Genomic DNA, 144,179 nt, shown 5'->3' with positions numbered 1-144,179 from the left:
AGCACTGTCCAGACCCAGACTCGTTTGGGACAAAGGGACGAAGGTCTCCTCTTCTGGAACTGCTTCAGGCTGACAAGGGGCATAAGAGCTGGCCCTGCCCAGTGGGGTACGGACTGAAGAGGGAAGATAAGTGACTTGTAGGGAGCAGTGGCACCCGGTGCTGAGTGTCAGAATCGGATCTCAGGTGATTTCAAGTTGATCAAGTGGTTGGAATTTCATGGCTTGAGTCTGGAAGAAGCAACTCCAACAAGTATATTAAAAATACAAGGACTAAATGTGAGCAAAAGAGAAAGAATTACCAAAAGTAGAGATAATATGGAGGTTACTAAGGACAGTAACCAGGAGCCCCATCCAGAGGAAGGCTGGGGGGAGATGAGGCTGTCATAAATGTCTCTCGTCCAAACAGCTTTCCTAGGATAGATACCAAAGAATGTTTTCCCATAATTCTTGCTTTTGTTTCCTCAAAGGAGTAGGTACAATGGGTAGAACATGTGCCCTTCACTGAGTATGAGCTCTCCCAGCAAAAACCCTGGAACCTTATAAGACAAGGCTTTTACCCAATTAATACAGGTGTTAACAAAACCAAAAGCAGTTTGAAGCCCCTGTAAGGGGCACATGTGCAGGCCCTTTTAATGGTCCTTTCAGAATTTACTTTCCTGGGAACTATATGAGGGAATGCAGGAGTCAGGGATTGGGGAATTAAAGTTGCCATAGTCAGGGGCAAACAATCAGCAACATGGGCAGCTGATCTGTAAGCCTAAATTCTTCTTCATTTAGGAAACAGAAACTTCTCTAGGTCCATAGACAGCTGGCAGTAATCGTTTTCTCTGCATACTTAATGGGGAATTATCGGGCTGTCAAAAATCCCTTTTCTTTCCATATATAGTCCCCATGATCATGCAAAACTTGAGAAATGCATTGGAAGTCAGTATAGATCTTTGATAAGTAAGTCAGAGGTGTAGGATAGGGTTCTCAGAGACCCCCTAGGACCTTGCCCTCCCTAATCAGGGTGTGATGAGGTTATCTGTTTTCTCTCAATGAACAAAAGGGAAAGTGGAAGTGGCCTCAAATACTTGATTGAAGTAGGCCTTTAAATAAAATCCTTAAATAAAGGAAGCAAAAGAGTTAAAAGATGTTATAGTAACAACCAGAAAATCCTCCAGGGCTGGGCTGCAAATCAAAATATCTATATATTTGTAGTGTGCTTTTTATTTTGCTCTGATTACAGATATTTGCTATAAGAGAAAAAAATTAGGGACATGATTTCCTTAAAGCAGTTTTACTTCAGGTAACTGTCCTCATTTTTAACAATTCCACCTTAAGCCAGACTTAGGAATAGTCAGGTGGGTTCTCATTCAAAGGAACCAACAGGGAAATCGAGTCAGAAGGTCTGCAGAGACCAAGATTGTCCTTCTAATTTTTTCCCAGATACTAACTTTCACCTGTAATAACTTCTGAGTAGCTTATGGTATATTCCTTTCAGATGGTGGATCACTGGCTTGATGATCTATAAGACAATCATGCCTGAATTTAAAACTCCAAATAATATCGACTGCAGTCCCAAGACATTTTATCTCCAATAGCAATTCTCATTAATTAAAGCTTCAGATGAATCTAGCTCTCGAGGATCACAGTAAGAGATTCATCCTAGAAAGTTCCCAGCTTATCTTTCATATCTAAATAGATGGTTGTAAATTCACCATTACACAGGTCATTTTGCTTTTAAAATACCCAATACATAGAAAAATTGTATATTGTCCATAACAGAAACATGTCATGTTCAAAGGGACAAAGGCAAAAACTATTATTCTCAGATTCCCTTTAATGGTACAACTTTTAAGATGACTCAATATAATCAATTAAAACTCATAGAGAATACCCTATTTCCACATAAAAGAACTCTTCAGATTTAACATTAATAATCTCATCATTCTTAAAAACAAATTAAACTTGGAAATAACCTTATCAAATTATCACATCGATTAAAATTCTGCTTTGGGTATTTTTTGTTATTATATTCCTTAAACAAGGAGACCATTATGCACTTAGATAAACATTAAATTATTTGCTGAAGACAGATGGGAAACCTTAGAAATAAATCACTTTCAGAAAACTTATGGTTCTAACAAATCTCTTAGAACAGCTATACACTTGAAAAATAAAAATAAAACATTGTTATTAACACCATGTAAATGTAGGCTGTTCCTTTAAACAGTATAAGCAATTAAAGTTTCAACCAGCAAGGAGCTACAGTTTGCTTAAAAAAAAAAAAAAAAGCAGCTGTACCAGCTTAATGGGGGGAGTGGGATTAGATTGTCACCTGACAAGGCACTTTCCATATGGCTGCCCTTCCCCCACTCCACATGGCATTTTTCCCAACTCCATCATGCTTCCTGACACCTAACTTCTCACAGCTAAACTTTTTAGGGTGCCAGGTCCCCCAGGATCCAACCTGCCAGCTAAAGACAGGCCCCAACCTCATGGGGTATCTCCTTTCCCCTGGCAAATGGCAAATTGACTAGCGGCTTGTGCCTTTTTGGCCCCTATTTCCAGCAAGCCATTCTCCTCTCTCTCTTCTCACGCCATCTCTTCCCCTGTCCCATCTCTATCTCCTCCTATGACTATGTGCGCGATCATTCTCCAACGTACTTTAAATATACTCCCAAACCAGTAACCCTTCTAACTAGATGCTTTTAACTATTTAATTTAGTATTTTAACTATTTATTTAAACTATTAATTGCTTTTGCAAATCTTTCTTGTCTCTTGTCTTTAAATCACTTTTTTTTTAAACTTTAGGATTTGCAATTAAATAACTTTGAACTAAATTTCATAAAGCTTATACCCAACAGAATTGACAAAATTTTAAGGCATAATTTATAATTTACAAATTACCTACAACTTCTAGAAAGCAACATACAATCTAAGTAGGGAAATACAAACACGACCTCCCCTAAGGTAAGCTATTGGCACTTTATTTTAATAACCTATATTTTAACTTAAAATCCAATCAAATACAGCTTTAAATTCCCAATAATATAAAACTGCTTGTCTCAAATAACAAATTTCACTAAAGTGATTAAATGTAGTTTTTTTTCTCTCCCTCTAACTCCATGTGGCCTGCTGCAGTCAGGGAATGAGGAAGGAAAAGGAAGAAACTATCTTCACTCTCTGCATGACCCTCCCCCAATTTAAATGAATTGCTTTGGAATTTTGAATTGTCAAATTCCCCAATCATCATTGCCAATGGATTTTTCCTAAAGCTCCAACTTTGGCCAGACCTGGAGCCCATAGAAAGTCAGACCTTTCTCTTTCTCTATTTTTTCCCCCAACAAATTCTAGCTCACAGAATAAACATGACAAAGCAAAAGACCTGAGCCTTCTCATTGGATAGACTAAAAGGACGGAACCATCTTTGACCAATGGTCACCAAATGTTGTCTGCCTCCCACAGGTCATGTCATTTCCTGCAACTTCACTAACTACATCCCAGGGTTCAAAGTCCATCCCTCCAAAGATCATATGATCCCCCCTCCCAGGATCCCAGCTCTGGGAATAGGGATTATATGACTCAATACTGAGAAATACGTCATCCAATCATTCCCATTCAGTTGAAATATAATTTTTAAAATTTAATTTGCTTTTAATGTTTTTGTTATATTTTAAGTTTCTAACTGTCTCTCCCTCCCTCCCACCCCATACTAGATATGGCCACTACTTCATATACACACACACACACACACACACATAATATATATATACATATATAATACAAGACACCAGTAGGTTAGTTTGACTGGAGTAGAGTTCATGAGCTGGAGTAATGTAACCTCACAGACTTGGAGCTAGAAGGGACGTAAGGAGCTGTGCAGTCAAACTCTTTCATTTTACAGATGAGGAAATAATTCCAGGGAGAGTAAGTCACAGAAACAGGTTTTGTACCCACCTTTGACACAGGTCTAAGTGTTCTTTCCACACTCCCACGATGCATAATTATCCAGGAAAGATAGTCTGGAGCCAGATTGTGAAAGGCTTTTCATTCCAAACTGAGACTGCATTCTATCCTGGAGGCAATATGGACTCACTGAAGTTGCACCAGTAGGACAATGAATTAGTAAAAGTGGTATTACTAATTTGGCATTTATATAGAGGGTATATTTGGAGAAAGGATGCAGAATCAATTAGGAGACTATTATAATGTTCCAGGGGGAGGTAACGAGGACTTGGATTAGGATGATTGTGATATAAGTAGAGGGAAAGGATCAATATTGAAGATACTGATGAGATGGAACCAACAAAATTTGGCAACATTAAAACTCAAAAAAGTTAATGAGAGTGAAGAATGAATATTGAGAATCTGGTTGACTTCAAGGATGGTGTTACTTTTTATAGAAATTGGGAAATTAAGAAAAAAGTTTCATTTAGGAGCAAAGAAAAATGAGATCCATTTTTAGGAATGTAGTTTGAGATGTCTATGGAAATAAGGCAGTTGAGAATCGAGGATGGCAGATCTGGTCTGAGAATCATTTAATAGTTGAATCCATAAGAGCATAAAAAAAGAGAGAAAGAGTGTTGATAAAAGAAGAGAGGGCCCTGAACAGAATAGGGGCTAAAATTCACTCACTTCAGTAAGAAGTGGCTAAACAGGTAAGAAGAGAACCTCAACAAAGTGTCAGGAAAATTTGGGAGGAGATAGTTTAAGGAAGTAGGAATTAGATACTACAGAGTGATCAAGAAGGGTGTGGACTAAGACTATTTATTTATTTTTATTTTTCATTTTAAATTTATTTAATATTGTCCTCAGTTACATTTAAAACATTTTTTAAACATTTGTTTTTAAAATTTTTGAGTTTCAGATTCTCTCCTTGATCTCCCTCTCTAACCCCCATTTAAGAAACCACATGTGGAATTATCCAAAACATTTCCATAAAAATCAACCCTCAAGAAAGAGAGAGGGGGGAGGGGGAATGCTTCAATCTGTATTCAAACACAATCACTTTCTTCTTTGGGTATGGATAGGATTTTTCATCATAATTCCTTCAGAATAGTTATAGATCATTGTAGTGCTGGGAATAGCAAAGTCATTTACGACTGGTCATCCCAGAACATTGCTATTACTTTGTATACAGTATATTTCACTTTGCTTGATTTCATGGAGGACTTTCTGAGAGCATCCTGCTTATCATTTCCCATAGAACAGTAATATTTCTTGACAAGCACATAACATAATTTATTTAACCATTTTTCAATTGTTGGTATTTCCTCAGTTTCCTTTTTTTTTTTTTTTTTTTTTGCCATGAGGAGAGAGCTGCTACAAATATTTTTGTACATATAGATCCTTTTCCTTTTTTTTTTTTTTTTTTTTTAATTCTTTTGGTATTCATGCCTAGTAGTGGTTTTGTTAGATCAGAGGATATGTGTAAATTTATAGTCCTTTGGGCTTAAATCATACCTTTTAATCATTTATTAATTGTGGCATGACTTTTATTTTTTATAAATTTGATTCAGTTCCCGCTATGTACCACAGAAATTTGCTTCAAGATTCTTTTTATAATTATTATTACTAATTCTATTTCCCCTATTTATTCTATTCTCTCTCTTCTTTTACCCTGTTCCTTCTCAAAAGTATTTTGTACTGACTACTCTCTTCCCCGATATACCCTCTCTTTTATCATCCTCCCTCCTTTCCATATCCCATTTCCCTCCTAGTTAGCTGCACTGTAAGATAGATTCCTATACCCATATTGAGTGTGTTTCTCTCTCATCCCTTAATTTCATCCTTTTTTTGGGAGATATCAACCCTTCATATTAAACATATTCATATTCACACCTATGCCCTCTGTCTATATATACCGCTTCAAACTGCCATAATAATGAGAAAGTTCTAATGAAGTACAAGTATTATCCTCCCACGTAGGAATATAAACAGATATACCTTATTACTTTCCTTACGATATCACTTTCCTGATTACTTCCTTATGCTGCCCTGATATGGCCTGCCCCAGCACTGTACATTGGACTCCCATCTGGTTTCACAAACCTTTTCTGCTGACCTTCTGAGCTGCCTTCATCCAGAAAATGTTCTACTCAAAACAAATTTTTGAGTCATTATTTAAAGGAATTTTGAATGGTTTGAGGAAGGGGTTGGGAGAGTACTTGCTTTTACTGCTCCATCTTGGTTCTACTTCTCAAGGACTGGTAGTTTAATAGTAAGGAAAAAATGCAAGAATCATATGAATTGATGTAAAGTAAAATGAGAATTCAAAGAGCACTGTACATCATCAAAGCAATGTTATAATGATGATCAACTGTCAGACTCATTTACTCTTTTTTTTCTTTTTTTCCCACTTTATTTTTTATTATATTAAGTTTATTTTTAATACAATTCACTTTATGAATAGTGTTGGGAGAGAAAAATCAGAGCAAAAGGGAAAAACCATGGGAAAGATTAAAAAAAAAAAAGCAGGTATTGATTTACCTTCAGTCTCCTTAGTTCTTTTTCTGGGTGTAGATAACTTTTGTATCCAAAGTCTATCAGGTTCCACAAGCACATGGTGGTTGCTGGGATAGCTCCCAGGTGTGAGTCTGGGCCTCTCTCTGCAGGTATTAAATAAATGCTTTCTCTTTGTCCCTGGAAAACAAACAAACAACAAAAAACCCAAAGTCTATTGGGATTGCCTTGGATCGCTGAACTACTGAGAAGAACCAAGCCTTTCACTGTTGATCATAGCACATTCTTGCTGTTATTGTGTGCAATATATTCCTGGATCTGCTTGTTTTCCTCAGCATCAGTTCATGTAAATCTTTCAAGGCCTTTCTAACATCAGCTTATTTATCATTTTTTATGGACCAATAATATTCCATTACCTTCATGTACCACAAATTGTTCAGCCATTCCCCAACTGATGGGCATCCATTCTTTTTCTAATTCTTTGCTACCACAAAAAGAGCTGCTACCAACATTTTTGCACATGTGGGTTCTTTTCCCTCCTTTATCATTTCTCCTTACAGATCCATTAATGACACTGCTGGGTTAAAGGGTATGCACAGTTTTATAGCCTTTGGGCATAGAAGACTTGATTACTGTGATTAATAAATGATCCAAGACAATTTCAAAGAACTCCTGATGAAAAAAGAGATATCTAAGTTTAGAGAGATAACTGAAGAACTCAAATACAAATTGAATTATATTTTTTCCTCTTTCTTTATTTTTCTTCTTTAAAAAGTAGAACTAATATGTTCAGTTGTTTTGCATGATTTCATATGTACAATTAAAATGGTAGTGCTTGTCTTAGTGGTTGTGGGAAAGAGTTTGGAATTCAAAAATTAAAAGAAAAGAACGTTAAAAATAAATAATAAATTTAAATGTTCTAAAATCATAGGTAAGGTCGTAAGATAATTAGAAAGATAAAAATATTCAATACAAAATTATTATATGCTAGGTTTTGAACAAAAAAATAGATTTTAATTCAATTTACTGCTGAATGAGATATTCATTAAAAAAAGACTATTCTCTGGCTGAAGTGAAAACTAGCCTGCACCCTTTAATGGTGACCTAATTTAACAGTGTATTTTGGTGCATAATTGAAAAATAAATTAAGTTTTATTATCACTTATAGCCTTCAACAGTGTACTTCATGATAATTTAGTTTAGTTTTTATTTTAATTTTTTTTATTATACCTTTTTATTGACAAAACATATGCATGGGTAATTTTTCAACATTGACCCTTGCAAAAACTTCTGTTCCAACTTTTCCCCTCCTTCCCTCCACCCCCTCCCCTAGATGGCAGGTAATCCTATACATGTTAAATATGTTAAAATATATGTTAAATACAATATATGTATACATATTTATCCAGTTGTCTTGCTACACAAGAAAAATCAGATTTAGAAAGAAGGTAAAAATAACCTGGGGAAAAAAACCCAAAAATGTGAGCAAACAATAACAGAAAGTGTGTAAATGCTATGTTGTGATCCACATTCATTTCCCAGTGTTCTTTCACTGGGTGTAGCTGGTTCTGTTCATCACTGATCGATTGGAACTGATTTAGATCCTCTCATTGTAGATGAGAGCCACTTCCATCAGAATAGTTTTTATTTTTAAAGAATCAAGATGAGAAACTCTTCATAAATATTAGTTTGCCAGAGCTAGGTTTTATTGCATAGGATTATAGGATTTAGAACATGGTCCATCTAGGCCAGTTCTCTCATTTTATAGATGAAAATAATCATTTAAACAGAGATTTTGAAACTAATAACCAAGTCTCCCTTTTCTCATCAGGTGAATCTTAAATCTGACAGGCAAACAATTACTTTAACATTGTACAATTTCTTCAGCTATAAGCATAAGTATTGTTACTGGCAATTGTTTTATTCTTGTCTTTCTATCCTCCATTCTAGTCACAGTACTTGGCATGTAAGAGGCAATTAACAAAGACCCTTTTGAATGTTAAAAGAATTGAAATTGGAAATACACATTTTCCATTTGTTTACCTTTATGAAGTTCTTTCTGAATTCTCTTTCAATGCTATTCTGGGATGTGTTTATGCATGTCTGAGACTGTTAGACATCCTGTTTTTTTTTCTCTCAAGGACCAGCAAAATTTCCCATCTCTTATATATTACATCATTATTTAGGCTGCCCTCTCCTGACCAACACTGGAATTGGAATAGTTAAAAATTTTCTGGGTCAGTGTAGAATCATAAAATCATACAATTAAGAACTGAAAAAAGCCTTAGTGGTCATTATGTAAAATGCTTTCATTGAACAGATAAAGAAACTGAGGCTGATCTGGGGTTACCATGTCACCAAGGGAGATTTTCTTACAAAGTTAAGTAGGATCCTAAATGAAAATAAAAGGATATTTAACAAAGTGTTAAATATAAGTTTGTTTTTTTTTTTTTTTGTGACAAAATTCCAGAACTTTGGGGAAAGTGTGACATGTAACATCTAGTAGGAATATAAGGCAAACATTAAAGACAAATTATAAGGAGCTCAATAAAGTTAGTTCATATATGTGAAAATATTTAATGATTATCATCATTATTGAGGTAGTTTAAAAATGATACTTGGGCTGAGCCAAATATGAGAGGGTGATTATAAAAAAAATAAAATTATATGGGGAGAAATAAAAAGAAGTAATTATCTCATACAAATGAAGCATTAAAGGAAAAAATGATGTAGAAGAAGCTAGTGATAGGAGTAGAAAGGTTAATGCTGGAATCTTATTCTCTTTGGGAATGGGCTAAGAAGGGAACTCTGTGTATATGTGTGTGTGTGTGTGTGTATACACATATATAAAATTTCTAAATTCAAAAAGAAATAAGAGGGCAAGAGGATAGGGTGAGGGGAGAAGATGGGGAACTCTTAGAAGGATGGGTAAGTTAAAGAGTAGGGGCAAGATAGTAGGTAGAAATAAAACAGTGAGGAGAGATAAGGAAAATAGAGTGAGAAGGATAGTGAAGAAAAAAAGGGAGAAAAAATACACAAGTAACTGTTGCTTAAAGTGTGAATGGGGTTAATTTATACATAGAACGAAAATGGATAGCAGATTAAAATGTTGTTTTCAGTAATATTTTGCTTTTAGGAAACATAAAAAAGAGATACAAAGATAAAATAAAGGTCAGGAGTAGAATTTATTATGAAAAAATAGGGATAGTAATTATGACCTCAGGCAAAGTTAAAGTAGAAAAAAAAAACCCTATACAATATATCAGCAATATTATTTGATATAGCTTTAGACCAATTAAAACACCTAGACATAGAGGCAGCAGATAGATGCTTTAAGTTGCAGAGTACACTCTAGTGGGCTGTTCATCACTGGAAGGGCTACCATGTCATTCTAGTGGAGAAGATAAGACCTCAGTTATTTCCAATACCGATTAGGAGAAATGAATGGGGGAGAGTTGAACTTGGAAGCATGAAGACTTATGAATAGTTTCAATTTAAAACCATTTTAAACCCCTTTCCCTTCCTGTTGTGGACTAGAGATCATTGTATTCAAGGTTTATTGACTATTCCATTTGAGTCACCTGAAAAATAGTGAACTACACTCATCCTGGTTTCTCCTATTTGTTCTGCCTCTCTGTCCCATTCTTCCATCTGGCACATCACCCTTAAGTTTTATGTTTACCCTTATATGAATTGAAATGTATGGGTATTACTTTTAGCATCATTGGCTGATCTGACCCTTTTGCAAAAGTCAGATTCCCACTTGCTATTACAATGAACTAGCAAGCTATCAACTTTTCTACAGAAACTGTTTATCAAATAAGTATATACATGCTAAGTGAAATGAGCAGAACCAGGAGAACCAACAACGATACTGTTTGAGGATGTATTCTGAGGGAAGTGGATCTCTTCGATAAAGAGATCTAATTCAGTTTCAATTGATCAAGGATGGACAGAAGCAGCTACACCCAGAGAAGGAACACTGGGAAATGAATATAAACTGCTTGCATTTTTGTTTTTCTTTCCGGGGTTATTTTTACCTTCTGAATCCAATTCTTCCTGTGCCACAAGAGAACTGCTCGGTTCTACACACATATATTTTATCTAGGATATACTGTGACATAGTTAACATGTATAAGACTGCTTGCCATCTGGGGGAGGGGGTGGAGGGAGGGAGGGGAAAAGTCGGAATAGAAGTGAGTACAAGGGATAATGTTATAAAAAATTACACAGGCATGGGTTCTGTCAATAAAAAGTTATAATTATGAAAAACAAATAAAAAAATAAAAATGTAAAAAATAATAAAAAAAAGTATACACATATAAACATATATAGTGATACTTGTTCCAGAAAATATATTATCACATTTCCAAAATACTCCATTCCTCTGAAACTTACATTTCACAACTAGATAACAATTGTATAGGGCAATGGACCTGCTGCACCAGGAAGTCCTGAATTCAAATTCAGCTTCAAGATACTTCTTAGCTCTTCCTAGAGCCTTTGTTTTTCTTTCCTCATCTGTAAAATGGGGATAACATTTTTATCCTCCCAAAGTGAAGATAATAAATATAAAAAAAGATATTTGAAAGGTGCTTTGCAAATCTTAAAGTACTACATAAATACTAGGTGCTATTATTTATTATTGTTACTACTATTACTATGACTATGACTACTACTGCTACTACAACTATTGCTGCAGCTGCTGCTATTACTATTATTATTCTTACTACTACTGCTGTTGCTACTACTACTACTAGTACTACTACTATAAATATGACTACTACTACTACTACTATTATTACTATTACTACTATTATGATCACCACTACTACTACTATTACTACTATTACTACGACCACCACTACTACTATTGCTATGACTACAACTACAACTACTACTGCTGTTGCTACAGCTGCTGCTGCTGCTGCTCTGTTGCTACTATTACTACTACTACTACTACTACTATTACTACAACAAACAGTTTCCACTGTATTTAAAACTAAAGACCAGATTCAGCCTATTATCTAAAAATCTCCTTTAGGTATCATTGATAAATAATTGACTTTCTATTCCCAAAGGCATATATATTTGAGTATAGGCTTATATCTGGATTAGAAATTTAAAAGTAGGAAATTGTGTTTTCTATGCCATTCTTGCTGAAATTTATCAAAAAATCTAAACATACTTTCAGGAGCTATGAAGTAAATCAACACTGGAATCTTTAGTTAACTTTAGAAATAGAAGTTTAAATAGAAGCACATTATAAGGCTTTGATGATTGTTCCTCCTTCACCTCTGAAGTTATTTATTTGATAATATGTACATTTAAAATCTTAATGTTCACTGAAACAGTTTTCAAACTTTCTTATTTATCATCTATCCATTGGTTTGTTTATCTGTTTCTAACACACATAAATATAAATACACACACACACACACACACACATACACTCTCACACACACACACACAATTAATGCCTTCTTCACAGAGATCACCTCCAATTTATATTGTGTATATCTTGTTTGAAATCATTTGGTTTGTCTCCCACCTTTGAACATCAGGACTTAAAGGGTATTTCTCTTCTTTGTAAACCCAGCACTTAGCATAGTTGACTGAAAGACAGACTCTTTTTTTCAGGGACAGATAGTATAAACAGGTCAAAATCTGAGGTACTTTTATCTATTATCTTATGTTTGCCTCCCCTTCCTCTGCCCCCTCCAAGTAATAGTAAAACTTTAATAAAGTATATTTTGACCTAAAAGGAAATTATGATGTGATTTATTATGTCTCACTGACTACCAAAATGCAACATTTTTCACACATGAAAGAACATTTTACAAACTTAATTATGCTTTAAGAGCTATTTTTCAAACTAGTTTTTAATGGGTGGAGTCACATAATGAACATGTTTGGATTCATTTTCCTGGGGCAAAGCCTCTAGTCTAATGTATGATAAAGGAATATCTTTTCTGTTTAGTGAGTATGTCCAGGTTAGTTTCCACATGTCATTAAGCATTTGTCATGCATAATAAGAACTTATATGTATATATATACACACAAGGGATTATGTCAGGACTATTTGGCAATTGCTCTATTAAATGTGGTTCTATAATGCTTTTGGGAAATTAGCATGGCAGTTATGTGGTTGGAGACATACTGTTCCAGAAACAATAACATGAGTACTAAGTGGCTCTATTTGGAAACAGCAATTCAGAGAAAGGGAGGCTAGAAAAGAAAGACAGAACTGGAAATTCTATCCCCATTTAGCCTGAAAACAGGAAGAAAAGTTTAGGAGAACAATTCAAATAATATTTATTGCATGCTCACCAGGTGGTTGACAATATTTCATTGGAGAGGGAAGACAAATCTGTTTTCAAAAACAATAGTTAATTGCAAATCACCTTACCTCATTTAGCATCCTGCCTTCTTTGGCCAAAGTAGGAGAGCCAAACTCTGCAAGAGGGTGTGGCTGTTCTAAACTCCCAGGCCTAAGCATGCATGGAAAATGGGGAAATGCAATAGTTGAGAAATTGGTGGGCTTTGCTTAGCCTGGTTTCCCTTGTTAGCTTGAATTAGATAACCAGAAAATCTGCTAAGTAAAGTTTAAGAAGTAAAACATGACCAGGCATTATGCTAAGTAATTTACAAATATCTCATTTCATCTTCCCAACAACCCTGGGAAATAGATGCTATTATTATCCCATTTTGCAGTTGAGGAAACTGAGGCAAACAGTTACTGACTTACTTAAGGTCACATAGCTTGTAAATATTTTATGGGAAATTTGAACTCAGGTATTCCTGACTCCAGACCTAGGGCTCTACCCATTGTCCCAACTAGCTTGTGTTTATACCCATATTGGTGGAAATTCATTGAACTCTGACATGAGATTAAAACTTCATTCTACCTCCAAGGATAAGCTTTGTGGAATAATGAAATGATGATGAAAAATTGGTAGAGAAATGAGAAGTTTACTAGACAGATGAAATTAGAGATGTAATGCCCTATCCCCAATAAAACAAAACAAACAACAAACAAATATAAAAACAAAAGAACATTTTACAGAATAAAAATGGTAAAAGAAACTGTAATAACAGAAAATCCAACTGGCCTGTACCCATAAATTTCACTCTTTTTCTATCACACTTCTGATCAATGGTGGCCTTTTTTTAGTTTCCAGGGGATACTGTATTTCTTCCATTTCTTGGGTTAATTCATTCTCACTAGAAAGAATATAATTTCTTTATCTGGCTTCTTTCCATATCCATACATAATTCATTATCTCCCTTCTCTTTTCAGTTCTAAAATTGTAATCAAATAAACTGTCAGGGTCAAATGAGAAAAATAATTTTTACATACATACATATTTATATACACATATGTATGTGCTAAATATACATATCTATTCTTTTCAGTAATTTTTTAGTCATGTCTAACTCTTTTGGACTCCATTTGGAGTTTTTTTGGCAAAGATACTGCAGTGGTTTGCCATTTACTTCTCCAACTCATTTTAGATAAAGGCAAATATAAGTGACTTGCTCAGGTTCACATAGTTATAGTGTTTGAAGCTTACTTTTTTGACAGTTTTACAAATTTTAGAAACCAAAATATCCTTAAATTCACAAAGTAAATTATCTGTTGCAGATTACCATTTTCCTAAAAGTATTGTCTCCTCCCTTCTATTAGCCTCTCCCTTTCCTTTCTCCTTTCCCTTCCTACTTCCTTGTAGGGCAAGATACCAATCAAGTGTCTATGTTGTTCCCTCTTTGAGTCAAATCTAATGAGATTTAAAGTTCAAACTTTCCTTCCTTTCCTCTATTGCAATAGATCTTTGAAAATGATGTAAATATGATGTAATTTACCCTATTTTACCTTCCCTTCCCTCTTCTCCCAGTATAATTCTTTTTCTACCTTATACTTTCTATCATCACAACAAAATCAATTTATACCTATATCCTCTGTCTTTGTATATCCCTTCTAAGTATCTTAATAAAAATATAGTTATTAAGTGTTACAAGTATCATCTATACCCATAGGGTTCTAAACAATTTAACTTTTAAATAACATATTTTCTCTTTTTTCCTATTTGACTTTTTATGCTGCTCTTGAGTATTGTATTTGAAGATCAAATTTTCTGTTTAGTTCTGGTCTTTCCATCAGATTGAAAATACCTCATTTTGTTAAGTGTCCATCTTTTCCCCCCAAAAGATTATGCTCAGTTTTGCTGTATGGTTTATTCTTGGTAGTAGTTCAAATTTCTTTGCCATCCAGAATATTATATTCCAGACCCTCTAGTCCTTTAATGTGGAAGCTGCTAAGTCCTGACTGTGGCTCTATATTTGAATTCTTTTTTCTGGTTGCTTGCAGAATTTTCTTCTTGACCTGGTCATTCTAGAATTTAGCTGCAATATTTTTTGTTGTTTTCATTTTGGAATCTCTTTCAGGAGATGATCAGTGGATTCTTTCAATGACTATGTTGCCCTCCTTGGTTCTAGGATATCAGGGCAGTTTTCCTTGATTTCTTGAAAGATGATTTTTTTGATCATGGCTTTCAGATAATCCAATCATTCTTAAATGATCTCCTCTGAATCTATTTTCCAGATTGGTTGTTTTTCCAATGTTGTACATTTAAAAAATTTTTTATTTTGTTTGATTCTTGAGTTTCATTGTGTCATTAGCTTCCACTTTTGCAATTTTAATTTTTAATAAATTATTTTCTTCAGTTATTTTTTTAAATTTCCTTTTCCATTTCACCAGTTTTATTTTTCAGGAGTTATTTTCTTCAGTGTATTTTTTTCCCTTTTTTACCAAATCTATTTTTAAGGAGTTTTTTTCTTTAGTCAATTTTTTTTTTCCATTTTCTGTCTTCTGAGTTCATGTCCTGATTTTCCCTGTCACCATAGTAGCTTTCTATAGACAGGACTCTTTTTAGGGTTTTTTTTTTTTTTTTTTTTTTTTTGCTACTTTTAAAAATTTGAGCTCTGTTCTTAAGGTATAGGAGCACTGTCCTAAGTTTCTTTTCCAGGGGGAAAGGACTTTATCACTGGCTTTCTGTGCTGAGGGTGCTGGCTAAGGTGCTGGCTGAGGTATTGGAAATTTCCTACTCTGCTGGATTGGATTGGCCTGTTGTGCCAGGGGCTTGCAATTTGCATTCTGCTCCAGTGCTGGAGGCCTCCCAGTTGGTTTGCTAAGCCACTGGCACTCTAAGTAGGGACTAAGGAGCCTTTGTTGCTGATCTGTGGCTAAAACCCTCACGCTAAATCCCTGAACCATACCTGTGCTGGGCCACACTCCCATTTTACCCAAGTAAGACAGAATTTTCCTATTATCTTTCTAAGTTATCCTAAGCTGGAAAATTACTTCACTCCACCTTTTTTTTTGGTTCTGTCACCCCAGAATCTGTTTAGAAGCTTGATTTATCTTTGTTTTCAAGGAAAACTGGAGAGAATTCAAGAAACTCCCTAGATTCTCTCTGACATCTTGACTCTGTATTTGTACTTGTAACTTTTGTGATTTGTAACCCCAGAATTTAGCACAGTGCTTAGGACATAGTAAATCTTAATAGATGTTTTCCCTTTTATAAAATAACTTTTTATTGATGTCTACCATTTCTTACATCACCTCCTCCCTTCTTGAAAGTCACCCTGTATTAAAAATAGCATTTTTTAAAGAGAAAAAAATCAGCATAATGAATAAAGTCTTAGAAAAAGTTAGAAAAACATGGAGTGTGTAATAATTATGGACTTCCTACTTCCACAAAGGAGTGGGTTAGAGGTATATGATCATGTTTCTTCATTTATATCTTTCTTGATGTTTATAAATTTGCTAATTTTGGGGGGGTGTAGTTGTTTTTTCTTATTTACATTTGTTGCAATTACTGCGAATATTGCTTTCTTGGCTTTGCTTACTTCACTCTGCATCAGTTCATGTAGCTTTTCCTTTACTTCCCTGTTTTCATCCCACATCATTTCTTGGAAGGCAAATTACAAGCCCCTAGCACAACAGGCCAGTCCAACCCAGTAGAGTGGGAAATTTCCTGCCTCTGGACAGCATCTCACCCCCAGCACAGAAAGCCAGTGATAAGATCCTGTCCCCCTACAAAAGAAACTTAGGATGGTGCCCTCATGCCTTAAGAATAGAGCTCAAATTTTAAAAATTAGCAAAACAAAATTAAAAACAGTCCTGCCTGACCATAGAAATGTAATAGTCCATTGTTGGAATCCTTGCAAACTGCTAACTCATTAGAGTTGATAGATTGTTGATCTGATCTTACAAGAAGATGTTTTGGGCCAGAACCTGAAACAAGGTACTAAGTAGAACTAATTAGTACAATGCTTGTGTTTATACCTTTACTCATTGGAGTTCACAAGTATGGGAGATTCACAAAGTAAACTTTGTAACTTGGTGAATTCACACCTCCCTTAAAGCTCTTTGGGCCAGAGAGCACTATGAGAGAAAACCCATAATCCCTCTCTCTCATATCCCACAATTCCTCCCTCTTGTATAAAAGAAACAGACAGAGGCTCTCGATCAGATTTCACCGGAATGACATGAAGAGCGGTGCTGGCTCTGGAGGCTGAAGAAAGCAGAGGCAGAAGCAAAGGACAAAGCGGCAAGAGCTCTTGGAACCAAGCAGAGAGATAGGTCTCTAAGCTAACCAGGCTATATTGGAGATGATAAAAGATCTGAACTTTTATCACCTGGCTGTGTTTTGACAAGAAAAAGATCACCACATTTTGGCGCCCGAACAGGGACCGACAAAATCCTAATTCCAGGGAAGGCACCCAGAGAGAACTTTTATAATATTTTGAGAAGAACAAGAACCCAACATTTGAACTCCAACAGTCCATTATATCCACATACCACAATTTGATTCACAATATTCCTTCCCCAAATGGTGGGCAAACAGATGTTTTTTTCAGTCAGACCCTTCCTATAGAAAAAAAAAAAGCCAAATAATCAAACAGTATTTCTCAGACTTTTAAAAAAGACGTTTCAGTAAGAAACCTACATACAGTAAGGGAGCAAAATAATCAAAGAAATAAACTATTCCCAGATTAGTGTTATCTATAATCTAAAAATTGCCCTAAACAAAAATAGGGCCTTTCTTTACTCTTTTGTCTGATTTGTCCTTCTTTGCTAACAGAATTCCCAACACATTAGAAGCCATGAATTTCCAGTTTTATCTGTACAGTAATCCTGTTGACCTATATGACATGTGCTGGAACACTCCTAATGATGTTGAATCCACCACTTCCTAAGGTTGGACAATCCTTTTTCTTTCCATTTTGGATAGTTCGATTTGTTAGGAAGTTTTCTCTTAAATTTTAGTATATTTACCTTGTTCCTAGTTCTTCTTTTGAACCAAGCAAAACAAGCCTCTCTTCTCTAATGTGAACCCTATATATACTCGAAGATAACTTTCATATCTTTCTTTTTGTTCCCTTCTGATCTTCTTTTCTCTAGTTTAAACATTTTTAGTTCCTGCAACTGATTCTTTTATGGCATAATAATAGTTATTTCACAATAATTAGCTTCCACTGGATTTATATGTATATATCAGTGTTTCAATGTCCTATCTAAAAATGTGACATTTACAATGGATAATACTCCAGAAATGGTCGCACCTGGGTTGAGATTTTATATTGAGCATTATGCAGACCTATTCACTGGAGGATTTAGGTAACACTCCTCATGGGTACTCCTCTTGCATAACTGTAGCACACCTTGCAGTAGCATGTGGGGCTACATAAACACCTTGCTATTGTGTGCAGATGTCTCCTTGCCACTTAGCATAACTGCTTTAATTACAACAAAGGTTGTCTTGCCCCCTGACTTCTCAGAAAGGTTGAGATGCCCCAGGGGGGATGGGAAGCCAAACAAGGTTCCCTTGCTGGGCTGGAGGGTCTTATACCTTACCCAGAGTTCTTCCACTATCTGTGACCCTTCTTAGATCATTCCTTTGTGTAAGGAGAAATTGCCCCTAGGGATGTGATGCAAAAACAAAACATAGAAAATTATTGTTGAAGAAAATCCTTTAGCTATAAGGAATTATGATCATCTGGTCTAACAGAGGAAGTATGATGTAATAGAGTCAGCTTTGGAGTCATGAAGACTGGGGTTCAAGTCCCCTCTCAGACACACTGACTGGCAATATGATCATAAGGCAACTCCCTTAATTTTCAGTGCCCTAGGCAATTCTGCAAGACTTTAGTTACACAATAGTTGCCTTTCTACATTGGCAGATGGAGTTCCTTCATTGGAAGCGTGATGTTCTTGACATCAATGAAATCAAAAGTGCAGATAAAAACAAAACAATCTCACATATGATCTTCTAGTATATTAATCTAGTATAAACCAAGAATATTCTTTGCTATAAGAGAAGCTTGAGGGAGGAAAACCACCTACCATTCAGAGTATTGTGCTAAATACCTAAATTTTTATGCAATCAGTTAATGCACAGCTGAATCACTGGGTGGCATTAGTATTAAAGGCTTTCACAATATGAGTTCCATAGCCATTTAGGTGCCTTGTAAATCTTAAATCATGTCTGCATTGCCAAGAAAGGGAGAAAAAGAGGAGAGAGAGAGAGACAGAGAGAGACAGAGAGAGAGAAAGAGAGAGATATACCGAGAGAGAGAGAGACAGAGAGAGAGAGACAGAAAGAGAGAGAGAGAGAGAGAAAGAGATACAGAGAGAGAGATACCGAGAGAGACAGAGAAAGAGAGACACAGAGAGATAGAGACAGAGAAAGAGAGAGATACAGAGAGAGAGAGACAGAGAGAGAAAGAGAGAGACAGAGACAGAGAGACAGAGACAGAGAAGGAGAGAGATACAGAGAGAGACAGAGAAAGAGACAGAGACAGAAAGAGAGAGAAAGAGAGGAGAGAGAGAGAGAGATACAGAGAGAGAAAGAAAAGGAAAAAAAAATTAAAAAGAAAAAAAGAAAGAAAATATGGAACAACACATTCACAAAGTTTGACCAGTGTAATGAAACCAGAATATTCAGGGGAAAAAACAATCCATCTATGGGGCCCAACCTATTCAAGCTGCTAACTAGATGCTGGATAATTGGTTAACAATCTGATGGTCTTTAGAATGGCTTAGACTGAAATAGGTCAGGTCCAGTGCAATCAAAAACTAAACTTTCAGTGCCAGAATTTCTTGGAATGTTCTGCCAATGATATTTGCTTTGTTTTCCCTTGAGTTGACATGTAGCTCATTGTGGTTTGGTAATTTTCCTGGAACAAGGGGTGGCACCATAATCTGACAGGAGGAACATAGATAGAAGTTGAATAATGAAAAATTCATGCAACTAGTTCTTGGTTCTTGGTTTTAATGCTTTATGAAATGAAGACAGCAATATTTTCTCTCTATTATGGAAATTTAATAAAAATACAAGAAACAGTGCATCATCAAGGAAAGATGCTATGAAAACTCACAGATTTCTTTCTCTCTCTTTTGTTTTAAACTCCCAGATTTCATGATATAGGGAATTTCTAATATGGAAATTCTCCCTACAAATTCGTGCTGATCCTAAATGACCTATAATAACTCCATCTTAGAGAGCTGTTTGGGGCATTGTGAGGTCAAGCGATTTGCACGTGTGCACAAAGCTATTCCATCCAGAAGCATTTGAACTTAGCTCCTTTTGACTCTGAGGATAGCCACTACCCAAGAACTTCCTCTTCATGGAATTATTAATTTTGATAAATTCAGTTGTAGAGATCACCTGGAGTAAGGCTAAACAACTTTGGGTCAAAAGATGAGATCGATGGGGACTTTTAATCACATGCCTTGATAAGGAACAGCTATATATAGAAGTGACTAGAGCTTCTTCTGATTTGGAGTCAGAAAGACCTGAATTCTAATCCTCTTTCAGATATTTAAACCTGAAATACCTTGGGCAAATTACTTAATCAGGTTCTTTATCTTTTTTTTTTTTTTTTTTTTTTTGCTGAAGTAATTGGGGTTAAGTGACTTCCCTAGGGTCAAACAGTTAGGAAGCATTATCTGAGATCAAATTTGAACTCAGGTCCTCCTGACTTCAGGGCTAGCACTCTATCCACTGAACCACCTAACTGCCCATTCTTTATCCTATAAAATAGGGATAATAGCACTTATTTTACAAGATTTTCTTGGGGATCAAATGAGATAACATATGTGAAGCAATTTGAAAACTTTAAAGCTCTATAAATGTTATTTGTTATTATTGGTTATTGTTATCGATGGATGTGGGGATTTGGTTCTCAATTGAATACTTGTCCCATTTTAATCTCATTGAGGATGATTGATCAAACTCCTGAATGAGAGAGCTAATGGAGATATCTGACTCCTATACTGAAATATTTAAATGGATCTGTGGCCTAATCGATTTGGGATTTTCTGGTTTGCCATCCTCTATGGGCCCTCTCAAGCATTCTTCACAAGAAGTTGACTCCATAGGTTGTAGATTTTTCTCAAATTCTCCTGAAGTTTTGAGGGTACCAGTGATGCATTCTAACTATTTGTCCTCATTTTTACAATTGTGATAAACACAGCTTCTCTTTAGGTCATATGGTTCCTTTGTGAAATCTTTATTCCTAGTCTTTCTCAGAGTTTCTCATAGATTCTATGTGGCTGCCTTCACATATGTACCAAATGCCTTTCCATTGCCCGCCATGGGATGCTCATCTTTAGTTCTTTAGAGTCCATTGTATTCTGGTTCCATGCAGCATACCTATAAAGGTTAAAATGTTTTTATTTAGGGGCAGCTAGGAGGTGCAATGGATAGAGTGCTAGCTCTGAAGTCAGTAGGACCTGAGTTCAAATCTGGCCTCAGACACTTAACACTTTGTCCTGTCCGGCAGGACATCAACAGTGGGTCATCGAGTGGAACCGGGGCCGAGGGGGAGCAAAGGCTCTGTAAGACACCAGTCTGTAAAGCACCACGTGCTTGGGAACGGAATCGGAGAGACAGAGAGGCAACTCAAGATTTAAGATGGTGAATGTCTCTGTTTAATGAATGAAGAGAGTTTAATTAAATAGGATTTCAGAGTGGCGGGTTACAATGAGAAGAATGTCGGACCATAGGTGTGGCGGAAATCCTAGAGTATACTGTTATCTAGATTTTGGGCGGAGATGACCGATTTCTTGGGACACACATTATCTAATCTTCAGGAATTTAGGGTGTTTGCTAATCTTCTTAGCTCTTTGTTTCCTGCGTCCAAGGACATGATCTCTGGCATTGTTCAAGGACATGGTCTCTGGCAACACTTCCTAGCTGTGTGACTCTGGGCAAGTCACTTAATCCCAATTGTCTCAGCAAAAAAAAAAAAAAAAAAAAAAAGTTTTTATTTATTGAAAAGATGGACCTTTGCTGTTGTAATACACACACAGACAGACAGACAAACATATGTACTGTTATATGTGAGGGTCATTAAAGTGGTTTGTAGAATTTGGATGATCTGAGTTCAGTTCCTGACTCTGTGTGACATTGGACAAATTATTTCACTTCTCTCGGCCTCTGTTCCTTATCTGTAAAATGAGAAAATTGGACCAGATGGTTTCTGAGGTCCCCTGTAGCTCTAAATCAATGATTTTATCATCCTTGTCCCACTCTAGGCCCACTTTCCATATTTGTTGGTGTTAACAAAAATGAAATCACAAAGCCATGAATTGCAACTATATTTATTAAAAGAGAGAGGAACATACATGTGGAACTCTTATTCCAAGTGCAAAGGAAATCACAATCTAAGCAGAAACTTTATAAATTTTAAGAGCAGGGGGAAGTGAAAATCAATCCCCTCTCAAGTGGGAGTGACATAGGAGGAGGAAGGGGTGGGGAAAGATTAATTCCCTCCTAAAGGGGAGGAGGAAGAGGAAAGAAAGGGAAAGGGAACGTGAGAAAGTAGGATGGCAAAAGCTGCATTCTTTTCTCTGGATTATGAAGAGACCATGGTCTTCTTATCTACAATGTTCTCAGTTGCACAGTTTATCTGGATTAGACTGGCCAGAGCTGGGATTGTGGCTGATTTGGCTTAGGATACAGAGTTTAATAGACTTCAGTCACAAAAGATCATTGTTAAATCCCTAAAGCTTCATCCCTGGGAAACAGTCACTTCAGAAAAGAAGTTCAGGGGGCTCCTTAACATCAGATAAGTTCTATAAGGTGGCCATTCAGATAGTTGTTGAATAGACTGTCCTACATGGATGGACAAGCCAAATTCCTTTGAGTGATTACACCAGAGCCATAAATCAGTGTGATGGGGAAGTTAAGTGGCACAAAGGATAAAATATTGGGCTAGGAGTCAGGAAGACCTGAGTTGTACTCCAGCCTCAGACACTGATTAGATTGCTGTTTCTCTTTTTTCTTTTCTTTCTTTTCCTTTCTTTCCTTTCATTCTCTCTCTCTCTCTCTCTCTCTCTCTCTCTCTCTTTTCTTCTTGTTCTTGTTCTTCTTCTTCTTCTTGTTCTTCTTCTTCTTCTCTTCTTCCCTCCCTCCCTCTCTCTCTCTCTCTCTCTTTCTCTCTCTCTTTCTCCCTCCCTTTCTCCCTCCCCTCTTTCTTTCTCTCTCTTTCTCTTTTTCCTTCCTTCCTTCCTTCCTTCCTTCCTTCCTTCCTTCCTTCCTTCCTTCCTTCCTTCCTTTCTTTCTTTCTTTCTTTCTTTCTTTCTTTCTTTCTTTCTTTCTTTCTTTCTTTCTTTCTTTCTTTTTTCTTTTCTTTCTTTCTTTCTTTCTTTCTTTCTTTTTCTTCCTTTCTTTCTTTCTTTCTTTCTTCCTTCCTTCCTTCCTTCCTTCCTTCCTTCCTTCCTTCCTTCCTTCCTTCCTTCCAGTGTTCAGTGTCTGAGACTAGATCTGAACTCGGCTCTTCGTGACTTCAGGGCTGGTGCTCTCCCCCTTGCCCTTCGTTCTCAGAGTGGACCATGACATCAGGGAGGTGTGCCATGACAGGTAAGTGAATTGGATTTAAAGTGAGAGGGCTGGACAGGGTCACCTGCTTCCCTTTCTCCTCTGGAACCAACTGAGTTCAGTGACTAGGATAACTCAGGATTAGTGGAGATGGCCCAGAATGCAATGGGAGATCTTGGCCTTTTTAAGCTAAGGTCTTCAATGGATTTCAGTTTGATTGAAGTCCCATCCATTCAGCAATTAAGGCTAAGTAACAATTGAGGCAAAGAATCTTCTCTTTCTCTTAGCCCCAAAATAAACCTAAATAAATGAATAAATACATCAGGGAGAGGAAGATCCTCAGAATGACGGTTATTTATATTAAATCTGAGTCAATCAGGACCCAAACAGTGACCAAATGGGGCTGGGGCTGGGACCTATTGGTGGTCTATCAATGAGAAGAATCAGAATGATTTTGATTTAAGGCATGGTTCTTAAGAAAGAAATCTAGCCAGTAATATCTTGGGAGGGTTCAGAGATTCAAAAAACAAAAGCTTTTAAGAGTATTGATAAGTACTCTATCTAAGAAAACCCCAAATGGGGTCATGAAGAGTCAGACATAAGTGAAATGACGAACAACAAATCATTGTGATATCACCCACAAACAGGAGTATCTGGAGCCTCTCAATACCCCTAGGATCCTTTCTTGACATGCATTCTGTGCCGGATTTCCTTTATCATAATAGTGAATTTTTCTTCAGCAAGCACAAATCTCGGTTTTGTTCCTCAGCTGAGATTTGTTATCAGAGAGTCTTTGGACAGGTTTATCTCACTTGCTAAATCTTCTAAGGAATTATGATCTCAGTATGTGGATAGAAGGCATCTTGCGACAAAAACAACAGCTCGTAGAGGCCATTTTTTTTCTTTTGTAATAAGATCTTATATTCTTTTCATTTTTTAGTCAATTGTGAGATGGTAAAGAAGTGGCCCATTGCTGAACATTGTCACAAAGAGGCTTTAATAAATGTTTAATTGATGTTCCCACTCTTCTAATAGTATTTAGGGTTTAAATAGCTCTCTAGGTTTTATAAAGAACTTGACAAATGTTACCTCATTTGATCCTTACTATTCTAGGAGGAAGGTGGTATTATTATTATCCTCATCATTTTCAAGTTGAAGAAACTAAAGTTGAGCGGGATTAGTGACATGCTCAGGGTTACACAGCTAGTAAATATTTGAGGAAGTCTTCTTGACTATAGGCCCAGGGCTCTATTTGTCTGACTCCTTGTGTTTTATCAAGAAGACACCAATAACATCCCAAAGACAGGGGTCTGTTAGATTATTTAGCTGCTTGGAATTATTCCTAGTCACAAGGTCCCTAATCAGTATAGTAAAAATATAATTGAAATTTAAATTGATCAAAAACATTTCCCAGATAAGAGGAATATTTCCTTTTCCCCATCGATGTGACTTATGTCACTTGTATAAGGAAGCATTTATTTCCTTCATAATCACATTCAAAAAGACTCAATTTCATAATAATTAAGAAGGACATTTTTGTTTGTTTGTTTTGCCTATTATCATCAGTAGGCAGGGGAGGGAGTCTAGAAGAAAGAAGAGGGAGTAGGAAAAATGATCACTTCCTACTTTGTATATATATTTCATTCTCCTTTTGGAATGGGGAATGAAAGACATTTTAAACGTGCTTTGTTGATGAGTTGTATCCAACTGTATTTGGATTTTTTTTTTTGCTGAGTTAATTGGGATTAAGTGACTTGCCCAGAGTCACACAGCCAGGAAGTGTTAAGTGTCTGAGACAGATTTGAACTCAGGGCTGGTGCTCTATCCATTGCTCCATCTAGATGCCCCTGTTTGGGGTTTTCTTAGCAAAGATACTGGAGGGATTTGTCGTTTCCTTCTCCAGCACATTTTATAGATCAGTAAACTGATAGACAGGATTAAGTGACTTGAACAAGCTCAAATAACTCTTAAGTGTTTAAGGCCAGATTTGAACTCAGGTTCCTTTGATTCAGGGCTGGAACTCTATTGTGCCACTAGTTTACTATCTGTCAAGCATTGTACTAAGCACTGAGAATACAAATAGGAGGCTGGATATTTCTTGCTTTCGAAAATGCTCCCATTTTAACCTGGGGATGCGACACATATGGAAGCATTGGGGCTGCGGAGATGCAGATCTGGGAAACTGAACCTGGAAGAACGGGGTGGGATGAAGCACCGGCTACTGTCTGTCTTCCAGCAGGAGCCGTCCTTGAGGTTTTTAACTCACTCCCCCCACCTTGTTCTGGATTGTTGGCTAAACTTCTTAAGGGCAGGACCTATGTGTCATGCAGAATAATAACTGGCATTTATGGAAGCTTTGCATACATTATCTCAAGGTCTTTTTGGAAAATGAAGGCTCAACAACAACATACTTATCTCCTTAGCGCCTCACTGCAAGCCCGAGAGCTGGGTGCTATTGTTATTACTGCCTTCATTTTACCTAGAAACACGACAGTGTAAGGGACTTGCTTATGGTGACACAGCAAGGGAGCAGTAACAGCAGCATTTGAATCCAGCCGTTCCTGCCTTCAGGTCCAGAACTTTATCCATTGTACACACACCTGAACTACAGTAACAGCTCTAATTCACCTCCACAATTCTCCCTCCCACTTCACCTTGCTAGCCCCTTTATATCCTCCCCTTCCAAAAAAAATCCCAAAACCCAAATCAAAAACCCCCAACCCCCTCCCCCCCCCCCACAAGACTTTACATGTAGGAAGGGCCCAGAATTTCGAAGGAGGGGCAGAGGCTGAGAAGAGTAGAGATTCCTTTCCAGATAAGTCAGAGCCTGCTTTACTTTGTTGCTGCAGTTTGCCCTGAGAAGATAGAACATTGTATTTTCAGATGAGAGAGTCAGATTTGGAGTCAGGAGTTCAAATCTAGCCTCTGACATTTAGTAGCTATATGGCCTTGGACAAGTCACGTAGCCCTGTGTGCCTCAGTTTCCTCATCTGTAAAATGAGCTGGAGAAGAAAATGGCAAACCCCTCCAGAATCTTTGCCAAGAAAAGCCCAAATGGGATCACAGAAAGTTGGACACAACATAACAACAATAGCATCCTTATCTCTATACAGATGGAGACAAGTCAGTAAATAAAATCGATTTTGTGCCAGTTGTTTAAGAATGATAGTGAAAGGGGCAGCTAGATAGTGAAGTGGAGAGAGTACCCACCCTGGAGTCAGGAGGACCCGAGTTTAAGTCCAGCTTCAAAGGTTTAATACTTCTTAGCTGTGTGACCTTGGGCAAGTCACTTAATCCCAATTGCCCTCCCCCCCCTTTCTTCTCTGTCTCTGTCTCTCTCTGTCTCTCTGTCTCTCTGCCTCTCTCCTTTCTTTCTCTCTCTCTCTTCTGTTTCTCTTCTTTCTCTCTCTCATCTCTTTTTTCTCTCTTCTTTCTTTCTCTCGTCTCTCTCTATCTCATATCTCTTTCTCTTCTCTTCTCTCTCTTCTTTCTCTCTCTCTCTTCTTTCTGTCTCTCTTTTTCTTTTTCTCTCTCTTCTGTCTCTCTTCTTTCTCTCTCTCATCTCTCTCTCTCATCTCTCTCTCTTCTTTCTCTCTCTCTCTTCTCTCTCTTCTTTCTTTCTCTCTCTCTTCTCTTTTCTCTCTCTCTCTTCTTTCTTTCTCTCGTCTCTCTCTCGTCTCTCGTCTCTCTCTCTCTCCTCTCCTCTTCTCTTCTCTCTCATTTCTTTCTCTCATCTCTCTCTCTCTCTCTCTTTTCTCTCCTTTCTTTCTCTCTTTTTCTTTCTCTCTCTCTTCTCTTTTCTCTCTCTCTTCTTTCTTTCTCTCTCTCTCTCTCGTCTCTCGTCTCTCTCTCTCTCCTCTCTCTCTCTCTCTCTTCTCTCTCATTTCTTTCTCTCATCTCTCTCTCTTCTCTTTTCTCTCTCTCTCTCCTCTTCTCTCTCTCTTTTTTCTTTCTCTCTCTCTTCTCTTTTCTCTCTCTCTTCTTTCTTTCTCTCTCTCTCTCTCTCTCTCTCTCTCTCCTCTCTCTCTCTCTCTCTTCTCTCTCTTCTTCTCTCTCTCTTCTTTCTCTCTTCTGTCTCTCTCTCTCTCTTCTTTTCTCTTTTCTTTCTCTTCCTCTTCCTCTTTTTCTCCCTCTCCCTCTCCTTTTCCCTCTCTCCCTCTTACACATACACACACACACACACACACACACACACACACACACGAACGATAGAGTAAAAATGTGTTTCTCAAAGAGCCATTTTGACTTAGAAATGTGATCATTGCAAAAACTTTGGCTGTTATTCCCTCTCTCTGTCCCACTCAATTTTCTTTCTAACTCTGGGTACTCCAATAATCCCTAGTGGTTTATAAAAGAGAATATCCCTTTTTTGGGCTTATTGTATATGAACCTGTCATGGTCTCCAAATGAAAGGCTTCAAAGTATCAACTGGTGACTTTTATTATTGGTGCTTATTTATTCATTTAGAAACATGTCTGAGCTGGAGCAGGGGCTCCCAAGATGAGTAATACCATATTAAAGTTCTGTGGAAAGCATTACATATATATGGCCATATAAAATGGATTATTGTTGAAATTTTAAAAAATGATAATTTCCCTTGTCAAGTCATGTAATAGAGAGAAAATGTCTCGAGGCTGTTAAAATTTATTTTTGGAGTAGTATTTAAAAATTTATGACATTAGGGGCAGGTAGGTGGAGCAATGAATAGAGCACCAGCCCTGAAGTCAGGAGGACTTGAGTTTAAATCTGGCCTCAGACACTTAACATTTCCTAACTATGTGACCCTGGGCAAGTCCCTTACTCCCAATTGCCTCAGCAAAAAAGAAAAAATAATAATAAAATAAAAATCTATGACTGAATGGTTAAATCAATTAGCTTCATGATGGTGTTGATGAAAGTAAAGACTCTGGACTATGAATGCATTTGTATGAAGCATCATCTCATCAGTATCAGGATAAAAATAACAAATGTTTATATATATATATATATATATTAGCCTTGAATAATCCTTTGGATTTAGCTTTTGTGGTAAGACACATCTAGTAAAGTTAACCATGATTTCCATTCCTCTACCCCCAAATCATAGCTTATTCATCATTAACTCTCTCAATAATCTCAGCTGTAATATGGGTGGAAGTGTCCAACTGACTGATAGCCACATTGCTCCTTGCCTTCATATCTCAGTTTTTTTTTTAATGACTTTATTTAACAAACTTCCCATCCTGCTCTTCCCTACCTCCTGCACTGTACCTCTATATTAAGGGAAGATATGTTTCATCCTCTTTGTTCCATGGAATAAAGATTGTTTGTTGCAATTAATCCTAGATCAACTACTTAGAATTGTTTCATTCACATCATCATCATCATCATTGTTCTCTTGGATCTTCTTTTTTGTTTTCAGATTTTTGATATTATTAAATGTGCCATGATGATTTGTGATATGTAGAAACTTTCTGTCATCAACCAAGATACAATCCAATGGTACAAAGCTTCTTAAACTATGGGTCACAACTCCATGTCAAGTAGTGTAACTGAATGTGGGGGTGGTGAAAAATTTGGCAACAGCAAAAGGTATGGAATATTCTGACAAGATTTAATTCTTTATGCAAAAATAAACAAGAACATCCATCTGATTTTAATGTATACATTTGCTTTTGTCCTTAATAAACAGTAAAAATGATATGCATACCAAAGAATCCTTTTAAAAATATTTTTCTTTATGATTTATTATTAGTAAATGTGTGATTTTTTTAAAATTAAAGCTTTTTATTTACAAAACATATGCACAGGTAATTTTTCCACATTGACCCTTACAAAACCTTTTGTTCCAAATTTCCCCCTCCTCCCCATCCCCTCCCCTAGCTGGCAGCTAGTTCAATATATATTAAATATGTTAAAATTAAATGTGTCATTTGTATACCTATTTTTATGTGCCTACATACCTGGGATGGTGTGAAAATTTCTGGGGTGAAAAAAGGGTTACAAGTAGAAACAAAGCTCTGTAATAGTAGGAACACTAGTTATAAAAGTTAGAATAGTTTAGTGATTTTTCTTATGCAAGCCTTTTAGGAGGGCTTCATATAAAGGCTTTTGACAGATATCTTAAAGTCAGGTATCAGGATGGTATAAATGACTTACCACAAGCTAGGCTGTATTTTCCTCAAAGGATCTAGGTTTACTTAGCTCATGAGGACATAACTGTTAAAAACAGGGTAAGGGTAATTTTAATTCTTATTTTGGATCATATCTAGTTTAGTTAAGTGACAATATCTTTTTCCTTATCTCCCTTTTTATCCACAAAGATTGTGGGGACAAATATAGCCAACATGGAGAGAAATTTCAGTGCTCTGGATCATGGATATTGAACCCTAAGATTTTTCTACTTGTAGGAAAAACTTTAGAAGGGAAGATGTTTAGACTAGAATCGTGTAGATTTGTGTTTCAAAGCTTTTAGCCAATTTTCCTATTTCTTCTAGAAATGTTTGAAAATTTTGGAGATGAGAAATTGTAAATAAATTTTTTAAAATCTTCAATTATTGTTCTTAATTTAGCAAGGTAGAAAATTCTAGTAGTAATATTTTATTTCCTTAGACTTCCTGTAAATCATGCTTGGGCTTTGGCATTTTCGTGACTTTAAAATGGAGACTTCTTGACAAAATGTTTTTCTTTTTAGTTATTTGTAAAATCCCTTAATAAAGCTGTAGAATTTGACAATAAAGCATTTAGGGATGTTGAATCTGATATTTTTCTCTAAAAATATTTAGTGAATTATCTATTGTAATCGGTCTCTTAATTTTATAACACTTTCAATTTTTGTTTCTATTTCTTCGATTTTTTTCAATGTGTGACTTGTAATATTTAGCTCTTTTGTCTATTTGGAATTTATTGTCCTAAACCTATTTTCTATCAGATGACTATCCAATTTTCCTAGCAATTATTTTGAATAAAAGTGTCTTTCTCTAAAATTTTGTTTCATTGGGTTTATAAAAAATCAAGTTATTTCCATATTTTACCAAATCTATTCTAATGATCATTTTTTTTCTTTTAGATGTTTTATGGATGTTCTCTCTTTAATAGCCCTATCACTTCCCAATTTATATCACATCTCTTCCCACCAATAAAAAACTCTCCCTTATAATAAATAAGTACAGTCATGCAAAATGAACTAACACATATATGAAAATGTATGACTCACTCTGTACCTATTATCTACCAACTCTTTATGAAGAGATAGAATGTAATGTTTCACCATCAGTGTTCTGAAGTTACAACTGGACATTGCATACTGATCAAATTTAATATTTTAAAATTTATTTCCAGATAATTTTCATAATTATTATATTAAAATATAATCTGAAATAAAATGTAATATTCTTTTCACTGCTACTTTTAAAATTATTTCTGTGGGCAGAAATAATTCTATTCTCTCTATGTAAATTCCATAAATATTTGTCTAATTCTATAAAATATTCAAAGAATGCTATCAACTAAATTAAGTGATATGGTATAATGTTCTTTAATATGGACAGTAGTATCATCATTAAAAAAAAGAATATAGATTTGCCATGAAGATTGACTATTTCTTCATGTATTTAAGTCTTCCTTTATTTTTATGAATATAGTTTTATAGTTGTATTTATATAAGCTCTCTTTATATGTATTGGTAGCTTTACTTCCAAATATTTAATGTATTCTGTTATCGTAATGATCTTTTTCTTCCTGATTCATTTCAATAAAGTGCAGTGACTTCCTATTGCCTCTAGGATAAAATATAAATTCATCTGTTTAGTTTAACCTGGCCATCACCTCTCTTTTTTAGCCTTATCAGACATTATTTCCCCTCCTATATTCTGCAATCCAGCCAAACTGGTTTTTTTTCCCTCTGTTTCTCACATACTGCATTCCACTCTCAATTCTGCTTCTTTGTACTGCTCATTCCAAATACCTGGAGATAATGCAAACATCTTTTCCATGAAGACCTCACTGATTTCCTCAACTATTAGTGCTTTCTTTCCTAAACTTCCTTGTGTTTAGCTATTTTATATTTATTTATTATATATTTAGGTTTATATATAGATTTAAATATTTGTCTCACATTCTCTATTAGAATAGAAGCTCCTTGGGAATTTATGTTATTTTACTGTTTTGTAAAACCATTGCCTACCACAATGCTTGGCACATTAGCACTAAATAAATGCTTGTTGATTGCTTCATTGATCTATCATAGATAATATCTGTCTGTATCTGGGCAAGTTATTTAACTCCATTTCTCTCAATTTCCTCATTTGTAAAATGAGCTAGAGAAGGAAATCACTTTGGAACTTCCTCCAAAAAAATCCCACAAGGTGTCAGAAAGAATTAGACAAAATTGAAAATGACTGAAGAATAGCAAGCACTGCTTTTAAGAATTCACTGCTATATAATTTAGCATAGCTATATTTAATATTGATATTCTTTCATTATTTATGGTGCTTTTAATCATAATGTAGTTTCCCTTCTTTTCTCTCTTAAAGGGAGCCATGTTTGTTTATTCTTATTTGCAACTCCTTTTTTGATTCACTTGCTCCATCATGAATTGAATTCTAACCCTTTATTTTAAATTTTACAGGAATTAGTATGTATTTTATGAATTTATTATATGCAGCAATTTATTGGTTATTGTTTCCTAATTCATTCTGGAAATTACATTCTGGTGCCATTACATTTGAGATAGTAATTATTAACTTGGCAGCTAGATGACAGAGGGGATAGAGCACTGCCTTAGTCAGAAATAATGAAGTTCAAATCTAGCCTCTGAAATTTCTAGCAGTATGATCCTGGGCAAGTCATTTGATTTTTGTTTGCTTCATTTTCCTCACCTGTAAAATGGAGAGAATGATAATAGCTATTGCTAAAGTTTATGGTAAAGATCAAATGAGATAATAATTGTAAAGCAGTTAGCACAGTACAAGTGTAAGTTATTACACCATAATTTTTCTCCCATATATTGTTATATTACTTAAAAAATTATCAGTATATTAAGTTGTAATGATGTTGGTTTTGTTTTTAAATAGTCTAGTGTCACTCTCAGCACTAATATATAGCCAAACTCAATTTACAAGCTAAAACTCAGGTAAAACAACTTATTTTATAACATTATAATTTTAATTACTTCTCTTCCCTTCTCTCCAATGCTTCTCTCTTCACCCTGCTTCTCTCACTTCTTCTCCTATCAAGAACGGGCTTTCAATTCTATTTTTATTGATATAATATAATAATTAACTTATTCTCTATTGTGTTTGATTTAGGACTCATTTCATCTTTCATTCCTACCTCTTTGTTATTTGATTAACCTATACTGTGTTGCCTAATTTTAAGCAACATTATTTTGCTTATGCATTAAGAGCCTATTGAATATATCTCCAACTAGATGTCCTGTAAGCATTTTAAAAGCAACTTATTGGAAATTCAATTCATTTTAAATGCTAAACTCATTCCTTTTTCATGTGTCTCTATTTCTGTTAAGAGTACTATTATTCTAGAGCAGCTAGGTGTCAGGATAGAGCACCAGCCCTGAAGTCAGAAGGTCCTGAGATCAAATTTGATCTCAGACATTTAACACTTCCTAGCAGTATGAGTCACTTACCCCTAATTACCTCAGGGTAAAAAAAAAAGAGTACCACTGTTTTTCCTTTGGCCTTCTTTCATAACCTCAAGAATAATCCTTTGGACTTGGCTCTTTTCAACAATGAGATGATTTCAAGGCAATTCTAAGACTTGTAGGGATTTGGAGAGAGAATTATGGAAATTCAATATGGATCAAAATATAATATTCTCACCTTATTTGAGAGACTTACATGAGCAATGTTAAGTGAAATAAGCAGAACCAGGAGATCATTGTACATGGCAACAACAAGATTATAGGATGATCATTTCTGATGGATGTGGCTCTTTTCAACAATGAGATGATTCAGGCCATTTCCAATGATCTTGTGATGGAGAGAGCCATCTACATCCAGAGAGAGGACTGGGGGAACTGAGTGTGGATCACAACAGCGTATTTCACTTTTTTGTTGTTGTTGTTTGACTGTATTTTATTTTCTTTCTCATTTTTTTCTTTTTGATTTGATTTTTCTTTTGCAGCAAGATAATTGTATAAATATGTATGCTTATATTGGATTTAACATATATTTTTATCATGTTTAACATATATTGGATTAGTTGCCATTTAGAGGAGGGAGTAGAGGGGAAAAGGGGAAAAATTGGAACACAAGATTTTGCTAGGATAATTGTTGAAAAATTATTCATGCACATGTTTTGAAAATTAAAAGGTTTTAATAAAAAATTTAAAAAGATTAAAAAACACATAAAAAGATAATTAATTGGTATTTTTAGTATAATTAGTAACATTGATGATGCCATGCAGTATACCTTTGGCTCATTTGTACTAGAATGGGCAATCTTGCAATCCTGATTATTTTTATTAAATTTGAGATTTCTTGTTAAAAAAAAAGTGAAAATAAAGATGTGATTTTTTTTTCCCATTAAAGTTCATATATTTCCCTGAAATTTATCCATGGACTCCTATGCATATATGTGTATGTTTAAGAACCAGGATAACAACTTTTACTATAAATGATTCATCCAGGGCTTTCAGACTATTAGAAATTTAGCCATTTGGAGCTTGAAGGAAACTGATCATTGGTTCCTGGGATCTCTGGTTGAGAAAAACCCTCCATTAATTTCTAAAGACTTCTCCCCGTGGACTTCATTTTCCCCTACACTAGCTTTAGCAGTCTATTTTCATTTTCCCAAAGATTTCAATGAATACAGCTCTGTAAATTATTTTTCTTTTTCTCATGCTTTACTCATTCTCCCTAATATGGTTGTTTGCTTGAAGCAAATTTAGTAACTAAACTGAAATGATTTGTTTTGACTTTGTAGATGGAATTGACTTCCTTACTCTACTGTTCTAGCTTGTCATCCTATTCCTAGCATTGGATCTCCCAGCTTCTGTCTTCAAACTTAAAACCTTAGTGATTTTTCCACTAAATTCTTAACTCTCAGTTCTTTGATGGAGTTGAGATAACACACTGTGAAGCTACTTAACTGTGAGCATCTTTTCTTGATTCATCTACTCTCTCTATTCATTCTATTACATATCACACTATTTATATTGCTGTAGCATGGCTTAAGAACCTAAGTGTTTTTTTGTGCTCACAGGTTTCACAAAAATAATGACAATGATAAGGATAAAAAAAATAACAAACATATGATCCCTGCTTGGCTCTTTTTTCTTTTCCTTTGCATTTCTTTGAACTATTCCCACCTAGAATGTGTCAAAGGCAAAAATGGTGTGAAGTTGATTTACTTGTGACATTTTAAACTCCAAACTTCCCATTTCTTTGACATCTTTTAGCATAAGAATATGTACTGTTTAGATAGAAAAACTTATCTAAAATGAGATTGCAACATAGTAAAGGCTGTCAAACAATTTAGCTCTTTCTCCCCTTCTCAGTAAGGTCCTTATATGGGCTTGTACCAAGGTGGTGATAGAAGGCATGGAGAGGAGAGGACATCTGATAAATAGTTTGGAGAAAGAATCGACAGGACTTGGTGATGATTAAATATAGGGAGAAAAGGAGAGTAATTGGTAAGGCTTTAAGGTTTCTAACCTAGAATACAGGAATAATCCAGTCCAATTAGCATTTTATTAGGTACCTACTATGTGCAAGATATTATGTTACAATAAATGCTGGACATACAAAGACATACAAATATATGAAACTTCATCTTCCATCTCTTCACTTTTCCTCTGACTCTTTATGTTGGAATGTATTCCCTCTGTCTCCTACACTCCTTCTCTTCCTTCAAGAAATGATTTGAACATTATCTTTTACATGAAACCTTTCCTGATCCCCATAACTGCTAATACCTTTCTGTTAGAACTACCTTATACTTAGCTACTTGCTATTTATAATCACTGTTAGCATTTATGTAGGGCTTTAAGGTTTGCAAACTGCTTTGCATGTATTATCTCATTTGAGCCTCACAAAACCCTATTAGGTGGGTGGTATCCACAGATAAGGAAATTGAGATTGAACAAAGTTAAATGACTTGTCTAGGATTATAGTAAGTATCTAGGACAGGATTTAGAGTTTTCATTGTACCTCTTAGCTGCCATTATTTGTATTCACTTTATATTTATTCTGATATATGGACATATATACCTGTGTCTTCCACAGGAACATGAATTCTTGGTCTCCTGTATCTGTCTGTGTATATGGTGGTGTCTGGGTAAATTGGGGTGAGTCTGGGGAGAGAGGGAAGGGGATATATGGGGGGCATCTTAAATTCAGAATTCAGCGGTATGGTTGGAGCTAGGGCAGAAAGTGGGACCCAGCTTGTACCTTGGAGCAGCTGATGAATGTAGAGCTCTCTAAGGCCAATTTACAGATTCCTCTATAAGGGATAACAAACAATTGTTTCCAGAAAGTATTACATTTATTAAACTATCAATGTGACACCCATATACTACACAAGTTTGCAAGGTCCTTTAGGGCAGGATCCATATCTTCTTCAACATATTTTTTTATTCTCTATAAGGCCCAACAGCATGCCTTGAACTAGGAGGCACACATTTACGATTTATTGAAGAAATTAATGTACACACAAAATCTCATCCTTCAGTTCCTTAATCCAAGAATCATTTGGACTGGGAAGCTTCAATGTGCTATCAAGACAGTGGAACAGAATCAAATAGAAATACAGCTGTCCATCCATCTAACCTCAAAGGGTCTTGTCATTTCTGATGAATCCATTTTAAGAGCTCTATGTGATTAAAACATGCAGAAGAGAATGTGGATACAGCCCAAGATATGAGAATGCAGCCATATGCTATATTTTTAGCACAAGGTATGTGAAAAGTGAGAACTTTACCCCAAAATGGCCAAATATCTTTCTTTAGTTCTCTATAACCCTTTCCACATATTTTTTCCTCCAAGTTAGGTGTGTCATGGTCTCTCTTACTCCTTTCAGGGGGAAGCTATGACTAAGATAGAAAAATGATGTATTTTTTCTTCTTTAAGAAATTCTGCTGACTCAAGAAAGCAGAAAATTATTTGAGAAGATTACTTAGATAAGAGTGTGAGGTTGTTTAATGTGAAAGATGCTACTAAATCAAGCTACTGAATGACTATCAGAGTAGATCCTGCTGAAGCCTGCCTGTTTTCACAAGTGACACAGAAAAGAATGAATCAGCAGGACAAAACAATGTGAGACTCAGTGCCTTTGCCTAGAGGTTGGCGAAGAGGTACTTCACTTAATGTCTTTAATGAGGTGGCAAAGTTCATGAGAGATGGTTAAGATTTCACCCTCATCCCTAATTAGAAGTAGGAAATGTGAGCAGGAGATGAATCAGTGAGACAGAAAGACCATCTGGAGCGGGCCCACAGGAATACGCCAGGGATGAGTGTGGAATTTGGAGTTCAATAACCTAGGTTTGAATTTTCCTGGTATTTCCTAACTGACATAGCTTTCCTGAGTCTCAGTTTCCTTACTTGCAAAAGGAGATGCCATAACATCTGTGGTAATTACCTAAGAGCTTTGCTATGACACTTCAATGAGTTAATGTTTTTAAAACTCTTTCATAATACCATAAATGTCAGTTATTAATACTTGTGTGACCCCAAGCCAGTGATCTTCTGGGTCTTTTTCTTCATCTGAAAAATGAAAGGGTTAAGGAGATGGTCTTTGAGTTCCCATCTGACTGTAAACTTATGTTCCTTCAGACACTGTTTTTTTCATGGAGAAAGTATAGCCTGATTGATATAAAGCAATCATCTTGCCTGATGTGGTCATAAATTGGAATAGAGTGTAAACCTCTCAAAGTCAGGGACTTTGGACTTTTTGTCTTTGTATCCTTATCACCCAAAACAACTAACATCACCTAATAATACAGAACTTAACAACTAGAAGGTGCTTACCTGACTGCCTTCTTACATGAAACTCATTGGTAAGAACAACATCTTTCACCTGTGAGGTACAATACTAAACCTGCTCAGGGGTATCAAGCTGGTTAGAGACCAGGGAGCATTTACCTTAACATTTCCTCTTATCTGCAATGCATAATTCCAGAGGAATGACAAGAAAGAGTGGGCAGGTGCACCAGGTTATGTGGGTGATCCAATTATGTTGATATAAGGATAGGAGAAGATAAGGAAGGTTTCCTGGCCGTGAGGGCCCTTGGGAGAATACTGATTCTTGTTTGTTTGCCCATTATGGGGGTATAAGAAGTAGGATGAAGTTTGCACTTCTTAGTTCTACTAGCTGCAATGGCATAGTTAGGGATAGTAAGTGTGAAAAATTGATAGTCTGGGTGAGAAATTTAAGAAAAACTACCATTTTCAGCCTGAATTTGCTTTGTAAGCACACAGAAAACCTTTCTACAGTCACATTAAATTTCCAACCCTATTATTTTTTCTATTTTTTGATCCTTACTCTTACTCTTATGTTCTAATTGAGAAGACAGGACTAATGTTCATAAAGCAAGGTAATATATTTGTATGACTTTAAGCAAGTTATTTAATTTCTCTAGGGTCACAGTTTCTTCATCTGTAAAATGAAGTAAAGGGATACTTCCAGTTAAGATGGCTATTTGAATGAAGACAGTGAACCTAGTTCCCATATACCTATTCCAGAAAAATGAATAAACAAACAAAGTCCATTAAAAATAGTACCAGATTGAATAGTGATTAAGAAATCCAAAGAAAATCTATAGTAAGTGACTTTATTCTCTTTTGAACTACAGAAAATCAGCCCAAAGCTCATGGGCTATAGGAAAAGGCATCTGTCAGAAAAGTGAGTTTGACACTGGGCAAAAAAGGTGAAAATTAACCAGAGATGGAATAGGTAGATGATGCAGTAGATAGAGTACCAGCCCTGAAGTTAGGAGGATCTGAGTTAAAATCGGATCTCAGACACTTAACGCTATCTCTGTGACCCTGGGCAAGTCACTTAACTCCAATTGCTTCTCAAAAAAAAAAAAAATTTTTTTTTTGACCAGAGACACTTCTGGCCATTAGGGCTTTGTATCTGGAGGCAGCAAAAGTGTTGGTGGATTTCATATGAGAAAGCTACATTATGTTTGGGAACTCACACTATGGCCCTGGGAAGTAAACAGGGCCAACAACTGGCTCAGAGCAAGAACTTTCAGACATAGGGTGCTAGTAAATAGTACTCTTCTCTAAGATGCAATAGAAGATCCTGAGGATTGAACATTCTGAACCTCAAAGATACATAGGAATCTAAATGTACTATTATACTTCATATCAACAACCTCAGTATGTAGAAGTCAGCAGAGGGACCTAGGTGATTGAGGGTGAGAATATCCCACAGCAAAACACTGCAGAGATAGAGCTGAATCCTGGACAAAGCTCTTATTAAGGAACTCAGGCTGGATATATGAATAAACATAAGAAGATACCAATTACTAGGAAGAGTTACTATTTATACAGCTATAACCCAGAATCCAACCTAGAATAAAAGATTAACTCCAGAGCAACTATAGAAGTTCAAAGCAAAACAAATGGATCTTCTACAAATGCAAGCAAGACATGAAAAGTAAAATAAAAGCTTTGAAAAAAGAATCGGAAAGAATAAATAACTTAGAGTAGAAACTGATAAACTTTATTGAAACAATGTATTCCTTGAAAACTAAAAAAGACCAAACAGAAATCAATACTCTCTGAGGCAGCACAAAATATTAGATAAAAAACAAAAGATTAAAAGAATAGAATAAAATAGCAGATATTTGACATAAGAAAAACAATTGGTCTAGAAAAATAGGTCATGGAGATAAAATTTAAGAATCATTAGAATCCCTAAAACCATCATTAAAAAAAAGTCCTGGATACCATATTTCAAGATATCACAAATGATAGCTGCCCAGATCTAAAGGAACTAGAAGACAAAGTAAAAGTAAAAAAAATCCACTTAACACTTCCTGAAAGAAACACCCAAAGGAAAAGATGCCGGAATGTTACATCTAATATCCAAAGTTTCTAAATCAAAGAAAAAAATTCCATAAGTAGCTAGAAAGAGTTTAAATACTAACCCACAAAAAAGGATTACAGAAGATCTTGCCTCTTCTTTGGTGGCATAGAGTACTGCACTTAGAGTCAAGAACTTAAGAGTTCAAATCTAACTTCAGATATTTACTAGCCATATGGCCCTAGAGAAATACTTTAACCTCTATCTCTTAATTTTCTCCTATGAAATAGGAGAAAAATAAGTTGTAAAGATCAAATTTGTAAATATTAAAGCAGTAGTTATTATTGCTGCTGTCATAAGAATAAATGAGACATGATGAATTGATAAGGCAAAACCAAGAGTAGGTTTTAAACCAAGAATAACAACCTGAAAAGTTGAGTGAAATCCTAAAGAGAAAAATGGATCTTTAATTTAATAGAAGATTTTCCAATGTTTCTAATGAAAAGACTAGAGTGTAGTAAAAACTTTAAAATGAAAATTCAAGATTTATTTTTTAAATAGCATTTTATTTTTCCAAATATGCAAAGATCATTTTCAACATTCATCTTTGCAAAACCTTGTGTTCCAAATTTTTCTCCCCTTCCTCCCCCCATCTCCCTCCCCTAAACAGCAAGCAGTTCAATATAGGTTAAATGTGCAATTCTTCTAAATATATTTCCACAATTATCATGCTGCACAAGAAAAATCAGATCAAAAAGAAAAACCCACAAAAAAACAAGCAAACAAACAACAACAACAAATAAGGTGAGAATATTATACTTTGATCCATATTTAGTCTCTATAGTTCTCTCTCCAGATGCTAATATCTCTTTCCATTACAGTGTATTAGAATTACCTTGAATCAATTCATTGTCGAAAAGAACCAAGTCAGCTCTCTTCTTGACTTTTTGACTCAACCTATTGAGAGGTACTCTTTTCATGCTCCCTGAAATTACTTGTCTTTATTCTCTTCTCTCTCTCTCTCTCTCTCTCTCTCTCTCTCTCTTTTTTTGTCTTTATTCTCTTATAGGTCATGATACAGGTTGCATGGATGGCAAAAGTGTGTATTGGGTTCCAGATAGTTGTTTGTACCATCCTATTAGTATAGTAATTAGACTGGAATTGCTGATATATCATTGATAAATGGTGAATCTGAACATAACCCTAAACATAGAATCCACTATTTTGTTCCTTAGGAAGTTTTAAGCTTATGTTTATATTCCATAGCTGGATAGCTTTTATTACTCAGTCCTCTAAGTCCAAGCTCTTTCTTCTTTTTTAATAATCCTTTTTTTATTATAAACTTTTTATTTTCAAAACACATGCATGGGTAATTTTCAGCATTCACCCCTGCAAAACCTTGTTTTCCAAATTTTTCCCTCCCTTCCCCCCACCCCTTCTACTACAAGCAAGTAATCCCATATATGTTAAACACATGCAATTCTTTTATACATATTTCCAGTTATCTCGCTGCACAAGAAAAATCAGTTCAAAAAGGAAACAAATGAGAAAGAAAACAAAAAACAAGCAAACAACAACAAAAGGAGTGAAAACACTATGTTGTGATCCACACTCAGTTCCCACAGTCTCTCTCTCTGGGTGCAGATGGCTCCCTTCATCACAAGATTATTGGAACTGGCCTGAATCATCTCATGGTTCAAGAGAGTCATGTCCATCAGAATTGGTCATGGTATAATCTTGCTGTTGTTGCTGTGTACAATGATCTCCTGGTTCTGCTCATTTCATTCAGCCTCAGTTCCTGGAAGTCTCTCCAAGCCTCTCTCTGTATTCATCCTCCTGATCATTTCTTATAGAATAATAATATTCTAAAGCATTCATAGACCATAACGTATTCAGCCATTCTCCAACTGATGGGCAGTCACTCAGGTTCCAGTTTCTTGCCACTACAAAAAGGGCTGCTATAAACATTTTTGCACATGTGGGTCCCTTTCCCTCCTTTATGATCCCTTTGGGATATAATCCCAGTATAGACACTGCTGGATCACATAGTATGCACAGTTTGATGGCCTTTTGGGCATAATTCCAAATTGCTCTACAGAATGGTTGAATTAGTTCACAATTCCACCAACAATGTATCAGTATCCCAGTTTTCCCACATCCCAGAAAACACTAGGTATTTTTCCCCCCTGAGGCTTCCCAGGGTCACACAGTTAGGAAGTATTATGTATTTGAGGCTGGATTTCAGGGCAGGTGCCTTATCCACTAAGCCATCTAGTTGTCCCTGAAAATGAAAGATTTAAAAAAATCTTTGAAGAATAAATTTATTACAAAAATTGAAAAAATCTATAAGATGATGAAATGTTTACAATATAATAAGGGGAGAAGAAACAAGTTCTTCTTTAGAATTTTGATCTCTTCAAAATCACTGAGGAGAAAGAAGAGTGAATATACAAGATTTCTCATAATTGGATAATGACAGAAGAAAAATATGCAAAGATGGAGGAAGGGGTGAAAAAGTAAGGATAGATAAACCCCATGTACCCAAATCTGACAAAGGAGGGTGAAACACACTCAGATAAACATGCACATGTGTGTACACATAGATATGCATAGTGTGGACACACATGGAGTTTGCTGTAGAAATACATTAAATTTAACAGAAAGTCAGAGATAGGGAAAAAAAGAGTTAAGATAAAGGAAAAGAGAGGAAAAGAATAGTTGCAAGCAAAATAAATTTTAGCTTTAGAGAAAAGATGCTAAGTAGAGTTTAAAAGAAAAAAAGCAAAGAACTAAAAATGAAGATGGTGCTTCTTAATTGGAGAATAGATGAATATATTATGATGAAAATGGAATATTATTGGGTCTTGAGAAATTATGAAAGATGTTTTCAAAGAATCCTGGAAAGACTGTATGAACTAATGTAGTGTACAGTAAGTGCAACCAGGAGAATAATTTATATAATAACAGAAATATAAAGAAAGACAGCTTTAAAAGATTAAGAACTTTGATCATAGCAATGACTAACCATGACTTCAAAAGACCAATGATGAAGCATGTTACTTACTCCTGAGAGGAGATTGTCTCAAGATGTACTAAGAGATATATGTTTTCAGATATGATTATCATGTGGATTTTGGGGGGAGGGGTTAGCCTTTGCTTATTTATTACAAGTTTGTTTTTTCCTTCATTTTTAATAAGGGCTGGGTTAGGATTTAGAGAAGAAATTAGCCAAAAAAAGCAAAAACAAATAAAACTCAAACCCAAAAAGCAAAAAAAAAAAAAAATTTAAAATAAGGTTCTCTAAGACTTTTAAAAAACACTGTACAGAAGAAGGCAGAAGAAGTTCAGAAAGGATGTGACAGATTTAAGGTAAAGTGGGAGATGTTATGTATTTTTGTATATAGTTATTGGGGGAATTTGTTTTGCTTAATTTCATATATGTTAAAAGAAACTTTCCCTCCCCCCCCCCCCCAATTGGATGGGAATCGAGAGCAAGAAAAAATAGACTTCTGTTAATTTTTAATTTTATTTTTTTGGTGAGGCAATTAGGATTAAGTGACTTGTTCAGGGTCTCATAGATAGCACACGCCAAGTTTCTGAGGCTAAATCTGAAGGGTAAATCTTCTATCCACTATACCACCTAGCTGTCTCTTTTGTTAGTTTTTTAAAAGAGAAAGGAGAAAGGGATACTATAGATATGAAATGCTACATGCATTTTCAGATGAAATCTCTATTATTTTTAGTTAGATTGTTTTATTTTGTTAGAAGATATCTCTCCTGAGATGGAGTGATCTGTAAATCTATATAAAACCAAAACACATAAATAAAATGTTAAAAAAAAAAGACAAGGGAAGCTTTGAAAATAATTTATGAAATTTGGTATGCATGTTTTAGAAAATTCAAATTGCTTTATATAAGTAGAGAATAATTGTTTCAGGTACAATCTTCTTTTTATGTTCTAAGGGAAAGCCCCTTTTCTGATGGTTGTTAAAGCTAGAAAAAAAAAAAACAAATTGAAATATAAAAATAAACTGAGGAGAATAGACTTGATGATCCTTAAAGTTCCTTTAAACACTAAATTTATGATCTCTAGAATCTTCAAATTCAATTTTTACTCTATTCCCAGAGGCTGCCTAAGATGTCTTTAACCAGGAACTAATGATTCATTCTCTGGTTTTTACTGGAAGATCAGGCGATTGTGATGTTAGTATAGGGCAGTCCTACATAGGTATGATTACTTAAAAACAAAACATCTCCCATAATTTAATTTTGGGAATGGACACACCTAATAGTTAGAGAGCTCTTCTTGTGGTAGGGATATTAAGGATTGTTCTTGTATACATAGTTAATCAGTTCTGAGTAAGTGGAGTTGAACAAGAAGAACAGTTAAGGAGAGGGCTCTATTGGGGTTGTGTCATGTCCACCTGTGGCAGTGCAGTAATTCCAGATCTACCTCTCAATAAAAACAGGACTACATCATTTCTTGGTTCTTTCTTTCTTACTCCACCCTCAGTCAGCTGTCTTTTCTAGCTCTGGACCACCAGGATGTTTACATGTGTAGCTTTCTCTATGAAAAAAAAAATGGACATTGACTTCTTGACATTGCTTCAATTGACTTAGGTTTCTGTTTCTGTATTTTGACACATGATCCAAATTTATTTCCCATATGACCCAGAAGTCATCTTCACACAAGGATTTTGGACCTGCCATTAAGGCACAAAGCAAGAACGAAGGACATAAAGTTGTAATGAAATAGCAACTAGACATTAGCTTGGCAGAAATTAGAGTAACTTCCAAGCATATCCCATTATTAAAAAGAGGGATATTCACTTAATTTCTCTTATGGCCAATTAAAGGAAATCTAGAACCACATAATTTTTTCAGGAACATTTCTATAAAACTATTTACTTATTCACTCACAGAGAAAAACATCAGTGATTATCTACAGTAAATGATGATTGAATCGAAACCCCCTGTATAATGCTTTACTGCTTTTCTTAACTGAGTTCACATTACTCTGTCTCATAACAATGACCCTCTGGTCAAAGCTGCTCATTTGGTATTATATATATACACAACATTCTCATAATTACCTCTGTGCCTTTGTAAAGGCTGTCACAGTCCCCTAAGTAAGTAATGCACTTCTTGCTCATCTCTGCCTTCCAGGATTCCTGGCTCCTTCAAGGGTTGGAGCCCTTTTCTTATCCCTGCCCCACCCCAGTCATTTTTAGTGAACTCTTTAGTCTCAAATTTCTTGGTTAACATTTTGTATAAATATATACACACATATATAGAGATTGTTTTGTCTGATCTGTGAATACATTGTTTTCCCTCAGTAACACAAACTTCTTGAAGGCAGGAGCTTTTTGTTTTAGCCGTTGCATCCCCATATTTACAGAGTACCTAACCCATAGTAAACATTTTTTTTTTTTTTTTTTGCTAAGGCAATTAGAATTAAGTGATTTGCCCAGGGTCACACAGCCAGGAAACATTGTGTCTGAGGCCAGATTTTATCTGCTTTAATTTTTAGAAAGTTTTTCCTTATAATGAGTCTAAATAATTCTATTTCCATTTCATTTTTAAAAAATTAATAAGCATTAATTTTTTTCTCCCTTCTGCTCTTTTGATATTAAAGGAAAAAAAAACACCCTTGTAACTAATAAGCAAACAAAACAAATTCCTATACCCCCAAATATTTATTTCCTTCCTCATATCGAATGTATAACTTGTCTGTCAGGAAGTGGGCTGTATATCACAGACCATAAATAGTCCTCTGGAATCATGATTGGTCATTGCCCATGACCAGAAATCCTAAATCTTTCTTAATTGTTTTCTCTTGCAATGTTGTTGTTTTATGAATTGTTCTCGGGTTTTCTGTCTCTGTGTCTGTCTGTCTGTCTCTGTCTCTGGTTCTATCTCTTTCTTTTTCCCCACATGCTTTCTCACTCACTTTCTGCCCACTGTTCCTAAAGTCAAGCAACCCTCTAAGATCAAGAAGAAAATGTGTCCTCCATATGACAATTCTTTACATATTTGAAAACAAGTCATCTAAGACTTCTCTTTTCCAGACTTAACATTCTCTCTGGGCTAATTATTCATTCATTACACACATATTGATTGAGGCCCTACAGCACACAAATCACAGTTCTAGGCATTGTGAAATATTCAGAGATGAGTAAAACACAGTCTTACTTATTCCAATTGACCTCCCTGACTCAAATCTCTCCCCATTCTGATCCATTATTCACTTGGTTTTCAAGGAGATCTTGCTACAGCACAGGTCTGACCATGTTGCTTCCATATTCAATAAAATCCATTGATTCCTATTTCCTCCAGAATCAAATACAAAATTCTCTGTTAACCTGGCTCCTTATTACTTTTTACAAGAAGCCTTTCCCAGGCCCCTTAAAGCTTATGTGGTTCCCTGTGATTATCTTCATTTTATCTTCCTTATCAAGTTTCTGTACATAGTTTTTGGCATATTATATCCCTCATTATATAGTGAGCTTTGGAGGGCAAGGACTGCTTTTGCCTTTCTTTGTATCCCCAATGTTGAGCACATATATATAGGTGCTTAATAAATGTTTATCTAATTGACTTGACTTGCCATCTGATTTTCCTCTTAAAATTAAAATACTTTATTATTTCATAACAAAAGGCTTATAGTCTATGAAGCTATTGTAAAGAAGACAAATCTGCTGGGAAAATCTTACTCCAAATTGGACTGGAATTTTAGAGATCTGAGTTCTTGTTTGATCTGACACTCACTAGCAGCATAAACCTGGATAAACCATTTAATCTCTGCCTTCTTCAATTTGTTCAGCTGTAAAATAAGAATCATAATACTGTATATCTCATGGGATTATTGTGAGAATCAAATGAGATAATATCTGTCAAGTGCTTAACACAGTGTCTGGAATATTATAGGCACTTAATAAATACTTGTTCTCTCCCCCCACCTCATCCTCACTTACATGAGCAGAGATTTATAAATTTTTTGTTCCAATATTATTGAATGTAGACACCTTTGACATTTATGGGAAAAACACTTCCAACTAGTTAAATAAAAATTCAGTTGAAATAAATATTGTGAAGGATTGATTATATTCATATTTTGTCTCATATATGAATTAATTTTTTCACATTCAGACAGGTCTCTCTGTTTTCCTCTTCCTTCTGCCCTGAACATGTTAAAAATGATGGGGATGAACCTTTAGTTCTTAGTGTGTTTGGTCCTACAGTTTGAAAGCAATGAACTAATTTATAAATACTTTGAAGGTGGAAATGGTATTTAGTATTTCTTGTGAATCCCCCAGAGTGACTCTCCATAGGCAGGGCATAGTAGCTGTAAAAGAAAGACTTCTGGATTAGTTTAATGATTTATTTAATGAGTCATAAGAATTGATGGAGACTAACAGTTCCCCTTCTGGATCACTATGGTGGAGGTATTTGCGTAACTCAATGAAACTATGACCTATGCTGTGCAGGGTTACCTGGGACAGACAGGTCATAGGGGAGAGTTCTGACAACAGGTGATCTACCGGAGAAGGAAATGGTAAACGATTCCAGGATCTTTGCTAAGAAGTCCCCTTGGAATGGGGTCACAAAGAGTTGAACGTGACTGAATCACTAAACAACAAGTGGTACAAAACTCAGACGATGGCCTCTAGAAACCAATACTCTAGTAGAAAATGAAGAACACACAAGTATCTTTCTCTCTGTCTCTCTTCTCTGCTCTGAAAATAGAGAGGCTTCTTTTTAGGCTTTATTCCACTGATCATCAACACTGAAATTTCTGACTGGGGAAGGTTTGCCCCTTCCTTGATAACTTGATACCCCTGCCTCTCAACTCCTGGGGAGTTACTATATTGGTACTGGAGTTAATGCAGACATAAGATAGACTTGAATTCTACTGGAACCCAGAATTCCCACCTTTGAATTTTTCACTAGCTTTGGTGTCCCTGATAACAGGAAATACTAGTGTAAATCCCCCCCTATCCTCTCACCCAACTGATCATAATTGTATCTTAACACAAATGCAAAAGATTAAAAACTTGTTGATCTAAAACTTTACCAAAGTATTTAAAGGATCAATATGCTAGTAATAGTCTCAAAAAATATAATATATTTTGGGAAAGTTTTGCTTAAAAGCGTGACACATATCTCTAAAGAAGGTAAAACTGCTCATAGTTGGAAAAAACACTGGTGACTTTCTCAGAATGATTTCCAGTGTTGTTAGAATATTATCTTGCTTCACAATTATGCAAAATAAAATTTACAATTTTCTTTTGATCATGTAATACATTAAATATTATAAAGTTAGGCCAAAATTTAGGGCAGTGACATAAAGATATAATTCCCAGAATTATGACTGTAAGTATTCCAAGATTTCAAGTAGAGGCATGTGATGAAGAAGCCTAATAATAAAAAAGCCTAATAATAAAAGTAGAAGAGAATGGGAGACCAAAACAATGGTAATATGTTCTTCAATAACTCTTTTGTATAGCAGAGGAATGGCAACTGACAGTTAAATGACCAGTGCTTTCTGTTTTTTAATCCTAAAAAAAAATTAAGTTCATTAGGTAATTGCATAGCAATAAAAGGCAGGAAAGAAAAGCCAACACCTGGCTCTGCTTATTTGTCTATGACTGTAGATGTAAGTGGTTACCAACGATTGTTTTATTTGTTAAATCTGACGACCTCATCATTTTACTTCTTCTTTTTTTTTTTCTTCATTTTTAGCCCTTTATTGTGAAGGGAAGTTTTAATCATTTTCTTTTTCTTTATCTTTTTTTTTTTTTTAGTATTTTTTTTTATTAGCTTTTTATTTACAAGATATATGCATGGATAATTTTACAGCATTGACAATTGCCAAACCTTTTGTTCCAACTTTTTCCTTCCTTCCCCCATCTCCTCCCCCCCCCCCCAATGGCAGGTTGACCAATACATGTTAAATATGTTAAAGTATAAATTAAATACAATATAAGCATACATGTCCTAACAGTTATTTTGCTGCACTAAAAGAATTGGACTCTGAAATATTGTACAATTAGCCTGTGAAGGAAATCAAAAATGCAGGTGGATAAAAATAGAGGGATTAGGAATTCTATGTGGTGGTTCATAAGTCATATTCCAAAGTTCTTTCACTGGGTATAGCTGGTTTAATTCATTACTGCTCCTTTGGAACTGATTTGGTTCATCTCATTGCTGGAGATGGCCACTTCCATCAGAATTGACATCATTTTACTTCTTGATGTAACTGAAACATTTACGGTTGACCATTCTCTTCCTCTGGATATTTGTATTCTCTGTTTTTTTTTTTTTTTCTTCTTCTTCTCTACTCTCTCTTATTTCCCTCCTCTCTATTTGAATACTCCTTCTTAGTCTCTTGAATATTCATTTTCCATAGCCAACTTCCTAACTGTGTATATACTTGAAGCTTTGTCTCAGGCCATCTTCTCTGAATTTATTTGGTGATCTAATTAACTCCAATGGATTTACTTATCATTTCTATTTTTAAAAAGTATGTGGATATATACATGTAAATATATGTATATATGTATATACATCCTTCCATATATGTATATATGCACACATATACAAGGACACTATCAAGATCTCTTTTAAGAACTTTAGAATTGATTGTATGGCATGGGAAACATCATCAGAGAAGGTGCTGTGCTTTATGAACAAATCAGAATTGAATTAGCTCAAAATAAACATGAGAGGCACAAAGTTAGAGAATCCAACACAAATATTCATGGGGACTATTTTTGCCCTACTCGTGGCAGAGCATTCAGGGCTCATATTGATATGGTCAGCTACTATCAGATACACTTTAACTCAACTCTAACACAATAATGTCATTCGGTCCTCTTCAAGGGCTTCCCTACTCAAATTCACTGTTCCCTTTTGTTTTTAGGATAAAACATAAATTCTTTTTTGGGGCTTTTAAATTTCTTCAGAAAATAGTTTCAACCCACCTTTTCAGTCTTATTGATTATTTTCTGTTCTATGAAATCCAGCAAAACTGCCCTTCTTGCAATTCTTCAGACATAATAGTTTATCTACCATTTCTGTACCTTTCCATGAGCTGGTCTCTAAACTATTATTGCCTCCCCTCATCCCCCATTGCTTTTGCTTCTTAGAATCCCTTGTTTACAGCGAAGTTCAATTCAAGCATCAAATATCTTTCCTTTTTCCAATTCCCCCAGCCTCTAGTATCTTCCCTGCTAAAATTGCCTTGCATTTTTGTATGTTTTATATCTGTACTTATGTGTATATACACACATGCACACGTATATACTCCCCCAATGGCACATAGCTCCTTGAGTATAGGAACTATCTCATTTTGTCTTATTCTAATTATATGCTTTTACCTAGCATACTGTTGAGCATAATTTCTGGCACAAAGAAAATGTTCAAAAATGTTGATGAATTTATTGGTCATTTATTTGACCCTATCAACCCTTAGCAAGTTAATAATCAGTTATTTTTCTTGCTTGACCAAAGGAGTTAATGGGAGATTAAGGGATTAATCTGTGTATATTTTAGTCCTTAAGATTTAACAGACTTCCAGAAACTTTTACTTCTCAAAATCCTTAACTTTCTTCAAGGTTCAGTTCATCTGCCACATCTTCCAGGAAGTTTTCCTGACTCCCTTTCCTCCAATTGTTAATCCTCTTTTCTTCCTTAAGTTATTTTGTGTTTACTTACCTGTGTCCATGTTGGATTCCTTTAATAGAATATAAAAATCTTTGAGAGTAGAAATTTTTTTTCATTTTCACATTTTAATTCAAAGAGCCTAATCACTTTCTAATAAAGTTAGTTCTTTAAAAATATTTGTTGGTTTGACTGAATTAAGTTAAATACTAGGTTTTCCTTTCCTTTCTTTCAAACTAAGATCTCAGGTTAGGTGAAGGAAAAATTTGACTACCCAACAAACAAATAGACAGACAAGCAAACAACTTCTCTTCTCATGATCAGGTGCACTAGTAATGAATGTATTTCTTAAGGTCATTCATGGTCATAGCAATTGCATGTATCATTGCTGTGACTTTATGTGGGAAGGACTTTGGGAACATGTTCAGGCTAACAAAAATATTTGTGGTCTGGTTTAATTTTTTTCTCCCAGTTATTTGAATGATTGACATAACCACAAGGTATCCCTCACAGCTCTAAGTCTATGGTGGATATTCATTGAGCCATCTTGAGCCAATGGAATTTATTACCTGAGGATTAGAGGATCAGACTTGTTATTTCCTAAACAAGTGGGAAAACAGCTTGAAGTTAAAAAGAAACAAACATTTTCACTCTAAGGTATTTCTTTCTTTTTTTCTTTCTTTTTTTTTTTTTTTTAGATTCAGAAAGCCTTTATTAATCAATTACTGTTTTTGTAGATGTCAGGCATCTTACAAAAAGAATAGTTTAAAAAATATCTTTTTGTAAGAATGGTTTAAGATATTTCTTTCAGATAGCAACACATTTCAAAATTAAAAAAAAAAAATTTCAAAGCTTTTTCAGAGCATGCCCTAAAGAACAAAGGGATATACATGTGCACATGCACAATGCGCATTCACACACACAAATGACAGTTAAGCTACTTTGATAACCACCAGTTCTTTTGTTTCTTTTTCCTATTCCAACTTTTCTTCTCCCTTTACCTGAATCTCTCCTTTTTTCAATAGAGATTTCATGAAAGAGTATAAAATATAGGGTGCAAAAGACTTGGCGTCTGTTTAAAAAAAAAAAAGGAACACAGTCTCATCGTCACTATTGGCCGTGTCAATATCTAGTTAATACAATATTTTCTCCAAGTCCACACTTCCTGAGCCCCTATTCACCTGTCCTTGCCTTATAGTTTTCCCTACATCCCATTTGGTCTTTCTAGGCTTTCTTTCCTTGCATCTACATGTTTAGAGTTCTTTGTGTTTACAGAAACATATATGCTTTGTCACATAGCACTTAAGAACATGTCCAAATTTGTAGATTGAATGATGGTGAAGAAAAGTCACAGGCAATAAATTTGAAACCCATCTAACAAGTCTCAACAAAGGTAGACCATCTGTCATCAGAATGGTAGAATCATAAACTATACAATTAAAAAAAAAGTTTGGGTTTTGTTTTGTTTTGGCTTTTAGAAAAAACCTTTTTTGGTACAACCAGCTTTTGACAAATTAGAAAGCCACAGTCGATACATATTTGGGGCTTTTGGAAACCAAGAAGAAATCAGTATTGATGATTCAACATCATTTTTCTCTTTTATTAAGTATATCAGGGGTGCTGGGCTTTTAAGAAGCATAAGTATAAAAGGAGTAAATATCTCTAAACCTGATATGGTTTGTATATTTGGAGTTTGTATATGTTTGTATATATGGAGTGCACAAATGCTTGCATAAATAGAAGGCATAACATTTTAAAGTAAGTACTGCTAGGTAGGTAGTGCTATTCTTTCTGGGCATCTGCTGGAGTTTGGTTCCAGTTACAGGTAGCCTGCAATCCAAACTTGTTACGAGCCCTGTGTCTGTATACACATTTAATTTCCTTCAGTCAGGCTTGCCATTAGTCTGTTAATTAAGTAGAAGCATTATTATTATTTTTTATTAAAGCTATTTATTTTCAAAACATATGCATGGATAATTTTTCAACATTGACTCTTGTAAAATCTTTGTGTTCTAGTTTTTCTCCTCCTTTCTCCCACCTCTTCCCTAGGTGGCAGGTAACCCAATATATGTTAAATATGTTCAAATATATGTTAAATCCAATATAAGTATACATATTTATACAATTATCTTTTTGCACAAGAAAAATCAGATCAAAAAGAGAAAAAATGAGAAAGAAAACAAAAGAAGCATTAATTTTTTTTTCCTGAGATAATTGGGGTTAGGTGTTTCCCAAGGGCACATAGCTGGGAAGTGTTAAGTATCTGAGGCCAGATTTGAACTCAGGTCCTCCTGACTTCAGGGCTGGTGCTCTAACCACTCTACTACCTAGCTTCCCTGAAGCATTAATTTTTAAAGCAAAATTTTAAAAGTGATTTTAAGAAGTGTATTATACACACATATACATACATGCATGAACATATCATATCCTCCTTATACATTTCCCCTTCCTACTCCAAATAGGTCACAAAGGTATATGAAAGGGATGTATGGGGGGCTTAGAATCTTTGAAACATTTTGACCTCTTAGGAGGAAATGGGTATTCGTGTTTTAATTACCCCCAACACATTTTTTAAAAGGTAACATGGAATAGAAAATATTTGTGCAAAGGGGTCACTACTGAATCCACAGGACCAGCTTTAGCTACAACCTTAAGCAGTTTACCTCTCTGGGCCTCAGTTTCTATATTACCAACATGATGATTGGGTGATGTGAATTTTCCATAATTCCCCCCAAATTTATGGGTTTTCCTATTAGTTTTTTTTTTTTTTTTTTTAAATTCAGGGAGGGTGTTTTTTTTTTTACTCTAATTGCCCACTTCCAGAGAGTTCTTTCAAAATGATATATATGCTCTCATTCCTCACTCGGTCTTATTAGTCAGTCACATAGCCAATCACAACTATCTTAGTCAAGACCAGTCAGACTAGTTCCATTTAAATTGCTAGTGACTTCTTCCCTCAAATTCATTTAGCTCACAGAGCCTGGGATGCAAAGGCTCGGCTGTAGTTCTCAGGCACTCCTCAGGGCCTCTGCATTGCTGATTAAAGATGTACCGGTAAGTAAGATGATCCCAATTCTTAGCTTCTTAAACTTTAAATGATTTTCAATTTAAAACAGGACAAATGATGCTAGAGGGATACCTGGCACACTAATGTATATATGTATTATAGAAAATATTTCCTGAAATTGCCCTTTAAATCATCTCAAGAAAGAAATATCTGAATTGAAGTTTTTCTTTTCAAGTGGTCAACTTATTTCTGCCCAGAAATCATGAATAATTATGCTTTGGAAAGGCAATCGAATGGTTACAAGTGATAGTTATGTGGTGGGAAGGATGGTTATTGTTTATTTCATTTCACAGTAGAAAAGGATTTTATCTCTTTGCCCTAAAAAAAAAAAAAAAAAGCTGAAGTGCTTTTTTGTTTTCAAATGTATATGTGAGAAATTAAAATAAGCCTTATCAGTGAGGCATTTTTATTTCATCATGTTTATACTATTGTAACATAAATAATTTTAGAAATTTTCAAAGAAACTCTATCAGAATGGGACAGTATCACTTTTGTATTTGTATTCCTGGGGCCTAATACAGAGCCTGGCACTTAGTAGGTATTTACTAAATGCATGTTAATTGACTGGAGATTAGGTTAATTCATCTTGGTGAGTGGAATTATCAGGGATCCACTACTAAATTCAAATAAATTCACTAGAAATGATTCATAGACTCAGTCTGATGAACTGTTATGGCTTAGGTCCTTTCTGACTTTAAAATCCTAGAAGATTGATGAGACAGTGATTTGTTTTCCTCCTCCAGTCCTCTTCCCCAAGTTAAAAATCACAATAAGGCTTGAGTGTGGTATTTCACATCCTGAAAGTAACTTGGATTTTCTGGTTAAACATTTATATTTAACCTGAGTTTTATGTTGAGAGTTTGGTCAATTGTTTTTGACTAGCAAGATAAATTCACGGATGCATAGGAATCATACAATAGATTTAGCATTGTAAGAGACTTCAGAGATCACCTAGTCCAACCTCTTTATTTTACAGGTGAGAAAACTAAGACCTGGGGAAGTGAAGTGATGTCCTTAAGGTTACACAGAGAGTGTCAGATCTACATGGAATTTGGACCCTGGTACTCAGGCTCCAAACCAATGCTTTTCCCATTGAATTAAGCTCATTTAGAAAGAAAAAAAAAGCAGAAAATTAAAATAAGAAAAATAAGTTTATATCTTCATTCTCCCCAGCACTCCTTCACCTTCCATTTTTTAATATAAATAATAAAAATGTATATATACATTTTTCTACTTGTTAGGAATATTCTCATAGTATTTAGTATTTTCTTCTCCCAACATATAGCAAAAAAGATTAAAGATTTGGATGTAAAAAATGGACTTTAAAAGGCATATGCCCTTTGATGTCTCCAAGTTGATTTCAAATTTATTAAGATTTTTTTCAAGACTCCTTATCCATTGTTGTCCTAGAAATCTAGGTTGTTCCTTTTCAACCTATGACTCTCTTGTGCTCCTCCCTCTTTATCCTCCTTATCTTCAAAGATCTTATTGTTGGATTGAAGAGGTTGAGGAAGCTTCTCAGTTTCATATCTTGCCCACACCAAATCCAAAGAATGAAGTGTTTGACTTTTAAACAAAGCTGACAAGATTCAGATGGGGTGAGTGGAAAGTGAGGATTAGAATGAATAGAGACCCTGATTGGTCTGTTCTCAGAGGAGCATCCACATGCAGAGTACAGTATTTTAGAATAAAATCTATATACCTTTAAAGAAATGAAACAATAAATACAGATTTGGAATGCCTTGAAGCAAAGAAGTATGCATGAATTCACAAATCAGTGTGATAAATAGTAGGGAGGGAATAAGTGAGAAGGAATTGAAAGTAGTTTTCAAGATACATGAAGTAATACTGCCAACAGGAAATTATGCAAGAAAAAATCTTCAAGGTTTCTGTGGCAAGATAGAAGACAATAAGTAAATAAAATGATGGGAGGTGAGGGTGGAGTTAAAAGAGGTATTGATGATGGGGTTCTAGTGGCAGGCAGAGAGTTGTGGGAATCCCCTTTTGGTCAGAGGCGCAGGTTCTTAGTGAAAGAATTCATGAACCCAAAGAATTTTAGGTAGCAAAAATGGAAATTTATTGTTGGATGAGAAGTCAGCTTTGCTAAGAGACTGACTTCATAGTGGCAAAGTTCTGTTAGGGAAATGGAGAATGGCACTGAGAAGAGAATGTCTTCTCAGCGGGCAGGGTCCTGACAGGCAGCTATACCAAGGGGCAAGGACATTCTGCAAAGAAGTGAGTAAACAGAAAGCTATTATATGAGCAGATCTTGGAAGGGGTGGTGGTGGTGGTGTGGTTTGAGCAGATCAAAATGAAATTGTTTTGAAGGGCTTTTTCAGTCTGAATTTGAATAGAGATCAGCTATCAAAGGAGGTGATTTGCCTTAGAAATGGCTCATTAGATGACACTACTTAACTTGTCTGGGGAGATATGCTTCCCCCGAGGGCCTGAGACTCAAATCTTCCTTGTTTACAGATCAAAGGATGCACAATTTTAGAGTGTCAATTTTACAGATTAAAGGAAACACAATTTCACACCCCTGTCATCTAGACAAAGTGAATATTATAAATTCTATCATTTCCCTTAAACTTTTATTTTAGTTCTTTCTTTCCTTCCTTCTTTCCACCTCTCAACCATGGGGAGGTTAATAAATGCATTATTAAATCATAAAAGCAAAGAAAATCTGCACATAGATAGCAGAGCAAGAGGTAAATGAATTGTTTATAGGGAAACAAATAAAGGGAGGAAAGTGCAGGATTTAGTCAGAGACTAGGTTCATATCCTGGCTCCGTCTTTTGCTACGTGGGTAATCTTGAGCATATATCCCTTTGCCTCCCTGAGTACCTCATCAATAAAGTAAGGGAACAGCTTCTAAGGTCTTTTTGAATACTAAATTTATGATCTTTTGAACAGTAGCCAGGATGGGTTTGGGAAGGACAGAAGTTTATTTTGAGAAGATCTAGTTAATCAATAATTCACCAGCTAGAAATGAATGAAAGAAAAGATACTAACAGATTTGAATATAAAGTTAAATGCAGATAGATTTGCATGCATCCCAAAATGGATAGTGCTTAGTGAAAAGGAAATGGAGGGTGAGAATTTTACAACCTATTAAATCAAAGTAGGTCAGTTTTTAAAGAGGCCACCTTTTGTCTTATTTAAGTCGACATAATCAAATCTTAATGGGAGACTGCCTCTGCTCTCATCCTCCTCTTCTTAATGACCTTCCCCTCTGAGTGAGAGCACTATACTCAGAGGCAGCAGCATTTATAGTAATGCTAATTATAAAGGAAAGGATAATTTTAAAAGGGATGAGAAGCTAAAGGGAGGCTACAGGAACAATTTAGGAAGTTTGAGTAAAACAGGGAGGAGTAATCTGATGTATCTGCGGAAGGTCACATTTATTTGCCAGGAGAACTTGGATACAGTAACCTGGATGAAAGAAACAAAGCTAAAGATGACATCCTCGGGAGTGACTCCTTGTCTGAAGGACAATGACAACCAGAGTCCTAGTCCTATGCAATTAGACACAAGTTGGGAACCCACACATTTTAGAGTCCATTTTTAATGAGCTGAAAAAAGAATAGGAGGTCAGACTTTAGGCTGTAATTAAGAAGAGAGGGAAAATACGCACATATATAGAATGGCATAACTGTATTCGTGAAGAAATTAATGAAATGGAATGATGTACAATTGGAGAGTGGATGAGGAGTTATCAGAGCTGGGATGTGGGGTGGTTTCTATGATTTTGTTTTAATTTCAATATAACAGAAAAGTGGTATTCCAATACCTGGAAAAAGTTCAATTTATGAAAATGATTGAGAGGCAGAAACCCTGAGATTTTCAGGGCACCTTAATTATTAATATTTTCAAGCATTCCTAGAGTAGGGGAACCCATCCTGGGTGGCATAGGTGAGAAGTAGTCATATCAGGGCAAAGATTTAAGTCAATGAAAGTCGCCATGATTTTAATCCCCCACCTCTAAGCCTAAAGCAGATTTCAAGGTCAATCAATGTGAAGATAATCAATTCCCACTGGATCCAGTGACTTAGGTATCAGGATGGGGGAGGGAGATGCATTTTTTCTATGGTGATCCTGTCTACCTGAAGATTCTTCTATGGCTACCTAGGGTCAATGATCTTGAGGAGAAATTGTCAACCCCTGTCAAAAGCATAGGGAGTATAGGTACACAAATATTTATAATAGCTCGTTTGGTGGTGACAAAGAATTGGAAACTGAAGGGATCAATTAGGAAATGGTTGAACAAACTGTGGAATTCCAAATTATGGAATACTAATATAAGAAATGACAAGATGTTTTCAGAAAAACCTGGAAAGACTTACATGAACTGATGCAAAGTGAAATGAGTGAGACCAGGAAAACATTATACATAGCAATAACAGTATTACACAATGACTAACTGTGAATATCTTAGATATTCTCAGCAATACAAAAATCTAAGACAATTCAGAAGGACTTGTGGTGATAAATGTTATCCCCTTCAAAGAAAGAAATGATGGGGTCTGAATGCAAAGTGAAACAAACTTCATTATTTTCTTTATTTTTCTTGTTTTTTTTTTTTTTGTCTGTGTTGTCTTTCACAGCATGACTAACATACTGATATGTTTTACTTGACTGAACATGCATAACTCACCTCAAATTGTTTGCCTTCTTAATGAGGGGTAGGAGAGGAAGAGAGAAAAGAGAATTTGAAACTCAAAGGTTTTTAAAAAGTTAAAATTGTTTTTACATGTATTTGAGGAAAATAAAATATTAAAAAAAAACTCTAGGGAGGAGCAAGAACCCCTCTCTTTGATGTTCTGTATAAAGTTCTCAAAGCCCTTTATCAAGTTACAGCTTTGATTTACAACAAATTTTATGCTACTTTAAATTCTTTCATTCTAACTTTATTTTACTTTTCAATTAATAGGATTTTTTCTTTCTTTATCTCCTTCCTACTTCTAAAATTTAAAGAAAAAATAAAATCTTTGTCGTAAACATGCATTCAATGTTTCTTTATCACTTATGGTTTTTTGTGTACCTATAAAGTCCAAATAAGGTAATCTGCATTTCTGATTTCCTATTTCATAAAAAAGTTTCTGCTCTTAGAATATTACTTTAGGTTCCAAATCTATATTTTAATCATGTCTTTAGAAAGGAATTTTTAATCCTTAAGATTACTGCTTAAAGAAGATGTTGGTGAGCTAATGGAAGTAATGTCATTCCATTGCCAGCTGGCAGAGAGAATCCCTAGGGAGCTGGAAGAACTATGGATATAATTAAGTGTAAGCAGAAAAGCTTGTCTCCTATTTGTGTATTTTAATGATGTGTCATTGATTGCAATCCCATTTCAATGGGCCAGGTGTGAAATTTACAATACTTAAAGGAACACTTTTGTTCTAAATATTGAGGAATAGCAAAAAGACTAAATCGACTTCTCAATGAAAGCATCTACGTTTGGAGAGGAAAAGTTGGCACTTTAACACAATGCAATCACTGTTGTTTAGCTCTTGCAAATGCCTATGCCAGGCGTAGGCACTTGTTTTAAAACAAGGACTCCTCATTCCCTATAATCATGTTTTATGCTTCAACAGTGACACTAATTAAAGATAGTTCTAACCCCCTGCATCACATGAGATAATATTTGTAAAGTGCTTGGCACAGTATCTGGCACAGAATAGGCACTTAATAAATGCTTGTTTCTTGCTCTTTTTCTCCTTTCCCCTGGAGGATCTGTTGTTCAGCCAAAGGGAAGCAAGGAATTTGGTTGAATTACAGTTACAGTTGTATTACTTAGCTTTGACTTAGTTGAAGTTAAAACTTTGGGAAGTTTCTCAGGTTATACTCCCTATATGATTTCTTAGATTATTCCATATTTAGGCTATACACACTCATAGAATCTTAGAATTAGAACTTTCAGGGACCTCAGAGGTTATTTAATCCATCCGGCAAATATGGAAACTGAGGTTCTGAGGTGAAATAGTTTGTTCGAGGTCACAGAGGTAGAAAGTATCAGGGATAGGATTTGAATCTTGGTCCTCTGACTGATCTGTCTCTCTTTCCATTGTACTAAAGTGCTTCCCACATACTTAGCAAGATAATTGTTTAGAAATATAAAAGTTTTCTGATAAGTTCAAGTGTGACTTCTTCATTTTTAACATAGGCGAGTTAGAATGTAATGATACCGTTGATGCTGAGAATAAGAAATAAAGCCAATGTAACACTGCAGTATGTCATACCCTCTTTGTTAAAAATTTTCTGAGACAGAGGCAAAGAAACTAGTGTGTGTGTGTCTACATGTGTATGTGCATAATCAGGATTTTTTCCTAAGTCACTGAGGATAGCTAAATCCAGAAACATGCTTTCTCTTCATGAATTGAAGCCCTGTTCCACCTGAATATTAAAAGCCCTTTACCAGTCTTTTGTTATGTAATGTAATCTCCATTCCTTTGATTAGTTCCCAGACTACCACATTACTATGATACCCCTTTCACTTATTGCCTGTCTTCCTCTTATTATTTCTCAGTTACTAGTCAAGAACCATCTGCCATGTGGCATTGGCTTGTGATAAATGCCTAACTACTGTATTCATAAAATAAATGGAACAGGACTATGTTGGCAAATATTTAACAATAATCTCTATGAAAAAAACAAACCATTACACAAAACACTTTTAAGTTCAGTGTATATTAATATTTTCCCCATCACTTTCTTAAGTTTAGACAATCAACAGAATACACCAAGCTCTGATTTATAGCATTTGCCAGTTTGTGAAGAGTAAATATTAGTTGAAAAATTAATAACCAGCTCAGGTAAGTTTGTATGAGCTGGCAGCAGAATACCCCTTACTATAACCACCTCCAGAACTTAACTTGTCCATGTTTGTACAGCATACATTCTCTGTTGTTTTATATAATCAGTTTTTAGAATCATAAATAATAATTAGGTTATACAGTACCTCTCTTCAAAGAGTTCAAAGGACCATTAGGCTTCATTATGTATAATATTCCATCTCAAGCAGACAGATATTTATTTCTCTTTTGGAAATGTAGAAACCAAGACTTGATGATATTAAGTATCTTATCTAAAAGAAAATATGTAGTAGCAGAACTAAGGCTGGTATCTACATTCCCTGACTCCCAGTCAAGTTGTCTGACAGCAAGACTCTCCTATTTGTCTTATTACAATGTTTCATCCCACTGATTATTATTTTTTCTTCATTTTGTCACTAAGTAATTCTATAGCATTTATACTCCCAAAGGATCTTATTATAGTTAGTAGATAATCCTGACAACAGCCATCTGAAGAAGGCAAGTAGCAGGGATTATTGTCTTCATTTTATAGACTAAAAGCTTGATGTACCTAAAGATTAGGTCATTTGCATGCAATTACGTGACTGAGTGAATAAATTGTGTAATAGAAATCAGTGGTAGAAGTCAAAATACAGAACATCTTGCACTGCACTGAATGTTAACAGTTGGAAGACTCTGGAGAAGTCTTTTAATCTTATATCCCTCATTTTATGAATGAGGAACAAGAAATCCTGAAACTTTTAAGTGACTTGTTCATGGTCATAAACTACTATTGAGTGCAAAGCTACCACTCAAACTGATATCTTTGCTTCTATCTCTGAGGGGCTCAATGCAACCTACTATGGTTAAGGTACAACACTAACCTTGAGAATACAAGTGTGAGAAGTGACTGTCTCCCCTTAAAGTGGTTATAATCTAGTGGGGTGATATATTGTAGTTACCTGTGCCCATATTATGAGTGGGAAAGGAGAGGATCTGGACAAAATGTTGCAGGACAGGGGATTTTTAACATGGAGTTCAAGAATATATTCTCACATTTAAGGACATATCCTGTAGTCTCTAACAGTGGACATGCCCTGGTGGATTCTTTCAGTGAATTTGTCAATGGGCCTATCAAAAACCTCAGAGAGAAGTAGAACCAAAATATTAAACAATTGCTTACAGGCTTCTAAGTTTCTCATGTTGATTATCAACCATCTCTGATCCACAGATGACAATGTTAGCACAACCTACTTTACAGGACTATTGTGAGGGAGGCATTTTGTAATATGCTATCCAAATGTGAGTTGTTTGTGCTTTGTCTCCACAGGCTCTTCTTCAATACTGAAAATACTCATTTTCCAAGTCTTTGTCTAAGCCCTTCTCTCTTTTTTTTCTACACGGAGTGATCTTATTTAATCCCACAATTTCCACTATCACATCTCTACCCTTATTTCTCCAATATAGCCCTAATTTCCCTCTCAGACTCTAGCCTACATTTCCACCTGAACATCCCAGAAGTACCTCAAATTCAATCCATCCCTAAAGTCCCCAGCTATTCCCCAAACATAGCTCATTTTGATCTTTAAAAAAAATTTGATTAATTGCATCCCTCTTTTCAGACAGTCTTGGAATCTCATTGTCATTTTTGTCTCTTTTTCTCCTTAGACATTGCTTTGCTATATTCAAGCACTTGCCAAATTTAGTAGACCTAATTCCATAGTGTCACTCATGTTAGTTTTTTTCCTTCACTTTCCTACTGTTGTCATCTTCATTTAAAACTCCAGTTACTATCACAATGCCATGAAATTTTATTAGTTGTGTGACTTTATTAATATTATTTAACCCCTTGGACCTCAATTTCCTCATCTGTAAAATGGAGCAAGTTAAACCTGTAGAATCTACTTCAAAGGGATGTTGTAAAAGAGTAAATGGATGTAAAACAATTAGTCATTTATTACTTATTATTTTATCATTAACAAAACAATAATTTATCATTATCCATACTATTTCTCAATGCTGCTGCTATTACTGCTATTGTTGGTACTACTATTGTTCCTACTACCATTACTATTATTACCACTACCACCAACTACTATTACTATAACTAATACTTGGCAGATTTGTGTAGTGGTAAGTTGTCTCTGGAGTCAGAAAGACCTGGGTTGAAGTCCTTCCTCTAATACCTATAGCTGTGGCATCTTAGGCAGATAACTTGACTTGAAATCATTCTCTAAATCTCTAAGTTGCAGAAAACTTGACGATTTTCCTCAACGGAGCATGTCTGATCACTAAGAACTTCCCACATTGATGAAATCACAGGTCTGGACCAATTAGTATTGTTGTCTGGACTACTGAAATTTCTACAAATGTGTTTCCCTGCCTGCATCCTCTCCTTTCTCCAATCTATCCTCTATATAAATAGTAGAGTAATTTGGAATATATCTCTGATCGTGTACTTCCCTGGCTCAAGACCCTTCAAAGTTGCCATTTGTTTACCAGAGCCCAATTTTTTGCTAAATTCCTTAATGTAGAATTTAAGGTTCTCTACAACATAATTCTACCATATTTTTCCGTACACAATTTCTTCCTGCTTCCTTTGTAAGAATCCTTGATTTCAAGGAAGAGTTGTGGCTTTGGATTTTGAAAACAAGAGTCGAAATCTTAGATAAGTAAGTGATCTGACTGACTTTGGGTCAGTAACTTAATCTCTTTGGACTTTACTTTGCTCAGTAAAATGAAGGAGCTAGATTCAGTGATATCTAAGATCTCGCAAGATTCAATCCTGAACATACCAATTTTCCAAGTCTTTGTCGAAGACCTTCTCTCTTTTTTTTTCTGCACTGAGTAATCTTATTCAATCCCACAATTCCCACTATCACATCTTGGGTCCTCTTATAAGAAGTTAGATTTTTATAATGTCCTCTGATCATTTAGTTTAGCCAAACCATCACATTAATTGTTTTCCAAACACACCCCTCATGCTTTCCTTTCTCTTTGTCTTTGTTCATACTTTTTCTTCTTTCTGGAATAACCTTCTCTGTTCATCTTTCCTTGACAAAAAATTTTTTTTTTAAATTTTCTAAGTTCAATTCAAATATTGCTTCTTTGAAAAAGCCTTACTGGATATTATTAAGTAAATGTTTTCTCCTGTCTCTGAATCTTCCACAGGACTATGTCTTTTACCAACTTTTGAAATTTGGGCTGCAGTTATTGGAGACTTATCTCTTATCTTTCTCTTTCCCTTCTGTTCTTTTTCCTTTATATAGACATATGTTTGAAAGCTCCTTGAGTATTGTGGATTTTTCATCTTTGTTTTTCATTCTTTATTTACTACAGAACCTTTCACATAGAAAGCATTTTATAGATATTTGTTGAATTGATATAGTTTGTCTGTCCTCTGAGCTTATACTTATCAAGCAGCAGGACACTAATTATGATTACTGTAATAATAATAACTATAAATGTGTATAAAGGCACACAGTCATTTTTATTTGTTGTTATTGCATACCAGAATTCCATGAGGTAGATCAGCATAATTTTTAAAAGAGAGAGAGAGGTCAAATATAGTGGAAAAAGAACAGAGACCAGGGAATATGTCCTGGTTGTGTAGCAATGCCCTTTGACTTATGGCAAGTCACAACCTCCCAGTCTCTCAGTTTTCCTGCTTGTAAAATGGGGATAATTAACCTTGTCTTTATATAACTCTTAGAGATATAGCTAAGTCTGGTAGATAAATATATGTTAAGCATGCTGAGGAAATCATAAAAATTACAAAGTATACTTAAGCTATGATTAAGTAATTTGGTCCACATTCCACAGGGCAAAAATGAGAAAGCTGGGGTTTGAGGTCTCACATACCAGCATTTTGGGTTATTGCTCCAAACCATAATATACTTCATGGCTGACAATTAATTTTCTAAAGAGGTCTCAGAAGAAGTGTTGGTGTAGAGTTGATTGGGTAATACTTGGTAAGATCATCTCAGAAGCCACAAGAATTACAACAAATGTAATACCTCCTTCTCAAGTCTTTTTCTCAAAGGAAATTATTTAACAAAAGCCTTCTATCTTAATGACAGCTGAATCACGCCCAATTTTTTTTCTTTTCACATTCTTTCCATCTTCTTTTGCTCTTAGAAACTTAGAAACTTAGATCTTTTGAGAGGATTTTCCATCCCTGCCCAACTCTTCCCAGTGTGGGGTGATTCATTGGCTAACTCTTTCTTCTTTCTCATAAAACTCAGTACCTAGGTAAACTATCTATAAAATACTAAACTAGGTAATTCAACATTTCTTAGCCTGACATCCATGAATTTGTAAAATATCTTAATTTACACAAAATTGCTTTCCTCTGTAATCTTATATATTTTATTTAATGCATAAAACTACTATTCTGAGAAGAGGCCCATTCCACCAGATTTCCAAAGGGAAGATTAAGAGCCACTAACTTAATTCACCATCTGTCCTTCTACTTGGGAATCTCAAAATCCATGTTGAGGTACCTTCATACACCCTGGTCTCATGGTTTGTTAATCTCCTAAAATTCCATGGCCTATATTTCTTACTTGTTTGTATTGCCTCTTCACTTTCTGCTTCTCAATCTCTATTTCTTTGCCTCCCTGTTTTATCCCTTCAGAAAAATGTAAGTCAGGGCAGCTAAGTGGCTCAGTAGTTAGAGCACCATCTCTGAAGTCAGGAGGATCTGAGTTCATATTTGGCCTTAGACATTTAACACTTCCTAGATATGTGATGCTGGGTAAGTCACTTAACCGCAATTGCCTCAGCAAGCAAGAAAGAAAGAACGCACCTGTGAGAGAGAGAGAGAGAGAGAAAGAGAGAGAGAGAGAGAGAGAGAGAGAGAGAGAGAGAGAGAGAGAGAGAGAGAGAGAGAGAGAGAGAGAGAGAGAGAGAGAAATTCAAGTCTCCCAAGGGAAGAAACTCTTTTATTTTGTCTTTATACCTCAAGCATGTAACAAAGTGCTCAACATTTTCAAGTTTTTGCTTTAGCTTGATTTCATCAATGAGGAAAACTTAAGGTGTGAAAGCTTCCTTTGTCATGTAAATTTGCAATTTGGGCTATAATTTGTAGTTTTAATAAATTGCCTTGACATACTGAGATTAAGTGATTAGTTCATGTCAACATGGCTAAAATGTGCTAGAAGAAAGCCTTAAACTGAGTCTTTCTGATTCAGTTTGCTCACCAAACACTAGGCCAAACTGTAACTATATCGATAGAAACAGTGAAATAATTGAGAGCCTTGTATACTAAGTCCTCAATAAATGATTACTGAGCTGAATTTACTGTTGAATTGAGTTAGTAAAAGGACAAAAATTGTTAGTGTACTTAAACCTCATTGATTTGGATTCATAGGAATTAAGTTTTGGTCTTTTCTCCATGCTCATCCTTCATAATCTTTCTGCAACTTCTGACACTGGCAAGCACTTTCTTTTCAATAATCTCTTTTCTCTTTTCAGGACACTGCTCTCTTCTGTTTTTCCTCTTATTTGGTCTGACCACTGTTTCATCTCCTTTGCTGGATTTTCATCCATGATATGACTTCTAACTATGAGGGGTTCCCAAGATTCTGTCCTGGGCTCTCTTCTCTTATTTGGATCTCATCAGTTCCCAGGCTTTTAATCATCTCTCAAATGACTCTCAAACCAACCCTTTCTCCTGATTTCTAGTCTTTTTTTTTGATGGTTATTAGCAATGCATTTGGGGTTAAGTGACTTGCCCAGCTAAGAAATGTTAAGTGTCTGAGACCAGATTTGAACTCCTGAATCCAGGGCCAGTACTCTATTTACTGCACCATCTAGAAGCTCCCTGACCTTTAGTCTGGAATCTCTAATTACCTAGATGTACATATACAAATATGTGTACAGAATATACATATGCATATACATGCATATGTATATATATATGTATATATACTTAGCATATATATATAGCACTATAGCCCTCATAACACTTGGCACATAGCAGGTCCTTTATAAATGTGTGCTGATTGATTAACTAAACAAGCAGCCTAAATAATATATCATTTAAAAAATAAATGTTATTCATTTTATATAATAAAATCCATGTGTGCCATGACAATTTAATTTATAAACTGCTTTTTTTATAATAACCTGTGGAATAGATGTCACAAATATTATTATCCCCATTTCCACAAGTGAAAAATTGTGGCCTAAAAAGGTACATTGACTTGCTGAAAGTCATAAGGCTATCCAGTTCCAGAGACAGACTTGAATACAGATATTTAAATTCTAAGGCCAGTGTTTTTTTCATTATGGGAACATTCCCTCCTATATACAGTCTAATGGGTGGCTATCAATGGAACACATAAGCTATATATTCATCATTCCTCACCCTTGCAACATAACCTATGTCTTTTTGTCTTTATTCCCAAACCAATACATCAAGCTGCATTTAATACACATTATATGCAAGTCATTGTGCTAAGTACTGGGGAAACAAAGACAAAACAAAATGTCTTGTCTACAGAAGTTCAGCAGATATAATACGTAAATGGACAAGTTATCTACATGATGATTTGAGAACAACAACAAAAAAAGGGACTAAAAAACTAGGACAACCAGAAAAGGATTTCTTTTTTTTTTTTAAATAGCTTTTTATTTACAAGTTATATGCATGGGTAATTGTACAGCATTGACAATTACCAAACCTTTTGTTCCAATTTTTCCCCTCGTTCCCTCCTCCCCCTCCCCTAGATGGCAGGTTCATCAATACATGTTAAATATGTTAAAGTATAAGTTAAATACAATATATGTATATATACCCAAACAATTATTTTTCTATACAAAAAGAATCGGACTCTGAAATATTGTACAATTAGCCTGTGAAGGAAATCAAAAATGCAGGTGGACAAAAATAGAAGGATTGGGAATTCTATGTAGTGGTTCAGTCATCTCCCAGAGTGCTTTCTCTGGGTGTAGCTGGTTCAATTCATTACTGCTCTATTGGAACTGATTTGATTCATATCATTGTTGAAGATGGCCAGTCCATCAGAATTAATCACCATATAGTATTGTTGTTGAGGTATATAATGATCTTCTGGTCCTGCTCATTTCACTCAGCATCAGTTCATGTAAGTCTCTCCAGGCCTTTCTGAAATCCATCCTCCTGGTCATTTCTTACAGAACAATAATATTCCATAACATTCATATACCACAATTTATTCAGCCATTCTCCAATCGATGGGCATCCACCAGAAAAGGATTTCTTTAGGAGCTGGCACATGATCTGAATCTTTAATGAATTTAAAGATTCTAAAGGTTTGTCAATGAGAACAAACTGACATGATACAAAGGTAAAGAAATGGGGGTAGGCAAGTTTGGAAGAAATATATAACCTTTATGGATAATAATATGAAATAAATTTGGAAAGGACACCCTAAGACTAGGTTGTTATGGGTCTCAGAAGCCAAGATAAAAAGCTCATTTAAAAAAATGCTATAACCGGAGCAGCTAGGTGGTACATTGAAAAATCTAACTTCAGACACTTAATACTTCCTAGCCGTGTGACCCTAGGCAAGTCATTTAACCTCAATTATCTCAGCAAAAAACAAAAACAAAATGCTATAACCATTATAGGGTCTTAAAAAGGAGAGTAGCATGTTTTAAGAAGATTATTCTGGCAACAGTGTCCAATTAGGACAATTGTAATAGTATAGGTAGGAAGTGATAAGGATATGAACTAAATGGTGGTTTATGGATTGAGAAAAGCAAGTAAAATATGTTGAAATATATTCTTTTTTTAAAATAGCTTTTTATTTACAAGTTATATGTATGGGTAATTTTACAGCATTGACAATCGCCAAACCTTTTGTTCCAATTTTCCCCCTCCTTTCCACCACCTCCTCTCCTAGATGGCAGGATGACCAGTAGATGTTAAATATATTAGAGTATAAATTAGATACGCAATAAGTACATATGACCAAACCGTTATTTTGAGGTACAAAAAGAATCGGACTCTGAAATATTGTACTATTAACCTGTGAAGGAAATTCAAAATGCGGGCAGGCAAAAATATAGGAATTGGGAATTCAATGTAATGGTTCTTAGTCATCTCCCAGAGTTCTTTCACTGAATGTAGTTGGTTCAATTCATTACTGCTCTATTGGAACTGATTTGGTTCATCTCAATGCTGAAGATGACCAGGTCCATCAGAATTGATATATTGATATATTCTTGAGGTATTTTCAGTAATTTTTGGCACTTGATTGTCTATAGGATTTGTGAGAGAGGGAATACTGAGCATGGTCCTGACATTTTAAACTTGGGTGACTGGTAGGAAAGTAGTGCCCTTAATAGAAAAAAATAAAGTTTGGAGGAAAGGTGGTTATGGAAGCAAGAAAATGGTTCAGTTTTTAAACATGTTGAGTAGTAAAGTCAGAAGCCATATTACCATGGATTAAAAAGTTAATGAGAAATAAGGACATAAAGATAATGGGTAGAAATTTTTAGGAATTTGTCTATAAAATTATGGGAGGAGACAACAGTGAATGACATTGTCCTTTCAGCCATTTCTCCTTTGCAGTTCACTGGCAATGTTTTATAGGCTCCATTCTCTGTTGCCCTTTGGGTGACCTAGAATTTTAATTCTTCGGAGGAGATGATATATTATTACTCACTGCAATGTAGCATCACCAGAAGAATATTGACAGGCTTTTATTTTAGGGAGGAGTTTGAGATCATTAAGAGTACTGCAGAATCTCACAAATACAATCTAGTCTGCCTCCTTTCTCCCATTTTTGGCGTAGTTCACTGTCCTTGTGCAATGTCTGTCTATGTGTAATGATGTATGAGCTGTTTGGATTGTTCAATCTACTACCTCCCATAGTCTGAACCAGGAAAAATTCTTAGCTCTTCGGACTTAAAAAACAGGAAGTGGCTTAATTTGGCTCATGGACTCTGGTTTACCACTCTGGCTGGACAGTAGACTCGAAGTAAGGAAGATCTGGATTCGATTCTTGTCTCAGACATTTACTAGTTGTGTGATTCTGAATAAGTTGCTCAATATCTCAGCTTCAGGGGCCTCCTCTTTATCCCAGCTTTTTAAACTGTGGCTTGTAACCCCAGATGGGGGCCTTGTAATTGAATGTGAAGTGTGTGAAATTATAATTTGTTATCAGCAAATATTTGATCTGAATGTCCATTTTATGTCCCTATGTACCTGGGATTACATAAAAATTTTTTGAGTGAAAAGGGGTCACAAATAGAAAAAAATTTAAGAAGCCCTGATATGATAAGGAAGCTAGATTAGATGGCCTCCAAAGTTTCATCTGGATCCAAATCTATGGTTCTATGATTCATTTAATTTTCCTCTGTAGATAGCGAGGCCAAATATATATTTTTAAATTAAAGCTTTTTATTTTTTAAATATATACATGGATAATTTTCGACATTCACCCCTACACTTCTTTCTCCCCACCCTCTCCCCCAGCTGGCAAGTGATCCAGTATAGGTTAAACATGTGCAATTCCTCTCTCTGTATTTTCACAATTATCTTGCTGCATAAGAAAAATCACATTAAAAAGGGGGGGAAATGAGACAGAAAACAATGCAAACAAAGAACAACAAAAAGAGTGAAAATTCTATGTTGTGACCCACCCTCAGTTCCCACAGTTTTCTCTGAGTGCAGATGGTTCTCTTCATCACAAGATCATTGGAACTGGCCTGACTCATCTCCTTGATGAAAAGAGCCACGTCCATCAGAATTGATTATCGTATAATCTTGCTATTGCCATGTACAATGTTCTGGAATTGTTCTGTTCATTTCATTCAGCATCAGTTCATTTAAGACTTTCCGGGTCTCTCTAAAATCCTCCTGCTGATCATTTCTTAGAGAACAATAATTTTCTATAACATTCAAATACCATAACTTATTCAGCCATTCTTCAATTGATGGGCATTCCCTCAGTTTCCAGTTTCTTGCCATCACAAAAAGGGTTGAGGCCAAATATTTTTGAGTGATTTTGCATCTCACTTAAGGGATAGCATCCCATAGTGGAGAGGAAACAGACCTTTGAACCAGGTAGACCTGGATTTATGTTTATGTTTTTTTTACCTCTGATATTTGTTGTATGACCATGGTGAAATCATCTAACCTCTCATTATTTTTGGCAGCTCACATCTCAAAGAAGGCACCACCCTACATTGTTAGAGAGAGTTTTCTCATTTGGTAATTCCCCAAACCAATAAAATTATAGGTCCGGTCCCTATCTCTTATAAATGTCACTTAGGAGGTTCTGCAAGGTTCTGGGTTTTGATGCAATTATCATAGTCATTTGCAAACAAAAACTTAACGGAAGGAAGGTTTAATTTTTAGAACATAAATGCATATCAGACTGTTTCTTAACCTCCTTCACTCCTCTTTTCCACAATCTTCTTTCTCAGATTTTGAAGTCTTAGAAGGCAGAGGCTGTGTATATTCAACACATTTTCTGTGCATATGGATAGGAACTTAATGAGGAGCTTTGTTGATAACATATACCCAGATCACAGAGATTCCTTTACTATAATTACAACACTTCTCTCTTTGATTTCAAAGAGGTAGTGATATGCCATTTCCAGAATGTCCTTTTAAAAGTAAGTGGAATAAGAAACCATTGCCTATATATTTTTAGATGGTTAAATGAAGGCATGGGGCAGCCAGGTGGCCCAGTAGATAGAGTGCTGAGTCTGGAATCAGAAAGACACTTACTAATTGTGTGAGTCTGGACAAGTTACTTAATCCTGTTTGTCTCAGTTTCCTCACCTGTAAAAATGAGCTGGAGTAGGAAATGGCACACTATTCCAACATCTTTGCCAAGAAAAACCCAGAGTCACAACTTGCGGGACACGACTAATTATAACAATTATAGAGTCAACCAGTGGGAGAATACAATGTAACTCTGATGGAGCTATGTTTCTATAGACACAAATATGTTTCTATAGGTTCATAAAGGGACACCTGATTCAATATTGCCTTGGATTAGCATTCAGAATAACTGGGTTTGAAACCTGTTTCTGCCATTTACCACTTCTGTAACCTTAAGCAAATCACAAGATCTGTGGGTCTCATTTTTCTCATCTGTTATATAAAGAGATTGGACTGGATGATTTGTAAGCTCTTCACTGTAAGACATCAAAAGCAAACATAAAAAAATCCCATTGAGCCCTATTAATAAAAATGCTTAGTAAATGGCTGGTTCAATTCGTATTCTTTCAATAAATGTTAAATACTTAATATGCAGAGTTCTGTGAGGAAAGTTCAGATTTAGATAACACAAGCTTATATTCTTTTGGAGCTTATTCTGTAGTGATAATTAACCACAATATTAGGTGCTTATCTATAATGTCACCAAATTGATATTCCTAAAGTATAGCTCTACCCATGTTGCTTCTCAGTTTAAGAAACTCCAGGGACTTGTCACTATCACAAAATTTAAACTATTCTGTTTGGCTTTTAAAGTCCCTGCCAATCTGATTCCTACCTGCAGAATCCAGGCTTATTTAAGTTATTCTTATTGACACAGTGCATATTAGCAACAGTTCCCCGTGGCTAACGGGCATTTCATCTTTTGTTTGGGGCCTTTGAATAGACTGCCTCTAAAATGCTTAGAATGCACTTAAAAAAAAAAAAACTGTTAGAATCCCTAGATACTTTGAAAGCAAAGCTCAAGTGTCATGTCCTATTAGAAGCTTATCCTGATCTATCCAGATGATTCCCTCCAATTGCTCTACTCATCTTTTCTTTTTGATCTTGTGTATGAAACCTGTATGAGAGAGACAAACAGACACAGAGAAAAAAGAGAGAGAAATAGAGAGAAACAGAGATAGAGATACACACAGAAGACAGAAATAGACACCTACAGAGAGACAGAAAGGGAGAGACAGAGAGATGCACATACAGAGACAGAACCAGAGACAGAGAGACAGAGATAGACACAGAGACAAAGTACCAGAGACAGACAGACAGACACACACACACACACATACACGCAGAAAGAGCAATAGAAAGAAAAAGATACAGAAACAGAAGCACAGAAACAGAGATAGAGAAACAGAGGCAGAGAGAAACTTCAGTATAGGGTCACAATTAAATCTAGGTCTATTGGCCCAAGGATTCCCTTTTATTTTTCTCCATAATGATGTTCATTGATTTATAACAAACACTTGCTCAAAATACAATTAAAATAGCTTGCTTTATCTGTAGCAAAACACATTACAAAAACACAGACAGCAAATAAACATGATTTAGAAAGAACATGAAACTCCTGAGATTCCCAGTTCACTGGGCAGCAGTGGAATAGAGGAGGGGAAGGAAGCAGAAAAGAGATAAACTTAGCAGATTTTGTAGTAAATCCTAAAAACAATTATATCCCAGTAGATCACTCCTTAAGTGGGTTGGTCAACCAGATGAGATTTCAACTATTCATGATTATATTCAGTTTGAGGTAACAGCGGAGCTGGCATCCTTTTAATTGCAATTTTCTGGTTGATCTACCCCCTGGGCTCCAAAGTTCCCAACCTTTCCCCATCCTGCACAACTCGGACCTCCCATGATTGTTTATTTTCTCCTTCCAGTTATGAAAAACTACACTTCCTCTCAGCACTCTTACTAACAAAGGCTCTACATTTATCCCTTAATAAAAGAAAGCTTCTTAAAGTCAGGGACATTGTTGATGTCCCCAGCTAATAGCTTTTGGCCTGGAGGAGGTATTTAGCAAATGTTTGTTAAATAGAATTGTTGAAGAAATGAATGGAAGAGTTGATAATCAAAAGGATATGTGAGATCTAGAAGAAAATGACTATTAATTGAGATCAGTGAGGATATGATATTGATGAGATTTTATTCTGAGTTTTAAAGGATGAAGAGGCATTCAATAGGTGAAGAGGAGGAGGTAGGAAATTCTGGATACAGAGAATTGAGTGAGACAACGCATAGATGGTGCTCAGAATGGTGCAGTTTATTGGAGTCAGGAGGACCTAAGTTCAAATTCGATCTCATATACTTACTACTTACTAACTCTGTGACTTTGGGCAAGTCACTTAACCCCAGTTGGCTCGCAATGTCGTTCTTCCTCCCTCACTCCCTCCTCCCCAATAATCGAAAAAATAAAATATATTAATTTTTTTTTTGCAGGGAGTATTGCCTAGAGCTAATGAGAATTTCTTATTCTCTATATTCTATATAAAACAGTATGTATTCTAGCCCAGGCAGAAACATAGTCTTATTCCTAGAAAGAGAGGTGCATGCACAATATCTGCTGGGATTGCCTTTCTTTGGAGACAAATAGTAATAAAGCTTTGCGTAGAAAACTAACTCTCTTGACTGGTAAGAGGAAGCAGGAAGAATTCTAGGTACTATAATGTGCCACATACAGATAAATATTTGTTTAGTAGTCAAAAGAAAAAACAAAAATCCAATCTAGGAGCAGACTTGACAAAGAATTTAAAAGTGTTATGTGTATAAACATTTAACCTGATGAATAGTTCTGGATGAGTCACATGATTCCTTGAGGCTTTATTTAGATATCTTAAATATCTATATTTTATCTATACATCTATTTTCTTTCTCCCTGCCAAAATGTGACTTTTTGTAAGAATTCTGAAACATTTCTGAAATATTCTTCCTTAATTTAATTTTTTGCCATCTCTGACAGGGTTTTTAATAATAAAAATGATAAATAATAATTGAAAACAGAATCATGTTAATATTAATTCTTAAATAATAAGAGCTTAGAAATCATATAGCTCAATGGCTTATAATAATAATAATGGGAATGGAATAAATTAAGTTACTTATGTTTTGAAATGTATAAAATATTTTCATAGAAACCATCTCATAACACAAGTAGTTCAAGTAATTGTTTTCCCTCTTACAAATAAAGAAATGGAGGATTAGACACATTAAGTTGACTTACCTATAATTACAATGCTGATTTATCATTCTGCCTCTCAGAGAAATATTTTTAAAGGAAATATGAAATAAATATTCTTAACAAAGCTTTAGAGGTTGCTGATGGTGCAGTGGATAGAGTGCCAGACCTGAGATCAGGAAAATTCATTTTCCCATGTCCAAATCTGGCCCCAAACAGTTCCTAACTGTGTGACCCTAGGCAAGTCAGTCAATTTCCTCATTGATAAAGAACTAGAGAAGGAAATGGCAATCTACTCCAATATCTTTGCCAAGAGAACACCAAAAGGGTACTAAAGACAGACATAACTGAAAATGACTGAAATATAGCAACAATACAGCTTGATTACCCTGCAAAGTATATAGTTTTCTACTTATTTATTATTTGTTTTGTTTTTATTTTTTTTAGTTTTATCAGAAACTCATTTGGGTCATTAGGTATTTAATAAATGCTTATTAATTGATGGTAATTATTAACAAACATTTATTAAATATTTGTTCATAATACCAATCAATCAACAAGCATTTAATACCTAATATGTGCTAGGCACTGGGAAGTCAAATATGAAAGTAACATAACTGTGCCCTCAAGGAGTTTACATTCTACTGGGAAAGACCAACATGAACAGAGATTAAATAAATATAGTACATGCACAAAATAAATACATTTGCAATTTGAGGCATTAACAACTAAGACAATTAGTAAAGGACTTTTGAAGGAGTTGGCCTTTGAACCAAGTCTAGAAGAGAATTAAGCATTATAAGAGTTAGAAATGATGAGGGAAATCATTGCAAGTTGTGAAAAGTCATGGAAAGGGAAAATGAAGTATTACATATAGGAAAACCGAAATAGTTTATTTGGCTGGAATAGAAAATGTATGTAGGGAAGTAGTGTGTAACTGATCTGCAAAGGTGGGCTGGGAATAAATTATAATGCCCCTTAAATGCTGAACAGGAGAGTTTATACTTTAAACTAATGGTCTTCTTGAAGCTGCTTGAGGACCTCATCCTTAGACTTGAAAAGGAGGGCTATTAATTTACTAACTGTGTGGAGGATGGATTGGAGAGAGTAGAAACTAAATATAAGGAGACCACTTAGGAGGCTACTGCAGCATTTAGAAATGAAATGATGAGGATCTGGACTAGGACAGTTGTACTACAAAGAGAGAGAAAGGGATGGATGTGAGAGAGATTGAATTGACACAAGTTTTGACAAGTAAATGAATGAATGATGGGATAGTTTTATACACACTTACATTTAAATGGACCTATGCTTTTCTATATGGAATTCTCAGTAAGGAAACTGTCTTTGCTGATGTAAATCTGCCACTGATCATTACTTTGTAACTTATGCTCTTAAAGAGGGATTCTTAACTTGGGATTTATGAACTTAAAAAAAATCCTAAATATAATATAATTTGATAATTATACTATAAATATAGTTTCCTTTGCAGGCCTATACATACATATATATATATTTTTTAACTTAAAAATATTGTTCTGAGGAGGGATCTATAGGTTTTACCAGACTGCCAAAAAAGTCCTATGACTCACATAAATAGATTAAGAACTCCAGACTTAGTCATGAGGCTAATGAGAAGCTAAGTGACTTGTTTACATCTTCCAGGCTCTTCCATCCACTTAAATAATAAAATCTTCTGTTTAGCATCTTAACAAGCTATCCCATTCCTCCTTTCCCAGTCCTATACTGCTCCACCATTTTCTTATCCAGCTACATGGCCTACTTGCATTTTTTCACATGTTACACTCCATATCCTGACTCTGTATTTGCAGGGATTTTGCTCCCTTCCCCTTCACCTTCTTTATCAAGTTCAAACTTATGCTCTACAGTAGGCCTTCCTCATCCTTTTCATCTTCTGAAATTATAATCCATTTTACACTGTATATATTTTGTTTGTATGTTGACTCCTTCTTGTCTTTCTTTGTATCCCCAGTATTTAACACAATACCAGGCAGAAAGTGAGTTCTTAATAGTTGTTGACAGACTATGTAGTGGGGTTGGAAATGCAAAGAATGATAATAACTTACATTTATACAGCAATATAACATTTGTAAAGTGCTTTAGAGACATTACTTCATTTGAGCTCTATGACACCATTTTGAGGTAAGGACTATAAGTGATATTATCATCATTTTACAAAGAGGAAGAGGGAGGGAATACCCACTATGTGAAGGCACTTTGCAATTGTTATCTCATTTGATCTTCACAACAATGCCCAGAGATAGGTACTATTGTATTCTTATTTTTTACATTTGGGGAAACTGAGGTAAACAGAGGTTAAGTGAGTGACCCTCGTAGCTAGTAAGTGTTTCAGAACAGATTTGAACTCTGGACTCCCCGACTCCAAGCCTCGCCTCCCATTTTACAGAAGAAAACACTGGTTCTGGGTTCTGTGCCAGGCACTGGAGATTCAAAAATAAAAATGACAAAAATCCCTGTCCTTATCTGGGGCTGCTTATTAAAGGTGAACCGAGGTAGAGCTAGGAGGTTGTAAAGTGAACTAGAGAAATGCTGGCATTACAAAGCCCAATCTGAAATCTTTTGAAGTTAAAGTAAAGACTTAAAGAAAACAGCAATATCTGGAAGCAATTAAAGGCCTGGGTGGATCATTTGGCAAAGCAATGTTAAGCAAACTATGAAGCAAAGAACTAAGGCTAAAAACAATAAAGAGATCAGAGAGCAACCGTCATCACTATTATCATTAATGATAATGGTAATAAAAATAATGATGTGGATAATCATAACACATGGTATTTATATAATGCATCATCCCTTCTCTCTTCCCCTTCCTCCATCTCCAAGTGCATGTGTGTTTTTGCATTTATCCTTCCCATATCCTGTCTGGTTGGGAGGATTCTAGGCTCATCTTTATTTTGTACAATTTTGTTTCAGTTAACAAGCATTTAATTATTAAGTGCCTACTATATGTGAGTTATTGTGCTAATACTAGGGATACAAAGAAAGGCAAAAACAGTCCCTGCCCTCGGTAATAACTATTAGCATTTATATAGCACTGCAAAATGCATCTCACTGATTCTATAAGGTTGCTGCTACTATTACTTTTTTTTTCTTTTAATACATAAAAGTTATATCTTACCCAAAGTTACTCAGCAAAGGAAGATTTGCACTCATGTCTTTGATCCAAGTTCATCACTTTATTTACCTATCACATTGCTGGTTAAGGAGGTCACGTTGTATTGGAGAAGCCTCCAGTGTATGGGGACCAGAAGAAGCAGTGGTTAAGTGACAGGATAAATGAATTAGATTAAAAGATTAGGAGAGACACCAATCCCCTGCTTCCTCCATTCTGTTATATTTCAGCTTCTCCCTAATGGCTCTCTTCATCCTCTACCATATCTTAATTCCCCTTTATCAGGCACAGACCAAAAGCAAAAGTAGCTAAGGCAGAACCCTGATCAGCCTTTGGCCTTCTCAAGTACATGCTTGTACATCTAACATCACCTTCTGGACAAATTTATCTGGAAATTTAAAAAAAGAATGTTTACAAGTTACAGCTTTTTATTTTGAAACAGGTATTTGATGATCTCAGGAAAGAATGGAAGAGGGGACTTCTTACTCTCCAATACTCTCAGAGAGATTAGGTTGACTTTTCTATATTTATAATTCTGATAAATGTTAGAATCCAGATATGATCAATAGATAGATTAGGGCACAATTCTGCCCCCTTAGAGAAATAAGACAGAATGAAATGATTCCTATTTTTCTGATCTATTCAGGGACCTGGTGTCTCCAGGAATTATTTTTTTGTGGGGGGAAGGAGAGAGAGGAGACACAGCAAGACAGAGATAGAGAGACAGATACAGATTCACACACACATGTATACAGAAAGAAACAGAGACACAGAAATAGATAGACACATACACACACGGAGAGAGAGAGAGACAGACAATGACTTTAACATAAGGGATAGTAAAAATCAATATCCTTGGCTGTGGTCCCAATGGAGAAGCATCAAACATAAGGCTGAGGCCATGAAAACAAATAGAACTTGGATCTTCCCACCTCATCCCACTGAATACAGAAGAGGCTCAATCGGGAAAGGTGAAGTCCACTTCTCAGGTACCTAATTTGATGTCATCATTTCCTGGATCCACTTTTCCTAATTCGAGTCAGCAATCAATCCTCCCACCTTCTCTGGCAGTTCTTGAATTGCCCTCAGATGGTGCTCTTTGAGCAGGAAGAGTCTGCCAAGAATAAAGAGCACCTTTTGCAATTCAGAAGCATAATAACAATAGAACTTATTCAGAACCTGTGCAAGGTTTTGAGTTGATGCATACATGCAAACTGGTTATATGAGATGTTCACAGAGGACTAGTACCTCTAGTGTCAGGGCTTGCTCAGCCTTTTTCAGGGCTGCTCATCCACCTTTGGTGTCCACCTATCACCCAGCTCTCACCAGTGACTCCAAGAAGCTGTCATATGCGCAGTGGCCACACCCAGGAAACCTTCTTGGCAGGTGAGCTAAACCAGGCTGAGGGCATCCCACAGGCTTTAAACACTGTTGGAGAGTTAGGGGAATGCTTATCCCCAAGCAGGTGAAGACTACTCCCTGGGGAACGGGAAGACGAATTCCAATGGCCATGAAGCTGTCTGAAACAAGTCCGGGGGAGTGCTTAGAGTGTAGTGAAACATGGAAGATACCAAGGTGAACCACTGCATTCCTGGCTGGGGCCAGTCATCCTGAATTTTGTCTTACTATTGGATTTTGAAGACTCCGGAAGAGAGAATAACACTGACTGATGTGTGCGAGTCTGCCTTATTTATGTCCAATTCACCAAGTCAAGACATCATTCCTGATATCATTGGTGGTCTTAAAAAATGGAGGAGGAACAGCAACAACATTCAACCCAAGCAGCACTCTGAATCCCCCTCTTCCTTTGCTCTAGTAGGTTGAGGTTAAGGTAGGGAAAATGGTAACTAAAGAACATCCAGAGATCTAAAGACTTCTAATCCAATCCTCAATTTACAAATAAGAAAACTGAGGTCCAGAGAGATAAAATGATTTACAAGTGGTAAAAGACAGAGATGAGTTATGAACCCAGGACTTCTTATTGGGGTTCAAAGAAGACCCCAAAATGTTAGTCAGGCTAGTATTGTGAAGTATCTCGAAAGAATTTGCAGGCTTGAACCCATCTCCAACTCAAGGAGTAAAGTTTATTATAATTGCACTGCCAATTGAAGCTAAGTTCCAAAAAGATTTAGCAAAGAACCAGGAGCAAGAAGGTAAATTTATAGGAAATGATAGAGAAATGCAGTTCTTCGGGTCACCAATATGCTAATTTTATGGTTTCCAGGTAGAATTGAGGAGTAGTCTGGTATGCACTTCACCATTTGTCTCAGAAACTGTGTTACTGCTAATCAATAGATTATTATCTGGCAATGTTTGTAGGATTATACTATAGTATTCCTAAGGCCAGGAGACTTTAGGATCATTGACAAACAAATTGTTAGAACAATAGGACTCCTAACGTCTAGGGAGGGGTCTCAGGATTACTGCTATATTTCTCCTAGAAGTTGCACCCCATCACTTCAGGAAATGCTTCAGGCTGATTGGAGGCATAGAGCTGGCCCTTCCTAGTGGGGTCCAGACTGAGGAGGAGAGACACATGACTTGAAGGTGGGGGAAGCAACATCCAGGGGGTGCTGAGTGGCAATATCAGGTAATATTCAGATTGACTAAGTAGTTGGAATTTCATGAGTTGGAGTCTGGAAGAAACAACTCTCACTGATAGATTAAGAATTCAAGGGACAAAAAAATGAGCAAAAAAAAAAAAAAAAAGAAGAATAAACAAAAATGGAATTTGTATGGGGGTTACTAAGGATAGTAGCCAGAAAACCCACACAGAGGAAGACTTGGGGTGGAGTAGATGAAGCTATGATGAATGTCTCAATTCAGACCGCTTTTCCTAGGATAATACCAAAGAACATTTCCTGATTTTGTCTCCTCAAAGGAGTTGAGGCAATGGGTGGAATCTATTGCAAAAATGAATCAGTCTCCTATAATTTATAGCCAAGTTTCCATTTTTAACATATATATCACTTTAAAAGTCATTGACTCATAAACTTTAGTTTATGAGAGTCTCTAAAGTTTAATTAAATGTTCCAAACTGAATTGCCATTTGGTTATTTTCCAATTCACACAAAAACCATTTCTCTTTTGTGAGCCAGGAAAGAGTTAAGTGTCAGTTTTTACTGACTGTCTGATAGCAAAAGCAGGCTGTTTGTTGCCAAAGTTTTTAAAGTAGCAGTGAACTGCTTTTCTGTTTCTAAAATTCTCATACTCTTAAGTCTTCTGTTAACACTGTCAGTACAAATAGATTATAACTTACACATCACTTTAGTGGGCTTTGATTAAAGCTCCTCTAAAACGACTTTCACTATCATATCTCAAATGACAGATTTCATTATACTAAATATATTTTCTAAATATAAATATATTTATTTATACTATATATACTAAATTATACTAAATATATATTTCCCTCTCACTCCTTTTTCCATGTATCCCTGCTATAGGCAGGGAAGGAGGAAAGGGGAAAGAAAGAGAAAGAGACTCCGTTTCCTCTATGCACTATCCTTCCAGTCCCAGGGAGGCCCAGAGTGATAACCTTAAATTACTTCCAAATTACTTTACACACACAAAATCATCTATCTCAACATTGGTATTATATATATGTTGGTCACAGCTAAAAACCCCTATGAAGTTATCAAATATGAAGCAATTATATCTAATCAAACAGTCAACATTGATACAGCATTTGTTTTATGCTAAGCACTTTTGCAATCATGTGATCTTCACAACAACAATCATTTTTCTTTCTTTTTACAAATCAGAAAAACGGGCAGGGATAAAATAATTTGCTATAAATTACATAGCTAATACATATTTACAACTGAAACAGAGAATGGTGGGCTTACCAAATGCAGAGGCTGACTGGCTTTCTCACCTCACACTGCCATGCTGGGTGCTGCGAGGGGCACCTGGATTCTTCCCAGGAGGTTGTTGGACAGAACCTGCTGAAGGCTGGGGTGGCTGGTGCCAGGATTTCCTTTTGATGGTAGTTTCAGATGTCAGAAATCAGGAAATGTTTAACTATAGGTCCTTATCCGTCTCCCCCCACTCCACCTCCACCCCTAAGCTGGGTTGGGGAGGTGCTTAGGCAAGATGTGTGGTCCCCACAGCTGTTGCTGCTTCCCCCATTTCTACAGGTGAAGCAGAATTTGAGTTTCCCTACAATTCTTTAGCATTCTCTTTTCTTAATCTGATCTGAGATGAGAAGGGCTAAGAGAGGGACATGGGCTATATCAATCTTGTTAACAAACCCTAAAACTGAGATATACTCAAGACTCTGGGGAGTGGAGCATGCTGAGTGATCAGGGTCCCTTACTACCTTCTGGGGAGCTTTCCCAAGGGAGCAGAATGGGACTCTAGACATAAAGGAGTCAAGGAAGGGTCAGCAAAAAGTTCTTATTTACCCCATTTTTTTTTCCTTTTTGACTCTCTTCTTTCAGAATGAGGTAAATTCCTGGAATTATCTTCAATGTCTCAGGAATTTTTCTTGCAGTCGTAAAATGACTAATTGCCACACTCCTTAATCATTGTGCTCAAAATCTGCTGAGATGTTATTTTAGCAGCTCTATTATTTTAATTAGCTAACTTTATTTCTGTAACCCCCAGCTAGACCAGAGCTGGGGTCCACAGGAAAAAGTCAGGCTTTTTCCCCTTTAAAAATGGGAATCAAGGATGTTAAGAAATCTTTACTAGCATTCTAATTACAGCAAAGAAGGTTTTTAAAATAGTTCTTGGTAAAAAATCTAGCTCACAGAACAAACATGACACATTCTGCACAGAGACACAGACGCAGACAAAATGACATCGATCTTTGTCAAATGCCATAAAATTTCTCCTCTGGCATGAAAAAGGTGACAAAGGTTAGTTTTTGCCAAAAGCCATCCTATAGCACATAGCCTTCTCCTCTTCTTTCTCCTCCTTCTCCTCCTCCTCCAGTGTCCCAGAAAGGGTGAAAAAGTGACAAAGGTTCCTTAAGAACTTTGCCAAAATTTGCAAGAATTCCCAAGTCTGGGTGTCCCCTGTCAAGGAAAACTTGAAGAGCATGGAGTGCAAGATGACCCAGATGAGCCTTCTCCCAGTTGCTTTGAGGTGTCCCAGCTATAGGATCAAGGGAGAAAAGAATAGGGGGCTTACCTTGACAAGGAGGGGATGAAGTCAGGGGAGGCTAGACTCTCCTTGTAAATGTTCACCACCAAATGTTGAAGTTCAAAAGAAGACCCTGAATGGTTGTGGTGTAGAGCAATGTCATGAGATATCTGAAAAGAATTTACAGGCTTGAATCCATCTTCAACTCAAGGGGAAGAGTTTATAATAAAATTATAATGCCAATTGAAGTGGACTAAGTTCCAAAAAGATTTAGCAAAGAACCAGGAGCAAGAAGATAAATTTATAAGAAAGGACAGAAAGATGCAGTTCTCCATGTCACTGATATGCTAATTTTATGGTTTAAAGATAGAACTGAGGAGTAGTCTGGTTTGCACCTCACCATTTGTCTCAGAAACCCTGTTATCAGTGACCAACAGATTGTTATCTGACATTAGAGCATTCCTAAGGCCAGGAGATTTTAGGATCATTGACAAACAGATTGTTAGAACAACAGCACTTCTAAAGTCTAGGGGGCTTCAGGATTACTGCTATATTTCTCTCTCTCTCTCTTTTTTTAAAATTTAATAACATTTTATTGATAGAACCCATGCCAGGGTAATTTTTTACAGCATTATCTCTTGCACTCACTTCTGTTCCGATTTTTCCCCTCCCTCCCTCCACCCCCTCCCCCAGATGGCAAGCAGTCCTTTACATGTTGAATAGGTTACAGTATATCCTAGATACAATATATGTGTGCAGAACCGAACAGTTTTCTTGTTGCACAGGGAGAAATGGATTCAGAAGGTATAAATAACCTGGGAAGAAAAACAAAAATGCAAATAGTTTACATTCATTTCCCAGTGTTCTTTCTTTGGATGTAGCTGCTTCTGTCCATCCTTGATCAATTGAAACTGAATTAGCTTTCTTTATCGAAGAGATCCACTTCCATCAGAATACATCCTCATCCAGTATCGTTGTTGAGGTATATAATGATCTCCTGGTTCTGCTCATTTCACTTAGCATCAGTTCATGTAAGTCTCGCCAGTCCTCTCTGTATTCATCCTGCTGGTCATTCCTTACAGAACAATAATATTCCATGCTATATTTCTCCTAGAAGCTGTACCCCATTACTCTGATTACAAATCTAGTTTTTCTGCCACTTATGGTGTTTGAGAATGTTAGGAGAGATAAAGCAAGCTGTGTTCAAGAGGAAAAGACGCAGAAGGAAATTCGAACAAATATCAGCAGCAGTATTTGAATTTAGCTGTTCCTTGTGCTAAGAGCTCCAATCTATCCATTATGCTGCAAGAATGAAAACAATACTTATAAAACTTGATTTTCCGTACTTGCTGCTTTGATTTTAACTATGATTGGAAGGGAAAAAAAGAGCAAACAAATAAAACTGTATTTGCTGTCTTGTTTGGTTCAAGTTGTTGTTTTCTTGTTGTTGCTGTTCAACAAATATTTACTCGACAAGCATAAATACAAAGGTGAATAGGATCAGATTTTCTGCCTTGTAAGAGTTTTATTAGCTAACAAGAGTCATGTATTAGATTATAAACTCGTTGAGGGCAGGTGTAAGGGAGAAATATCACCTAAATTTAACTATCAACTAAATGTAACTGCTGTCAAATATAGATTAATACAATGTCAAATATATGGAAGTAAAAATACAGGTTTGATTATTATGTTCAAGTATGGATTCAGACACCAGAAAAATTTGAACAACCATGAGGATGCTAAAAAGTTTCTTATTGGCAAAATTATTTCAGAGCGACAGAGAAATAATTCAGTTACATAATTCAGTCTTGTACATTCCTCTTAGGCTATAAAAGTTAAAGAGAAGATAGACTCGTAATTCCATATATCCTTCAATGTCACAAAAATTGAGCAAGCTTAGTTAAACATATAGTCCTTTAGAAAACAAACTTCTTTGTCAAAAAATCTCTGTAGGTAACCTAAATCGTTTTACAGATTATAGGTAGAGGATTTGCAAATAGACTGATTGAAGATGAGGATTTACATATCATCAAGAAGTCAAGGTTAATAGAAATTCTTTCTCTGGCTTTTTAATTAAAGAGTGTTTAAGGTTCTTATATAAATTCAAATTAGCTTGTGAGTTTGGGCAAGTCATTTAACTCTGTTTGCCTTAGTTTCCTCATCTGTAAAACGAGATAGAGAAGGAAATGGTAAACTATTCCAGGATTTTAGTTAAGAAAATCCCATGGGGGCCACAAAAAATCAGATCTGACTGAAACTATTGAACAACAATAAAGCTAAAAGGGTAGAAAAAGGCAAGTATCACAATCTTCCTTTTTGTGTGTGTGAGGCAATTGGGGTTAAATGACTTGCCCAGGATTACACAGCTAATAAGTATTAAGTGTCTGAGATCAGATTTGAATTTAGATCCTCTTGACTCCAGGGTCAATACACTATGCATTACATCATCTAGCTCTCTGTATAGTCTTGCAAAAAAGGACAAGGATAGAGTGGATGAACTACAGACCATAGAATTTGAATTTGATACTTGGCAAAATTCTAGAACACCTATTTAAAAATATAAGGAGTGAACCATAGTAAATCTAAGAAAAAACAAAACAAACACAACAACAACAACAAAACAAATGATGATCTCAAAGATCCAGTATGGCTTCATCAAAAACAAATCATGCCAAATTCGAATTATTTATTTTTTTTGAACTGGGGTTCCTAGACTGGTAGATCAGGAGAATGGCGTAATATTTACTTAGATATTAGCAAGACATTTGACAAACCCACACATTATTCTTGTAGAAAAGATGGAGAAATGTGGGCTGGATGAGAATTCAATTAGAATAATTCTGATCTAAAAGACATTTATGGTTTGATGTTAACTTGGAAAGAGATTCTATTGGAGTTCTCTAGAAATCTGGGCTTGATCCTCTGCTATTTTATCAAAGACTTGGATAAAGGAACAGACTACATGCTTTACATTCATAGGCAACTCAAAGTCGATCAGGATGACTAACACTGGGTGACAAAAATTAGAATTAAAAGTCAAACAAACTAGAACATTGAGCTAAATCTAAAAGATGAAATTTAATAGGGACAAATCAGTTAATCAGTCAGCCAGCATTTATTTACCACCAACTACATACCAGGCACTAAAATAAATGCTGGGGATACAAAGAAAAGCTAAAGACAATCCTTGATATTGAGTTCACATTGCAATGAGTGGAGATGATATGAAAATATCTATATTGAAACAAGATATATACAGAATAAATCAGAGATAATAAGCAGAGGAAAGACACTAGCTATACTAGGGTTTAAAATATCAGTTATATAAATGCTGGATGGTAGAGCTGTAGTTAGAAAGCCATTTGAAAAAATATTTAGACATTTTAGTAAAACTATAGCATAATATGACAATCCAGAAAGTGCAATTTTCAATAGAAGTGTAGTATTTGGAACCAAAGAAGTGATAGATTTACCATTTTCTACCTTCATCAAACCACAATAGGAGTATTATTTTTAGTTATTTATTTGGCCAGAATCCTTTCCAGGTTATCATTCTCCCTTATAAAGTATATAATATACCCAGTTTTAAGAAAAATGTGACCAGAGCAGTTATTCCTTTGGTTTCTTGAGCTCATGATGTTTGTTAGGTCTTCCTTTCTTGACCAAGAGGAAAACTCCTCTTTTTCACATGGCCAGTCCCTTCCCCCAAGAAGTCTACATTCTTACATTCTTTTGGGGAAGATAACCCGAGGTGGGGAGGAAGAGCAAAGTCCAGAGGGCTCCTGTTCAAACCTAAAACCTCCAGCTCTGATATCCTTCTGTGTTTCAGTTTTCTAATTTAAGTTTCATTTCTCCAATTTAATTTTCATTTTCTAATTTAAGTTTCGTTTCTTCAATTTAATTTTCATAACTGTGGAAACCAAATACCCATCCATTTCTCACAGTTATAATTACTATAATTCTATGGAAGTATACTATAACACTATAGAAATAAGAGCAAGTTGTGGAAATTTCAAAGAAGCACATTTAAGTTTGATGTCAGGCAATACTTTGTAATAACTTGAGCTCTCCAAAAGTAGAATGGGATGTCTTGGGAAATAGAACGCTGTAACAAAAGCCTGGCTGGTTTCTTATGAAAAGAACATTCATATTCAGGGATGGGTTAGACTATATGTCCTGTACACCCTGAGAACTTGTTTTTCTGTGAATACACATCAGTTGAATGAATAAATCTCTGACAGGACAGCATTGTAGTCAATTAAAATATTTGATTCACTTATGTTGAGGATTTATGATACAGTGTAATGTGATACATTTCCCTCTCTTTTTCAGACCTGTTCGTGTACCTGCTAGAAAAAGAAGCTGTTTAGAACCATGGGTTATTGGCTTAATCACTTTTATATCCCTGATTGTTCTGGCAGTGTGCATTGGACTCATCGTTCATTATGTGAGATATAGTAAGTATCAAATGGGTTTTTTTCCAAGTTGTCTAAATAAATTTCACATTTTCATTGATTTTAGATTTACTTTTTTAGCTGTATAATTTTATGAATGAGCCTTCCTCAGATTTTTATCACTTCATGCATTGTTTATAGATCAAAACTTCCGGGAAGGCTACTAAAAACCATAGTAGCCAGTTATTGTCATTAACGGACATCAATTAAAGACCAGCTCATGTTGTCCTCTTTTTGTCATTAATAAACATCAATTAAAACTTGAGAGGCAATGTGATATAATGGACCTGGCCTTAGACTCAGGAATATCTGTGTTGAAGACCCACTTCTGACACCTACTGGTTGTGTATTTCTACATGAGCCACTTGAAAACTATGTGGCCACATATAACTTTATAAAATTAAAAGATGCTGAACCATTGATGGTTTACCTTGATAGAGGGAGTTCCTGTACACAGGGCTTCAATATCCGTGAAATCATAAAGCCTAAAGTCTAAAGCTTTAAAGCTAAACCTAAAGCTGCCTCCCTCCCCAGAGAAAGGTTCAGATTGGAAGAGTGAAAACAGAAAAGAATCTGAGGTCTAATACCTTGAACTCTCTAAAAGTGTAGGAAAACCTGCTATTTAAAAACCTCAAATATATTTAAAATTCTGGCATTAAGGAACTTAATGATACCCCAGACATTACAAAGAAGGTATAAGCAGATAGGCAGGTAAGTAATAAGCATTTATTAAGCCCCTGCTATGTGACATACACAGTGTCATGCAGTGGAGATTCAAAAATCAGCAAAAAGATCATTCCTACCCTCAGAGAATTTATATTCTAATGCAAAAGACTGCACAAAAGGGAACTGAAGCCCGAAAGAGGGAAGTACTTATGAGTGTTGAATGTGTGGTTAGTTTGAAGAAAGATCCTTGCAACCTGCTCTTTTCAGCTAAAGCAGAAGCTAGGGCAGCTAAGTGGCTCAGTGGATCCAGCAAGGAGCCTGGATTCAATGATGGGAACCTGGAGTCGAGATCCTGGGTTAACTTGGTGAGGTTGGCAGAGAAAGTCTGAAGCACTGATAGGATTGCCAAGAAGGGAAGGGCAATGATGAGATCAGCTCTGCCCTTTGTGTATCCAATCAGAAAGCTGAGTTGTGATGTCAAACCCCTGAGGTTAAATTTCCCCTATAAATCTGTTGTCTTTGCTAAATCCCTTTTAGGGGTTAACCTGGTGACTTTCTTTCTCCTCCTTCCCTCAAACATTGTGTTTCTCCTTTTTATAGCTAATTCTTTTAGGGTGCTAAATTCCTTTGTGGAGTTAATCTGCTAAATTCCTCTATGGATTTAACCTGTCAGTCAGTGGAGTACTTCCATCTCATGGTATATTCCCTTTCTCTTGGTTAATGATGAGTTTCACTAAGAAACCTGTCTTTTCTATTGTTAATTATTAAAAACCCTTTCCTTGCTAACCCTATCTTTCTATATTTCATATTTCCAAATCTATTTCATATTTATTACTCCTGGTGTCTATTTTGTCCTTCAATTCTTCTTGTTAATAAAGGTAGCTTTTGGCAAAGAGAATGCTGTTGTGAATTCTTCACATGTGCCTTGCCTCTTGAGTCTCCTTTTTTGAACCAGGAATTGCTACTCTGACTCTATCATTAAGAAGACCTGAGTTTAAATTCAATCTCTGAAATTTACTGTGTGACCCTGGGGAAATCAATTGACCCTGCTTGCCTAAGTTTCCTCATCTGTAAAATGAGATGGAGAAGGAAATGGCAAACCCCTTTAGTATCTTTGCCAAGAAAGCTCCTAATGCGACTGCATGGACTCATGAAGAGTCCAACATGACAGCAAAATTAGAGGCTGAAATGTTTCTCATAGTGATTTGCTTAGATCATTGAAATTCTGTTATCAGACAGATTCCAAATGAATATACTTTCCATTTCTACTTTCTAAAGGGACATTTAGTGTTTATATAATTTGAACAAAATCCTAAGTGAATCCACTGTTCTATTATTTCATTATTATTATTTAACTTTTTTTTTTTTTGTCTGCACCCTGGGGCTCTAGCTTGGAATCAAAAAGATCTAAGATCAATTCCAACCTCAGAAGCTTGCTACTTTGTGACCTCAGGAAAGCCACTTAAACTTCTGTTTACCTGTTTCTCATCTGTAAAATGGGAATAATAATTGCACTTCCCTTATAGGTTGGGGTGAGGATAAAAATAAGACAATATTTATAAAGCTCTTAGCACAGTGTTTGGCATATGATAAGTCCTATATAAAGGTTAGTTATAAAGTCTCAAAATTCTCTGCTTTGGTTTTTTGATGGCTGAGACCTGGGCTGAAGAATGCTCAGATTCTCTCTCTCTTTCTCGCTCTCTCTCTCTTTCTCTCTCTCTCTCTCTCTCTCTCTCTCTCTCTCTCTCTCTCTCTTTCTCTCTGTCTCTCTGTCTCTCTCTCTCTTTCTGTCTCTCTCTCTCTCTATCTCTCTCTTTCTCTCTCTGTCTCTTTCTCTGTCTCTCTCTCTCTTTCTCTCTCTCTGTCTCTGTCTCTCTTTCTCTCTCTCTCTGTCTCTGTCTCTCTGTCTCTCTCTCCCTCTCTGTCTCTGTCTCTTCTGTCTCTCTGTATATATATGTATGTATAAACACACACATATATAAACACACATATGTATGTATATATACATATATACACAATACATTCATATACACACATGCATACACACACATATACACACACATACACACTTACATACATATATTATGACTTGCCTAGGTCACACAACTAGTAAATGTTAAGTGCCTAAGTAACTGACTTAATCAGCTCCTGTCAGAGGTCCTGACTTCAGGGGTGATGCTCTATCCACTGTGCCATCTAACTCCCCCTCCCCTTATTTTTATAAAAAGCTTTTATTGTTATGTTTGGTTCTTAAATGACTGATACTTGTCAATATATTGAACTAGATTGTGTTTGAGGTCTCTTCCAGCTCTAGATTCATCCATGGCACTTGTAATTTTCAAATTAAGAAAGTGCTTTGGAGCCTGTGTGTTCACATTTGTCTAAACACTTCAGTCATTGAGATACATCTGTCATTTATCTCTTCCAGATACCTCCCAACAAAATTAAAAATTCTAAATCTGACCCAAAGTCATCCAGGAAGTAGCTAATCCAATTTTTGACTTCCTATGTAGGTTACATTTTATTGCTCGGCTGATTTAGGTGCAGTAGGGAACTTCCACTAAAGTATTTCCCTCAACAAAGGTGAACAACATCCTACTGAACACCTGAATAAACAATGGTTGTTATGATTTTGATTGCTGTCACATTTGTTATCTATCTTCAGTGTTTCAGGAGACAAATGTAGGACAGACTCAAGCTCAGCCCTTTAGCAGCTGACGTTTTGTAAGCCAGGATACAAAGAGAGAAACACAATAGCCTGTAGGAACGTAGACATACCTAACAACACCCTGCTTCCCCCCACCCCCCTTTATTTGACTGAGGATCAGACTGAGAATCTGCTTTTTTTTCTACTTCCCTTTTTTTTAAATGTTACATCAGTAAAATCAAATTATACATGTGGTTTTTATGTATATCCACAACAGAAATACAGTTCTCAAGAGTTCCTTTTATCTTTTTCTACTTCTCTTGAGTCCTATGGTTGGAGATCAAATTCTGCTTTTCTTTCTAAAAAATAAGGGACAAGGTAACCTACTGTTCTCAGCTCTGGCAGGGGCTAATCTATTTCCAATAAATAGCATGTTTAATGAGTTCTAGAGATAGAGAAGAGACATGTAGGCATGTAACGTGATATGTTTCTCCCACACTCTGGCCCAGTGACCCTGTGAAATTCTGGCATAATGTGTATATCTTGGTTTCTTGGTGTGGCTGTTTCTGCCACCTCTATGAGTCAAATGTCCTGTAGCAACATGAACATCATCAACAACATAGTCAATACGCTGAACAATTCCATGGAATGGTTGTCAATGACGATCCTCCAGCTTGGAGTGGCTGAGCCAAAGGGCAATGGGGAAAGAAGGCACACATGTATGTTTCATAAAAATGACAGCTGCATGTTTGGGGGTGGTTTAAGGAAGTATCTTGTGCTGGAGAACAATGGATGATTATTCATGGAGGAATGAAATGTGTTATTTATAAAAATGACTAAGTAAGAGATTTTTACAAATTATATGCTTCCTAGCCCTTGTGAAGAAATACTGCCTACCCACCTGATGATGTAACAATTAGCAATCCACTTCTGTTAATACTTTAAGCCATTTAATTGGAAAGGCTGCAATTCAGGTGTAGGTAACCCTGACTGGGCCCATTTTCCTGCTCACTAATTTCCCTAATGCATTTCCAAGGCAAGACAGAGATCACTGGGTCTAGTCTGTACTTTTCTTTCTGGGTGTTAGAAATCTGGAATGCCAATGGATTCACTTTTCTTTCAACAGTAAAAAGGGAAAATGCAACTTAAATAACATAACAGAGAGCAAGTGTATATACTATAATAAATAAAGAGAAAGGGGTAAAAATTTTAACCAACCCCGAGAGTCAAACCCCAAATTTCTTAGAAGATATATTTATCAAAGAACAAGAGTTGAAGGTTTAAAACTATAATGCCATACATATTGACGTGGTTTGAATGCTCTCAATTCCTGGTGGTCAAGAGGTTACTGGCAATAAGAGAGTTGTTAAAATCCCCTGTATTCGGCTGCAGGTTTAAAAGTGAAAGAATTCACTCATTCCCGAATTATTAGTTGCAAAATGAAAGTTTATTGTTGGATAGAAATCAGTTTGCCAAGGGACTGACTTCTACAGTGGCAAAGACCTATTGGGAAATGGAGTTTTGGTGTTGAGAATGCTTTCTCAGTGGGCAGAAGGATCTTGGTGGCCAAGCCAGCTACCTAGGGCCATCTGCAAAGAGCTTAGTTGAGGGAAGCTGTTATATTGGGTATCTTGGTGGGGGCTGGGACAGCCAGAACTGATCAGATCAGGATTCTTCCATTGAATGAGAATTTAGAATTTCTATAGGAGTTGATTTGCCCCTGAATAGTATTGCTTTTCTTATCCTGAAAGGATGGCTTCTGTCTCTACTCCTTCCAGCCTGGGAGATCCGGATCTCTGAGATCAGAAAAGGGAACACAATCTCAGAGAGATAATCTTAAAGGGAACAGTTCCCCTCCCCCTTCAATATGAATGAAAATTATGATTTAGAAGCAGAATTTGATTTTCCCTCTGGGTTTATGTGTTCTTTTAAAAATTAATAAATTATCAACATTTACAACTCGGTCCTGATAAGTACAAATAAATCGCATAAAATAGTTGAATTATTTATTTATGCACTGCATATATGCACATTTCCATTGGATTGGAACAATTAGCATTTTTACAGAATTGTAAATTCAATTAATCAGGGTTCTGGAAGAAAACTTGAAAGCTTAAAAGAATTATCATTATAATCTACAATTTTTCTTTGAAGATTTCAAAAGCTGTGTCCTCTTATAAAATATTGGCTTGTTGTTTGTTATTTTTTCTAAGCAAAATATTGTTGTTATTAGTATTATTTTTTTGAAATACAGAGTAGGAGACACAGATGGCATGGTACTGAGACAGACTTAAAAACCAGGCACAATTTTCCATTTTAAACTTTTTCTGGTTGGAAAAACAGAGAAGGGTATACCCTATGCCTAGAATGCTTTCTCCTCTGACTACTTACCTTACTTCCTTTAAGTCCCAAATAATCCCACCTTTTACAGAAAGCATTTTCCAACCCCTCTTAATTCCAGTGCTTTCCCTCTGTTAATTATTCCCTATTAAACCTGTATATAGTTTGCTTCTTAAGTGTTTCTCTGCATGTAGTATCTCCCATTAGATTATAAGCTCCTTGAGAGCAAGGACCACCTTTTGCCTCTTTTTATGTCCCTAGCAACTTAGTACAAGGCCTGGAATAAGCAGTTGATAAATATTTATTAATTGATCATTAGAAATGAATCTCATCACTTTTCATTTGACACTGAATAAAAACAAAGCTTTCTGCTTTAAGCAGCTAGGTATTGGAAGAGTCAATCTTGTATAATGGACAAAGCTGGTGTTCAAGTGAGAAATACTTCAGTCAAGTTGTGTCTTTAATTCTTTAAGATTTTAATTGGTAGACCAAATGCTGATATAGTATGATAAAGGGAATTCTCTCATTAGGATTTCTCCTTACCAATGAAATCACAGATCTAGTCCCTTTTAAATCTATCCCCAAGAGAAAGATTTCTTTCACTTAAGATATTCAAAACAATATCATTCAGGCTTTCAAGACAGTTATAAAGGGAAATACCAAAAATGCTCTGAGCAGTGATAATATTTTTAAAATCAGTGCACCCTTAGTTTTATGACTGTCTTGAAGGTGATAACATTAATTTGAACAGACTAAAATCTGTATTGCCAACAACTCTGAAAGAATAATTTATTTGAGAACAGCTTTCTAGGTAAGTGTTGTCTGTCTTTCTTTGAGCCGGAAACTATAGTAATAAACAATTTTATATGAAAATCTTTCTAAAGTATATCATATATTATTCTGTCTTAAAATATATAACATGACTTATTCCTTGATAACTTAAATTCATTCTCATCAATATTAATTGTACTATGATATTTTATTGAGATGATTTATGACTACTTGGGGCTACACTAAATGTTTCAAATGGCTGTGACTCAAGGTTTTTTGTACCTGTTTTTTTGTTTTGTTTTGAGACAAGTGGGGGCTAAGTGATTTGCCCAGGGTTACACAGTTAGTAAGTGTTAAGTATTAAATGTTAAGTGTCTGAGGCTGGATTAGAACTCAGGTCCTGTGCTCTATCATCTACACCATCTAGTCCCCTCCCAACCTTTGTTTTGTTTTGTTAATGCTGTGTCTTCTCTACTGTTAGATGTCATTTCCCCCATCTTTAGGCAAGCCATATGCAACACCTTCATTGCCCTTCTGTGTATGGACTTAGAAACCTGCTTGTTAGAATTTTATAAAAGCAAAAATTCTAAGTGAAGGTTTGAAGGGATCTCTGGAAAATTCATAAATTGTGGTGGATAAATTTTGGGTGCTCAAAGGCCTTTTTAAAAACTGTTTTTCTTACTCTGTTCTTGCTAGATCAGATTGATGGATAATTCTGGCATGGTTATCAAAAGCTCAATCTTAAGACTTTCTATTTAAACCTTGTACGCCAGAGAGATCACTGGGAAGAAACAAGTTGCTGATATGGTTGATATGGAAGGCTCTGACCCCCTAATATTCTTCCTACTTTTCTCCCTTTTCACCTTTTGTTGAGCTAATTAGGGTTAAGTGACTTGCCCAGGGTCATATAGTTAGGAAATATTAAGTGTCCGAGGGCAGATTTGAATTCAGTTTCTCCTGACTTCAGGGCCAGCATTCTATCTACTGCACCATCTAGTTGCCCTTCCTTTTCACCTTTTTACAAGGGGATGGAGAGAAGGGCTTATGATATGCATCTTCTTGTGACAATAACAAAAATCGTAGATCTAAGAAGGATAGCCTCTGACCTGTTCCATGTTTTGCCCAGAAGGTAGGAAAGAGGTAACATAGCATAATAGATAAAAATGCAGGAATTGGAATCACGAAAATCTGGATTAGAATCCTGCTTCAAGAACTTACTAGCCGTGTAATTCAGGATAAGCCATTTATTCTCTATGAGTATCACTTTTCTCCTCTGTAAAATGAGGAACACAGAGTTAATATCTAGGACCCTTTTCAACTCTGAATTTATAATCTAATGAGATTGACAGGCAAGCAGGGTGGGGGAGTAAAAATAATAAAATTGGGTGTATGCAAATACTTTGAGGAATGAAAGAAAATTTGTTTTTTACTGGTATATTGAGGCAATCAACCCATGGGACATAAAGGTGTAGTCACCTTTGGGAAGCCATTGTTTGTTGTCTGTGGTCTCAGCTTGGCTTTGATGTAGCCTCTTCAGAAATGAATTGAGTAACTTGTAAACAGTTACATCAGAGTGTTTACAGACTCACCTTAAGAACCCAGTGGCATTTTCTGTCTTTATATTACTGAATCTCATAACATCTCCTTCCTCCTTGCAGATACCCGAAAGCCCTACAATTACTATAGTACCTTGTCATTCACCAGTGACAAATACTTCCATGAGTTTGATAAAGAAGCTACCACAAACTTCACAGAAATGAGCCAGAGGATAGAATCAATCGTAAGTCAGAATCTTCTTCTCCCTGTGTTGTTCTGATTCACTTTGATTTACAGTAATACAATTAATACCGATTTAAACCACCTGAACTGAGTGCTCTCTGTCAAGGCTGAAATGATTGGCCATTCCACTTATCTCTTCCTTCTCATCTTTCTTTGTCATTGATGGGGATGGTGACCAATTGGGCTGCATAACTAAGGGATATTAAAATGTGATTATGACAGTAAAATTTATATCTTCATTCCAGACTTTGTGGATGTCTCTTCCATATTGAGACAGAACTCTCAAGTTTCAGAACGTTCAGGCAAACAGTTGATTAAAAATCAAAATTCAAGGATATATATGGAGGCAGAAAATGTGGACTTGATTCCTAGTTCTAATGTTTACTAACCATATGACTCTGAGCAAGTCACTTAAAATCTCTGAGTCTCAGTTTCTTTATCTGTAAATTGGGGTGTTACACTAGATTGTAATGTTCTGATTTAGCTCTCTGGAGGTCTTTGGACCAGCCTTTGTTTCAGCAGAGGAATCACCATGAGAATAGCCAGGGATAAAGTCCAAATTCTTTATCGTCTCCTTCACAATCTGTCTCCTTCACCTGGGGCTCGGGCTACCTTTCTGGAGGTCCTTCAGATGGGTTTTGGTCTCAGTGGAGAAATGAAGGAGGACAAGCCAGCCTCCTGGTTTGTGGAGATGAAGTGAATGTCTTTCATCCAGTCCTTGTTGGCTCTTATATACTCTGTTATAATTATATCATTGTAGGTGTGAATCTTGTAGAACTAAGTACTAAGTACATGAACTGAACTAGAGAACTATTCATCACCATGCTAAATTAGATAACCATTGTCTTATCAGTTCCTCTGAGTTAACACTTAGTTTCAAGTATACTTCTCCAGCGTTCTGGCTCTCTACAGGAGATCCCCTCTCTGATCTCTTCTAGTTCTAAGTTGATGTCAACTTAAGTTCAGAGTCAACCAATTAGTGCACGTTTACTAAATTGCTATCCATAGGCAATCTTGATCTAATGGCAAAATGAAATGGTTTCTTCTCACAAGGAGCTTACATTCTATTGTGGGGAAGGGGAGGAGGACACAGCATATGTAAATGAAAATATCTGACTAGGGGCAGCTAAGTGGTGCAGTGGATAGAGCACCAGCCCTGAAATCAGGAGGACTCGAGTTCAAATTTGGCCTCAGATACTTAACACTTCCTAGATCTGTGACCATGGCAAATCACTTAACTCCAATTGCCTCAGCCAAAAAAATATATGTATGTGTGCATGTATGTATTTATAATTATATTAATTATTATATATTAATTAATACATCAATATATTAATTATATAATTATTACCATGATTATATATTATTTATATTTTTATTTAAAAAATTTTAATTTAAAATTTACATTTCTATTTAAATAAAAATGTAAATAAAGATATATAGTTATAAATACATACATGCACACACATATAGTACAAATCACACAAGATAAATTTTTTGGGTGTGGGATTTGTTGAGATCATTAACAGGGTGAGATCAGGGTGGGAAGCCAAGAAATGCTTAAGAAAGTGTCAACACTTAAGCAGAGTTTTGAAGGGAATAACAAATTCTAGAAAACAATAGAAGAATGGAAAATCTGTAGAAATTACTTCTGTAGGACAGTTTAGTAGTCCAGGGAATAGAGTGCTGGACCTGGAATCAGGAAGAACTGCATTAAAAGCAGGTGCTTGCTAGCTGTATGACCCCGAATAAGTCTTATCTGCTATCTTGTCTCCATTATTTTCATCTGTAGAGTAGGATCATAATTCCCAGAGTTGGTGTGAAGATAAATCAGATTTTGTAAAATACTTTGCAAACCTTAAAGCAGGAATATGGTTCAATCCTTTGAGTTCTGCATTTCCATTTCACTTTCAGAATGACTTTCATAAAATCAGAGATTTAGAGTTGAAAGGAGCCTTTGCAACAGGATAGTTTAACTCTCTCATTTTCCTGGAGGAGAATTGGGGACTGTAAGAGCTTATGTGACTTGTGCAAGGATAGCCAATAAGCAGAACAAAGATGCAAACACAAATCAGCTGACATTCTTTCCATGTTGCTCTGTCAACTTTTTCTTTCTACAGTAGAATGGTCAGGGACAGAGATAATCATGGCTGCATAGTGTGACAAGTCCTGTTTTTGAGTTGTAGTGCTGGCATTCATTGCTTTTAGGACTAAAGCAATTACTTCTTCTTAATTTGGTTTTCTTAATTGGAAACACGAGGAGGAGAATGTTTCTACTGCCTATCACCCAGAGCTGTTGGGAGGAACATACTTTATCAACTGCTTGAAAAGTTTGAACCATTATTTTGTAAACCTGGCAGGAGGAAGGCTGGTAGCAGTGATATCCCAGAGCATAGATACAAAGTTACTAAGGTGAACCCTTTTTGGTAAAAGCTTTATCCTCGAAATATTCTACAATAATGATTGGCAGTTCCTAATTATATGGGAGTACTTCCAATAACTGTAGAGAGTTATGGATGTAAATATCTTATGAGTAATTCTATTACAGTATGGCTTATTATTCAGTATACCACAGGAAAGGGCAGGTAGATGTTTGGTAAATAGAGTACTGAGCTTGGAATCAGGAAGACTCATTTTCATGAGTTCAAATCCAGCCTCGGACACTCGCTAGTTGTGAGACCATTGGTAAATGACTTAACCTCTTATTTGCTCTAATTGCTCATTGCAAAATGAATTGGAAAAGGAAATAGCAAACTACTCCGTATCTTTGCCAAGAAAACCCCAAAATGGGATCACAGTCAGACATGACTTTAACACAATGAAATGTTGAAAAATAGTTGCTGTTGTTGTTTTGTTTGTTTTCCTTTTGGTTTTTGGAGTAAATCCTAAAGAACTATAAATCTCCTGTGAGTTGATTGTTATCAGGCGCCTTCTAGTGGCTGTTCTGAGCAATGACATGGATGTTCCTTAAATAGCAAGAAGCCTCTTTCTCCATAGGGATGAGGGACAAAAAACTCTAATACATGTGGAAAATGAACAGTACAGAATTGAACCTCAGAGTCTAATGACTTCTGGCTATCACCATACTAAACTGGGGGGAGCTTTGCCCTTGACTGATACCCTGTGGAATAACTAGAATTTTTCCTGGGGGAGGAAAGAATAAGTCCTCACATATTTAACTTCTAGGAAAGGTGTCAAATAGCCAAGTGTAAGCAGGATTTGTTCCTGGCAGTAAGGTGCTCACGATGGCTTTTATGAACTCCATGCAACATCTGGAGGAGCTCTGAGGAAATGCCAAGAACTTTTTATCTCCTGGATAGCTTGCAGCCTCTATCCACTAAAATGTTGCTTTTGACAATGTATAGTACATAGAAGGTGCTTAATAAATGTTGATTGGTTTTAAGACTGGCAGCACTTTTTTTTGGCATAAAAGTGTGGCATGTGTGTATGTATGTATGTATAGATTTTTGAATTAACTGTCACTCACTAAGAGAAAACTGTTCTTTCATTTTTGCTGCTGAATGACTTTACATAAATAATAATAATAAATAGTTCTTTATTCGAGTCACAAGGGGAAAAAAGAATACATTAAAAGAACCTTTACATAGGCTAATAAACATGTATCACTTCTCTGAGACAGAGACAGCCCAAATCTTTTTAATCCTTAATCAAACTCTAAGCTTAGGAGTGCAAGTCTAGTTATCTAGGTTAAGTGCTAAGATTCAAATTTCTGCTCTGAAGCATAGAGAGAATAATATTAGTCAATCCCTTCTGTTCCCAGTTATTTGTATATTCTAGTTTCTTGCTAGCCTCCACTTACTCAAGTAATAAACATTTATTAAACGCCTACTATATGACAGACACTATGTTAAGTGTTGGGAATACAAAAAGAGGAAAAAGATAATACCTGTCCTCAAAAAACTAACAATCTAAAAGATAATACCTATCTTCAAAAAACTAACAATCTAATGGGGAGGGGAAAACAACAAGTAAACAAATATGTACAAATAATAAACTCACATACATATATATGTTTATGTATATATACACAATTATCTCTTTCTCTCTATTATATATGAAAAAAAATAGCTAGATAGCTAGATAGCTAGAGATGTGAATAAAAAGGAATAATTAAAAGAAGGAAGGTACCAGAAATAAGAGGAATTGAGAAAAGCTTCCTGTAGAAGATGAGACTTTACTTGTTATATAAGAGAAGACAGTTAAATTTGGTTATGTATCCAAGAAAGTACTTCCAATAATTAGGAATTATGAATTTATCTCCTTGATTGCATATATTTTTTACATGTGTCCTTTACTAAGATTGTGCTCTAAGCTTAAGCCCATTCTTCCACTAGAGTTTGCTGTAACTTTTGAGATAGTCTGCCTCAAACTTGGGAGAAGGAGAATATTTGTACTTACTCTTTTTGCTATACTTTCCCAGTAAATAGCTTTTCTAAAAGCTAAAAACAAAAATAAAATAAAGGAAACCAATAGACAGAGCTGAGAAGAGAAAGCATACTAGGCATGAGGGGACAGAGAGAGAAAATGTTCAGACCTGAGAAATGGAGTATCTTATTCTTGTAATAACCAGGAGGCTATTGTTACTGAATGGAAGAATATATAGTGAGTAGTAAGATGTAAGAAAATATCCAATATCTGAAACTGCCAAAACTTCTATCATCTTTGAATGTGTTTTTTGCCCCCCCCCCCTTCTCTAGAATGGTGGTATGGATCCATTCCTTCCTCTTTCTTCTTTTAGAGCAGGGGTTCTCCACTTGGAGTCTATGGGCTTTCCAAACAAAATATTTTTCTATACAATTGGTTTCCTTTGTAATCCCAAACATTTTGAGACATTATTTTAAGAAGGCATCCATTGATTGCACCGGACAGCCAAAGGGGTATATGAAATGCAAAACATAAGCAACCCTTGCTCTAGCATTATTCTACATTCAATTATTCCCAAGGCAGGTTCAGAGAAGAAGGAAATGTGCAAACCTTGTTTGGAATGATCCAGTGAATTCTCTGTGATGTGATATGCATGTCAGTGCTCTCTTATTAACATTTTGAATGTTTCTGAAACAGGTTAAAAATGCATTTTATCAATCCAGTTTAAGGAGAGAATTCATCAAGTCCCAGGTTATTAAGTTCAGGTATGTGGATATAAAGCATTTTCCTTTGCATATGAAGATTGATGTTGACATAATCCTTAGCATGTGTTTGTGTTGGAATATTTTTTATAACAGCGGTATTGTGTTTTTATATGTCCTTCACACCCTCTAACTCCAATATCATGCATTTATTTTATGGATAGTTGTTGTCAGAGGCACAGCAGATTTTTTTTTATTATTATTATTATGGGTGAAGCTAAATATGAGAGTTAATGGAGTGTGGTAGAAAGCTCTCCTTTTTCATCTTCTCTTCTTGGCTTCCTTCAATTGCTATCTAAATCCTGCCTCCCTTCAGAACATTGACTCTGGAGTCAGAGGAACTAGATTCAAATCTGGTTCTGATGCTTACTTCCTGGAAGACTTTGGGGCAAATCATTTCATTTTCCTGGAAATCCTTTAGTATCTCCTTAAGAAAATGAAGGTGTTGGGTTAGTTAATCTCTTCCAGTTCAAAATCTGTGATCCTATAAATTGCCTTACTATTGATTCAGATAATAATCTAACACTCATTTTATTAGTCAAACGAATAAGGAAACAAAAGGAAAAGTCAACAAAAGCCAATAGCATCATGGGGTGGAAAGAGCAGTGGCCTTGAGAGCAGACTTGGATTTCTACTGGAACCTCCATATTTATTAACCATATAACTTTGGGAAGATCTCTTTGTTCCTCCAGGTGCTTCAGTTTCTTTGCCTGAAAATTACATTTGGATTGTATGTTTCATAGGATTGCTATGAGGGCTAAAAAAAAAAAAATAATATATGCTATGGTGTAACTGTAGAATACAGTATAAATATAAGCTGTTCATATTATTAGAGCCTTTATTTGTTTCCTGAATTTTTTGTCTTATGTTTGTTTTGCTTTGTTTTGTGTATTGCATAGTCCCCAGGACCCTGGAGTGGTGGCCCACATGCTGATGATTTTTAGATTCCCCTCTACACAGAGTCCTGAATCCATAAAAAAAACAATTCAACGTGTACTACAAGAGAAACTCCAACACGCAACTGGGCCCCCCAAAGTAGACCCTTCATCAGTTGAGCTCACAAGCAAGTTTTCCCATTTTCTGCAATTTACCTTTCTTGCACAGAGCAGTATTAATGTGGGTTTGGGGCATTTTTCTCTCCCTTTCTTTCCCCATCTTTTTTCTTTTCCTCTCCCTCTTCCCTCCTCCTTCTCCTTTCCTCCCCTGCTTCCTCCTCTTATCTCTTTTCTCCTCTCCTCTCCTCTCCTTTCCTCTCCTTTCCTCTCCTTTCTTCTCCTTTTTGCTCTTGTTTTTGCAAGGGTCCTCAAACTTTTAAAATAGGGGGGCCATTTCACTGTCCCTAGGACTGTTGGAGGAACAGACTATAGTTAAAACAAAAACTTTGTTTTGTGGATCTTTAAATAAAGAAACTTCATAGCCCTGGGTGAGGGGGATAAACGTCCTTAGCTGCTGCATCTGGCCTGCAGCCCATAGTTTGAGGACCCCTGTGTAGAGTCTAACCAGTTCCTAAAATGAGACTGCACAGTATTCCCATACTTCTAAAATAAGATAGGGCTAAAATAAATAAAAGAGGATAGGGCTCAGTGCTGTTTTTCAGCTTCCAAAGACAAAAACATCTAGCAGAGTATCCTTCTCATGACCCTGGGCAACATTTTCTTGTCCATCATCCATAGATGACTGGAAATAAAACAAGGGAACCTTGTCTTCTTACTATGATTCTCTCTTCTCTCAGTTCTTCTGAGGTCATAGTGCATGAAAAGTACTTTATCCCATTCATCTCTCTTCTCAAATAAATGAGTAAATTCTCAAATGTAAGTTATTACACACACACACACACACACACACACACACACACACAAACATATATATATACCCCCCCCCACACACACACATATGGGTAGGAAAGGGACTAAATCCATGACTTTATTAAAATCATAAGCCCCTTGGTAAGAAAGTTTCCTCTACAATGCAGGTCAGTATCTTCTCTCAAATTCTTTACAACAAAAGTTACCTAGATCTTTGAGGTGTTAAATGATCTACTTAGGGACACACAGCCAGTGTATCTCAGAAACAGAATTTAAATGCATGTCTCCCTGGTTTCCAAGCTAGCTCTTCATACTGTCCTCCCCCTTCTTTCTCTTCCTCCTTCTTTCTGTCTCTGTCTCTGTCTTTCTTGTGTGTGTGTCTGTCTCTGTCTCTCTGTTTTTCTCTCTGTCTCTCCCTTATCTCTTTTCTCCCCTCATTTGTTTGCATGTCTATATATGTAATGTAGTACTAAATGCCAAGCTTCCCTGATCCTAGTCTGGCACTTTTGTCAACATCCATCCCTATGCATCAGGTACTTGGGTAAACACTGGGAATACAAATAAAAACAAAAAAGAGTCTCTTTCCTGAAGGTACTTACAATGTTTCAATTGGTTTTATTTAAATGTGATGGATCTGAAATGATTTTGAATTAAGGAAAGATCTAATTGAGGAAGTTACTACTTTTTTTTGGTTACATTGTAGTAGAAACAGAACTTCCAGGAAGACAGGAAATAATGTTTCTAATCCTAGCTCTGACATTAATTATTCGTGTGGCTTGGGAAAGCCACTTCAACTTTTCTGGGGCCTCAGTTTTTTCATCTAGAAGACAGGTAAGTTTGGACTGAACATTCTAAAACTGCTTGTAGTCCTATGTTGCAATTAGTGTGCCGTTTGGAGAAATGATTTATTCCGTTGTGTGAAACATTGAAATTTGTCAGATGAGCACCATTAAAAAATTCTGATGGATGTCATAGAGAATTAAATTCTCTAAACAAATGTGGGTTTCTCATATTAGATAATGTCATGTGATTTATGTCTAGACTTGTAGACCCTGCTTCTTTTGTAGATAAGGAAATTGAGCCTGAGGGGACATTCACTTGCCCAGTGTCTAACAGATGATAAATATTTAGTCTGGGATTCAAATACAAGTTCTCTAAAACTTTTTCCCATGGTACTATATTATGCTATGCTGCCTCTCACAATAACAGTTCACACTGAGAGATTACCTTCCAGTTTACAAAGTATTCTATCCATATTATTTCATTTGATCTGCACTAGAATTGGATGAGGTATATAGCAAAGTAGTTTAAAAAGCAATTCTGGTAAGGATTGAGTAAATATTTATGCCTTTGGTCAGAAGGAACCTGTAGATGTGGATACTTTTCTTGAGAATTCATGTTATTTTATCAGACATTTTTATGACTTCAGGTTGTGGTTTTGTAGGACAGGTCCATTTTCAAGAAAACAAAATATGCTTTTAGTCAAATTTTGCAACAAAAAAGGAGTATTCTTCACCTGAGTCTGAGTTCCTGTTCAGAAAATGTCACTATTCACTTATATCCTTATGATCATGAGAAGGGAGCTTGAGTTTCTAGATCTTTATATTTGTGATGTTACTGATGACTGGAGGACCATAATAGGCAGATTTCCTAAATCCAAATTCCAGGGATCTAGAGAAATCTGGGCTCTGTTCTTTCATTCTAGATCTTCCCAAGGTCTAAAATAAAATAAGGGAATTTGTATTATAGTTACAGAGACTAAGAGATAATTGACTTAAAAGAATTTAAGATTTCCCACAGATTTTCCCTACCTTCTCTTTCCAAAGCAGGGATTTATTCCTTCCTCCTATGGGGATCTTGAGCCAGCATATTTTAGGAATGTTGAAAATCCACTGGGACCAAGAATAAGGGAGCAAGATGCCTACTTACCATCCCTTCCTCTGAAATGATACTTAAGACCCTGTGGCTAGATCATCCCAGCTACAGGTTAGATACAGTAATTTTAGAAAGAAGCCGTGTTCCTGAATTGAAGTATCAAGTTGGAGCCTTTAACTAGTACATATGAATCATCCTCCATCCAATTGAGATCTCTTAAAAATGTAAATTAGTCCATGAGCCAGCGGTATGCCTTTACCAATTGTTTCCTATCAATTTTATACTTAACTTACATGACAATTCCAGGTATACTTTACCCTTTAATTTCTGTGTGAACATTTGGTAATGGCTATTAGAAATTTAATTTTAAGCTTTTCTGATTTGTAGTTTCTCAGTCAAGAAATCAGCAGTTATTTAAAAAATTAGTAGCTATGAAATAACATTTGAAGACATTTTTGAGGAGCTCTTATTTCAGTTCCCCTGTAGAGAAGAATATTATAAGATTATAGTGTAATAGGTTAGCTTCACAACAGTTCTTGCATAAACACTCTCTTCCACTCACACAGCTGCCACCTTCATTCAGGCTCTCATCATCTCTCACTTATATTCTTGCAACAGTCTTCTAATTGCTCTCTCTGTCTCAAGGCTCTATCTACTCTAGCCTACCCTACACACTGTTGCCTAAATAATTTTCCTTAAGTGTAGTTCTGAAGAAGTGACTCTCTTGCCCAACTAAATCTAGTGCTTCTATGTTTCTAGGATAAAATATAAACTCCTTTGTTTAGCTTTTAAAGCTCCTTGCAACCTGACTTCAATCTATCTTTTTAGACTCTCTAGATATTACTCCCACTTTCACATTGGGGAATTCAGCCACTGTCCTTTTCTGCTCCTCACCAAAGGCACTCTCTGCCAGCTCCATGCCTTCACATGCAGCTCAAGTACCATCTTCTGCATGAAGCCTTTCTTAATTTCCACACCTGCTAGTGCCCTTCTTCCCATACTACCATGGATTTATCTACTTTTTATATATGTATGTGTATACTTCTTGTCTCCCCCATTAGGACGTAAAGTCCTTGCAGATAGAGATGGTTTCATTTTTTTAATGTAATTATATAGTTGCACAGTATGTAGTAGGTGAAGATATTTTTGTTGATTGATTGATATACAATTCTATTTTTTCAATTGTTACATAAGTAGTTTTAGGAGCAGTTAATTTAATAAATTATTAAGTTATGCAAAATACACAGTTGCTTTCTGTATAACAGAATCCAGGTAATTTTTATCACTCGGCATTTGATTTGCAATGGGAAGCCTATTAGGTAGTCTGAATTTCCAAGTAAACCCAGAGTGACCAAATGTGGTATAATGGAAGTTTGATATGTGCTGAGATCATCTTGTTCTATGTCTCTGTGTGTTTCAGATATCAACAAGACAGAAACGGACAACTATCTGAGTAACTGTAAGTTCTAGTTATTTATTAAAATAACAATACAATTGTCTTAACATAAAACAAAGTGTAAAGGACATGTATTTCTCTCTTTGAATTAGGTTTAGCTTTGGGAAGTTACCTTAGATACAGAATAGGTAGTTGCTCTGGTTTATTGTTGTTATTATTATTATTATTAGGTTATTATTCTCACTTCTTGTGAGTTATCAGAAGCAATTTGGTTTTAGAGCAATAGTGTAACTAGAAAGAGCTATGTTCATGTGGGAGGGCATCAAAGCAATGTGTTGACATCATAGAGTGACTTTACCTATTATAATGATTCAGACTATGATTGGACTAGCTGATATGATTTCCATTTCAATTAATTATTCTTTCCACTATTATTATGAGTCTATAGAATTTGGAATGAATGCTGGATTTGACATCACTCAACTGTGTGGGTTGTATTTTTTTTTTTTTTTTTTTTTGCTCCTAAAGAGTTATTTTTAGGAGTGTCTTTGGAGAGAACATAGCATCAGGTCCTATTACTGATAGAAATAGGGATTGGACCTATAATTTCATTGGCATAAAGGAGGGATATCCATTTATCATTTCTATGGGAGATGCAGAATGGTATCATCTCTATTTAGAGTTTCAGAGAGTTTCCAAGAGGACAATTTTACCATATTACATAGGTAGCAAGTGCCCAAGGTGGGACTTAAATCCTAACTCTCTAGCCACGATGCCACATTCCCAATTAAGAATTTAGCTCCTATGTCAGTAGCAAGCATTATGCCTTACAATTCCTAGGAGGGTAGGAGAGTCAAATAAACTATTAAACAGGAAGTTCTATTATATACTATTATACTATTATAGACATTTTCCTAAAAGTGATTTAACAGTGGGACTATGAAATAATATTCTTGTTCTATTGCTAGGCTGTTATGGGAGCAACCTGTTAGTGGCTGCTGGGGATCTAATTCTGACCAACAGAATAGATCTCTTCCTGTGAGAGGAGGATGATGATGATACAAGGAGACTGAGAGGCAGTTGCATTCTCTGACCTCTCTCCTCTTCCCTCTTGCCTCTGATTTATTTCATTCCCAATTCACAAGCAACATATGGGTCAGTAAAGGCAGATTTGCAATTCCTTTAAGTGTGTTATGACTCAGAGCTATGGGGGCTTTCAGAGAATTGACCTACCCTTTCACACTTAGGCATGGTCCTTAACATTGGGCCCCCTTTGCCTCAAGAAATATACAGTCCCCATGCTATAACAATCCCATACTTGCACAGCTGGTCCTTTTAAAAATGCTTTTAATGGAGTGTCTGAAGCCCTCAAAGAAATCCTTGTATTCATCCTAAAATTTTAGATCTATATCTCTCCTATTTCAGTAATCCCATGCTTTAGTCCAGTGATTTAGAAACTAATTTTTTTTTTTTGTTGTTGTTGAGGCAATTGGGGTTAAGTGATTTGCCCAGGGTTACACAGCTAAGAAGTGTTAAGTGTCCAAGGCCAGATTTGAACTCAGGTCCTCCTGACTTCAGGGCTGGTGCTTTATCCACTGCACCAACTAGTTGCCCCCAGAAACTGTATTTAATAGGTGAGAGATTATAGTACATTGACACACTGTCTAAAAGATGTTCTTCCTTTTTTGTTATTGTAGGTATGGAATCAGGGAGATGGGGAGTATGGGCAAGTTTTCACATGGTGTTAACACATGGGTATATTGACTGCTTTATAATACAATCTATATAATGCTACACCTTAAAGGGGGGGTGTATGTGGGAAGCAAATAAATTTTAACCTTTCCTGCCTCTCCAATACAAAACAATAAAAGAACAAAACCAAAAGAAATTCCTAGATAGTAGCATATGAAAAAGTAAAATTACTACACTCAAAAATGAAGAAAAACTAAGATCCTCTTCTCTTTGTGACAGGCTGTGGGACACGGATGAGCGCAAGTGACAGGATAGTTGGGGGACAAGAAGTACATGAAGAAGGTGCATGGCCCTGGCAGGCCACTTTACAGTATAATGGAGTTCATCGTTGTGGGGCGACCTTGATCAATGCTACATGGCTTGTCAGTGCTGCTCATTGCTTCAGAAAGTAAGTCCAGAGGCTCCCCTTGGAAGGGGAATGAGTGAGAAAGGAGTGTGGTTTGGATTCTGAGAAGAGGAGAGATCATTTTGAAGATGATGAATTAAAGTTAGATGCATTTTTTGTTTGTTTTTTAATAAAAGTTTTTTATTTTCAAAATATATGCAAAAATAGCTTTCAACATTCACTCTTGCAAACCCTTGTGTTCCAAATTTTTTCTTCTTTTCTTCCCCCTCCCTCCTCCTCTGGATGGCAAGTTATCCAATATATGTTAAATATGTGTAATTCTTCTATATATAATTTCACAATTATCATAAGAAAAATCAGTAGATGTATTTTTCAAAAGGACTTCTTTATTTAAAGAGGGTACAGAATGGAAATAAAAAATGGATTTGATACAAATTCATGGATGATAATTTCTCAGTAGCTTGTTAATTGAAACTAGAAGTCTTGGGAATCTTTTTTTTTAAAGTTTTTCAACAGTATTTTATTTTTCCTCCCTTCCTATTCTTTCTTCCCTCCTTTTCTCCCCTTTTCCCTCTGTCTTTCCTCTTCCCTCCTTCTACGCTATTACATATCATTGGCTCTGTTATTACAATTCTTATGATCTTATGGGTTGTGGAACTAGGGATAGACTGTGTGCATTTTATTTAAGAACCAGCCTAATTAGCTAAGTACAGAAAGATTTATCACGTGAAGAGAATACAACATGGGAAGATCATATCCAATGTCATGGAAGGATTTTAATCTGCATGCAAAAAATCCTAATCACCATATTTATTTCAAGGATTCATGATAGCATCAATTTTTTCTAATAAAATGTCTATTGATGCTGTATGAATTCTTGAAGTAAGTATGGTGAGGAAAATTTAAATAAGCCCCAATTTAAATAAGTGCAGTTTGGTTATTATGTTGCAGTGAATAAAATGGGTTATCCCAGTGCATTTTTTGAAATATGTAATTCCTAAAGATATCTCAATGAAATGTCAAGGATCATGTATTTCCTAGTATAGTCAGACTATTTATACTTATAAATAAATGAATGAGAAAAACACATTTGTTAAATGCTCATTATATGCCAGGTGAATAATGGAGTTACAAACAGAAACAGCAAGATTATCCCTGCCTGCAAGGAGTTTATATTAGAAAGCAGATCAGCACAGTAGGGTTAAAGGCAGAAACAATAAATTTCTCTCTTTTTGCATATACATTGTGTACTCTGCCCATATGTTTTTTAATGCCACATAGGGTTATATGGAGATGAAAGGAACCTGGTTATTTCAGGTGAAGAGAAAATGAAGTTCTGGGAAGCACATTGTTGGAATTACATCCTATAGACTATAATCATGTTCTATTCCCCCATTCTCTCTTAAACCAATGTGGGCTGAAAAAAAGTATTTTTGTTTATTGAAATTTAAAACTTCCATAAATGAATGAGTTATTTGAACATCTTTGAAGTGAAATGTGCTATTATAAAATAGTGGCAGTTCATGGAAAGTGCTTTTCATTCCCTTTTTCAGTTATAAGGATCCAGCAAGATGGACTGCTTCTTTTGGTATAAGAATAAATCCTTCCAAAGAGAAGCGAAGGTTCAAGAGGATTATTGTTCATGAAAACTACAAGTATCCATCCCATGAAAATGACATTGCTGTTGTACAGCTTTCTAGTCCTGTACCTTACACAAATGCTGTTCATCGAGTGTGCCTCCCAGATGCTTCTGATAAAATCAAGCCAGGTACTCCAGCATATGTCACAGGATTTGGAGCACTGAAAAATGATGGTGAGCATTTAAACAGAAACTATATGTGCAATAGTAGACCTGATACTTTAAGTCATAGAAAGAGCAGAAAATAATGGAGCAAATAAGATTTCTGTTTGGCTTTCAAAGCCCTTTACAAACTTGCCCATTCCTTCTATTACAGTTTTTTTTAATCTTTTATTTCTTCTTCTTCTTTTTTTTTAATTATTGCTTTTTATTTACAGGTTATATGCATGAGTAATTTTACAGCATTGACAATTGCCAAATATTTTGTTCCAATTTTTCTCCTCCTTCCCCTCATCCCCTCCCCCCAAAGGCAGGTTGACCAATACATGTTAAATATGTTAAAATTTTTATTTCTTTCTATGTATTTGATGATCCAGTGACAATACTCATCTCTCTGTTCTTTCCACGCAACACTCATCTTCTAACTCACACCTTTTCATTGGTCTTTAACCTAATTTAATTCTCTCTGAGATTACCTCCCATTTATTCTATATATAGCGAGAGATATAGAGATATATTTATACATATATACTTATATTTACATATACACATATGGGTATAAGTTGCATAGTATCTTCCCAGTAACAATGTAAGTTCTTCAAGGACAAGGACTTTATTTGTATCCCTAACACTTAGCACACAGTAAGTCCTATTTATTTTAGCACTTAATAAGTATGGGCTTAAGTACTATACCATAGCACTTTGGTATTATACCTTAGTAAAGCACTTAATAATAATAAAACTTATTGATCACACTTGATGCCATACTTTGCTGTTTAGCCGTGGATTGGGCTAAAATCAGGCTTGGTCATAAGTTGGATGATTAAGAATGAATAGCCTAAACTTTTCCATCACTATGCTACCATGTTGTAGTAAACATTCATTCAGTGGATGTTTATCAAACAGCAGTAAACTATGTTTGATTCATGCTGACAACAGGGGAGTGTGGGATTGAATGTTGTACTTGGAGTTAGGAAGTCACTAGTTAGCTAGAAAAGTTAAAAAACTTTACCTTCATGTGTTTTGGATAATTTCTTTGGCTGTTTCTCCTAAGTCACTGATAGACTGTAATCTGCACTGGAAAGGAGAATTCCCATACTTGGAATTGCCCTTGATATTGAAATCACCCAGCTGTCATGTATTTGTGTACTTGTGGTTAACCATGCTGAGTGCCAGGAGATAAATAGAGAGCTAAGATCTGCAAACTCTAAAGGGGAGGTAGTATACATAAATAAAACATAAGTAGAATACAAGTAAAGCAGTTGGTAGTGCAGTCAACAGAGTTCCTGGCCTGGAGTCAGGAAGATTCATTTTCATGAGTTCAAATCTGGACTCAGATAGTTATTAGCTGTGTGACACTTTTCAAGGCATTTAATTACTTGCCTTAGTTTCCTCATGTGTAAAATGATCTGGAGAAGGAAATGACAAACCATTCAAGCATCTTTGCCAAGAAAATCTCACATAGGGTCACAAAGAGTTGAACGTGACTGGAAATAACTGAACAAAAATAAGAATACAAGTGGGCAAGAGGAATTTCAGGTCTTATGAAATCAGATAAGAGAGATAATTAACATTTGGGGAAGTTGGAGAGTATTTCATTTAAGAAGAAAAATTTTAGGATAGTATATCACCAGGAAGAACAGGACAGAGGGCATTCCATTTGAAGAAAAATCATGTCAGCAAAAAACATAGAGCTGGTAAATAATGGGATGTGCTTAGGCAAAAGTGAATGATCTAGATTTTTTGGAGCAAATAATAAATTGGAGAGGAATGTGGAAACAAAGAGGAAAAGTTAATGAGAGGTGAATTGTGAAAATATTTTAATGTTAGTTAAAATTTTCCATAGATTTTTGAGCAATGGATTGAATTGATCATACCCATGCATCAGGAAGTCCATTCTGACCCTGAGATATGAACTGAATTGAAAGAATTGATTAAGGGAGGGATGGCTGTTAGAAAATGATTGTGATATTGAAGCAAAAGGTAAGAAGGGCCTGAACTAGATTTGAAACAGTGAGAACATGAGAAATAGGAAGAGAATGAGGAAATTGTGGTATCACAAAAGCCAACTGAATACCTCTAGGCTGGTGACCTTGACATGGATTCCTAGAAAAAATATTAGTAAAGATTATTCCAGGTGAAATTTGTGAACACTTAGAGAGAGGAGCAATGGATACTCTTGATTATTTAAGAAGTCACACAAGAAATAACTCTTTTTTTTTTTTTTTGACAAGATTACTAGACTAGCAGATTATCAGAATGTGAGCAATATAATTTGGATTACAGCAAGAAAAAGATGAAGAGATAGACAAAGTTGGATGATGGTAGGCTTAAATCTGTCAGACCCCACCTGACTAGAATGACTGGATTCAATTAAAAAAATGTTTTATTGGTGCTCAACAAAATATTGCTCTTTCTTCCCAGTGATCCTTTCTCAGAGACTCCATCCCTACAACAAAGATGTATAATTATACCAAACATCCAACATATTTCCCAGTCAGATCTAAAAAATTTTGACTAATATGCTCTTCTTAATCTGGAGGGAACTCTCCAACAGAATGCCATATTCTTCTGTTGTTCATCCTATTTGATTTACTATTTTTTATCAATAATTTTTGAGATGAAGACACAGATGATATTAATCATCAAAATTGGACATGATATGAAACTGGAACATCAAATGACAATGTTGATTTGTATTACTGTTTTTCAGTCTTTTCAATTGTGTTCAACTAGTCATGATCCCACTTGGCAAAGATACTGGAATAGTTTGCCATTTCCCTTTCTAGCTCATTTTTTCAGATAAGGAACCAAGTCAAACAGGGTAAAATGGCTTGCCAAGAATCACACAGCTAGCAAGTGTCTGAGGTTAGATTTGAACTCAGATTTTCCTGAATCCAGGCCCAGAGGTCTATTCCCTGTGTCACCCAGCTCTCTACAATGTTGATTTAAATGATCTAAATAGCGAAATCTCACAATGTCATTTCCTTGCTCAGAAAGTTTCAAGGGATGTAGTGTAGACTCTTCAGACTGGTCTTTAAGATCTTGTTCAGTCTGACTTTAACCAATCTTTCTAGTTTTTTATTCTCCGTTTCCTTTCAAGCACTCTACGTTGCAGAAAAAGTGTCCTATGGACTGACTTTCATATCTCTACTTGATGGAATTCTCTTTTTTCTTAGTTGGAGAATTGAGGATTTTATTATAGAAGAGACTTAGGAAGTAGTTGGCTGGTATCTTCAGGTACTTGGGTAATAAGAGAGGTTTAGATATTCTGCTTGATCTCAGAGGAAAGAGCTAAGAGCAATGGGTAGATGGTACAAAAATTGACATTTAGGAAAAACTTCCTAACAATTAAAGGCTATTGAAAGGTTGAATAGGATTCTCTCTGGAGATCAAGTTCCCTTCACTAAAATTTTTCAAGCAAAGATTGAGTGATCACTATTAATTAAGGTGTGGGATCAAGGGAATTCTTGCTTAGATAAAGATCAACTTCACTGCATTTCTGTGGCTTAGGCACCATATCTTCCTCAAAGTCTTCCAGCGTGCTGCTAAATGAAATTGATGCCTTCTACTCACATTTCTTATCACAAGTTGCTTATATATTTCCTTTGAACTTAAGCCATTTTATCAATAGCATATTTTTTTTTATTCATGACTTGTTCCCCTTAGTAGAATATAAATATGGCCAAAAGGAGAGCAACCTTTTAATGATAGACAGGACAAAGTAGGAAGAGATGGAGAGAATAAGCTTATATTCTTTGGGAAGAGAAATGCACAGGAAATTATTTGTAAAATAAATACAAAATAATTTCTTATCAGAGGGCATCAAATCATTAACTTTAAAAAAATACTCTGATATGTTTATTTATTTGACAGTTCATAGAGTACTGCTCATGGTGACAGGAAAACTGCTAGTTCAAATTTTGTCTCAGATATTTAACTGGGTGACTTCCTGAGCAAATAATTCTTCCCTTCCATTTTAATAGTATTTTATTTTTCCAATTACATGTAAAGATACATTCATTTTTGTAAGATTTTGAGTTCCAACTTTTTTCTCCTCTCCCTTCTCTCCCCCTCTTCATGACAGCAAGCAATCTGATTTAGATTATACATGCATAAACATTTTAACATATTTCCATATTAGTCATGTTGGGAAAGGACAAAATCCAGGACAAAAGGGAAAAAGCACAAGATACAAAACAAAACAAAAAAGGTGAAAATAGGCTACTTTGATCTGCATTCAATCTCCCCAGATTCTTTCTCTGGATGAGAAGATCATTTTCTATCCCAAGTCTATTGGAATTGTCTGAGAAGAGCTGTCTTATCATAGTTGATCATCACACTATCTTGATGTTGTGTATACAGTGTTCTCCTACTTCAATTCGCTAAACTCAACATCTGTTCATATAAGTCTTCCCAGGCTTTTTTCAAATCAGCCTATTTGTCATTTTTTACAGAACAATAGTATTCCATTACATTCATAGGCCATGAGTTTTAAAGCTATTCCCCAAATGATAGGCATTCACTGAATTTCCAATTCTTTGTCTCTACAAAAATAATTATTAAAAAATTTTGCACCTGTAGGTCCTTTTCCCTCTTTTATGATCTCTTTTGGGATACACATCCAGTAGTGGCACTGTAGCATCAAAGGGTATGCACAGTTTTATGACTCTTTGGACATAAATTGATCTCTAGAATGGCTCGATCAGTTCACAACTCCACCAACAATGCATCAATGTCCCAGTTTTCCCACATCCCTTCCAACATTCATCATTGTCTTTTTCTGTCATCTTAACCAATCTGAGAGGTGAGGTAGTATGTCAGAATTCTTTTAATTTGTATTTCTCTAATCAACAGTGATTAAGAGGTTTTTTTTTTAATAGATGACTAGAGATGGCTTTAATTTCTTCATCTGAAAATTGTCTGTTCATATCCTTTGACCACCAATTGGGGAATTCTTATAAATTTGACTCAATTTTCTATATATTTTAGACATGAGGCCTTTATCAGAAAGATTGGTTTTAAAATTGTTTTCTAGCTTTTTGCTTCTCTTTTAATCTTGGCTGCATTGTTTTGTTTGTGCAAAACCAGTTAAATTGATTGTAATCAAAATTATCCATTTTGCACTTCTCAATGCTTCTTTTTTTGTTCTCTTGTAAATTCTTCCCTTTACCAAGACCTGACAGGTAAACTATACCTTGCTTTCTTAATTTGCTTGTAGTATCACTCTTTATGTCTAAATCATGAGCTCTTTTCAACCTTATCTGCAAACTATTAACTTTTTACCAATGACTAAGTTTAAAATGGGAGAAAATAGTCTTATAATTGTATTTTATTATGATATCTAGGTGGCAACACAACATGAGCAACACATATTCTATTGCAATTGCATTGTCCTGATCGTCATAATTAAAAAGAGAGTATTTTCTTAGAGAGTATTTAATTTAGATTAAATTGGAAATTTATGGCTTTGTCTTCTTTTATACATTGTCTTCTTCTGGAAAATATGTATGTGGAACCTAAGAATCACCGATCTATAATTATACAGGGCATGCATTTAAATATATGGGTTTTTTTTTTTGGTAAATGTACCTCTAAATATTAACACTATTTTACCCTTCCTTTGACTTTAGGTAGAAGTGTAAACATCCTTCAGCAAGTACAAGTGGATATCATAGACAGTAAGACATGCAATGAGCCTCAAGCTTACAACAATGCTATTACTTCTGGAATGCTATGTGCTGGTTTTTTGCAAGGAGGAAAAGATGCTTGCCAGGTAAACTAAAGTGTTTTTATGTGCTACCATTAGAGACCAAAGATATTTTCTAACTGGCAGGAGTAGATATCTAGTGCATTCTTGAGTTTGCATAATTATTTGAAAATCTCTCATTAATCTATTGCATATCAATGTCAGTACAAAAAATAATATAAAAATAATTATGGAGAGAGGGAAGGAGCACTCCATTATATGTAAATGAAGCAGGTTCACCAAGTCTCCATATATTGAATTGAAACCAGAAAGATATTCTAAACTTTCTTAAAACTCATTTGGAAAAGAAGATCTAAACACTCTCTTAGGTGTGGATCCTTAATCATTATTCCAGAATATGACAACTTTGAAGATTTAAAATTCAATGCTGTCTTCCTCTGATCATAACTTTCTTTACCTACTATTTCTCAAACTCTCTCACTTTACTAGAGCCAATTCTGGCTTCAGTAAACTCCTTTCAGACCATGACCCCAAGGTCTGCCACTTTGTAGCTGCCCCTTCTATTAGTGTAAAGTTCCAAAATCTATCTTGATGCTGTCAAGCTCACTGTGCAAATACCCAATGGTAGACCACTCTCACCACCTTGTTGCTTTCTCTGCTCCAATTCTTTGGGTTATTGAGTGCTGTTAGAGGGAGAAAATACTGTACTGACTTAACTTGTAACGAATTCAAACTGACTTTATTTGACCTTCATCTCTACTTGGCAATGTTTTGATTAATCTTGAGCACTGCAAGATTTTTTTCTTTCCAAAATTCTTTACTTTTTTTTCAGTCCTCTTATCCCCATGCTAGTTTTCAGCAGATCAAGTATCCTAAGCTCTTGGTGAAGATATTTAGGTTGTTTTGTATAAGCTCTTTCATTTATGCTTACCTTCACATTGCCATTTTTCTACATTTGTACTTTCTGCCTTGACACAAATCTTAGAGAAAGATAGGTTCCTCTCTTTTCATCATCTTATCATGCAATGACATTTTTTTTTTTGAGGCAATTGGGGTTAAGTGATTTGCCCAGGGTCACACAGCTAGGAAATGTTAAGTATCTGAGGTCAGATTTGAACTCAAGTCCTCCTGACTTCAGGGCTGGTGCTTTATCCACTGAGCCACCTAGCTGCCCCCAATGACATTATTTTAAAGCATTTCAAAGCATTTCATTGATATATATATATATATATATATATATGTATGTATGTATATATAAATCATTTCCCACATCATTTTCCAACCCATCTCTTATAATAATGAACTTTTTAAAAGAAGAAGAAACAAATTCCTTCTCCCAACCTTCATCAATAAGTGTCAGAGTTAAGGTATTTTATGATGAGATGAGACACACTAAATGATTTTGAAATTAAATTATGATAGAAATTTCCTGACAAATTCCCTTTCTATAAACTAAGTTACTAATTCTGGTTCTCCCACTTTTTCCCTAGGGTGACTCTGGTGGACCTTTGGTCAGTTCAAATTCTAGAGACATCTGGTATCTTTATGGCATAGTGAGCTGGGGTGATGAATGTGCACAACCAAATAAGCCAGGTGTTTATACTCGAGTGACTGCTTTTCGTGATTGGATTGAAGACAAAACTGGTGTCTAAGAGAGAAGTGACCTGAACATGAAATGCAGAGTTATATTTGGGCCATATTCACCCCAAGCTATCCATATGTATTGATTATGCTTTCTCTATAAAGTTTCTGTCTTTGAGATTTTGACTTAAAGTCATGGATCTCAAGTGAATGTCAACAGTGTGAAGAAATTATCCATTCTCATAGATTATTGCATTTATTGCCTTTGTAAAGGTAGCAAACAATCCAAAAAAAGGAAAATAAGCCAATTTTTTTTGCTTTAAAAATAAATTTATATATACACAGAGGCATGTGCTATGGAATTTTTTCTCTATCTGAATGAGGTCAGTGCAAAATGGACCATAAGAAATATTATTATGCCATAATAAATGATGAAAGGGACAGTTTTAGAGGAAGTCAGTATGAGTTGTATGAACTGATATAGAGAGAAGTGAGCAGAATAAGAACAATTTATACCATAACAACATTGTAAAAAGAAATAATTTTGATTATTTTGAAATTTAATAAACTATATAAATATTTTCAAATTTCAAATAATTATTTTTAAATGCTTTTTGAAGTTTGTAGCTTTCAAGTTTTTGAAGTTATTAAACTTTAAACTGCACGAATACTTTTGATATACTATATATTTTTTATTTAAACATGTATATACATACATTAGGTTTATTTCATCTTGTGCTATGTATTATTCTAGTTTTCAAACTTTGTAAAAACTTTGATCAGCAGTTGCTCAATGACTAAAAAGATAGCATTTATAATCCTACCCTTAAGAACATCCAGAGAATGAGGTTTTAATGCATAATTGACATTTTTGATGCAGCTCCATTAGGAAAAGTCTAATGTTATAACCTTGATTTCAACTTATCAAAGGGCATGGCAGACTTTCTTCTGTGTTTGTCATTCTCAATCAGAAGTACTGAAAATAATAAAATTTTGCTAAAATTCATAAAACTGTGTGAAAATTTAAATTATTTAACTTTCAAATCATGCTTTTTGGGGGATAAGTTTATAGATTTTATGGTCCTGTGTTAAAGCTTAAAACTATACTAAGACTTTTGGATCATAGTGTGTGCACATTAATTGCTCTATACAGATATATTAGAGTCATTGAATGTCTCTCTCTCTATATATTTAATTAAAAGAATTTATGAAGTTCTTCCAGGTCAATATCATCTCATAAGCATAAGAGACATTGAGCTTAGGGCCTAAAAATCCCTAAAACTTATGAAATTTGTTTTTCTTAAAAAATTTGTAAGAAAAATATAATATTTTCCTTAATTTACATGTATACATAAAGATATGTGTATGCATGTAGCAAGAATAGGATTCTTATTTATATATACACAAATGTTTAATTAGCTGTATTCTATGAAATTAGCTAGTTCTTAAACTTCAGTTTAAAAGGTTAGCATTATAGCTATGATGAAGAATTTTCGCATAACGGGTAAAAAACTGTTCTTGGAATTAGGAAGAACTGGATTCATATTCTATATCTGATACACACTAGCTCTGTAACTCTGGTAAGCCATTTAATTTCTCAGTGCTCCTGATAACAAAGATCTTAAGTTTCAGGCAGTTCATGGAAAGAAGTTTCCACCAAGAAAATTCTCTAAACCAATAAAAACACAGGTCTAGATCTGTCTTCGTCCAAGTATACTGTAAGTAGGTACACACACACATAAACAATATTTAACCAATAATATTGCCTGAGTCAGTAATATGTTTTTTATATTAAGAAACAACTATCTGCTGCAAGTTGTACCTGGCAGTTCTTGATAAGGGTGAGATTATATAAAATGGTCCTTCCTTGGCCAGCCAGTTATCATTCCTCTTGGTCACGGAGTTAGATTTAGAACACATGAGGGTACCAGAGAGTGATGCTGAGGTGAAGGGAAAGAGAAAAAAGGAAAATAGAGCTCCTAGATTGTTTAAACTCCTTTGAGGAAAGAATATAATTTATTCACTCATCATCTTCATTTTAGTTAGGAAAGCACAAAATTAATGCCTCCAGTTAAAAAAAAAGTAAGGTCCAGTATTTAAATGCAATCACTTATAGTATTCTCTATATATGGTATTAATAATATTGACATGAGACGAATAATATCATTGCTGTGTGGATTAAATGAGATAATATATAAAAAGTGCTATGAAAAAACCTCAAAACACTATATAAATCATAGCTATTTTATTATTTGATCTATACCAATGAGATATATCTTCATAAATTTAGGAATTATTATGGATTCAGTATTTTCAAAAAGCAAGATGAAAGAAATTAGATTCTTTCAATACTATGTATATATCTTTTACATATGTTTCTATTTTGCTTGTAAAAACATCTGAATAAAATCTTGAGTATGTAAAAGGCTGCTAAAAATAAAAACATAAGTACCCTATTAAATGTTCTATTGAAATTGTGTCCTCAGTAAGTACATTTCATTTTTAAGTAGGTAAGTTTAGTCAGTCAATAAACATTTATTAAGTACCTGCTATGTATGAGGCACTATGCTAAGCAAAGGAGTAAGATTCTGGATGGTGTCTTTAATCTTCTAGTTCCTAATCCAAAAAAAAACCATTTAGATATGCTGGTGACATTATTCTTATTGCTGAAGCAAATAGATATGTTAGATCGTGACTAACCAAACGAAAGTAATTTCCCTTAATAAACATGTTTCTTTAACAATGAACAAATGTGTATCACTATTACTACGATCACAATCAATATAATGATCATTCCTGTGAGAATGATTAAGTATGGTAGCATATTACTCTGGAAGTTTAAAAACAAACTGAAATTGGAGAATTCTTTTTATTGTGACTTAAAATATGAATTACTATCAAGGAGAAATTTCAGCAATATCTTTCATTTAGATGATGAAATTTCATCAATTAGAATGTCTTTTCTTTCATACAAATAACTTTTTCTGTTCCTTTTGTCATTAGGTTATTCATTATAAAAAAGGAGCTTGGTAGGTCAGTATACCTTATATATCTACAAAAGAGGTGGAAGAGAATCTCAGAGGGGAAGACAGCTGAGGGAAAAGAAAGAGTCTTCTGCCTAGATGGAATTGGAAACCAGGAAAAGCAAAATCAGCAAGTGCAGGTAGGAAGAGAATTCCAGACATGGAGAAGAGCTAGCACCAAGGCAGCTGTGCAAAGGAGCCAGGGTGGAAGGAACAATCGAGAAGTAATTCAGGTGCTGTCAGTTAACTTGGTTAGACATTTCATGAACTGGATTCAGGCAAGTTTGGGTGGCGATTTTTTACATCCTTTTCTGGTGGGATTTGTGGCAAGATGAGACTGAGGAAAGGTGACAAGATGATTAAGGGGGAGGCTGAAGGCTCCAAAGTGCCCAATTAGAGTCATAACTTCCAGTCAGGACAGAATGACGAGGGCAGCTCTTGTTTTACAATAGTAGAGAGCCTGATGAAGGATAGGGAATTGAGTCCACAGGTAGGTACCAAGTTGGGTTTTACTTGTCCCTGGAAATTAGTGCGTGCATATAATTGGATGTTTAATATGTATTCTTTGAACTGCATTGAATTAGGAGAAAGCTAGTGAAAGTGGTTTGGAAATGCATGGTAGAATCACTTTATTTCTTCATTTAAAAATGAATTTAATTTTTAAAAATGTGCTTTAAAATAATAAAGTGATGATAATATATATCATGATGTTTCAGATGCTCCTGGGACTATGTTTAGGAAAACTCTCTTTGTGTTCCACCCTAAGGTATAGGCACATTTAGGGTTAGGGTTATTTATTTATTTGTTTATTGCTGAGGCGATTGGAGTTAAGTGACTTGCCCCGAGTCACACAGCTAGGAAGTTTTAAGTGTCTGAGACCAGATTTGAACTCAGGTCTTCCTGACTTCAGGGTTGGGGCTCTATCCACTGCACCGCTTAGCTGCCCCAGTAGTGCTATTATTTAAAACTGAACCATGTATAAAACAACCAATCAATCAACAATATTTATTAAGCTTCTAAGATACATCAGGCAGCAGGCTTTGAGGATACAAGGATAAACAATGATCCCATCCTTCTTCACAATTAGCTTGTATCTTTCTTAGATTTAATCTGATTTTTGTATTTTCTCTCTCTCCAATCTTCCCCAACTAGATGGAGGTATAATGTCCAATAATGCTGAAAAGATACATGAGGCTTTTAAAAAACTAAACAGAGAAGTTTGTATTTTATCCTAGAAACAACCAGAGTTGGTGGAGTAGGCTTGTGTCGACAGACAAAAATAGAAATTGGAACTATCAAACCCTTGATAGGGATCTCTGCAGGTTGTATATTGACTTAGAAAATTACATATTAAGATGGTCAATGCCCCCTTTTAACCTTGCTCAACTACACTCAGATCCATGATTGATTCTTTTGTAATAGGGCACTCACCTTAAGGTCAAATCCAAGCCAAAGGGAAATTATTTGGTTAAAGGAGAAGGTGGTTAACAATGTCAAATGCTGCAGGGAAGTCAATAAAATCTTCTGAAAGACAAAGATGATGAAGGAGAACAATCTAGACATATGAGGCAGTCTATGAAAAGGCACAGAAACCAAAAATGGAATATTAAATATGGGGACGAGGAAGAAATCCAGTCTGATCTATAGAGTGTGAGGTGATCGATGTGCAGTAGATCACAGCTAGGTGGGAGCCATATTGTAAAGGGTTTCTGGGCTTAATAAAATCTTTCTGAATTAAAAAAAAGACTAAAAAATTAGGAAAATAAATAACTTTGGTTTTCCGGTCAGGACATATTTATTACTAAATAAACAAAAACAAGTAATACTGAAATAGTGAAATTAGTGAAGTTTGGATTCTATTTCTGGCTCTAACTTTGTGAAATATCTTAGATAGCTATAGAAAACAACAAAAAAACTTAGTGTTGGTCTATCACTCAGCCCTCTCTGCCTTAACTTATAATTGGATCTAGAGGATAAAAACATGAGGGATTTTGCTAGAAACAATTTTAAAAGTTGGCAGTAGTAAGCAGAAGAGGATGAGCTGCATGAAAATGAAAGCAAGTAGGATGAAGTCAACAATAAAGAATGAAGAGGCCTGTATATAAATTACACTTGTTTTTGTGAGATATCATCTTAGACTGAGGCAGATTAGTCATTCTGCTGCTTTCAAGAGGGTAATTTGGGGGACAAAAAGGACCATTTAAAAAAATCTCCAACTCTGAGTTTTGGTGGAAATCTGGAATTCCCTAACTTATTTGTATTTAAGTTCCCTCTGTTTTGGGGGGACACTTTTAAAATATGAAGATAATTACCATGACTTTAATGAAACAAGTAGATTGTGCAATTGATAGAGAGTTGGATCTCATCAGGAAGACCTAGGTCCAATCATCACTCTGTTAAGATATTAGGATATTTCCAGAAATTAGTCTGTGCCTTGAACTTGGCATAACAATACTTTTCACTCATCCTCTGGCTGATCTCTCCCTCTGGCAAAATAATATAATTATTGTATGATTTTTTAAAAAAAATTGTATTTATTAAAATTTTAATTTATGGGAAAAATCTAAACAATTTCTACAAAGTATAATAAAAATTGCAAATGAAACTGCAAATCTAATGTGTACAACTTATTTTTCTTTTTAATCATATAATAAAGTGATCATAATTTTTTTCTTCCCTCACCTCTTCCTACCCTAGAGATGGTGACAATTAGACACAAATATGTATGTATATGTTAGACCATTCTATACATATTTCTATTTGTCTCTGGATGCAGATAATTCTTCCTTCATATATCTTTTGTATTTAATTTGTATATTTATAATAGTCTATGAAACACAAAAGATTTAGAACTCCTGAGCTATATAAATGGGGTATTCCCATATTATTTAAGGATGGTGATAATTGTTAGGAAATATTTCTTTCTGTTCTCCCTGTTCCTCTTAATTCTATCTTTGGACCCGAGTACAACAAATCGTTTGGGGATGTCTAGTCTCTGCCAGTCACTCAAGTCCCTACTATTGAGTCCCTCTAATTTTAGGAGTCCACTGCATCCTAAATCTATTTAACCACTTAATAATTAGATTAGCTTTCACAAATGACTATTCACTTAGGTAGAGCAAAAACAAACATATAAATCCCTCTTCCCCCCATGGCATTATCTGTCCCTTTATCCCTCTTTATTCCATCTCAAAGACTAGGGAAGACAAGGGAAAAAAGATTAATTTTGCAGCTTTACTGGAATCCCATGTAACATAATTCTAAATGCAAATGTGACCTTAGTACCATTTAAGATCATAATAGAAAAATATTAGAACACAGATAGTATACATCTTTTATAATTATGAATAGGAGATATAGACTTAATCAAATAAGATATGGAGACAATTACAAAAGATAATGTAGATAATTCTGATTACTTGAAATAAAAAAATTTCTGCATTTAGAATGTATTATGAAGAGTGGTGTAAGATGTTGATTATAGAAATTGCTGCTGTGCTGTTTTCCAGGCTTTCTAGCAGTTTTTTTTTAATCAAATAGAGATTTTTCTCTATTAAATGTATCATACACTGAGTTGTTGAATTCTGTTGCTTCTGAATCTCCTTTTCCAATATGTTGCATTAATTTATTCCTTAATTTGTACCAAATGGTTTTGATGATTACTGCTTTATAATATAAAGTCTGGAAATACTATTCTCCTTTGACCTTACTTCTTTCCATTATTTCCCTTGATGTTCAATTTCTTTCATTTAAAAAAATATTTTATTAATTTATCAAGTTTTATCATTTAATCAGTCATTTTATTGGTATAATTTGATACATAATTAATTTTGATAGTGTTGTAATTTTTATTATATTGTTATGACTAAGTTATGAGCATTGGATAGTCATCCAGTTATTTAAGTTGTGTTTTATTTCTTTAAGGAGGATTTTGTAATTGTAATTGTAATTGAATCCATTTTTGTGAGTTTTGGGAGGTTAATCCCTATGTATTTATGCATTCTATAGTTATTCAGAATGGAATTTATATCTATATTATGACTTACATGTTTTACTATTCTATAGAAATGATGTTGATTTTTGAGAATTTATTTTGGAGCCTGCTATTATTCTGAAGCTATTGTCTCAGTATTTTTTGCTGACTACCCAGACTTATTTTCCAAATAAGCCATCATATCATCAACAAACAGTGATAAATTTATCTTCTATTTATTTTATTCCTTTAATTTCTTTATTTCATCTAATTGCTATTACTACTATTTCCAGAATTATTTCAAATAATAATGGGGAGAGTGGGCATCCTTTCTTCACTTCAATATTTATTGGGAAAAGTTCTAATGTATCTCATAGCATAGCATACTTGCTTTTTGGTTTTCTATAGATGTTTTTATGATATAAAAAGTCCCCTCTATACCTATACTTTATGTGGTTTTTAACATAAAGAATGTTGTACTTTGTCAAAGAATTTTTCTGCATGTATTGAGATGATCATGTGATTTTGGTTATTTTAATTTTTAATATTAATAATTATGTTGACTGTTTCCCTAATGTTGAACCATCCATACATTTCTGTTATAAATCCCACCTGATAATATTGAATGTTTTCTTATGTAAATTTCTGTAGTCTGAAAAACTTTTCTTTATAATTTTTGAATCAATGTTCATTAATAAAATTGGCCTATAGCTTTCTTTCTGTGACTGATATTTTCTTTGTTTAGATATTAGATCTATTCTTTCTTTTATAAATATTCTATTGGGTGCTTCCATTATATCTTAATATTTAGACCATATCTTGTTATTTTATGGAGCCTTTTGATTTATGTGTCCATTTGACAAGACAATTCAAAGAGGGGAAGACATTCACTTTTCTACTGGTCTAAAAATTTCTATGTGGATAAATATAGATTAAACTAATATGGAGTTAGGAAGAGGGCAAGCAGTCCAGGATTGGAGACTGACTAATCACTACTATGGCAAATCATCAATACTAACTGGAGCTGCTTTTATGGACATTTGTTGCTCTGTTAAGAGTGAGATTTGTACAAATGAAATAATTTGTACAAATAAAACAAATATAGCCAAGATCAGAAGAAAAATAGAAAATGTGTACAGTTATACAATATTGTTTTAAGAACAACTTTGAGTGAATAACTCATTTTGATAATAATATATATGTACATTAACCATGAAGGACATATGAAGAAAGACATTACTAGCATCCAAAGAAAGAATTGAAAGACAGAAGTATGTACAGAATAATTTCATACACACACACATATACCTATTTGTGATTTACTATAGTAATCTCTCGGATGGGAGAGAGGAAGGGGAAAGAAAAAAGGAAAAAAATTACATGATAATATCAGTATATATTTAAAAGATATAATTATAATATAATATATAATATATAATAATATGTATATAATATAATAATATTGAAAAAGCAAGTTATATATCATAGATTTCTAGTTTTAAGTGTACTCATGGTTTTTATTAATTATTCTATGTTATAGAAATGCTTGTTTCATTACATAAATTAAAATAAAATAAATTAACAATGCTTCAAAAAGACTATAATGACAAAGTGTAGTTGATTGGCCCAGTGTAGGGCAGGAATCTGCAACTCACTGCACATCCTTGATGTTAGAGGGAGTTGACAATTTCTCTCATAATGTAGGAAGCTGAGGCTGGGAAGTAAATTTATTGAATGTTGGCATTACTTTAAGGTAAGGGAATGAGGCTTTGGAGCTGCTGCCTTCATTATATCTCTCTAAATCTTTTTCATATAGCCATTTCCATCACTTTGTAATTAAAACTGAGTACTGAGCACAATTCATTGATTTAGAAGAAATTGAGTAGGGCAGGTTGCTATTGCATTTACTTGTCAAGTTAATTCTCTTTCTGAAAGAAAAAAGAGAAATAGGGCTATAGAAGAATGATTTCAGTGCTTGGAAAAACCCAGAGAGGCTAATTAATATGAAGATTGACAAAAAGGAGGAGATTAGGTTGAAAAAATGAATTTTTAAGAAGGCAATAAAGACTGAAGACTATTAGGAATTAGAGTTTAAGTCTTACATGAGAAATGCAATCTCAACATATAAAAGGAAATTACTTGTATTTTAAAGTTAGATAATAGATATGTGGCCATTTGCAAAACCTTTTTTTGAGTATGCCATCATTTTCTAATAGACTTATCCTCTGACACCCCTCACATTGACTTTGGTTTTATAACAAAGAAAAATAGTCAGAACCAATGGACAAAATGTATCTGTCTCTGTTTTATACCCATTTTTTCCACCTAGAAGAATGAAATGTATTTCATCATTTCTTTTTTAAGGCTAAGACTGCTCATTGAAATGAATATTTTGGCTACTTTTTACTGTTGTTTTCATTCACATACACTATGAACCGCATTGTTATTGCCAGGGTGTATATTACCTTCCTAGTTCTGTTTACACCACGGGATCTAACTTCAGCTTTTAAAAAATTTCTTTCTTCTAAAACAATGACTCTCTAATAGTGACTTGGTAATAACCCAGGTTATCTCAAGGAATATTTCTAACTTAAAAATTAGGATAATAGGTACAGGATTGAATGGGAACCCAGAAGCCATCTATTCCAACTACCTAATTTTACATATTCAAAATAAAACTAATTTTAATTATTTTGGTAAGTTGCACATGTACAGGATGCTAAGAACAAAACAGAGTAAAAGGCTGTATTTCTGTAATACGAACTATCTAGGCAAAAAACATGATTCAATGAATTAAGTGTTTGTCACAAATGTAGAAGTTTCCAGATATCATAGTATTTGTCATCATAGAGATACAGATTGAATGAATAGTTTCTTTTTCCTATGTTTAGTATTTGAAGACAATCTCTGAAGTAAAGATGAAAATATAATTTCTAAAACCTAACTGAAGATTCATTCTAGAATATAGAATCAGATCTAACTCTTTCTAGTATAGTATCACTACATTGTCAAGAAAACCAACCTTATTTTGAGTTTAGCCCATTTCTTTTCAAATTCTCTTCCATGGAGATAAAGAACAACTGCTTAGTAGTCCCCATACGAGATTAAAAAATAAACTTGCACATAGAAATTGAGTAATCACTTAGTCATCTTTTTTAGACTAAGCATACAGTTGACAAAATTACTACATATTCTGCTCCCTTCTGTAATTTTTCTTTAGACCTTTTTATAGTTGCTTTACAACTCTTTTTAAAAGGCTCCAATTAGACACCAAGCTCAATTTATGGACTAGATGAAGTGAGAGGCTAGTGGAAGATTGCTTTCTGTTCCCTTCATCTTAAACTATTTTTTTTAAAGGTAGGACTAGATTTGTGAATCCAATAATATCATGTAATATCAATGAGAAAACTTTCTCTATCAATATACTCTCCTTTAACTGATAGACTTTCTTTTTTTTTATTTTTATTTTTTAATTTAATTTAATTTTATAACAACTTTTTATTGATAGAATCCATGCCAGGGTAATTTTTTTTTTTTTTACAACATTATCCCTTGCACTCGCTTCTGTTCCAATTTTTTCCCCTCCCTTCCTCCACCTCCTCCCCTAGATGGCAAGCAGTCCTTTACATGTTAAATATGTTGCAGTATATCCTAGATACAATATATGTTTACAGAACCGAACTAACTGATAGACTTTCAATCACGCTTGGAGAAATTTGCTGACTTGTTCAGAGTAAGGCAGCTAACGTATATTAGATGACAGGCTTAACTTTAAATCTTCTTGATTTTCAAGTTCCCTACCCACTATGGCATATTGCTACTCTTAAAAGAGCAATCCAATATTTTCTTATTGTTGTTTTATTCACAAGGCAATTTAGGTTGTGATTAACTGTAGTTGTGAGTCTTTTCCTGCTATATTCAAGTAGAGTTTTCCCATATTTTATTTATTTAATTTAATTTAATTTATTTTGTATTATCTTGTATGTCTTTCATGCTTTTAGCAGATATTTATTGTTCTTTTTATCTGCCAGGCACTTATATATAATTCCTCACTCATGACTTTAGGCAAATAAACCTCCCTCAGCCTCATTTTCCCCATTTAAGGATAATAAAAACACCTATCTTCCAGAATAGTTGTGACGATAAAATTAAATGACATTTTTAAAGCACTTTGCATACCTTAAACTGCTATATAAATCCTACTAATCATTATTGTATAACTTTTCTGCCAATTTACCAAGGTTATTTTGAATTTTTATTCCTACCTTGCAAAATGACAATAGCTTCAATTAATTTAATTCTAGCAGGAAATTTAACAAGCACAGTCCCACTCATTTTGTTTAGATCCCCAATAAAGATGGATAACACCTCTCTCAGGATGGATTTCTTTATAACTGCATACCATGTATCCTTTTAGATTTATCTTATACCATTAAATATTTCTTTTTCATGTGGCTTTTGGATCCCTAACAATATTAGAGTCAATTGCATATCTAGTTTGTTGATGAAAATATCATGTTAGTCAGTATTAAAAGTTTTATTGAAATATTAAAATCAGTTATATCATTTTGTTTCCTTTTGTTAGATTTAACTGACATTATAATTATGTTTTTGCAATCATGGGCAAGTGTCTAGGTTAAATCTTAAGATTGCTATGATTTTCCTAAGTGGCTTTATAGATTCAAAGCTGATTTTATGTGATCATATAGGCTGCTCATATACTAATAAAACTCACAAAAGATTGATTTATAAATCTGAGTGCCAATTTATACAAGTCGTGCCATTCCAGTCTGCTCAGGATGCTTCTTTCCTGGGGATTTACTTCAGTGAAGAAACCAAATTACAAATCAGTAATTTGCTTGGGTGAATTTAGAATGAGATTCAAAGGCGTTGGATATAGTCAAGGGATTTTTCTATCAATCTATCAATAACTTGATAAATTACCTTTTCCTTCTCCATAAATCCTTCTTCAAGGATTCTAGCCCACATGGATTCTCTTTTATTCAGATTTATATAATATTCATGATCTGGACTTCTGTTAGAATGTTTATGTAGGATCTGGGGCTAAGAATGAGTATTTGGGGTTCCATTCTCATTTTTATGGTATCCTTATAATTAAGACTAATGGAACCAAGTGGATTCTATCCAAAATAAGGTAATCTAATTTTTTGGTTTCTGGATAAGATTTAGAAGGGTTGTAACTTTAAAGGACATAATAGCATACATCATTGAACAGTCAACTAAGCCTTTTTTAAATAATTGAGAAAATACAACATCCATTGCAGTTGTAATCCAATTCCTTCACTTGAAGAAGTGATCTTCAGTTATCTGGTGTTATATAGATAGAACATGAGCTCTGGCAAATCCAGTGAGGCTGGAAAGGCTTCATATTTGAGCCCCTGGAAAAACTCTGTGTTTAACCCAGAATTAGCCTAGAAGATGAGAAAAGCTATCTTGAAGTGATGAGGTCTTCTTGGCAACATCAACATATAAAAATTATATACACTAAAGGAGGATTACAACCTGTGTTAATAGAAGGAAACTAGGTGGAAGGGAAAAAATTTGAGAAGGTTCTTGATTTCTCTGTTGAGAAAAAAGTGATATATATATATATATATATATATATATATCACAGGAATTTTTTTTTTATCTCTCAGGAAATCATACTATTTAAAAGTTTTTCTTTTTGTATTTTTAAATATGCATTGATAATCTTTTCTGCTTTGTTTTCTAAGATGGAAGAAACAAATAATTTGTTTCCTATTCATGATTACAAATTATAAACTGAGTACCTTTCCTGGAGAGCATTCCTTTCCCTGCTTTTGATAGATTCATTTGACATGTGCTTTGTTGTAAAGATTTTGAGAGAATCCAGCCCCCTCCTTCATGTCAAGAAGAATCTGCTCTAGGAGGAAGTCACTTTGTGTGAGCTGACAGCCAGATCTCTTTGTGGGAGAAGGTGCCCAATTAAATGGATCATATATGTTATTATTGACTTCCCAGTTAAGCTACATAGTCCTTGAGAAGGAATTTTTTTTCTCCCTTGGGCTCATACAATATTGACACCTAATAGATAATCAATAAAATACTTGTTGGCTCCTTGACCTGAATGAAAGACTTAGAACTGGTCCTCTCAAATTAAAGCACTCACTCCCCACCTATGTGCTGGGGAACACTGACAAACTTCACTAATCTTTTTTTCTGTATATCTCCCATTGACTATCTTCATTGTATGTCTGTAATTTCTGTTATTTCAATTTTCTTCATGTCAACAAATGAACTTTGATAAAAAGATACAGTTTTTGGATTTACAGGGCTTTTCTAGCGATGCAGTTCATCTCAGATCACTCTGGTAAAGATACTCTTTCTTACATTGCTAATTGGCCTCTCTGTGTGTTCCTGCTTTTTCTTCTTTTTTTTGTCTGCACACCTCTGCAAAATTGTAACTGTCTGCCTTTTGTCCCTTTGCAGGCCTCCATTGTTTTTTTAAGCTGCACACCTTTATAATTTAAAATTGCATGTCTTGGTAACCACCTGCCTCTGTATGGACTGTCACTGTATACTTTGTTAAAACTATCTGGGTCCATTTTTATTTTTGTTATCATTTTGTTTTTTATCTTTGTAAAAATGTAAAATATCTATGTTGTAAGCCAGATTCTGTTACTTTGAATGATTTAAAATGTACTCAGCCAGAAAAAGAAAACTTCTTTTAAAAATTTTTTTTGAAAAAGGAGTGGAAAAAAAAAGAAAAACAGAAAATACAAAACAAAATAAAAAATAACAAAAGAGAATATTGTCATGTGCCCAGCAGAACATCAGGGAGGATTCAAAATATATAACAGTAAATTACCAAATCAAGAAAGTGTATATATTAGTATAAGAAATTATATTCACAAATGTCCATTTTTTCTTTACTTCCTTGTACATTGTTTGGTTCTCTGCGGGGCACCTTTTTTACATTATTCTTATTCTCTCCTTTCATCCCTCTTACCCCCCAAACAAGCTACAGTTAAGAAAAGATATATTTATATATACATATATATATACACATATATATATATATGTATGAGTGTGTTTTCAAAACTACTAGTTCTCCTCCTTCCTCTAATGCATGTGTAACTTTTTTTCCTCTGCACCTCATTTGTATAACATGTTTACTATTTTTACCTTAACTATACCAATCTTTCTTTTGAGCTACTCTATTGCTTTTTGTTTTTTGTTTTTTTGCTGAGGCAATTGGGGTTAAGTGACCTGCCCAGGGTCATAGAGCTAGGAAGTGTTAACTGTCTGAGATCACATTTGAACTCTGGTCCTCTGAGCAGGATTGGTACTCTATCCACTGTGCCATTTAACTGCTCCTGAGCTACTCCATTGTTGATGTGAATCTTAAACATAAAGTATACATTTCCCATGTAAAAAAAAATAAACAATTTGTCCAAGTTTAAACAGTTTGTCCATGCTGAGTTCTTTTCTCTTTTCATTGTCTCTTGTTAACCCTTCTTTGACAATGAAAAGAGAAAAGATTGTTTAAACCAAAAAGACTCCTGTGATTTCCTCATATCATAGATTCTTTCCCTATAATTCTCATCTCAGATCAGATTCCCAAATACAGATGTTAAAGAAAAATGATGGACAAATATTGGAAAAGTTGAATTATGATTCATTTGAAGAAATTTATTAGCTGGGTAATCTTAAACAAGTTATATTATCTCTGCTCCAGTTTCTTGATATGTAAAGAGAAAAATAATGAAACCTACCTCTCAATATTGTTGTGAAGATCAAAATAATATAATGATTGGAAAATGCTTAATAGTGACTGGCATATGCTAAGCACTACATTATTATTATTTTTTATTTGAATGTAATTGCTCCATACCTGATAACTAAAATTATTTTAAAATGCTAAAGATAATAAGATTAGTGATTTTTACATGTGATAATTTGTTGATGCGATTGATGTTACCTGAAGTTTTGTTTCATGTTTTAAGTACATGGTGTTGTTTGTGTTATTTTCTTTCTAAATTTTCTGATATTGTGAAATTTGAGAGACCACTGTAACAGAAATGTTAGTAGACAAAACAACTCCTTAATCTGGATGCTGTTACACATGAATTGGGCTTTTAAAAGAACGTGATAAAATATACATTTGAAAATTGTTAAATATATAGTGAGGTGTATTTTTTAATAAAACATATTAATAATAATATATAATACCAAATTTTCATTTGAAATATTTGGCTATTATGAAAATGTATAGGTTGTATTAAAGATGTAGTTTCAACATATTGATGACTCAGCCTTCAGGCATTTGCTGTATGCCTGAAGTCTCAAAATATGGATAGTTTAAATTTCTAATTAAAGGATAAACAAAATGTTAACTGTAAGGGAAACATCAGGAAAGATACTCAAGCCCTAAGTTTTAGTTAATGAAATTTTACTTAAGGTAAAAATTCCTGGAGTGTAACTTACTACTGTGCACAGTCTAAGCAGGACCCTTCTGACTCTATTTGCCCGTTGTAGTACTTCCTTTCTGAAAAAGAAATTACCATCTGGTTAATCCTGAGCCTTTTTTTTTTTTTTTAAAGCAAACTATGTCTATATTATTGGCTGTCAGATTTGAGTTGTGCTTGGAGTCAAATCAAACTAAAGGAATTTTCCCTCTGTTATGATATGTGACATTGCTATAACTATGTCCCTTTTTCCTTTCATATCAAGTTTTATAATTAATAAATTTTGTAAGCCCAATCCTAAATCAATTAAATAATAAGTTGATACTGGAACAATTCTGAGTTACTGTATTAGGATGCAAGTATGGACATCTTACAATTTTAACCTGGTTTGTGGTCAAATTATAACATTATTGCATTTCTTGAATGCAGCCCTGCACATGAGAAACTGAATCATCCCTATATGCTGTTTAGAGACTCTTAACTAAAAATGCTGGTCAGAAACCCAGATCCAGATATTGATGCAAGGAGTTTTCTCACAGCTGAACATCTCAAAGTATGACTCCCTACCAGGTCCTTCTGACTACTCCCACAGCGGCCATTTTTTTGTAACTGTGGACTCCTAGATCATCTTAAGAAAGTTCCTGCTCTGACGTAGATGACAGAATCCTCTAGGAACCTTAAAGTTCATTTAGTAGGGATCCAGAAGCAGCCACCATCCAGATGAGACAGCTGTCCCAAGATTATGGATGAGGGCTGAGTATATTGTCTTAGTTTTTTTCTTCTTCCTCTTTGTCAAGTGTGTTTTGATGTTCTCTCCCTCTAAATTCTTGCCCCTTCTGCTTGCAAACAATTGGAACAATCATAGCTAGGACACACTTCCCAATTGGTTCCCTCAAGGAGCTAACCTTGGAAACATCTCACTCTGGTCCAACTGGTCTCTCATGGCATCTTAGCTTATACCTGACCAAAAGGGTTGGGAGGTTTTCAGACTCCCTCCTTTTGGTCAAAAAAAAAAAAAGAAATGTCAAGGTACTGGGAAACACACTATTTTCTAGAGCTAAGGCCAGTAAGCAAGCTGTACTTCTCTCTCTCTCTCTCTCTCTCTCTCTCTCTCTCTCTCTCTCTCTCTCTCTCTCTCTCTATATATATATATATAATATATACACACACACATATATAGTTACATAAACATAACAATATATTTACATAAACACAACAATATATTTACATAAATATAACAATATATATTTACATAAATATAACACACATAAATATAAACACTCATACTTCTGAACAGTGCAGATGGCTTGACAGTAGTTAGGCTACTTATCTTGAAGTTTGAATATGAACCACAACTCATTAGCTAAGTGATAGTAAGCAAGTTGCTTCATTTCTTTGTGCCTCAGTTTCATCATTTGTAAAATGAAAGGTTAGATTCAGTGATTTTTAAGGTCATTTTTAATTCTAAGCCCATGATCCTATTACCATTTTCTATTAATTATCTCTTGTCATTAGCTTTTGGGATCCAAAATGCTTTTGTCTCCCCAACATTGATTTACTTCATACAAAAGGAAATTAAGTTAACCTGAAACAGTGCTTTTTTTTTTCTTTTAATGAGGAGAATACTAATCATAGTTTTAAAAAAGATACTGTTCAGGTCACTAATTAAAAGCTCTTCTAGCTGGTTATGGTTGGTTTTAGTCAAGAAGGTGTCACACACACCTATGATAGAACTGGTTAAAAACTGACTCAGAATCCTGATTCATTGACCTACAGTGATGTATTTAGGGTGTACCTCTGTGGTAAAGAATCCAAGTTAGGGTTATTGTTTCTATTGTTTTTTTTCCTAAATAACCAACTTAAGGACAATTATTCATTTCAAGTTAACGCCTTTTTTTAAAAACTATAGTAAAACTGTTGTCATTAACACTTGCTAGACAAGTTTCATCTTGATTGTCCTAAACATTTTCACCCTGCCTACAAAAGCTCACCTATCATGATTGGTAGTATATTAGACTGCAAACCGCTCATCAGGACAAAGGTGATACAGAGAAGTCCCCTTTATCTCACTCATCACCATCATCCTTGCCATTAATACATGATGTATAAGTAAGTGGAGATGTGCTTATTATTGACTTTGATACTGATAATGACTTTCAGACAAAAAACAGAATATGTGACTATGGGGAGAGTGCCTTATTAATTTTCTGCTTGGGAGAATTAGGTATCTGTAGTGTGTATTTTATGAGAGATTTAGAAATATTTCAGAAAAAAATTAGAATTAAGTACAATTTAATATTTTGGGAAAAGAAAAACATTAAAAATTGGCTCTCCTAGAGGGGGAATGAGTGAAATGGAGAAAACTTTTTTTTTATTTTAGAATTATGAGCTGTATAGATTACTATTTTTATATAGGGGTAATCTTTATCTGTAAAATGAGGGGATGGATTGGATGGTTCTTTTTAACCTTAACCTATGATGTTGTAATGATTATTGAAATCTATAAAAAAGAATTAATCTGAAATCAGAATAATCTCACCAGATTTTTAATGTGTTGTTTGACTATATTCTAAAATAGGAGCCCTTCACCAGTAGGATGGTATATTCTCATTCTCATTCTCTCTCTCTCTCTGTCTCTATCTCTCTGTTCTCTCTCTCTGTCTTCCCTCATTCCTTCCTTCCTCCTTTTCTCTTTCCCTTCCATCTTTTTCCCTCTTTCCTTCCTTCCTTCCTTCCTTCCTTCCTTCCTTCCTTCCTTCCTTCCTTCCTTCCTTCCTTCCTTCCTTCCTTCCTTCCTTCCTTCCTTCCTCCCTTCCTTCTTCCTTTCTCCTCTCCTTCTACTCTATTCTCTTGAAGAGAGGTAGGTGATAGTTATATTGTATTCAACTCTGCTTAGAACACATCTGTAATATAATGTTCTGAGTCACTTTTTAGGAAAGATACTAAGATAAAGAATATACAACATGGAGGGAACCAGAATATTAAAAGGCTCAGGAACTATACTATATGAGAATCACTTAAGGAACTTGGGAAGCTTCTTCTTGGAAAAGTTCTGGGGATGTACCATGAAAGCTATCTTTAGTTTCTTGAAAAACTATAATGTAGGCATGACATTATACCTGATTGTTTGATTCCAAAAGTTAGAAGAGGGAAAATTTTAGAGTAGAACTTTTAGAAAAGCAATTTCATGCTGTTATAAGGAAAAGAGAGTGGTATTCCAAAATCCCATGGAAGATAGCATTTATAAGAGTGGATGAAGTATAACAGCAGGATTTTCACCTGCTACAGAGAGTCAAAAATCATAATAAGATCTGAGAAAATGCCACGAAAATAGTCACTGGTTATACTGGATTGCGAAGTGTCAGTGTCTCCTGGAAAGGGAGTTAGCATTTTCCCTTCATGCTAACTCCCTTCAAGACTCAGCTTAAAAGCTACTTCCTCCAAGAAACCTTTTTGTTTCCTTAGTTCTAATGGCTGTCTCACTCTTGAAATAACTTTGTATTTATTTTGCATTTACTTACATAAGTATGTATTTTCCTTCCTGTAACATTCTTTGTAAGTTCCTACAAGTTTTTTGAGGTCAAAGAGTGTTCTGTTATAATTTCAGTGCCTAGCATATTTTCTGGTATATCTTAGGTGCTAATAAATGCTTGTTGGTTGAATGCTAGAACTGATTAAAATGACTTCAACTGCTAAAGTGGTAAAAGGAAAGTATCATTTATAAATTAGTTTCAGGCATAGAATCTGAAGATGACGTAGTGAGTCTCTGGTCTGAAGAAGCATAGGCTGGGGAGGGGGAGAACAAGAGGGAAGAGGGTAGGAATAGGGGTTAAAGAAGTGTTGGGGGAGGAGATCATCAATATTGTATAATTATTTTATTAAGCTATGGTTAATGTTATTCACAACAACAAAGAATCCCTATTCTTGAAGTCTCTTAGATTCTGAATTAAAATTAATTATATTTTATTAAAATGCCTACTATATATTTAAATTAAAGAATTCATTATTAACTAGTCACTTTAAAATGACTTTTCCTATTGAACTGATTGATTTTTTGGTCCACAAATCTTTGCTGAATTAAATTCACTTTAATTCTGAAATGTTAATTTATATCTTTTGAAATATCTGACCCAAGGTTAACCTAATGAATAAAGGAGTGAACTGTCTCTTTTGAGGTGATGCTATCACTGATAATCTATGAATACTGCCATCATTATTCTTGGTGTTGCATAATTAGCCAGTATGTTAACACATAAAAATGATTTGGAACATAGCATCAACCAATTCTCTCCTGATTAAAAGTTGTAAATCAATTCATAGAGACTAAGGGTCCTGTTCGTTACAAAAAGGATTAATTAGGACATTTTAAAAAAAGTACAAAAGCCAAATGGATATATTCTTTTAAAAGATGTATAATTATTACTCTGTGAGTCATGGCAATTATCCTAGTCTATCTTTAGGAAGAGGGGATCCTCTTGATTGTTTCTGACAGAGAGAGAGGAATGGAAATTCTTCTGGGTAATCTTGGTTTCAGATGGCTTTCAGGGCAAAAGTGTGGTATAAGCTGTCAAGCTACATGGACTTACAGTTGCGTGATCTCTCCTAGAAATAGTTCATTCAAACCATTATTTATTCACCCATCAGCATTTATAATGTCATTGGAATCAATCTCAAGTGGCTCCTGAAGGTTATCGGAGCCTCCATACATAAAAGAGTCATGTCTGACCACAGAGGGAGGGTAAGAAATGAAGTAAAGAAATGTCTTCGTATAATCCCTGAATCCCTATTTTAATTGCCTAGTGCTTTCTTGATGGAAGATAGCTGTGAGCTTTTTCTTCTTTTCTACAATACATATTAAGTAACCAGGGTACACTAGAGAAGGAAATGGCATCTTTGCCAATATCTTTGCCAAGAAAACCCCATGGAAAATATTGATGTGCTATGGTCCACAGGGTCATGAAGAATTGGGCACAATTGAGCAACAGTCAGTAAATAAAGATTTCTAGTGATTAATTACTTGGAAAATCAGTAACTAATTTGAATTGCCACCCACACAGGATACTGGCTCCAAGCAAAGAAGCATTACACTTACAAGTATTAATAGGGCCATTAATCCTTATTACTTAAATTAACCAGTTTTTTTTTTTTTTACTAGATCCATTATCTTATCTGTATGAGTAGGTGTTCCACTGGTGGAGATCACCCCTATTCCATATTTTCCTTTCCAGTACAATTACCATACCTTTCTACAAATCTACCATAGAGGATCTGTTAGAAACCTTTGACAGCCATTACTGATCACAAAATAGAAAATTTTGATTACATCAAATTAAAAAGCTTTTGTACAAACAAAACTAATGCAAACAAGATTAGAAGGGAAGCAACAAACTGGGAAAACATCTTCACAGTTAAAGGTTCTGATAAAGGCCTCATTTCCAAAATATATAGAGAACTGACTCAAATTTATAAGAAATCAAGCCATTCTCCAATTGATAAATGGTCAAAGAATATGAACAGGTAATTTTCAGAGGATGAAATTGAAACTATTACCACTCATATGAAAGAGTGTTCCAAATCATTATTGATCAGAGAAATGCAAATTAAGACAACTCTGAGATACCACTACACACCTGTCAGATTGGCTAAGATGACAGGAAAAAATAATGATGAATGTTGGAGGGGATGCGGGAAAACTGGGACACTAATGCATTGTTGGTGGAGTTGTGAACGAATCCAACCATTCTGGAGAGCAATTTGGAACTATGCCCCAAAAGTTATCAAACTGTGCATACCCTTTGATCCAGCAGTGTTTCTATTGGGCTTATATCCCAAAGAAATACTAAAGAAGGGAAAGGGACCTGTATGTGCCAAAATGTTTGTACCAGCCCTGTTTGTAGTGACTAGGAACTGGAAATTGAATGGATGCCCATCAATTGGAGAATGGCTGGGTAAATTGTGGTATATGAATGTTATGGAATATTATTGTTCTGTAAGAAATGACCAGCAGGATGAATACAGAGAGGACTGGAGAGACTTACATGAACTGATGCTAAGTGAAATGAGCAGAACCAGGAGATCATTATACACTTCGACAACGATATTGTATGAGGACATATTTTGATGGAAGTGGATTTCTTTGACAAAGAGACCTAACTGAGTTTCAATTGATAAATGACGGACAGAAGCAGCTACACCCAAAGAAAGAACACTGGGAAACGAATGTGAATGATCTACATTTTTGTTTTTCTTCCCGGGTTATTTATACCTTCTGAATCCAATTCTCCCTGTGCAACAAGAGAACTGTTCGGTTCTGCAAACATATATTGTATCTAGGATATACTGCAACCTATCCAACATATATAGGACTGCTTGCCATCTAGGGGAGGGGGTGGAGGGAGGGAGGAGAAAAATCGGAACAGAAACGAGTGCAAGGGATAATGTTGTAAAAAAATTACCCTGGCATAGATTCTGTCAATATAAAGTAATTATTAAATAAAAATTAAAAAAAAAGAAACCTTTGACAGACTCTTTTGCTATCTCATGGACATCAGTACTTGGATTATCCTTCTATATTTCTTCACTCTCACTAAATGACTAGTCCTGTTCTTTTTATGGATATGGATATCCTTGGTGTCATTCAAGCTGCTTCTCACATATGAAATTATAAAATGCCACAGATTTTTGCATCCACCATGCCTCTTTCCCTTGATCTTTTTTTGGGGCAAAATCCTGGTGTTCCATGATTCTCTATCATCTAGTCATTTAATAAATGGTTGTTGAGTTGATCTGAATAGTAATGATTTCGTTAAGTAGATTTAGTTCTGGGTCATGATGCAATTAAGAGGTAGTGTGTTGTAGAGGGAAGATAATTTTGAAGTTAGGAAGGGCTAGGATCAAATCTACCTCTAATACATTGTGGTTGTGTGACATTGGGCAATTCACCTATTTTCTGTTCTCAAGGAAAACTCTCTAAGACCAAATTGCATTGATGGAAAGAGGTTTCTCATAAAAAGTTCCTCATACCAATCAAATCCCAGTGATGCCATTAGTCACTCTGTGGGGACTTATTAAGTGCTGAGCACAATAACATTTACAAATGTACCTTGACATACCTTGTCTAACTGGACTCTGTTAGCATATCTTTCCTGAAAATGGTGAATACTGAGCCACTTATAAAATGTGTCATCAACTCATCCAAAAAAGCAACATTGCACCAATATAAGTAAGACTTTTTACTCTGCTGCTGATTTCCAAATAAAACCAGATGAATTATCAAATGAAATCTATTCTTGGAATATCATGTCTTTTTGAGAATCAAGAAGGCTCTGAGGAAATGTTAATTACCAAATGGTCAGAGGAGAGAAAATCAAAGCTGTTTTAAGAACAGAGACCAAAGTCTTGCATAAAGATAAGGAGAAAAACACTATTGTGGGTCATGGCAAAGACTGAGAGCCAAAAAAAGAATATATTTATTATAATTGGATGATCCCTAAAGGCATAGAAAGAGCATTCATGAAGTACTCCTTTTAAAAATAGTAACATCAAAGTTGGCAAACCCCTTTGTAGAATATAGGCCTTTCTATTGTTTCATGTTTTCTTCATGATGATGGAGATGAATTTACAAGTAGCATGGAACCAAACATGGCAGAGTATGTATGAAATTTTAATTAGGAATAGAACCATCTCCAGAAAAAGAACTGTTATTCTAAATACAGACTGAAGCATGCTATTTTCACTTTCTTTCTTTCTTTCTTTTTTTATTTGAATTTTTTTGTACAAAATGACTAATATGGAAATGTTTTACGTGATTGCACATGTATAAACTACATCAGATTGCTTACCATCTCGGACAGTGGAGAAGGGAGGGAAGGAAGGAAGGAGGGAGGGATAGAATTGGGAACTCAAAACTTTTAAAAATATTTAAAATTGTTTTAATACATAGTTGGTAAAAAATATTATATTGATTTAAAAAAGAATAGATCTGTCTGTTATATCATTTCCTCCTTATGGCTCCTACCATGATATTAGGTATATTGTCATTAAAAACTGAAATAATCATAGTCTTTAGTGTTGTAAGCACTAGACTAAGGATGCCTATAGTAATTTCCAAAGCTTTGTCTATATAATGCAAAACAACCAGTGTTTACAATTTCTCTCACTGAATTAATTGATTTTATTCCTAATTATTTGTTGAGTTGAAATAAATTGATTGACAATGATTTTTTTGATTTATATTTATACAGCTGAGGCTATTTCTACTTATTTTTTTTCTGAACGTAATCCCTTTTTAATATATTTATTTGGTGGATCTAATTCTTGTCCAATTTAACACTGCTGTGACTACATTGTATAAGGCAGCTAGATAGTGAAAAGCATAGAGTGTTGGATCTGGAGTCAGGAAGAACTGAGTTCAAATCCAGCTTCAGACATCAACCCTAGAAAAACCACTTAACCGTGATCATGTCAGTTTCCTCATCTGTACAATGAGCTGGAGAAAGAAAGGGCAAACTACTCCAGTACTTTTGCCAAAAAAAAAACCCAAATCAGGGGTTTGGATATGAGTTGGAGTGGACATGATCAAAGTGACTGAACAACAAGACTACATTGTATTTTTTTTGGATGATGTAAAGGATCATGAAATCATAAATCTAGAACTGGAAAGGACTTTGAAGGGTGAGTCAAATCCCCTCATTTCACAGATGAGAATACTGAGGCACATAATGGCTAAATAATTTGATCAGAGTCACACAGCTAATAAGCATTTGAAACAGGACATAAATTCAGATATTTCTGATTCCAAGTCCAGTACTCTAGTTACCCAGCTAGGGAAATAAGATGGGAATAGATTTACTATTCATTTGATTTGTTTTCTTTCTCCTTCACAGTGCAGGTAGAGCTTCCCAAAGGATATCCCTACCATTATGGATGATTGCCCTTATCACATTTGGAATTCTGGTGATTTTGGTAGTAACCATTGGTCTCCTTGTTCATTTTTTTGGAACTGGTCAGTGTTGTTTATGTTTTGACTTTTTCAATTGATGATAATTTCATTTTCTCTTAATTGCTATACACTATTATGAACAGTTAGTTATGTTCTGGAAAAACTTTCATTATGTACAATATATTTTTAATAACACTATATTCACCATTGAAATAACAATAGCCAGGGTTGGAAATATTGACAACAGCTTTTTGCCTTATGTTATAAAACACCATCATTAATAGGGTATGCAACTATGTGGTTTTATGTGGGTATAGAAGAATAAGAGTGTTTGGGATGAATAGAATGATTAAGATTATGATGAGAACATTAAATAGTCTCCAGTGGTCCTGTATAGCTGACTATAGTCAAACTGTTTGTATATCCTTTGTTTGCAGCCTATTTTCTGCACCCTTATATCTCAGATTTATCATTCCTAACTGTGGAGTTGCTGAGTTGAAGGTCCCAAAACCAATGGATTATCCAGAAAATGGTCCTTCTAATAACAGATAACCAAAATAGATACATGACAACATTCTTGCTTCTTAACTACTACTACGTAACCTAAAGAGAGGACTCCAAAGATGAGAATTTCAGATGTGACAATATGCATATGAGGAGATGAGGAAAAAGATATTTTGGTGGAGGGAGCAGACCTTTCAATATAACCTCATATAACTTAGTGCCTACTTTGTTCATATATAGGATCACTTTTGTACAACTTAAATCAGTTGAATTGAATTAGTTAAAAATGGAAAATAATTCCAAGGCTTTGTTATCTGCTAATTATCTTCACTATTTGTTTAAAAAAAGGAATTTGTTTCATGATATTTCTGCCAGTGAACCAACATAGTTGGGCACCTGGATCTGGGAATGTGTTGGGATGATCACTTCGAAGTACCCAGGAATTAGCTCCAGTGATCAAATAAACCCACTTCCAATTCTTTACTTCATTCTTGAATTTGTTCTTCAGGTTTGATAAAATGACTAGTTGCCCATGATTATTAAATTGAATTTTGTTGAGTCTTAAAAATTAGTATTTTATTTCCCCCAATTAAATAGAAAAATAATTTTTAACATTCATTTAAAAAACTTTGAGTTACAGATTCTTTGCATCTTCCTTCTCATCCCATCTCACTGAGATTGCAAGCAATTCAATATAGATTATGCATGTGTAGTCATGAATAACTTTTCTATAATAGTCATGTGTAGTCTTATTCAATTCAATAGTTTTTTACTTTCAATTTTTATTGATCTCACCTTTTACTTTTAGAATTTCAAGTTTAGTGTTTGACTGGGGGTTTTTAATTTGTTCCTTTTCTAGCATTTTTAATTGCAAACCCAATTCATTGACCTTCTCTTTCTCTATTTTATACAAATAGGCCTCTAGAGATATGAAATTTCCCCTTATTACCGCTTTGGCTGCATCCCATACATTTTGGTATGATGTCTCATTATTATCGTTTTCTTGGGTGAAGTTATTAATTATGTCTATGATTTGCTGTTTCACCCAATCATTCTTTAGTATGAGATTATTTAGTTTCCAATTATTTTTTGGTCTACTTCCCCCTGCTTTTTTGTTGAATGTAATTTTCATTGCATCGTGGTCTGAAAAGGATGCATTTACTATTTCTGCCTTACTACATTTGAGTTTGAGGTTTTTATGTCCTAATATATGGTCAATTTTTGTATAGGTTCCATGAACTGCTGAAAAGAAAGTGTATTCCTTTCTGTCTCCATTACATTTTCTCCAGAGATCTATCATATCTAACTTTTCTAGTATTCTATTTACCTCTTTGACTTCTTTCTTATTTATTTTGTGGTTTGATTTATCTAATTCTGAGAGTGCAAGGTTAAGATCTCCCACTATTATAGTTTTACTGTCTATTTCTTCTTGCAGCTCTCTTAGTTTCTCTTTTAAGAATTTAGATGCTACCCCACTTGGTGCATATATGTTTAATATAGATAGTGCTTCATTATCCATGCTACCCTTTAGCAAGATATAGTGTCCTTCCTTATCTCTTTTAATTAGGTCAATTTTTGCTTTAGCTTGATCTGAGATCAGGATGGCTACCCCTGCTTTTTTGACTTCACCTGAAGCATAGTAGATTTTGCTCCAACCTTTTACCTTTAACCTGCATGTATCTCCCCGCTTCAGGTGTGTTTCCTGTAAACAACATATTGTAGGATTCTGGCTTTTAATCCATTCTGCTAACCGCTTCCTCTTTATGGGGGAGTTTACCCCATTCACGTTTATGGTTAGAATGACCAATTCTGTATTACTTGCCATCTTGTTAACCCCGGTTTATGCTTTCCTCCCTTCTTTCCCCTTTCCCCCCCTTCCAAGTATTAAGCTTGTGAGCACCCCTTGCTTCTCACAGCCCTCCCTTTTTAGTGTCCCTCCCCCCGCCTTAGAGTTCCTCCCCCTATCTTACCCCTTTCCCTCCCAGTTCCCGTATTCCCTTCCGCTTAGCTTATTCCTTCCCTTTCCGCTTTTCCCTTCTCACTTTTCAATGAGATGGGAGAAGTTTCACCATAGATTGAATATGTCTTAAGATTTTTCACTTAAAGCCAATTCTGAAGGCAGTAAGATACCCACTATATTCATCCCCCTCCATTCTTTCTCTCAGATATAATAGGTTTCCTATGCCTCTTCATGAGATGTACTACCCCCACTTTACCCTTTTTCTGGTACAATTTCCTTTCCACATCAATTTCTAGAACAAGGTATACATGTATTCTTTATACATCTATATAGTCAAAATATAGTTCCCAAGATTAATCTTTACCTTTTTAGATTTCTCTTGAGTTCTATATTTGTAGATCAAACTTTTTGTTAAGTTCTGGTTTTTTCATCAGAAATAGATGAAATTCGCTTACTTCGTTGAATGTCCATCTTCTTCCCTGGAAAAAGATGCTCAATCTCGCTGGGTAAGTTATTTTTGGTTGCATACCAAGTTCCTTAGCCTTTCGGAATATCATATTCCAGGCCCTTTGATCTTTTAATGTGGATGCTGCCAGATCCTGGGTGATCCTTATTGTGGCTCCTTGATACTTGAATTGGGTTTTTCTAGCCGCTTGCAATATTTTTTCTTTCATCTGAGGGTTCTGGCATTTGGCCACTATATTCCTTGGTGTTTTGATTTTAGGATCCCTTTCAGTGGGTGATCGATGAATCCTTTCAATGTTTATTTTTTCCTCTGTTCCTATGACTTCTGGGCAGTTCTCTTTGATAATTTCCTGGAAGACAGTGTCCAGGCTCTTTTTTTCATCATGTTTTTCTGGGAGTCCAATGATTCTCAGATTGTCTCTCCTGGATCTGTTTTCCAGGTCTGTTGTCTTCCCCAGAAGGTATTTCACATTTTTCTCCATTGTTTGATTTTTTTGGATTTGCTTGACTGATTCTTCTTGTCTCCTCGAGTCATTCAATTCCACTTGTTCAATTCTGATTTTCAGTGAAGTATTCTCTTCACTCACTTTTTAAAAATCTTTCTCTAATTGTCCAATTGAGTTCTTTTGTTCTGTGGAATTTTTTTCCATTTCGCCCATTTTGTTTTTTAGAGAGCTGTTTTCTGTTTCCAGTTCACTAATCCTATTTTTCAAGGATTTTACTTCTTTATCCACTCTCTCTTTAACTGACTTCTCCAGACTCTTTTGCCAAGCCTCCCTCTCCTTTTCCCAAGCCTCCCTCTCCTTTTGCCAAGCCTCACTCTGCTTTCCCCATTTTTCTTCTAG

The 144,179-nt window shown here is 35.1% G+C and overlaps 1 protein-coding gene across 1 annotated transcript; it reads left to right on the top strand.

The window, feature by feature from the left end:
• The first annotated feature begins 52,413 nt into the window (after positions 1–52,413).
• Positions 52,414–116,524, top strand: LOC127540495 (transmembrane protease serine 11E-like). Its single transcript, XM_051965213.1, has 10 exons — positions 52,414–53,022; positions 86,284–86,408; positions 94,488–94,609; positions 99,691–99,758; positions 100,655–100,818; positions 104,856–104,894; positions 106,803–106,971; positions 108,483–108,742; positions 114,361–114,503; positions 115,928–116,524. Exons 1-10 carry the CDS (start codon positions 53,015–53,017, stop codon positions 116,087–116,089), a joined length of 1,260 nt encoding a protein of 419 aa, XP_051821173.1. The 5' UTR covers positions 52,414–53,014; the 3' UTR covers positions 116,090–116,524.
• Positions 116,525–144,179: the final 27,655 nt, after the last annotated feature.

This window comes from Antechinus flavipes, chromosome 6 (assembly GCF_016432865.1).
Source record: "Antechinus flavipes isolate AdamAnt ecotype Samford, QLD, Australia chromosome 6, AdamAnt_v2, whole genome shotgun sequence".
Classification (NCBI taxonomy): Eukaryota; Metazoa; Chordata; class Mammalia; order Dasyuromorphia; family Dasyuridae; genus Antechinus; species Antechinus flavipes.
This window is presented reverse-complemented; position numbering and strand designations above follow the sequence as displayed.

What these genes read in the sequence shown, in the direction of transcription:
- LOC127540495 (XM_051965213.1), top strand. An exon ending in GCTGCTCATTGCTTCAGAAA is followed by an intron (nt 106,972 to 108,482) that starts GTAAGTCCAGAG and finishes TCCCTTTTTCAG; the next exon opens with TTATAAGGATCCAGCAAGAT. An exon ending in TGGAGCACTGAAAAATGATG is followed by an intron (nt 108,743 to 114,360) that starts GTGAGCATTTAA and finishes CTTTGACTTTAG; the next exon opens with GTAGAAGTGTAAACATCCTT.